The 115,283-nt window shown below is 36.7% G+C and overlaps 3 protein-coding genes and 2 pseudogenes across 7 annotated transcripts in view; 1 reads left to right on the plus strand and 4 right to left on the minus strand.

Moving 5' to 3' along the window:
• Positions 1 to 9,687: 9,687 nt before the first annotated feature.
• Positions 9,688 to 28,689, minus strand: ZNF570 (zinc finger protein 570). Its single transcript, XM_010963645.3, has 5 exons — positions 28,163 to 28,689; positions 27,342 to 27,416; positions 23,476 to 23,602; positions 23,046 to 23,141; positions 9,688 to 13,460 (listed from the first exon to the last, which is right to left on the minus strand). Exons 2-5 carry the CDS (start codon positions 27,372 to 27,374, stop codon positions 12,106 to 12,108), a joined length of 1,611 nt encoding a protein of 536 aa, XP_010961947.1. The 5' UTR covers positions 27,375 to 27,416; positions 28,163 to 28,689; the 3' UTR covers positions 9,688 to 12,105.
• A 1,365-nt stretch (positions 28,690 to 30,054) lies between these two features.
• On the minus strand, positions 30,055 to 34,336 carry LOC123619555 (small ubiquitin-related modifier 2 pseudogene; annotated as a pseudogene).
• A 2,397-nt stretch (positions 34,337 to 36,733) lies between these two features.
• On the plus strand, positions 36,734 to 71,452 carry ZNF569 (zinc finger protein 569). Its single transcript, XM_074371115.1, has 5 exons — positions 36,734 to 38,081; positions 40,195 to 40,341; positions 60,112 to 60,284; positions 60,600 to 60,695; positions 68,162 to 71,452. The coding sequence occupies exons 2-5, from the start codon at positions 40,337 to 40,339 to the stop codon at positions 69,970 to 69,972; spliced, it is 2,085 nt and encodes a 694-aa protein (XP_074227216.1). The 5' UTR covers positions 36,734 to 38,081; positions 40,195 to 40,336; the 3' UTR covers positions 69,973 to 71,452.
• LOC123619570 (U6 spliceosomal RNA) lies at positions 46,639 to 46,751 on the minus strand (annotated as a pseudogene).
• A 27,106-nt stretch (positions 71,453 to 98,558) lies between the features above and the next one.
• ZNF527 (zinc finger protein 527) overlaps positions 98,559 to 115,283 on the minus strand; it is a 22,571-nt gene continuing 5,846 nt past the window's right edge. The window contains exons 2-6 of one of the 5 annotated variants that reach the window (XM_074371126.1): positions 114,335 to 114,409; positions 112,240 to 112,366; positions 111,506 to 111,601; positions 102,297 to 102,389; positions 98,559 to 100,762 (exon numbers count right to left, since the gene is read on the minus strand). In XM_074371126.1, the coding sequence (XP_074227227.1) occupies positions 99,183 to 100,762; positions 102,297 to 102,389; positions 111,506 to 111,601; positions 112,240 to 112,366; positions 114,335 to 114,367 (1,929 nt within the window). In that variant the 5' untranslated portion in view covers positions 114,368 to 114,409 and the 3' untranslated portion in view covers positions 98,559 to 99,182. Of the gene's footprint in view, positions 100,763 to 102,296; positions 102,390 to 111,505; positions 111,602 to 112,239; positions 112,367 to 114,334 lie in introns of all 5 variants that reach the window. The other 4 variants (XM_074371125.1, XM_074371127.1, XM_010963672.3 and 1 more) reach the window with 4 other exon arrangements.

Here is a 115,283-nt window from a genome sequence, read left to right on the forward strand (position 1 = left end):
GATAAGATTAGTAGTGGATGGAGGGATTAGTTTTTTAGGTGATACCATGGAAAGTTTATTCCTGAGAATAGAATGGCAGAATATGGGGTGCAAATGCTGGGAAGTGGGTAAATGAGTTTGAAGAAGTCTTGGAAAGTGTTCTGATCCTTCAGAGCTTTCATGAAGCAATAAACAAGGTTAACTGAAAGTATGGAAGATGAGAATGGGGCTTAAAAAAGATGAAACAGTCACTAAAGAGAGATTATTTAATGTACAGTATAATTACCTAAGAATGTTAAAAGGCTAGAAAAGTGAAAGAACAAAGGGGCCAGTAAGCAAAAGGAATCATCAGGCTTAAAATTACCTTTACACAAGATTTTGGCTTTGTAATTAAACAGCAAGTAGTTTGAAAGCCTACTGATTTTTTTAGGGAAATGTTTTGCTAATAAAACCCAAACAGCCTACGACTTAAATACCCAAACAATCCCCAGGCTATGATACAAATCCATCAGGAAATGACCCATTAGTGTAAATTTTCCAAGGTTATATATGAAACTATGTATGTTACAAAAATATATAAAATACATACCTAGAATGTAATCTTTTTCCATTTGCTTTTTAAAAATGTACAAATTATATATTCTGTGTTTTAAATGTGCTTTGCTTTTTTGCTTACATGTTTTGACAATCATTCCAGTTTCTGTTGCTGTGTAACAACTTCCCCAAACTTGGCTTAAAATACAATAATCATTTATTTAGCTCACAAATCTATAAAATTTGGACAGGACTTGGCACTAGCAGCTCATCTCTGATCCACAGAGCCTCAGATGGGGTGTCTTGAAAGCTAGGGGTCAGTTGATGGCTGAAGACTAGAATCATCAAAAGACTCACTTGCTCACCTGCCTGGCAGTTGATTCTGGCTGTCAACCTGACCGCAGGATGGTCACCCACAATACCTACAGGTGATATCTCTGTGTGGCTGCTTAGTATGGTGACTTGGGTTTCAAGAGTGTGTCCCAAAGAAGAAGGTGGAAATGCATGTAATTTTTATGGTCTTGCTGCAGTTACAACTCAATGAGAGAAGTGTCACATTGTTAAGAGCTTGAAGTATGAGATATATTGTGGCCATATTTGGAAAAAAGAATATGCCAAAAAGATGCTTCTATACCCAGCCTTGGAAGTAACATAATCCCACTTCTGCCATTCTCTATTGCTTTAATCAGTTACCTTTCTTTTTTAAATTTCTGGAGTACTTAATTTATGTTTTTTCTTACTGAAATATAGTTGACATACAATATTATGTTAATTTTGGGTGTAATAACATATTTGGTATTTGCATACATTATGAAATGATAGCCTTGATTAGTCTAGTAGCCATTTGTCCCCATACAAAGTTATTATAATATTACTGACCATATTCTTTATGCTGTATATTATATTCCCATGCTTATTTATTTTATAACTAGAGATTTGTACCTGGTAGTCCCAACCACCTATTCCCCCCCCCAACACACACACACCCATCCTCCCCTCTGGTAACCACCCACCTGTTCTCTGTATCTGTGAGTCTATTTTCATTTTGTTTGTTTTTAGATTCTACATATAATTGAGATCATATGGTATTTGTCTTTCTCTGACTTAATTCATGTAGCATAATACCCTAGATCCATACATGTTATCAAAAATGGCAAGATTTCATTTTTATGGCTGAATAATATTCCATTGAATATATATACCACATCTTGTTTATCCATTCATCTATCTATGGACACTTAGGTTGCTTCTGTATCTTGGCTTGTAAATAATGCTGTAGTGAACACTGGGAAGCGTGTATCTTTTTGAATTAGTGTTTTTGTTTTCTTTGGGTAAATACCTGGACGTGAAATTGCTAGATCCTATGGAAGTTCTATTTTTAATTTTCAGAGGCTCTTCCATACTGTTTTACATATTGGCTGCATCAATTTACAATCCCATCAACAATGCAAAAGGGGTCCCTTTTCACCACATACTTGCCAACACTTGCTATTTGTTGTCATTTTGATAATGACCATTCTGACAGGTGTGAGGTGGTATCTCATTGTGGTTTTGATTTGCATTTCCCTGATGATTAGTGATCCTGTGCATCTTTTCATGTGTCTGTTGGCCATCTGTAGGTCTTCTTTGGAAAAATGTCTATTCAGGTCCTCTACCCATTTTTAAACTAGGGTGTTGGATTTTGATGTTGAGTTGTATGAGGTCTTTGTATATTTTGTATATTAACCCCTATATCATTTGCACATATTTTCTCCCATTTTCTCCCAGTAAGCTGCCTTTTTGTTTTGTTGATAGCTTCCTTCACCAGGAAAAGCTTTTTAGTTTGATGTAGTCCCATTTATTTATTTTGGCTCTTGTTTCCCTTGCATGAGGAGACAGATCCAAAAAGATACTGCTAAGACCAATGTCAAGATCATACTAGGCAGGTACATCTTGATGGGAGAGTGTCAAGTAAAGTATATAAGATGGGATATATTTTGGTGGACATTCTTGCAAAATATATATTGTCCCTGAGTCCTCTCAGATATGGTTTATTTTTATGGTAGTATATTATTCTTATAGCTATATATTATTCTTTTACTGATGTACCATAATTCTGCCAGAATTCTAAAATTCTCATTTACCACATGAGCTCCTGGCTACCTGGCCAGATAGCAGATTTCCCATTCTCCCCTATCAGTTATGGTCCTGTGACTAAGTGAAATATTATCAGAAGTGATATGCAAATCCCCTCTCAGTTGCCCAAAATGTAATTTCCATAAGACTACAGAACTAAATCCTAATGTGTTATTAATTCCAGTTAATGTAAATACTTAATGTGGCTATTAAGGGATATATTTTACTTCCAGTTCTGGACCAAGATGGAATATAAATAAATATTAAACTATAGCAAAAGTAATTATATGATGTAAAAGAACTCTGAAGTTACCCAAAGGCTGAAGAACCTCAAAGAAAGGATAAATTTTGAAGGTGGGACCCATCTCTAAGTCTGGGGTTCAAGCTTCATAGAAGGTGTGGTTTCAGCCTCACTGGATAGTAGAGAAATTAGGTGGGTTTCCCGGGCCAGAGCAGATCTATAGTCATTATGCAACCAGAAAACAAACCTGTCAGACATAACTGAGATGCAACTGGTAGAGCTGAGGTGCAGGTATAAGGCTTGGAGAACACAGCGTCTACATTGAAAGGGCCCTGGGAAACCACAAAGGGTATACATGACCCACAACTGGTATGTGGACACCTAGAGAGAGTCAGAAGCTGCTGCAAGGGCTACAGTTCACATTATCTGCACCGGGAAAGTGGTCAGTTGGCCTTGACTGGGCTGCGGAGCTACCAAGGGACTATATGCTCTCTAGGTACAGGGCTGGGGCAGAACATCACCGAATGTTCTCATAGACCCACACTACTAACGACTGTACAGGAGAAGCAAGAAAAAGCAAAGCACTGCACACCAGGCCCAATAAGAGAAGCCTATTGAAAATGTTAACATCGTGCTCACTGTAAAGGAGAAAATGCTGAGAAGCCAGTCCATTATAGCACAGCAGGTACTGAAAAGTGAATTTGGAGCTATGTGGTGGTAAATTGATCACTGGCATAAGGATGGATGAATATCCAGAAAATACAAACTCCTTTCAGTCAGAAATACTCAAATAATTGACAAGTGTAGAAATTCATACGCATTTTACAGAAAAGAAATCATAAATTACCAATAAACATAAGAAAAATTTTTCATTCTCATTACTAATCAAGGATTTGAACCAGAACTACAGATACCTTCTCACAAATGTCTATTGGCAAAAATAAAGTTGTCAAGTATCAAGAGTTGATGAGGATTTTGAGAAATAGGAATTTTATCTGCTGGTGAGAGTGAATATTGTAACTACCTTGGAGACATAGGCAGTACCTATTAGTTTGAATAATAACACATGTCCAATGACTTACTATATAGATATATTCAGCATATAGATATAGAATAAATATATACCCTATAGAAAACTTACATACATATATCAGGACATAAATACAAATATGATCTCAGTGACATTGCTCATTTTTCCTTTATTTTAGCCTTAGAACTGTGACTAAATATTTATAGGACATTCCACCCACTAACAGCAGAATATACATTCCCTTTTTATTGGAGAATTCTTTTTATTGAAGTGTCAGTGATTTACAGTGTATTAGTTTCTCATATACACTATACTGATTCAGTTATATATACACATATATATTGTTTTTCATATTCATTTTCATTATAGGTTATTACAAGATATTGAATATAGTTCCTTGTGCTATATGGTAGGACCTCATTGTTAATCTATTTTAAACACAGTACTTTGTATCTGCTAATACCAAACTCCTAATTTATCCTTTCCCTTTGGTAACCATAAGATTCTTTTCTATGTCTGTGAGTCTCTTTCTGATTTATAAATATGTTCATTTGTATCATTTTTTTGTTCCACATATAAGTGATATATATTTGTCTTTGTCTGACTTACTTCACTTGTATGATGATCTCTAGGTTCATTCATTCACTGCAAATGACATTTTCATTCTTTTTTATGCCTGAGTAGTATTCCTGTGTGTGTGTGTGTGTGTGTGTGTGTGTGTGTGTGTGTATACACACATTTTCTTTACCCATTCATCTGTTGATGGACACTTAGATTGATTGCTTCAATGTCTTGGCTATTGTAAATAATGCTGCTGTGAACACTGGGGTACATGTCTCTTTTCTAATTAGTTTCTCTGGATATATGCCCAAGAGTGGAATTGCTGGATCATACGGTATCTCTATTTTTAGTTTTCTAAGGAATCTTCATACTGTTCTCCATAGCAGCTGCACCAAATTACATTCCCACTAACAGTGTAGGAGGGTTGCCTTTTCTCCACACCCTCTCCAGCATTTATCATTTGTGGACTTTTAATGATGGCCATTCTGACCAGTGTAAGGTGATACCTTATTGTGGTTTTGATTTGAATTTATCTAATAATTAGTGATATTGAACATCTTTTTATGTGCCTAATGGCCATCTGTATGTCTTCTTTGGAGAAATGTCTATTTCAGTCTTCTTCCCATTTTTTGATGGAGTTGTTTGCTTTTTTTGTTGTTGAGTATGCCCCCACAGGAGATGTCCACTGGGAAGTGCTCTCTTGGTGCTGCCTGTCACCCACATGTGGGCTCACAAAGTATATATACTGTTGTTAGTGCAGCCTCGGCCCTGCTTCAGCTGTGGAAATGCAGGCAGCCTGGATGTCCCTCAGGTGCTGTGCTCAGAAAGCCGCCAGTGCAGGCTGAAGTCAGGCACCAAGACCTGCCAGGATCATGCATAGTCATACACTTGGATCTGCCTTGGGAGCTAGGGAGTCAACCCTAACCCCAGCCCCACCTCCAAGTGCATGCGTCCACTGCTAATGCCCCAGACGTTTATTACCAGATTATTACCAATAATCTGCTCTGATTTCCCACAGGTGTTGAATTTACAAAGGCATTGGCAGCATAAATCCACCAAAGCTGCCTGGGACATGGCTCAGATTTCAGCCCCAATGCTGCAGTCCTATTGCCCATGGGAATGGGCTCAGATTTCAGCCTTGCCTCCCCTTAGGGCGAGCTGTCAGTGCTCCCAGAGCTCTTACAGGTGGAGCTGCCCTGGCTGTGAGCAAGCTGAGAAGGAGGCTTCTATGATGGGGCCCTGCCCCTCCATTCGGGCACACCAACAATGGGGCTTCTTATGGTAGACCTGGGCTCTGCTGCACACTCTCCCAACCCCAGCCCACACCACACTCCAGCCTCTTCAGGCTGTCCTCACGCAGCCAACCCCAGTTCTCTCCCTGGGTCTGTTCTCCAAAGCTCAGGTTTCAGTACCAGCCGCTGCCTGCACCAGCAGGCTCCTGGCTCGGGCTGGGGATTCTCTGTGTCAGTCTCTCTCTGTTCTGCCTGCTGCAGACCAGCTGCTGTGCTCTCCTCCAAGCCTCCCTTTCTGTCCAGGCTGATCTCCCCACTGGTGAAGGGGCTTCCCAGGGTGAGGGAAACTTTCCTCTTCCACAGCTTCCTCCCAGTGGTGCAGGTCCTGCTCTGATTCTTTTTTTTTTTTTTTTTTTTTGTCTCATCCTACCTGGTTATGTGATGATCTTTTCCACAGACTTGATTGTATAAGATCTTCTGCCAGATTTCATGTGAGATTTCAGAAAGAGAACTGTTCCACATGTAGATGTATTTTTGATGTATTTATGGGAAGAGGTGAGCTCCGCATCCTTCTATTCTGCCATCTTGATCCAGCTCTGAGAAGGATTAGTTTGGAGAGCACAGCCCGGCCTGCTAACCCCAGTGCACATGTCTGTGCACAAACACCTATACAAAGATGGCAGTCCATTCAGAACTGACAAAGCCTTCTATTCCTAAAGGGCTTCAGAAAACTCAAAGAAAGGAAATGAAAATAAGTGTAGAAATTAATGAACTAGAAAGCATAGAAACAAAAATGGACAAAATACAGACAGTTCATTAAAAGACTAATAAAATATAAGATCTGTGGACAAGACTGATTTTAAAAAGGAGTTGAAGGTACAAATATTATTAGAAATAAAAGTAGAAACACAATAAGAGGTATAGTAGAGATATACAAAATGAGAGAATATTATTAAAAAAAACCCATGCTAATAAGTTTGAAAACATAGTAGTTATGAAAAGTTTTTTAGACAAATAAGTTACCAAAGTGACCAAAAAAAAAAAAAAAAGAAAATGTAAATAGACAGTGAAGAATCAGAATAATTAAACTTACCCTCCCCAAAGAAACATCAGGGCAGACAATTTTACTGGACAGTTTCCCCAAATTTTGAAGAAACAATTCCATTTGCATACCAATTCTTCCAGAGAATAGGAGAAAATGTCCATCGACTCATTATATAAAGCCAATAATACCACAGAGGCAATAACAGACATGAATTTTAAAAGGAAATGAAAATTAGATGTCAATCTTATATATGATTATAAATTCAAAACAACTGAAAATTAGAAAATAAATACAGCTTTTATATATCCATACACAGACACATCATGATGCAGTTGGTTTATCCCTATAATTTAAGGTTAGCTTAACATTAGAAAATCTACTAGCACAATCTACCACATTAATTGCTTAAATAGAAATCATATTATAATCTTAAGAGGTTCAAAAACACTTGTAAAATTCAAAACTTTTTTTTTAACTAAGAGAAAATTCTTTAACCTGATAAAGGGTATCTACCTCAAAAACCTACAGTAAACATCATACTTAAAAGTAACACATTAGAATTACTTTTCCTTATAAATTAGAAACAAGACAAGTATATTTATTTCTATTCAGCATTATACTGTGGTTCTAGCAAGATGAATAAAACATGTGTTACAGAAAGAAGGGAAGGAAGAAATGGAGGGAGGGATGGAGTTGGGGAGGGAGGAGAGAAGGCAAGGGGAGGGAAGAAACCAGAAGACACAATAAAAAGATTACTGTGAAAGAACTTTTCTTTATTGAGAGAGGATACAGAAAACCCCAAAGAATTTAAATCTATAAATTATTAGAAGTAATAGTAATAAGAGAGGTGTGGAATATAATTCTAAACAAAAACCCATCATGCTTTCATGTATCAGCAAGAAAGAATAAGATAATGTACTTTAAAAAAACACGATTTATAATAGTAACAATAAAATAAGAAATAAAATGCCTAGGAATAAAATCAGCCAAAATGTGCTTGGCCTTTATGGAGAACATTAAATCTGATCCAAAACTTTAGTGTCTAAAGTAATGAGAACAATAATATGCCCACATAAGTATTCACATAAAGTTCCACAATAACTTTTCAAATGGATACTATAGATGGTTGTTTAGACAACATTTGAAATTTTACTTTTAAGCTTGACTGAATTGGAGGGTAACAGTGGCATTAACATATAAAGAGAAATCAGAAGACCTGGTTTGGTTTAAATATATAAATATATATATAATATATATTTTTTTATATGATGCAATTGCCTTGGGACATTTAAGGTTTGAGATTTAGGTGAAAAATCCAAGTGAATAAATGACACTGAATATCAGAAGATCCTCAGGACTACACACAGACGTATTTCAGTAGTTACAAGAACAGAAATAGGAGTGTAAGCAGTAATAATTGGAGGTTTCCTCTTTGAGAAGTCAAGAATTATGGGAAAACTTAATTTTTTGTTGAAATAGTTGACATACAATAAATACTATGTTATTTTCAAATGTACTACATAATAATTTGACATTTGCATACATTGTGAAATGATCCTTACAAGTCTAGTAGCCATTTGTCCTCATACAAAGTTATTCAGTATTATTGACCGTCTTCTTTATGCTGTGTATGACATCTCCATGACTTATTTATTATGTAACTGCAGGTTTGAACCTCTTAATCCCCTTCATCTAGTTCCCCTACCCTCATACCCCCACCTCCTCCCTTCTGGCAACCACCCATTTGTTCTCTGTATCTGTAAGTCTGTTTTCATTTTGTTTTGTTTGGGTTTTTCTCTTTGTTTAGATTCCACAACCATCACTAATCATTAGACAAATGCAAATCAAAACCACAATCAGATACCACCTCTCATCTGTCAGAATGGCTATCATCAAAAAGACAACAAAATAACAAGTGTTGGCAGGGTGTGGAGAAAAGGGAACCCTTGTGCATTTTTGGTGGGATTGTAAATTGGTACATCCATTATTGAAAACAGTATGGAGGTTCCTCAAAAAATTAAAATTAGAACTGCCATATGACCCAGCAATCCCACTTCTGAGTATATAGTCAAAAGGAAATGAAATCAGGATCTCAAAGTGATATCTGCAGCTCCATGTTCGTTACAGCATTATTAACAGTAACCTAGATATGGAAACTACCTTAGTGTCTGTAGACAGATGGATAAAGAAAATGTGATGTATATATACAATGTGATATTATTCAGCCTTAAAAAGGGAGATCCTGCCACTTACGAGAACATGGATAAACCTGGAGGGCATTATGCTAAAGGAAATAAGCCAGACACAAAAAGACAAATATCATATTATCTCAGTTACATGTGAACTCTAAAAAAACAGTTGAACTCATAATAAGAGAGCAGAATGGTGGTTACCAGAGGCTAGGGATGGGGGGCAGCAGGGAGGGAGATATTGATCAAAGGGTACAAACTTTCAGTTACAAGATGAGTAAGGTCTAATGTATACCATGGTAACTATAGTTAATAATAGTGTATTGTATACTTGGTATTTGCAAAGGCAGTAGATCTCAGATGTTCTTACCACACACACAAATGGTAAGTATGCGAGGTGATGGATATGTTAATTAGCTTGATTGTGGTAATCACTTCACAATGTATAAATATATCAAAACATTTCATTGTACACTTTAAATATATACAATTTTGTCAATCATACCTCAAAGCCAGTGGGGATGGGGGAGACTAACAGGGATAATAACATGTCATTAATAGGCTATAAAACTGTCAGTGTGAAAACAGTATTCCTCAAAACACTGATTCCTGAAAGGATAATCACCTAATTGTTAACAGTGTTTACATCTGGAAGTCGACTGTATATGAGTTTCTTTCTGAAGAAAATGGTGAATATAGTCTGGATGAATGGTGAATATGGCATACGTGAGGTATAGTAAAGAAATAACTGACAAAAGGAAGACATTACTTAAATGTTGTTTTAATTATGAAATAGTTTAAATATACAGAAAGATACAAAGAATAAAAACCCACAACCAGCTTTATCAATTTAGAAGAATTACCCATATTAATTTTTTAGGCATATAAGTGATGAAAAGATATCTCCCTTTGCATCCTTACCTCAGTCTCATTTTTCTCCCTCTCCAGAGGTCATCACAATTTGATGATCATTTCCATGAATGTTATTACACTATTTCCATATGGCATTTAGCCATGGAAAATACAGCGTTGATTTGCATGTTTTCAAACTTTATATAAGTAAGTGGAACCATATCATACAAATTACCCTCTAGTTCAGTTTCTATAGTTTCTGAGATGTATCCATATCTCTAGTTTGCTCATTTTGAGTTCTAACATTTTTAAATCCTAATGGTAATTCTGATTGCTTTCACTCTCACAAACAACACTGAAGTGGGTCTTCATGTACATCTCCCTGAACAGGAGAGACTCTGTAGAGGTTCAAGTGCAAAATTGCTGAGTCAGAGTATCCACATCTTCAACTTTACTAGACATTGACAAATTATCCTTTTTAAAAAACTATTTCCAAATGCACTGTATGCTATTCCCATTGCTTCACATCTTTCTGGTAATTGGTACTGTGAGGCTTTTGTCAATGTGATGATTTTGAAATAGTTACTGTGGTTTTACTTGTGTTTCCCTTATTACTGTGATGTATATTGTCAATTATACTGTACTTTCTCTACTGGTATAAACCATTTTTATCATATGCGGAATTTCTATAAATAGATCAGATTCAATAATTTCTTGCTGTTCTTGAGAATTCATACTTCATAGATGAATTTGAAAACAAAATTGTGAAATTAAGGGGCAAAAATGCCCATTGGGGAATTCTGGTTGGAACTGCAAAGAATCTGTGAATTAGGAGTTAACTGAAAACGTTATTGAGTCTCTTCAGCCTAGGCTGTTTAATATGCTTCAGTTTATTTTGTTATTCTTTAGTTTTCTGGGTCTACAAAATCAATTGTTTTATATTTAAGCATTAACTTTCTCAGCCTCCGGAATTTAACTCCATGAGGACACGGTCTTTGTATTGATCATGTTGTCTCCTCACACCTAAAACAGTATCTGGCAAATTGGAGCTACTCAATATATCTACACATTCAGTGAATATTGAGTAGTTTGTAGTTTTCTTCCCTCAATCTCCTTTTAGTTTCATTTTACAGCCACTTGATAAAAATTTTTACAAACTTTGTTCTTTTTCTATGGTATGTAACAGTTTAAATGCTTTTGAAATTACCTAGATTCACCCACATAATTACCTGGGGCTGATGCTTTCTTATGGTACAGTACAAATTTCTATGTTTATTGGCTTTTGGGAGTAAATAGCAGTCCTCTCTGTTCTTGTCTTGATCTAAATGTAAGTTCTGTATTCGTCTCAGTGAATCTTAATTTTCTTTAATTGGTTTATCCAACTCATTCTCTTTAGAAACATCCTAAAACTGGTTGTAAGTGTTAGAGTTCTACTATTTGTGTCTGTATCAACACTCACTTAGAGTCCAAACACTCCCACTTATAGTCCAAAATTTTTAGGTTTCCCCAATTCTGACCTGCTGCTTTGCATGGATGTTCTGCTTTGTCCACTAAGGAATCATATTTTAGCTGTAAGGAGTAAATGAGTTAATATATGTTGAGTATGGAGAACAGTGCCTAGTGCCTAGTAAGCACTCAATACATGTTAGCTATTATTATTTAATTGAATATTTGCAATATTTGATGCACTACGTTAAGTACTTTACATGCAAATTTCTTACTTAATATGCACCAATCTACAATAGAGACTACTTCATTTAATACTCACATTTCTACAATATCCTTTATTATCCCTATTTTAAGAATTAAAGAAAACCCTGAGGTTTAGATAAGTCAAGCAAATTACTCAGTCACACAAAGCCACAGTAGTAGTAGAGCTATGATTTCCCAGAATCTAAGCTCTTAGTCTTGGGAAGTGCCTAGTGCCCAGAGAGGGAGACTGGAATAAAATAAGGCGGAAAGGTATATAAGAATCAGACATTGCCAATTATGGTGTTCACCTGTGCTCAAAAAAGAAACAAACAAAACAAGAATCAAAGAAGTTCCTCATAGACAGTTTAAAAGACTGAACGTTAGCTTAAGAACAACAGCAAGCCAAAAAAAACTTCTAACTGGAGGCAGTGATATGTGTATTCTTACACTTCAAAAAGATCAGTTTGGATGCATGGTGGGAAATGAATTTAACGGGACCAGAGGTTGGATCAGAAAGCTGTTAGAAACCTGTTAGAAAGCTATAGCAGTGATCCGGTAAGACAAAACTTAAGACTAGGAAGGCAACATTAGAGATGGAGAAAATGAGTATAAATTCCAGAAGTACTAATGAGAGTCTATAGGACTTGGTGACTGACTGGATTGGGTGGTGAGAGTGACTCCCCAAGATGGATTCTCTGATGATGAGCAAGGTGTGCATGTTGCCTGAAGGTTTTCTTGCATTCCTTACATTCATAGGGTCTCTCTCCAGTATGAATTCTCTGGTGTTGGGCAAGGGACCCACAGTAACTAAAAGCCTTTCCACAAACATTACATTCATAAGGCTTTTCTCCAGTATGAACTCTCTGATGCTGAGTAAGGGATGAATCATTGCTAAAAGCCTTCCCACATTTAATACATTCATAGGGTTTCTCTCCAGTATGAACTCTCTGATGTTGAGCAAGGTAGGCAATCTGGCTGAATGCTTTCCTACATTCCTGGCATTTATAAGGTTTTTCTCCAGTATGAATTCTCTGATGTTGAGCAAGGTGTGAATTCTGGCTGAAAGCTTTCCCACATTCCTTGCATTCATAGGGTCTCTCTCCAGTATGTATTCTCTGATGTACAGTAAGGTATGCACGAAGGCTAAATGCTTTCCCACAGACATTACATTCATAAGGTTTCTCACCAGTATGAACTCTCTGGTGTTGAGCAATAGATGATCTATTGCTAAAAGCCTTCCCACATTCAATACATTCATAGGGTTTCTCTCCAGTATGAACTCTCTGATGTTGAGCAAGGTAAGCAAACTGGCTGAAGGCTTTCCTACACACCTTGCATTCGTAAGGTTTTTCTCCAGTATGAACTCTTAGATGTTGAACTAGGTGTGCATTCTGACTGAAGGCCTTCCTACATTCCTTACATTCATAGGGCTTCTCTCCAGTATGAATCCTCTGATGTTGAACAAGATTTGATCTCTGGCTGAAGGCTTTCCCACATTCTACACATTTATAGGGTTTCTCTCCAGTATGTATTCTTTGATGAAGAGTAAGGGATGAGCTCTGGCTGAAAACTTTTTCACAGTCATTACATTTCAAAAGTTTCTTCTCTGTATAGATAGTCTTGGGCTTAATGCCCATTAACTTTTTTTTAAAGCTTTTATGTGTATTATGTGTAACTACTTTCTCCTCTTTGGGGATTATATGTGGTGTATGAAGTAGTGTGCTTGGATGGAAACTTCCCCAAGTTTTGCTATATTCTTGTCCCCTTTCATCAGCAGAGGCTTCTTCATGAGTGATTGTCTCTTCCTTGAAGCATGCCTTCTGATTCACTGTTTGCCTCTCAAAATGGCCTTCACATTTCCATTCTTCTCTCAAACTGGAGTACTCAAGGCCATTGCTTGTAAGTTTTTTTATTACCTTCTGAGATGACTGTGCTTCATAAATGTCCCGCTTTGGGTTTAATTGTTTAGTTTCACACATAGAGTCCCAGTCTGAAAAATAATAATAATAAAAAAAATGTCTCCTCTACTATGTACCAGAAGGTACATTTATGAAGGTACATTCATAAAGTGAGGTTTGTGAATTTAATAGCAAATAATGCCCACAAGAACACGAGCTTTTCTAGTTCTGATGTGTATAAGAACATAAACTGAAAATAGGTCATACAGAAACTTGAGAAGGAATGATGAGAATTATTAAGAACATCAACAAGGTAACTATCAGGTCAAGAAGGAATTACATAGGTGGTTGGACCTGGTTCTAATTTTATGCATGTATGGATAATACAGGAATTCAAATAATCTCCATTCGTCTAGTTGCTTCTTTCAAGAACATTCATTGAAACTTGTGCCAGGTACTGTTCTAGATGCTTTTGATATCAGAGTAAACAAAACAAAGATCCTTAACTACATGGACCTTATGTTCTTGGAGGAGATAGGAAATAAATGTTAAATAAGTAAATTTTATTGTATGTTAGAAGGCACTTAAGTCTATGCCAAAAGAAAAGTAGGATAAGAGAGATCAGGAGTTTGGCGAAGTCAAAGGTAGGAATCATTAAAAAGTTAACATTAAAGCAAAGATGTGAAGGAAGTAAAAAAAAGTTAGTCACTTAGACATCTGGAGAAAGAACATTCTGGGAAGAAGAAATAGCCTAAAAGTAGAAGCATGTTTGGTTTCTTTGAGGAATAGTAAGAAAGCCAGTGTGCCTGGAGAGGACTACGTAGTAGAAGATGAAGTCAGGAGGTAAAGGATAATCAGATTATTTAAGTTTTATAGGTCTCCTAAGGGATATAGCTTTTACTCTGAGTGAGATGGAGAACCACTGAAGTGTTAAGTGTATAGAAGTGATGTCTAGTTACGGTTTAATGAAAATACTGGAAGGTGGAAAGCAAGGGGAGAAGCAAGGGGACCTATTATTGTAGCAATCAACATGAGAGATGGTAATGATTCAGACCAGAGAGATATCAGTGGAGGTACAGAGAGGTGGTCAGAGTCTAGGTGTATTTTGTAGGAAAAGCCAAGAGGATATCCTTACAGACTGGATATAGACTGTGACAAGAAAGAGACAGACAAGCATGCTTTCAAAGTTTATGTTCTAAACAACAAAAGGATGGAATAGCCATCAACATTGATGAGAAAGGCTATGGATATAGCAGATGTAGGCAGTGAGGTATGGAAGATCCAGAGCTCAGTTTGAAATACTATAAATTTAATATGTCTTTTAGACTTTGAAATGGAAATGTGGAGAAGGCAGATGGACACATGAGACTAAGTTTAAGATAGCAGTCTATGATAAGGCATTAATATCCATAATATATATAAACAGGACACACAACTCAGTATTAAAAAAAAACAAACAACTTGATTAAAAGAATGGGTAAAAGACCTGAATAGACATTTCTCTGAAGAAGATATACCAAAGAAGATGGCCAACAGGGACATAAAAAGATGCTCAACATCACTAATCATCAGAGAAATGCAAATCAAAACCACAACAGATATCATTTCATACATGTCAGAATGGCTATCATCAGAAAGGCCACAAATAACAAATGTTGGTGAGGGTGTGGTGAAAAGGGAACCCTAGAATACTGTTGGTGGGAATGTAAACTAGGACAGCCACTAGGGAAAACAGTACACAGGTAACTCAAAATACTAAAAATAGAACTGTCATATGATTCAGCAATTCCACTCCTAGATATATATCTGAAGAAAATGAAAACACTAATTCAAAAAGATACATGCAACCCAATGTTCAGAGGAGTATTATTTACAGTAGCAAAGATATGGAAGCAAGCTAAATTTCTATTAACAGATGAATGGATAAAGAGCATGTGGTACACACACACACACACACACACACAGTGGACTACTACTCAGTCATAAAAAAGAATAAAATTTTGCCATTTGCAACAACATGGATGGACCTAGAGGATATTATGCTTAGTAAAGTGTCAGAGAATATGTTATCACTTATATATGGAATTTAAAAACTAAAACAAACAAATATAAGAAAAAATAAATAGACTCACAGATACAGAGAACAAACTGATAGTTACCAGTGATGAAAGGGAAGCAGGGAGGGGCAACATAGGGGTAGAGGATTAAGAGGTACAAACTACTATGTACAAAATAAATAACCTACAAGGATACAGTATATAGCACAAGGAATATAGCTAATATTTTGTAGTAACTATAAATGGAGTATAATCTATAAAAATTCTGAATCACTATGATTGATGTACACCTGAAGCTAATTTAATACTATAAGTCAATTATACCACACACACACACACACAAAAGATAGAGATTTTTAAATTGGGAGCTGCCAGCATATACTTGGTATTTAAAGAGACTATATTACCAAGAGAATGTGTGTAGGTTAAGAGAAGAGAAGGGAGCAAGGAACGAACCCTGGAGCACTCCAACATTAAGATATTTAGGAAAAGAGAAGAAACCAAAGAAGATTAAGAAGAAGCAAAAGTAAACAAGAAAAAGTCAGGGCTGAGAACATTAATACCACATGATATTACAGGTTATAATAAAAATCAACTTGTTCAGTATGAATACACTGAAAAATAATAAAATACACTTTCATAATAACACATGTAGTTTGGAATATATTAGTTAAGAAATGTCACAAAAATAATAAAACAACAGCTAATAATAGTAATCATTAAAAGAAATATCTTTTAATTTGCTTTTATATATGAGGAATCCACAATGTAAAGCCACTAAGTCTCACTAAACTTACATATTATGTCCATTCAATCACAGTCAGAGCCTATTGTGATTTTTTTAAAAGAACTGCATAATGAAGAATCTGGCAGGCCTTTGTTCCTTTTTCCCAGGAGGTAACCTCTAAACCCTCTGAACTCCTGGAAGTAATGTCTTTGTTACTCATCGTGAGCCCCTTGGACCACACCTGATACTTAATACTAGTAAGGTGACTTATGATGAGCCCCTAGATAGTTTGGCTAACAAGATGACTCAGGCTGAAGGCTAGCCATGCTGGAAAGACCAACCACATGACTAGAGAGTTGGAGCTTTAAGCCACCATGATATCAGTCTGACTTTTGGGAAAGGAAGGAAGGCTGGAGACTGAGTCAAATTGGTTTATGATCCACTCAGTCATACCTACATAACGAAACAAAACAAAACAAAACCAAAAGCAAATGAAAAAACCCCACCCCTACCCCACTGTCCCAAAAAGCAAACTCTAGATATTGAAGCCAAGAGAGCTCCCCTAGTTGGCAATATTCTTTTGAGTATCAAGATGCCTGGGGGCCCTGAGGACAACAGAAGCTTCATATTTGCCACCCTCCCAGACTTTGCCCTTGGTGTCTCTTCTTTTGTCTAGTTCTGATTTGTATTGTTTTGTTACAATAAAGCTGTAATCATAATATAGAGCTTGCCTGAGTTCTGTAATTCTTAGTGAATTATCAAACCTGAGGGAGATTGTAGGCACTCCCAAATTTGTGGCCAGGTGGTCAGAAATGAGGGTGGCCCTGAGGATCACCAACTTTCAGCAGGTGTCTAAAATAACTGCAATCTTGTGGAGCACTGTCCTCTCAGATTTTGCAGTTTGACAAACTCACTGCAAGATTTTTTTTTTTAATTCTATGAAACTAGAAATCAACCACAGAAAAACAAATGACAAAAAAAAAAAAAAAAAAGACAGCATGGAGACTAAACAACATGCTACTAAAAAACCAATGGGTCAATGATGAAATCAAAGAAGAAATGTAAAAATACCTTGAGACAAATGACAATGAAAACACAACTGCACAAAATCTATGGGATGCAGCAAAAGCAGTCCTAAGAGGGAAGTTCATAGCGATATAGGCCTTCCTCAGAAAAGAAGGACAATCTCAAATGAACAATCTAACCTAGCACCTAAAAGAATTAGAAAAAGAAGAACAAACAAAACCTAAAGTCAGCAAAAGGAAAGTAAAGATCAGGGAGGAAATAAATAAAATAGAGATTAAAAAACAATAGAACAAAAAATCAATCAAAGCAAGAGCTAGTTTTTTGAAAGAGTAAACAAAATCAACAAATCTCTGGCCAGGCTCACCAAGAAGAAAAGAGAGAGGACACAAATAAACAAAATAAGAAATGAAATTGGAGACAACCAACAACACAGAAATACAAAAAACCGTAAGAGAATACTATGAACAACTATATGGCAATAAATTGGACAACTTATAAGAAATGGCCAAGTTTCTAGAAACATACAGCCCACCAAAACTGAATCAACAAAAAACAGATCATTTGAACAGACCAATCACTAGAAGTGAAATAGAATCAGCAATAAAAAACCTCCCTGCAAATAGAAGTCCAAGACCAGATGGCTTCACTGGGAAATTCTATCAAACATACAAAGAGCTCATACCAATCCTTCTCAAACTCTTCCAAAAGATTAAAAAGGAGGGAATACTCCCAAACTCATTCTATGAAGCTATCATCACCCTGATACCAAAGCCAAAGACACTACCAAAAAAGAAAGCTATATGCCAATATTGTTAATGAACACAGATGCAAAAATCCTCAACAAAATATTAGCAAAGAGAATCCAACAACACATAAAAAAGATCATACACCATGATCAAGTTGGGTTCATCCCAGGGACACAAGGATGGTTCAACATATGCAAATCAATCAACATGATACACCACATCAACAAGAGAAAGGACAAAAATCATATGGTCATCTCAATAGATGCAGAAAAAGCATCTGATAAAATTCAACACTCATTTATGTAAAAACTCTTACCAAAATGGGTATAGAGGGAACAAATCTCAACATAATAAAACCTATTTATAACAAACCTACAGCCAGCATAATACTCAACACTGAGAAGCTGAAAGCCTTTCCACTAAAATCTGGAATAAGACAAGGATGCCCACTCTCACCACTTCTATTCAATATATTATTGGAAGTCCTAGCCATAGCAATTAGGCAAGAAAATAAATAAAAGGGATCTAAATTGGAAAAGAAGAGGTAAAACTGTCATAATATGTAGATGACATGATACTAAATATAGAAAACCCTAAAGTCTCCAAACAAAAACTACTAGAGCTAATAAAAGAATTCAGCAAGGTAGCAGGATACAGGATTAACATACAGAAATCAGTGGCATTTCTTTACACTAACAATGAATCAACAGGAAAAGGAAGTAAAGAAACAATCCCTTTTAAAATAGCATCCAAAAAAATAAAATACTTAGGACTAAATCTGACCGAGGAAGTGAAAGGCTTATATGTGGAGAACTAAAAAACACTGAGTAAGGAAATTAAAGATGATTTGAAGAAATGGAAAGATATCTCATGTTCTTGGGTTGGAATAATAAATATTGTTAAAATGGCTCCACTACCCAAAGCAATCTACAGATTTAATGCCATCCCTATCAAATTACCCAAGACATTTTTCACAGAACTAGAACAAATAATCCTTAAATTTATATGGAATCAAAAAAGACCCAGAATTGCCAAAGCATTACTTAAGAAAAAGAATGAAGCTGGAGGAATAACCCTCCCAGACTTCAGACAATACTACAGAGCTACAGTAATTAAAACAGCATGATACTGGTACAAAAACAGACATATGGATCAATGGAACAGAATAGAGAGCCCAGAAATAAACTCACAAACTTTTGGTCAATTAATCTTTGACAAAGGAGGCAAGAACATACAATGGAGTGAAGACAGCAAATGGTGTTGGGAAAACTGGACAACTACATGTAAATCAATGTAGTTAGAACACTCCCTCACACCATACAAAAAAATAAACTCAAAATGGCTAAAAGACTTAAACAGAAGACAAGACACTATAAACCTCTTAGAAGAAAACTTAGGCAAAACATTATCCAACATAAATCTCAGCAATGTTCTCCTAGGGCAAGCTACCCAAGCAATAGAAATAAAAGAAAAATAAACAAATGGGACCTAATTAAACTTACAAGCTTTTTCAAAGCAAAAGAAACCATAAGCAAAACAAAAAGACAACCTACAGAATGGGAGAAAATATTTGCAAAAGATGAGACTGACAAGGACTTAATTTCCAGAAGATATAAACAGCTCATACAACTTAGTAAGAAAAAAACAAACAACCCAATCCAAAAATGGGCAGAAGACTTAAACAAGCAATTCTCCAATGAAGACATACAAATGGCCAACAGGTACATGAAAAAATGCTCAATAATGCTAATTATCAGAGAAATGCAAATCAAAACTACAATGAGGTATCACCTCACACCAGTCAGAATGGCCAAAATTCTAAAGTCTACAAATGATAAATGCTGGAAAGGGTGTGGAGAAAAGGGAACCCTCCTACACTGTTGGTGGGAATGTAGTTTAGTGCAGCCACTATGGAAAACAGTATGGAGGTTTCTTAGAAAACTAAAAATGGACTTACTATATGATCCAGCAATCCCACTCCTGGGTATATATCCAGAAAAAACTCTAATTTGAAAAGATACATGCATCCCAATGTTAATAGCAGCACTATTTACAACAGCCAAGACATGGAAGCAACCTAAGTGTCCGTCAACAGATAAATGGGAAAAGATGTGGTGTGTGTGTGTATATATATATATATATATATATATATATATATATATATATACACATATACATACAAAGATGTGGTGTGTGTATACATACATACAATGGAATATTACTCAGCCATAAGAAAGAATAAAATATTGCCATTTGCAGCAACATGGATGGACCCAGAGAATATTATACTAAATGAAGCAAGTCAGACAGAGAAACACAAATATTATATGATATTGCTTACATGAGAAAACTAAACAATAATACAAAGGAACTTATTTGAAACAGAAACAAGACTCATAGACATAGGAAAAAAACTATGGTTACCAAAGGAGAAAAGGGGAAAGGCATAAATTGGGAATATGGGATTAAAAAATACACACCACTATATATAAAATAGGTAACAAGGATTTACTGTATAGCACAGGGAACTATATTCAAAATCTTATAAAAACCTATAATGGAAAGAATCTGAAAAAGAATGTATGTATCTGTCTGCATCACTTTGCTATATACCTGAAACTAACATATTATAAATCAACTATAGTTCAATTAAATATATATATTCATTATATATATATATAATATGACACAAAACCACAATGAGGTATTACTTCACACCTGTCAGAATGGCTAGCATCAAAAGGACCATAAATAACAAATGCTGGCGAGGATGTGGAGAAGAGGGAACCCTAGTATACTTGGAGTGTATTATACTTAAGAGAAATAGGTCAGAGAAAGACAAATACTATATATTATCACTTATATGTGGAATCCAAAAAATAAAACAAGCAAATGAATATAAGAAAACAAAAACAGATATAGAAAACAAACTAGTGGTTAACAGTGGGGAGAGAGTATCAGGGAGGGGCAGGACAGGGGTAGGAGATTAAGAGATACAAAACTACTATGTATAAAATAAATAAACAGCAAGGATATATTGAGCACAGGGAATATAGCCAATACTTTATAATAACTTTAAATAGAGTATAATCTATAAAAATACTGAATCACTATGTTGTACATCTGAAACTATTATAATATTGTATATCAACTCTACTTCTCTCTCTCTATATATATATTTATTTATATATTTATGTATTCCCAAAATTGAACAAAGGACTTGAGCAGACACTTCAGAGAAAAGGAAATCCAAATAGCAATTTATAAACATAAAAAGAAGCCAAATTTTTATATTCATCAAGGACAGTCAGGTGACAAGTATAAGGAGATAATATTTCACACCCACCAAGTTTGCAAAAATTTTAGTATTTGTCAATTCTGAGTGTGGAGCAATGAACACTCTCACATACAACTGTTAGAAATGCAAATTAGTACCAGGACTCTGGAAGGTAAAATAGCATTATCCAGTAAATTCCTGGCTATAGTCTCTGTAAAAGCTCTAGCATACGTGTACCAGCTGTCACATGTAGTAAGGTTCACAGCAGTAACATTTATAACATAAAGCTGAAATAACTCAAATAACCAATAACAAATGCTGGAGAATAACAAATAACAAATCCATTGGAGAATGGATACATTTACACAGTGGAATACATTATATTTCAACAGAAAAAAAATTCAATAAAAAATAGCTACTAAAATCAACATGGATGAATCTCAGGAATATAATTTTGAGTTGGAAAAAAGTCAGAATTATATGCATGGTATATTTCTACACATAAAAAATTGAAAATATATAAATATAAATGTTTTGTTTAGGGATATATGGCACAACTATAAAGAAAAGTCAAGAAATGATAAGCAAATTGTAGGATAGTGGTTACCCTAGTAGTTCCCTAGGATAGGGATGGGCCAAGGGTAGGGGGTGGCACATCACTAGGCAGGGGCCCTCAAGGGCCTAAAATAGCATTGACAATGTTCTATTTCCCAAGTTAAGAAGTAGGTGCATGTGTTTTTGTTATATTACTTAAGCTATATATATAGGCTAATATGTATTTATATGTGTGTGTGGTTTATTTAATAACAATAATAAATAAATAAAATCTAGCCATATATTCTCTGATACTACAGTTCCACATCAAAAGTTTTTCTTAGGAAACTGAATAAAAACATAAAACGCTGGGGGGAGGTAGTGGTTGGGGGTGGGAGTGTGGGTGAGTTGGGGAGTGGTGTTGACAGAGATATTTACAATGACCCCAATCTTCTTCTGAACTTTAGTCCTCCATTTTACCTTAATGCTTCCTATGTCTATCTGAAAATCCTTCCTACACCACAAAGCTAAACTCTTAATCTCTTCTCCCTCAAATGTTTTCTAGCTTCTAACCTGTTTTTGTTAAAGACAATCATGTTCCCAGTTAACCAGAGTCCCCTCTCACCTCTCTGAACTTCCTTTATGTCAACTTTCTTTTCACGTATGCCATTTATAGCTATATTACACCTCTGCCACAAGTCTATCAATTATTTGATTATTTTTATAAATGTATAGCATCACAGCATCTTCCAAGTACCCTGTTTAAAGTACAAATTCAATAAATGTTGGTTAAAGGAATGAATGAACTGACCATTAAGAGAAAAATGAGGCATTTAGAGGTACACTACTTCTACTATAAAGTAGTAGCTAACAGCTTTTGAGCTTAGAGTATGAGATAGGTACTGTTGAAAGCACTTTAAAAATATTATCCCATTTTACAGATGACAAAACAAAGGCACAGACAAGTTAAGTAACTTGCCCAAACTTTCACTGCAAGTAAGTGTCAGGATTTGAACTTGTTACTTCAGTTATAGATGTCTGTAGAGCTCAAAAGTTTAAGCTGGAAGAGACTTATGGAACTGGGAAGGTATAAGACTCAGAGAACAGATAAGAGAGGGCAAAGTGTGAAAGGAGAGAAAGTTTAGAATAATAACTTTGGGAGAACACCCTAAAAGGACTCAAGTTTCTACTGATACCTAGAATATTTGAGAATATGTCAACAACAAGGAAGAGTGAAGAGGTGATACCTTTGAGTTAAGCTGGGCTGTCACCTCCAAAGGTTTCTGCCTGCCTATTTTCTCCTCACTCACCTGAGCACAAGCCTTTTGTCAGCTCTCTCTTCACCATCCAGGGCTCCTTCCCTTGTTCCAACAATAATATCACACTTGGTTTAGAAAAGCAAAGTCCTGTATATATGAAAAGAAAAAGAATTTGCTCATGCTGTAGATATCCCGCAATTCACACCCAGTTCTTTGATCATCAGGGAAGAGGGAGCTTATAGTAAGCCAGAGAAGAATGTGATAAGGACACATATTCAAAGGACAGCGAGGCTGCAGCTTCTGACATAGATTAATAATAGACCTGTTTACTGCCAACTCCACAAATATTAATCTGTTACTTTAGCACAGGCAGCAGACCTTGTGCTTGACTGCACACCAGATGCTATCCAAAAATTCACAATGGTGGGAGCAAAGTGCCCATTATGAGTAGAGGCTCATTTATGCAAGAAGATATTCTTACCCAGTGATACCAAGATCCTGTAGTTCTCCAACATCACATTACTGTACAGATGCCTTTGAGAAGAATTTAGGCAATCCCACTCCTCTCGGGAGAAGTCTACAGCCACATCCCTGAAGGTCACCAACTCCTTAAAGGAAATAAATAAATAAATAAAGTGAAATAACCTCATCTCTTTCCATACTCACCTCCTTCGCTGTGCCCCAGGCACTGGGACTCTCAGATGTTACATCCTCAAATATGTCAAGCATGTTCCCCTTCAAGGCCTTTGTACTTCTCAGATCATTCTGTACAAAAGTAGCAACACTCTTACCCCAGTTCCCTATTCCCCTATTTTTCTCCATTATCATTAATTATTTTGTTATTTATTGTCTGCCCCCCACCTCCACTAAAGTGTAAAGTTCATGAGAGCAGAGTATGTTTTTGTTTTGGTCACTGCTATATCCTCAGTTACAGAACAGTATCTGGCACACATGAGGCATTCAAATATCTGCTGAATAAGCTGGATTAATCAATGAATGGTTTGGAAAGTTCAAGAAGGCGTAAGAGGGTCAAAAATGAGACCAGAAAGTGCTTGCTGTATCTCCAGAAATGGTGCTAGACCAAGCAAAACAAATCATCAACTCCACTAAAATTCAAATACTTCAATCCAGACTACCTAAATTTTGTGTAAAGAAATGACTATACCACTCATAATACTGCTTCTGCCTATAGGAACTGAGCAAAGTTCTTAGAAACTTGGAGCTATGCTATGATTCAGCTGTGTGCCAGGTTTCTATAATGTGACCACTTGATAAACTAACATACATTATGTGTGTGGATATATATACACACATATAAATATACATATACATACACACACATACACACATATATATATATACACACACACATAAATTTTTTTTACAGAATTAGAAGAGGTGAATCTGTCAAGGCAGAAGAACTTTTTTATTGTGCATTTGACACAATTTTGTCATAGTTTAAAAAATTTCTCTACAAAGTAAAAATTCTTAAAGTGTTTTTCAACACTCAGTTACTTTTTTTCTTATTTAATTATATGCAGTAGTTTGTGAATTACTCCCTCTCCACTCTAGCAATACCATCCCTCATATATTGCAGAAATGCTCCTGTTAAGGTTTGGTTCATATGTATACATGCTTCCAAAAATGTTTTCCTTAGCTTATGTAAATATGTATAACAAATGTATAATTTTTTTTATATGACACACATTTTTTCACTGATTCCTTGAGTTAATTTATACAATCAATGAAAATAATTACAATGCTTAAATTTTAACCTTAAAATATTTGACCTCTAACAAAGAACCTCTTAAAATATTTGACTTCTAACCCAATACTTGGTTTCAAGATCCATTCATAATTATAATCAAACCAGTCTATAGAAAGTCAACAGTTTCCTTCACTTTTTTGCCCTTTCATAGAAACATGGCTCCCAGCGGAGAAGACTAGTTCCCCTGAAGCCCTGTCATGAGGTGACAGTCTTATTTCTCACATCCCTTGTACCACAGCACGCGGAGGTGAGGTAGGTAACCTCTTTGCTCCTTATACTTGTTTCCATACCATTACTCAACCCTCTTCCCTAAAAGACACTTAGTTTTCAGTCTCATGAAATCAGGCCACTATCCCTCCTTATTTTAGTTATCTGCCGAATCCTCATAGATACCAATTCTGTCATTCCTTGAACCCTTCAGCATCTGGCTCACCGTCACGCTCTTCAATGCTACTCCCATTATACATAATCTTTGGTCATTTCAATATCCATATAAATAAACCTCCCAACAACCTGGCCTCTCAGTTCTCTGACCCCCTCTCTCCTCCAGTAATCTCATCCTCCACATTTCTACAGTCACTCACTTCCACAATCATGCCCTGGACCTTGTTGTAAGTACCAAACCCTCCATAATCTCAACTTTCCCACTCTCACTTCCACTTCCTATATTCCAATTTTTGCCCTCTTGGTACCCTAATTAGGATAATCCTTTGCCCCCACTAGAACTTACAAATCGTTGATCTTACCGTGTTTTCACTGTTCCTCATCCCCATGTACCTTCAATTCCTAGAACAACCATTTGTTATAACCATCCCCAAGCATACACCCTCAACTTCCCTGCCCCCTCTGACTTCACTGTACTCACCTGGTTAAACCACACGCATCACTCAGCATACTCTTTTTCTGTACCCTGCACAGTTGAACTTTGCTGGAGAACTCAAACCAACCATGCTAAATGGTCTCACATTATGTTCATGATCACTAACTTCCAGTGGGCCAAAATGATACATTTCTATCTACTTACATGATACATTTCTTTAGTCCATTCATTTCCCCACTCTCCTAAACCATCATTTGATACTTCTCTCTCCTCAAATAGTCAATACCTCCTTCCTCATCGTTATACTCAGCTAAAGATCTTGTTTTGTTTCACTGAAAAAATAAAAGCCATTCTAAGAGAACTTCCATGAACTCCCACATCTACACATCAACTTGCATCTGTGCCCATATACTCTGAGTTGATCCTATTATTGTAAATGAACAGCCCACCTTCCTAGCAAAGGCCAACCCCTCCACTTATACAGCAGACCTCAGCTCGTCTCAGCTACTTAAGCAGTGTCCAAACAATTCCCTCCTCTCCTTTTCATCTTCAATTTCCCTTTCTAGCGAATCTTTCACATCAGCCCACAGACATACACCCATCTTAAAAAAAAACCTTGACCACAGTTTCTCCTTCAGTTACCACCCATATTTCTTCTTCCCCTACTACTAAACTATTTGAAAGAGTTGTCTATACTTTCTATTAATTCCCTCCCTGCAATGAAGAGGAATGACATAATATGATGTAATATTAACAGGATCACTTTGGCTGCTCTGTTGAGAATAGACTAAAGGCAGTAAGGGTGTAAATTAAGAGACAAGTTAGGAGAGCACAGCAATAATCCAGGTGAGATGATGGTTTAGGCCAGAATGGAAACTGGTGGTAGTAAAAAGTGCTCAGATTCTGGGTATGTTTTGCAAGTAGGACAAACAGAACTTCCTGATAGAAGACTTTTAGCTTGAACATCTGAGATGGGGAAGTATGTAAGAGTTTTCTAACTGATTTTCCTGTTTTTGTCCTTTCAACTTATTCTCAATAGCAACCAGAGTGATCCTTAATGGGAATCAGATCATACCACTCCTATGCCCCAAAACTTCCAATGGCTCATTTCACTCAGTTTGAGACATTTGAATTTGAGGTGTCCATTCCACAACCAAATGAAGATACTGAGAAGGTAGGTGGATATATAAGTCTGGATTTCTGGACAAGAGTTCTGGGCTGTATACAATTTGGTAGTCGTTGGCATATAGATGGTATTTAAAGCCATGAGACTAGATGTGATCAACAAATGACTGAGTGTAGCTACAGCAGAGAGGAAGACAAGGACTAAGCACTCTTAGTTAATTAGGTGCTTAATAAAAATTTGCTTAATGAATGAACATTTGGACAGAGACTGAAGTTGGTCTGTATCTGGGGGAACAGCATTCTAAGCAGACAGAACAGTAAGTGCAAGGCTATGAGTTGAGAATATAATCAACTCGGTAGAAGGAAGTTAGTGTAACTGGAACTGAGTGAGTGAGTCAGACAGAGTGAGAAAAATTAGATGAGGTCAGAGGCACAGCCAGGGACCAGATTATGTAGGGCCTTGTAGGCCAAGGCAAGGACTTCGGCATTTATCCTGAATGAGGTGGGAATCTATTGGAGGGTTTAAGAAGTGACATGATTGGTTATCCAGAAAAGTTTCCACAGAAGGACAATTAATGTCTGCTTGTCTTGAAAAGCAAGAAAATATTTCAGAAAAGGGAAAACACCAACTCACCTGGTACATAGCTTTAAGAAGTCCAACAGCCATTCTTTCCTCCCCTTGGCCCTTTTATAGGGAAATGGCAGTGTCCTTAGATGAGTGAGATGGGGAAGAGAAGGTGAGAAACTAGGCTTTCCTTGCAGCATTCAGAATCACCAGCCTAGAATTTTTTGGCTTCTCTTTCCTTCTGTTGCACCCTTCCCTCCAATGGAGAGAAAGCATAATGGAGACGGGTCCCTACATCACTTGTAGATTTATTATTTTAACAACAGATTTTCTAGATTTTACAAACAAAAGACTCCGATTAATGCAATCGTTTGCATAAAGAAACACAGCTAATAAATAACAGCACCAAAATCAGGTAAAGGTCTTTCTGACTCTACTTTCATCTCTCCAGTAGATCAATGGTTCTGAAACTTGGTGGCACACTGGCATCACTTGGCTAGCTTAGATACTGGTGGCAGTCTCAGTTCTCCGACCCCCTCCCCCGCCACACACACACTCACACTCACACACACACTCACTCACAGATTCTTAAAAACTACAGCGCCAACCACCATCTTACACAAATCAGTCAGCGGCCATGGATACGGGCAGTCTCACACTGTCACCCTCTCCCAAAGCCCCAAGCCTCAAATACTAGAGTATCAAAACCGATGGTCTCACTCACACACTCCAGTCACAGAGGCCGAGGATACAGGAACAGTGGGGGACAGAGAGTCCCTCCCACCCCGACTCACAGTCTCACACTCTGTGGCACCAACCATCGGCTCACTCGCACCCACAGTCACACAGATACCATGTGAAAAGGCACATCGGGTGACAGGCTCACGGACCGAAGGTATCAACCACCGTCTCACGCAGAGTCACAGAGAAGGCCCGGGGAACGACGTCCGGGTGACCCACGGTCCACTCCTCAACCCACTTCCTACCTGCTCAACTGAACTGCCGGAAGACCGGGTCCCTGCCCGGAAGGCTCGGGTGACCTCCTCTCGGGCCCACCTCCTGCCCCGAATCTGGTGGAACCCAGCCTCTGCGGGCCCGGAAAGAAGCGCCTCGGCCTCCGGAGGACACAAAGGGGCCGCGGGCCCAGTGCTCGCGAGGGCCACTGGGAAATGTAGTCCTGACCAGAAAAGGCCCCGGCGCAGCAGAGTTAACTGCCACAGCTCCGCTCCGCTGGGAGCGCGTAACACCGCCCCATCTGCCCCGGCTCCGGCCACGCCGACCTCTCCCTGGCCCTGCAGCGGAGGCTGGACGTCCCAATCGATTCCTCCCAGCTCCGAACCAGGGTCCGCCGAGCGTCACACCAGTCGGCCTGGGACTGAAGTGCGCAGGCACAAGCGCTCTGTTCACCTCCCTTAGCAACCCCGCGGAGAATTAAAAGCCGCAGGGGGCGGGGTTGGTGTGTGGGCGCGGCTAGTGCGCACGCGTCTACGTAAAGAGGGTGAGGAGCGAGTTTCTATATTGGAGCTGAGGGACCCGAAAAAAGTGTGGTGGGGCAGCAGAGAGTTGAGTGCGCAGGTGCATTATGCTTCGGCCCAGTACCACCTCCTCTAGGGCGTTCTTGCCCAGAGAAAGGTTTACTTTGAAGACAGGAGGGGAGGGGTCAGGGCAGAGAGTGTTGTACTTTGCATACGGTTCCTGTATTTGTGATTTGGTGACAGTGGGTGTCAATGTGTCCCCGTTTTCCTAAAATGGGTCTTCTACCAGGTATCTTCAAAATTCCCTTACTCCCTACATTCTGACAAATGTCACATATCCAAGAGGCTTTCCCTAATTACACTTCTTCCAGACACCCCTTCAGCTCTTTAACCTGACTCTATACCCTCTAAGAACAAGGATGTTTATATTTTAGGTATTTATTTAAGTTTCTGTCACCTGACTGTGAGTTGGTGCGCGATCCTTTGATTCTGTCGCATTGTGTGTGTATGTATGTGTTTCTGTAAGAGTAACTATGCAAAACTCTGTGTATTGGGGTGAGTCTGGTGCATTACCGTGACCATGTGTGTGATTGTGTTATTGTATGTGTGACATTTGCATATGAGAATGTGCAATGAGAGAAAGGGACTGACTGGTGGATAGTGGAGTAGGATCGTGGTGTGATAGCGTGTGTGGCAGGCTGTGAGGATTAGACTAATGGATGTGTATTTGTGTGAGGAATTCTGCCCTGTGGTATCCGATTAGAAAGCACCTACTGTGTGCCAGATGCTGTTTGAGGTGCTAGGATAGACACAAAGAAAACAAGCTTTAAAAAAAGATGAACAGAATATTAGTCAGTGAAAGGGAAAATTCAAGAGGCCTAGTTTATGTGTGTTTGGGTAACAAAAAGAAATCTTGATCTACCCAAAGAATGAAGAGCACCAGAGATGATAACTACAGGGTTAACATGTAAGACTATTTTCTTATTATTTAATTCTCACCAAAATACAAATTACTGTTTGAGCAAAACTAAAAACAATGAAGTTAAGGTTGTATATATTAAGGTATATTATACTTATAAACAGTTATAGAAGCACCTTGTATGACAACAGTAGCACAAAGGCTAGGAGAAGAGAAGTAAATGGAAAATAACTATTGTAAAGTTTCCAAAATTCTATGGAAAGTAATATAATATCACTTTAATGGATAATGTGGTAAGTGGAAGATGTGCACTCTCAGGCCTAAAGCAACCACTAAACCAACAAAACAAAGAGTTATTGCTAATTATCTACAAGGGAGATAAAGTGGAATCATAAAAAATATTCAATCCAAAAGAAGTCAGAAAGGAGACGGGAACAAATAACAGGTGGGAAATAAGTGGAAAGAGGGGAGGTTTTTATCAATTATCAGATTAAATATAAATGATCTGGAAGCTGGAGGAGCCGATGGTTCCTTGGTGCCCAGGACTGGCTGGGTGGAGAACATCAATCCAGGAGAGCTGAGGGTGGAATGAATCACGCCAGTAGTCCCAGGAGGTAGAAACACTGTGATCCACACCTCACAAATGAGGAAGCATGGCCCAAAGAGGAAAAATTGGGTTTGATGGGTGTCAAATCAAAAGACACAGCCAAGCCATAGAGCAGGATAAGGAAGGATTCATTACTTGCAGCAATCTGGCTTCATAGAAGATAGTTGGAGTCTCACATCTGCTTCTGCATTGAATCTGCTGCAATATATTGCTTAGGTTGAAGTATATGAGGAAAATCCAACCTTATATGCACCTAGGGTGGACCACACCCACCTCATCAGTAATGTGATACACCACTGGCTACAGGCAAAGGGGCTCTGAAAGAATCATGGTGGGGTAACAGTGAGGGACATGAAGGAGAGTGGGCTCATCTGCAGGGGTTGGAAAAAGGAAAAGCTGGAAAAGAAAGATGTGAGTAAGGTGTCAGCAGAGGAATACAGTATATGAATTGTTTTTCATGCCCTAGATCCACACCCTCTTCTTTTTATAACACAAACCCAGTTTTCCTTAGGGGACGTAACTTTTCCTTTATTCAGCCCATATGGTCTGACTTAACCTGATTCTTAGACTCAAGACCGGGTTTGTGACCTCAACCTGGGCAAGCAAGAATTACATTCTCAGTGGTTGGTTCAAGAGGTGCAGGAAAGCAATCAGGTTTACCAATGAATTTCACTCCTTTGGGTTGCATTGAAATGATTGTGGGGAGAATCGACAGCTGGGTGAGTGAGAAGCTGAGAGGTCAGCACATGCTTCCAGCAGTAATCCTGGCACCACAGGTGGCAGTAACAGAGGGGGAATGCTGGGAAGTGGCAAGGAAGGGACACAGAGTGAGCAGAGGATTGAGTCCAATTCAGTTGATTTTAATTTTCTAAGCCAGTGACTTCCACCTTTTGCATAAACAATTTGAGTTAGGTTCCTTTTACTCACATCCTAAAGAGTCCAAACTAATAATAGAATACCCTGGGATGGTCCAGTCACCTCTTCAGGTAAAACTGGAAGTGAAGCAAAGACCAAAAGGCCATTATTAGTGGGGATTCCTGCACGAGGACATTTTGCCTAGATTCTTTATGCTGCTCCATCTAGGTCCCAGCTAGATTCCCACCATAGCTAATCAGTGTCGTCTTTTTGTTTGAAAAAGAAGAAATGAGAGAAGAGGGAGGAAGGAAAGAGGAGAAGGGAAAAGGAAGAAAGATGAGATGGAAAACTCATCTTCCAACCACGATGAAAAGCCATCCAGAAACAGAGGAAAAACACTGATAACTGGGAGCCCAGTGATGAGTATTTACTCTATTCTTGCTATTTTTGTGTATGTATGGAATTTTCCTTACTAAACAGTTTTTATTTTTGAAGTAAGTGTGTGAAATCATGGATCACCTGGTATGACATGACATGATGAGAAAGGCACTTCACCTCTGTGGTGTTCCCCTGCACCCCATAATCCCTGTCTAATCATTAGAAAAAACATCAGACAAACCCAGCTTGAGGGAAGTTTTACAGAATAATTGACCAGAACTTTTTTTACAAGTGCCAGGTTATAGGAGACATGGGCAGACCAGAGAAGCCTAAGGAGGTGAGACACCTAAATGCAACGTAGGGTGCTGGAATGGAAAAGGATATTGGTGAGAAAACTGGTAACATCAAATAAAATCTGGAATTTAGTTAATTTAAATATATATATGATCTGAATATCCCAGTTAAGAGGGTATCAGATTAAACATTTTTATTTAATTTTAATTTCTGTTAAATACTTAAAATTCTCTTAAGCATTTAAGGAATAAATGATAACAGTTCCATGCAAACTTTTCCAGAATATTGAAGAGAGGGAAATTCATTCTGTGAGTTATCTAGACAAAAACAATACCCATCTCTCCCTCCCTCGCAAAAAAAGGTACAGACCAGTATCCCTCATGAACCTATTTTCCAAAAACTCTTAATAAAATTTTAGCAAATTAAATCCAACAAGATAAAACATTGATAAAGCAACAATGGTCAAGTGGTATTTAACCAAAGAATGTAAGATTTGTTTAAGGTTTGAAGACCAGTGTAATTCACCTTATCAACAAACTAAAAGAGAAAGACAATACATATTACCATTTCAATAGATGCAGAAAGAGCATTTGACAAAATTCAACATCCATTCTTTATAAATACATATCAGAAAAAGAAAAAATATCTTCCTGACTCAATAAAGGCCATCTACCAAAAACCATTTCACTTAATAGTACAAAATTGAATACTTTCCTTCTAAGATCAGGTACATGGCAAAGATAGCCACTGTCTCCACTTCTGTTCAATCTTGTATGGAAGGTTTCGGTCAGAGAAACAAGGAAAGAAGAAATAAATAGCATATAAATTTGACAGTGTGATGAAGAGCCTAATATCATTTTTTTTCTTCTGCAATGTGTTTATTATGTGCCAAAAAACTACACCACAGCTTACTCCACACATCTGTAAGAGAGTGCAGTCTTGCCTGCATATACTAATTAGGTAGAGACTTCACACACAGATTCACAAAACCCTTATATCATTTTTTCATGTTTGCCTGTTTATAGCTTTAAAAGAAAAACCAAGAGGTTTATTTAAACAACAAGGTGCTTTACTTGAGGGGAAAACTATCTAGGATTCACTTCTTTTAGAGTAATTTACCCCTACTTTAAAAAGACTGCCTTACTTGTAACATTTACATACGAAAGAGTCGTTAAAATTGTTCTTGGTTTAACAATGATAAATGAAGAACATTAGAATTCTCCAGTTGAAAAAAGTATGCAAGGATTTTTATATTCCTTTTTTTGTTGTTAGTGAGAGCAAAATAACTTATTGGAATATAAAGATAAGAGCTGACCAAGTATGCCACTAATGGAAAAGGGGTATTTTCACAGAACCAGTGTCTTCCCTCATCCATTTCCATTTAATGTTAATCAAAATGTCGCCAATAGATGCAACCGGTGTTCCAGGTTCTTGTCCCGTCCCAGAAAGAATTCAGAGACAAGACTTAGAGGTTAAAAAGGTAAAGTGAGGCTTTATTAAAGGATGGCTAGTACACTCTCAGGGGAGAGCGGGCAGGCTCAGGTGAGCAGCTGCCCTGAGTTTCTTTGGCAAGTTAGTTACACAGGGTGTAAAAATGAATGGGCGGAATATTCATTGGGGAGGGAAGGGTTTGGGGTCGTATTCCCTGATTATCATCCCAACTCCACCTTCCCAAAGGGAGGAGGGATTTTTGTCCTTATTTAGTCTGGATCGGAAGTGTCATGGCGTCAGTGCATGATGGGTACTTCTGATCTGCAAGGCTAATTTTATTGAAATGAGGGCATAATGAGTAAAAGGTTACATTTGGACACTGGAAATTCCTGCCTTTTCTGACCTTTCTTTGTTGGTCTCCAGGCCAAAAGGTGTGGTCCCTTATCAGCCCAAAGATTCCAGCTTTTTTCCAGCTTTTCTTTCTCTGCCCAAGGATCCCTGCTGCTCACATGATGTGTGGTTTCCTGCATTTGGCCTGTGCCCCTCCTTTCTGCCTAATTCCTGCCATTTGGTCTGTGTCCCCCTTTCTCTGCTCATATCTAGCTATCTGCCTGCTCTAACAAAAACATACCATAATTTTTAAAAAAGCAATATGCTTGTGCATACACCAGTTACTTTATGTATAATAAAGGAATGGGGAAGAGGAAAGATAACTGTATTGTAGCAGTCAGGATGCGGTAGAACCAAATTGCATTCTTCTAATTGAGAATATCCTCTCTGTAGGATCAGAGTTTGGGAGTAAAATGGCAGGTTTCTTTTTTGGTAGACACCTCTTTTCTGCTACTGGAACACATCAGTTCTATCTTCATCCTCCATTTCTAACTGTGTAGGTGAGTCTGTTTTGTTGATTGGCTGCTCATCATATTGGATTTTGATCTGCCTACTTGACAAACCCTATTGTTCCCAGTAGGCTTTCATTTGTACTAAGTGGTGTATGCCTCTTACTCTTAATCTACACCACAGAACCACCCTGTCCTGCCACCTTCAAATTAATATGACCATGGTTCTCTGTCTTGACTACTTCCTTGGTCTATTTGTCAGCCATGGCAATCTCTGGGGTCTTCCCAGTGGCTGAACCACCAGATCCTCACCAGACATGCACACAAGCAGCCTCAGAAGCTGCAGAGGAAGCTGCTCATAGCTTTGACCTTCATGCCTTCTTTCTATTGTGCCCACGATCTGGGCAAGCTCAGGCGCTCTCTTTTGACATAAGCAAAAGATTTAAACTAGTCTACAGGAGGTTTAAACCACAAAGAATCTGCCATAAAAACTGCACACCAATTTCCTTTCCTTGCTCTTGCAAACCATTTGCGGACTTTCTTGGGAAGACTGCCTTGCATTTCCTAGAAAGCTTCACTGTATGAGCAGTGAAACTTTTCATACCCTCTTGGTGTGTGTGTGTGTGTGTGTGTGTGTGTGTCCTCATCAGTCTCCACTCCCCAACCAAATTTTGGGTGAAGGTCCATCCTGTACCTGCAGGTCGTAATAGGAATAGATACCACTGTCTTTTTTCACAGATGACATGATCATCTATATAGACCATCCAATGGAACCTCCACAACTGTCGCAGAAATACTAGGTGAGTTTAGCAAGGCAACAGACTACAAGGTACAAAAATCTACTGTATTTCTTATATACTGGCAATGAACAATTAGAAATTGAAATTTTAAAAAGTACCATTTACAATGCATCAAAAACTCTGAAATACTTAGGGGTAAATCTGACAAAAGATTTCATTACTTGTACATTAAAAACTATAAAATATTGCTGAGAGGAATTAAAGAAGATCTAAATAAATGAAGATATATATTGTGCCTCACAATTATGAGATTCACTATTTTAAAGATGTCACTTCGCCTCAATTGATCTATATAGTCAGTACAATCTCAGTGAAAATTCCAGATAGGTTTTTTAAAAAAAATAAATGGACAAATTCCTTCTAAAACTCTTTGAAATGAAATTTTATTTTCACACACACACAAATGTCTATGAATGTACATAGTAGCTTTAGTTGCAACAGCCAAAAGTTGGAAACAACCCATATGTCCTTCAGTTAGTGAATGGCTAAACAAACAGTGTTATATCCTCATGGAATTCTACTCAGCAACAAAAAGGAATGAATTACTTACACGTGTAACAACATGTATGAATCTCCAGGGGATTATGCTGAGTCAAAAAGTTAATACCCCAGTTACATACTTTATAATTCCATTTACATAACATTCTTGAAAGGTAAAATTATGGAAATGGAGAACAGATTAGGGCTGCCAGGTCTTAAGGAGGGGGTTGAAGGAAGAAGGGACGTAGATGTGGCTGTAAAAGGACAACATGAAGGAGTCTTGTGATGATGGAAATATCCTGAAAGTATCATTGACAAAGTTGTGATGCTGTATAGAGTATTGCAAGATAATACCATTGGAGGAAATTGGATAAAAGGCACATGGGATCTCTTTGAATTATTTCTTATAACTGCGTGAGAATCCAGAATTACTTCCAAATAAGAAGTTAAAAATTTGAAAAAGGTAGGCCAAAAAGAAAATGAATTCTAAGGTGGTAGACCGAAACCCAACTACATTAAATGTAAATTCACTAAATATGTCAAATTAATGAGTAAGATTGTCATTATTTATTTTAAAAATAATACTGTTTAATAAGAGACTTTAAAAATAAAACAGATTAAAAGCAAAAAGATAGAAAAAAATAGTATGCACTAGCCAAAAGAAGGATGGTGAAGCTATAGTAATATCAAAACAGATTAAGACATGTAAGCTGACTATACTTGAATAAAAAATATATACATATGAAAAAACTTAATCCAGAAAAAAACCAGATTGAGACAAAAAGCAGTATTATAAATAAAAAGTAAATTCCATAATTTCATATTGGATCAATCCAACAGGAAACTATTACAACTCTAAATATGTATCATCCAACAAGAGCGCTTTAAAATATATAAAGCAAAGCTTAACAGAAATAAAAGCAGAAATAGACAAATCTACAAGTATCAAAAAGGAAATCAGGAAGCTGGATGGACATAGAACAACCAACTCTGTTCTCTTCTCACCTCTTAACAAAATAATTAGCAAAAAAGTAATTCTTATAGTAGACAAAAAAAAGACTGTTGGTAAAGACATGTAAGACTAAGCAAAATTTATTTAGAGGATATGTTCTCTCTATGCAGTGTTTGGGAGCCCCTTTTCCCTTCCCAGAAACAGATTCTACTCTGAAACAGTGCCCATTATCATCTAGTGAGAAAGGAAGACTGTCTTCTACTGCTTCCTAGAGATAACAGTCCTATGGGCTTTGTATACCTTCCGGTAAGTTTATGAGCCAGAAGCCTCTCTGATACCTTCAACGACTGTAAGTTCCTGCTGTTTAGCATGCTGTAGTCTGCAGTATTTTGTTCTGTTAACATACCATAGCACAAAAGCACAGATTAGTGTTTTCATAGATATTTTCTCCATGTTGGTCTCTATTGCAAAATTACTGCAGTGAGTCTTCGACATTCATTGTGAATTGTTTTTTGATTCTTCTTAAGTCAGAGCAGAACTCACATGAAATGCTCAAAATAATTATCAGGTCTTTGGGGCAGGTGTGACATATAGTCTGGTTTGCTGGATTCTTAGGTTTTTGTTCCTGGTTCCTTCTCTACTTTTCCCCTTCCACTTTTCCCTCTTGATGTCGGGGCTATTTGAATTATTGACATAAACTTTCATTTCATGGCTCAATGTCTTTGCCTTCTTCAACATCTTTCTAAAGTACCTGTATCACCTTTGTCCGTGTAACACACACCGAATGTGGAGTAACAGTGTTAAAAAAAAAAAAAGGCATGGGTGTTTCCAGTAATACACACTCACAAATCTCTAATTTTTTTCCATTTCATATTTTGGTGAGTCTGGTTTATTGATTTAACCTGTTAAGTTTCAATATTGCAACAGGTGTCCGTCAGAAAAGCAGAAACATCGACAAAGAATGGACACAAGCACACTGGGAAAACTGCAGGGTCAGAAACAAGAGGTCACTAGAACAGAGGACGCGACGATGCTAACACAAACGGTCGCAAATTCGCACGACCCCAAAGTCAATGGACTTCAGCGTCTCACTACGCCGCAGGCTCCCCAGATTCCACGGCTGAACTCTCCCCCACGCGCTCACGCAACGGCACCCCTCCCTTTAACGACCTGAGGCTCGGGCTGGCCCATCTCGTCTCGCCCCGGGGCGTGATGTTTCTCCATCTTCACCCCACTGAAGTCCAGTCCCGGGTGGAACCGGGACCAGACCGAACTAAACCGATTCAGCGGCACTTCCTTCCCTAACCAGGCACCTTAACGCTGAGAACCCGAAAATCCTGCCAACTGTAAGGAGGAAGCGACTTTTTGCTGAAAATAAATTTGGGCCGAGAAGGCCTCTGGGAAATGTAGTCCGGAACAGGAAAGCGGCGGACCTTTTCAGAGCCTTCTCAGCACCATGTAGCACTCGTAGGGTCCGAGTGCAGCACTTATGAGAGGCAGCTGCGGGAAAACGCTCAGCTGAGCCCCCTCAGCGGACCCGAGCGCCCGGACGCCGCGGCTGGCGGTTCCTACTCCCCGCCCACAGGAAGGCCAGCCCCGCCCCGGCGCGCCGCGGGGGCCTCTGGGAAGTGTTATCCTGCGCCTAACGGACCAGGGCTCGTGCTGCCCTCGCCACGGCGGGCGCTGACTTCAGTGGCCCCCTTACCTCGGGCCGCACTGCCGGTGCCACCTGGGCGGCGTTGAGGTGTGGGACTGGGGCCTGTGTCCGCGGGCTCGGTGGTGAGTCCTCGGGAAGCGGCTAGCTCGGAGTCCGGAGCTCTTTGTGCTGGGTGGAGTAGGGGCCTGCGGACTCCGTGCCTGTGTGGCTGGGGGAGGACGCCGGGCACGGCTTTGCCGGTGCGGGTGGTTCCCTGAGGCCGCGGGAGCAGCGTATGAAGGACTGTGAGCGTGTGGCTAGATAGGACCTTATTTGCCAGACACTTGCCTGTGACCGAGTGTGGCCGTGGAATTCTGTATGTAAGCGAATTTTGTGGCTTTGCTTTTTCCTTCTCTGTCGCAGTATGAACGTGGTTGCGAACGTGTGTGACTGTAGTGAATGAGAAACTCCGAGGACGAAAGGTTGAGTTCGGTGGTGTGTGTAGCTTTGCGATACCAGTTTGTACCAGTGCTTCATTTCTGCAGTTACGGTAATCGGAAATATGTTTTTATATGAGACAATAGCTCCAACACTTTGTTTTAGCACTTATTTATTTCAAGTTTTATTTTCGTGTATCGGCCACTTTGTGTGCTTACTAATTTCATGCTCCCTGCCTCCCCCCACTCCCCGCCCCAAATCACAGAAATGCCCCTAGAAAACAAAAATCATTCATACTTCTACCAGCCACTGTCAAAATTCATTTACCATCTTTTCCCCCTCCTTCTGTGAATACATACATATGCATTCATTTATTATATATGCATAATAGCTTAAAAATTGCAATCACACCATACATACAGAACTGTAACCTACCTATGTCATTTAACAGTGCACAATTAATATCTTTACATTTAAACAATTATAAATCTACGCCATCATTTTAAAGTTTTTTATGGCATACATTTAGTGCATTTACCCCTATTGATCGGTAATTTGGTTCTTTTCAGTTTTGCAATGCTGTTATGAAGAATGTGTTTATTAGCAGCTATTTGGCACATGTTGTAAGGCACTTTCTTAATTTGAGGAGGGGAGGGGTAGGCTCTTAAAACTGGAATTGATAGGTCAAAATGTATATGCTTATTTCTTGTTCTGTTTTTGTTTTTAAAGCAGTCGTTTTCTTGATTGGATCAGGAAACAGCTCACCAGGCTGGAGGATTTGGCCCATACTGAGAAGCAAAGGAGTTTTCTAAACTCAAATTTATTTCTTCTTTTTAAGTCCCCCTCCCGCCTCCGAGAGACTATAGAAATAATTGATCCATCATCCAGTAACAGGCCCAGGAGATTTACATGCAATTCCCCCTTTTCTCCCCCAAACCCCCTCTCAAACTTAAAATCCTAGAAGGGGGAAAAAAGGAGAAAACCTTTCTAAACTAGCTGGAACCCTGCTAGCCATCACCACCCACCCCCAATCAGGTGAGGGAAGTGTGGTTGTGTTGAGGGTAGGATGGTGGTTATTCCACCACAACCCCCCCACCCAGCCTCCTCTCTTACCACACACACCACCCCTTTCCTTTCAGGTATAGAATCACTTAAGATTTGGGTAAAACTCCCCTCTCTTCCAGGAGATGCTATCTGGAAGCTTTTAGAGGGTGGGGGCAGAGGTGGGGATAGAGGAGGAAAATTCCCCCCAAAAGGCCTAAAGGAGTCATCTCTTCACTCAAAACTGCTCGACACCCCCCCCCCCCATTAACCTTTGGTTAAGACCTCCTGCTTATGGCAGCTAAACTTTACTTTGCATAACTAAGATTTGTCTCAGAAGAAAGGGGAAGGAGAAGCCGCAGCTCTGGCCCATTCTCCTTCACCTCACCTGCTCCCACCCCCACCCCCAACCCTCCAGCTCACGGCCTCTGAGTTCCTGAGTTTTCTCACTTTGAGGAGCCACCGAACACAAAGACCCAAATCTGTATATACTTATTAAAAGTTTCCCTACGTCTATCCAATTATTCTCCTATAAGTTTCCAATGACCTATAGTATTATTGATGTAGTATAAGATTGCCTATATTCAGACACCTTTGATAACAATGGTTATCATTAATATTAGTAATCTTTGTTAACCTCACGGATGTAAAATAATTTCCTTAATTTGTGTTTGATTACTACTGAAGTCAAGCATTTAAAAAATCTTTTTTTAAGAATTATATGTTTTCTAAAGTATTTTTCTAAAGCAGTGTTCTGTTTTCAGATTTCTTTTCCAGGTTCTCCGGGTATTAAGGATTTATTCATTTATCCATCACCAGCGTGACAGGAATAATTATAGATGCTTGGGATATAACATTGGACAAGAAAGACAAACTCTCTGCTGTCATGGTACTTACATTGTTGTGGGCCAGATAATAAATGAGGTAAGTAAATTAAATATACATTAAATAGTGAAAAATTTTAAGAGAAGAAGTAAAGCAGGATGACATACAAAATCAGGGACGAGAGCTGGAGTTTTAGATGGAGTTGCTAGGGAAGGCAACCTGAAAACATAACATATGAAGGAAGTGAAGGAGATAGTAACACATAATTGAGGGAAGAGTGAACAACTGTTATAAAGGCCCTGAGGTGAGAATGTGCCTATTATGAAGAGGCTGGTGTCACTGAAATAGAGCAAATGAGAGGGGGAGTGGTGAGAGATGGAAGAAGAAAGATAAGTGGACGGAAGAGCAGATCACATTGGGCCTTAGGGGTCATATTAATGATCTTGGCTTTTACCTTGAATGAGAAGGGAAGCTGTTGTAGAGTTTCAAACATGTGAACGATACTATCCGCTTACAATTTAAGAGGCTTTCTTTGCTCTGATTAGAGGATTACGGGAAGAATAGTGGAAGAGGGCAGGGACAAGGGCAGAGGCAGAGAGACCAATTAGGAAACTATTGCGATAATTTGAGGAAAAGGTGTTGGTGACCTGGACCAGAGTAGTAAAAGTGGTGAGAAGTATTCATGTACTGGATATAATTTAAAGTTGGAGCTGATATAATTTGCTGATAGCTGATGTGGAGTGTAAGTAAGTGTGACAAGGTGGCACATTATTTTTTAATCTGAGCAACTTGAAGAATGGAGTTATTAACTGAGAAGGGAAAGTGGGGAAAACTGACTTGGGGCATAGGGAGATAGTGAGATTGCAGTTTGAAATATCGTATGTGAAATATGAGATGCCCATTAGACATTCAGGTGGAAAAACGAAGTTGGCAGTGGGATATACAAGTCTGAAATTCAAAAGAAAGATCTGAGACCTAGGTTGGAGACATACATTTGGGAATTAGCAGTATATAGATGATATTTAAAGCCAGTAGACCAAATGAGATCACTTAGAGGGTAGGGAAGATGGCAAATGGTAGAGGTAAAGGACTTATCTCTGGGTCACTTCAACATGAAGTCTGGGAAGTGAGGAGGAACCAGCAAAAGAGACTGAAAGGGACTAGCTAGAGTGGTTGGAAGGAAACTAGGTGAGTATGATATCCTGGAAACCAAGGGAAGAATGTGTTTTAACAAGAACTGTGTCAGGTGCTGCTGATCAGCCAAGTAAAAGAAGACTGAGAAAGGAACATTGAATTTAGCAACCTGAAAATTGGTTGGCGACCCTGAAGAGCAGTTTCAGTGGGGTATGGGTCTAAAGAGAGAACTGGGGAAGAATTTGTGATAAGTATAGACAACTCTAAGTTTTTCCCTAAATGGAAGGAGTGAAATAGAGTAGTAGATGAAGTTAAGAGGTATATCATAACTCTGTTGATATACTGATTGAAATGGTTCAACAGAGAGAGAAACTTGATGAAGCAGAAGAGAAAGGGGAGAAATGCTATAGATTTGTAGCCAGAGCAAATGTTAAGAGAGCAAAAGAATAAAATAATCACTTAGGAGAATGGGACAGAGAACAGGGTAGAGAAATATAATATGATTTCCAGGCAGCATTGAAGACCTACTTGATGTTAGTTTTTGTGAATTTAAAGTGAGCCTGTTCTACGTGGTTTAAAAATTTTCTCCTGCAGTGTTCATCTGTATGGTTGTAGCCACAGAAAGGGTAGGGGAGAGTTAGGTTTAACCAGAGTATTTGTCTCAACTCGGAACAATGTGAGAGAGAGGCAAGGGAGTCTAAGTTAGCAAGAATTAATTGTACTGATTGACCATGAATTCCAGGCCAAGTAAGTAGAAAAGTGAGGATAGGAAAGGGGTGAGGGGCAATGAATAATTGGTAGAACGAAGGAGTGGAAGTTCCTGATGGTGTTGAATGATTGTTGGATTGAACTACTAGAGGAAGTAAAGCAGAGAGATAGAAGGATATTTTTCCCTTCAGTTGCCAAATGTTCAAAATAGAACAGTTTCTCTTTTTACCACCATACTTGTTTTAGAAAACATGGAAGATTGTCATCTTGTATTTCAGTAGGGGTTACAAAATGGTGATATTCGAATTCTATCATTCCTTCTTCATTTACTAGCTGGCATATTTTCCTAAAGAAAAAATTTCCTTCATCCACTCTGGTTACCCTGAGGTACAGTTTGTACAGGAAAGGCAGAATAAATTGATTCTTTCCCTTTATAGGTTTTCAGGCTATTGAATTGGTTCCCTAGGATCTCCCAGTGAGTTAATCATTTTACTATTAAACATACTCATTGCTTTTAGCATATCTGATATGTTTCAAACCATTGTGGTTATTTTCTTTTTGAAGCTCAAATTTTCCCATCTTTGGCTGTCTTTTCAAGGCGGCTTCTAAGTCCTTTTAATACATCTCCAGAAGTCTTTGATAATGTCTTACACTTCTGCTGTGACAGTTTTGTTCGAAGATCATTTTGAATGTTTCCTTCCCTAGGCATGGAATCAGGCATTTCTGTGTGGTGCTCTGGTTCCCTTTATTGGGTAATGGTATTGTGAGACCATAGTTACGGTGTTTCTTGCTACTGACATGATCATTGTTTCTAGGCTTTTTTTTTTTTTTTTTTTTTTTTTTTTGGGTGGACAGAGCTAGGAAATACATTTTTTAAATTGTTTTAACAGCTTAATTCACATACCATCCATTTTACCCTTTAAAATGTACAATTTAATGTCTTCTTAAAAAATATATTCACAAGGTTGTACACCCATCACCATAGTGTAATTTTGGATCATTTTTGTCCTCCCTGAAATAATTATCATTCCCTTTAGCAGTCAATATATTCTCCTGCCTCCTCCCAGTCTAATCAACCACTAATCTGCTTTCTGTCTCTATAAACTTGTCTCTTCAGATATTTCATAGTAATGAAATTGGACAATATGTAGTCTTTTGTGACTGACTTCTTTCACTTGGCATGTTTTCAGTGTTTATTAATGTTGTAGCAGGAAATATATTCTTAACAAAGTAGGCCTCATGAGTTCGTATTGCTATTTCTAATTTAAAATTTTATAAGGAGTTTTTACTTTGGTTTTATTTTTGTATCTTTTATTTCTTCACCTATCCATCTATCTATAGATCTATATATGTGTACATAAATAAGATAATTCAGAGGAATATTATCAGTACTTACAATATTCCAACTGCAAATAATTTAATACTTCTTTATGGATTCATTTGTCCTTGGGATATATCTCTCTAGGGAAGTATAGCCCAATTATTGTGCCTAAAAGTAGCTAGAACTAATTTCTCTCTGTACGGTTAAGCCACAAATATGATATATTATTAGATTCATTTGTTTTACTTTTGCTTTTGATTTTTATGTATGACTTTTAACATTGGTTTTAATTTTGTTTTATAATTATATAAAACATTTACATCGTTGGAAAGTCAAATACACAAAACAAAGCATTTTAAAGTATATACAAAACAAATACACAAAACAAAGAGAAGTCTTGTATAGTTTGAAATCAGGGAGTGTGATGCCTCCTGCTTTGTTATTTCTCAAGATTGCTTTGGCTATTTGGGGTCTTCAGTGGTTCCATATAAAATTTAAGATTGTTCTACTTCCCTGAAAAATGCCATTGGACTTTTGATAGAAATTGCATTGATGGTAGATTGCTTTGGGTAGCAAGAACATTTTAACAATATTAATTCCTCCAATCCATGAGCCACAGAATAACTTTCTTTTTGTGTCTTCTTCAGTTTCTTTCATGAGTGTCTTGCAGTTTTTATTGTATAGCCTTTCACCTCCTTGGTATTTTATTCTTTTTGATGCAGTTGTAAATAGAATTGTTTTCTTAATTTCTCTTTCTTATAGTTAATTATTAGTGTATAGAAATGCAGCAGTTTCTATATACTGATTTTGTATACTGCAACATTAATGTATTCATTTATTAGTTCTAACAGGTTTTGTTTTTTTTTTCTTTTTTGGCAGTCTGTAGGGTTTTCTGTGTATCATGTTATCTGCAATTAGTGAAAGTTTTACTTCTTCCTTTTCATTTGGATGTGTTTCATTTCTTTTTCTTGCCTAATTGCTCTAGCTAGGACTTCCAGTACTATGTTGAATAAAACTAGCAAGAATGAGCTAGTTTTCTGTCTTGTCCCTAATCTTAGCAGGAAAGGTTTTAGCTTTACATCGTTAACTATGGTATTAGCCCTGGGCTATGTCATATATATATGTAACTATATATGTAACATTGAGGTATGTTCCCTCTATACTCACTTTGTTGAGAGTCTTTATCAAAAATGGATGTTGAATTTTGTCAAATGCTTTTCTTGTATCTGTTGGGATAATCATATGATTTTTATCATTCATTTTGGTAATATGGTGTATGACATTGATTTATGGACATTGAACCATCCTCACATCCCTGGAATAAATCCCACTTGATCATGGTGTATGATCCTTCTTTATGTTGAGTTCATGTTTGCTAATATATTGTTGAGGAATATGGCATCATGTTCATCAGGAATATTGACCTGTAATTTTCTTTTCTTGTGGTATCCTTATCTGGTTTTGGTATCAGGGTAATGCTAGTCTTGTGAAATAAGTTTGGAAGTGTTCTCTCCTCTTCTATTTTTTGGAAGATTTTTTAGAAGGTTTGGTAGTGATTTTTCTTTGAATGTTTGGTAGAATTTGGTGCAGCCAATTTTTGTTTGGACCTGGATTTTTGTTTGTTTGAAGGTTTTTTATTACTGATTCAACCTCCTTACCTCTAATTTGTCTATTTAGATTTTCTATTCATAATTCAGCCTTGGATTGTTGTATTTTTCTAGGAATTTATCCATTTCTTCTAGGTTGTCTAATTTTTTGGTTTATAATTCTTTGTAGTAGTCCCTTATCCTTTGTATTTTGTGGTATCAGTTGTAACATCTCCTCTTTCTGGTTTTGTTTGAGTCCTCCTTTTTTGTTGGTGAATTTGGCTAAAGATTTGTCAACTTTGTTTGCCTTTTCAAAGAATCAGTTCTTGGTTTCATTGATCTTTTTCTATTGTCTTCTTAGCCTCTTTCATTTTTTTCTGCTCTGACCCTGTTATTTCCTTTCTTCTGCTAAGTCTGGGCTTTTCTAGTTCCTTGAGATGTAAAGTTAGGTTGTTTATCTGACATTTTTCTTGATTTTTGAGGTAGGCATTTATTGCTATGAACTTCCATCTTAGAACTGCTTTTGCTGCATCCCATAAGTTCTGCTGTGTTATATTTCCATTTGTCTCAAGGCATTTTTAATTTTGCTTTTGATTTCTTTGGTTGTTCAGTAGCATGTTGTTTAATCTCTACATATTTGTGAATTTTCTAGTTTTCTTCTGGTAATTTATTTCCAGTTTCATACCAGGGAGTTGGAAAAGATGCTGGATATCATTTCAGTCTTCTTAAATTTGTTAAGACTTGTTTTGTGGTCTAACATATCGTCTATCCTACAGACTGTTCCATGTGCACTTGAGAAAAATGTGTATTCAGGTGCTTTTGGATGGAATGCCTGTATATATCTGTTAAGTCTATCTGGTATAATGTGTTGTTTAAGGCCAATGTTTTTTTTATTGATTTTCTCTCTGACAATCTATCCATTGATGTGAATGGGGTATGAAAGTCACCTACTCTTACTATATTGCTACCTATTTCTCCCATTAGACCTGTTAATATTTGTCTTATATATTTAGGTTCTCCTATGTTGGGTGTACGTATATTTACAAATGTTTATTGTCTTGGTGGATTGACCCCTTTATCATTATGTAATGCTCTTTTTTTGTCTTTTATTGCAATCTTTATTTTAAAGTCTGTTTTGTCTGATATAAGTCTAGCTACCCCAACTTTCTTTTTGGTTTCCATTTGCATGGAATATCTTTATGGGAAAAGACAGACTCTTCACTTGCAGTCTGTGTGTGCCTTTAGGACTAAAGTGAATCTCTCATAGGCAGCATATAGATGGGTCTTGTTTTTTTATCCACTCATCTATTCTGTCTTTTGAGCATAGAATTTAATCCATTTACATTTAATTACTGATTAATTACTGATAGATTTGTACTTATTGCCATTTTGTTAATAGGTTTTTGGCTGTTTTTAATTCCTCTGTTACTTTCTTTTTCTTTTGCTCTCTTTATGGTTTGATGGCTTGCTTTATTGGTATTCTTAGTTTAATTTCTTATGTTTTGTGTATGTACTCTAGGTTTTTGCTTAATGGTTACAATGAAACTTACATAAAATCACCTACATTTATAAAAGTCTAAGTTGATAGTAACTTAATTTTGAATATATTCTTAAACTATATTTATACTCCCCCCACCACTCATTTAAAAAAAAATCAGATGCTTCGCAAACTTGCATGTCATTATCCTTTTGCAGGGGCTATGCTAATAATCATCTCTGTGTTATTCTAATTTTAGAATATGTACTGCTGAATTGAGCACTGAGAAGTTTCTCTTGATCTGTCTTCAAGTTCACTGTTTCCTCAGTCATTTTGTGTCTACTGATGAGTCCACTGAAGGCATTCTTTTTTCTTTTTTTGGAGTTCGATCAGCACTTAGCAATTTTAATTAAAAAAAATCTCAGAATAATTTCAAACTCACAGAAAAGCTGCAAATATAGTACAAAAAATCTCCCATGTTGCCTTAGATTCACCAACTTTTTTTGAATATGAATGTGATTTCTTTAATCAAATGATAAAATATTAAATAAATCTTTAGCACAGAAATACTAAAAATCTTTGTAATCCTGCAAACACAGTGAATCAGTAAGTTGTTTTTCAAGCCTTCAAGTTTAGTGGAATTGACCTGTCATTCAAGCTAAAGCACATCTTTGGCTTCCTAACATTGCCAAAGCTTTAGAAAGATTCACCAACTTTTAATATCTGTCTCTGTCTCTCTCTTACAGACACACACACAATTAATTAGTCTTTTCCGAATGATTTGACTTCAAGCTTCAGGCCTAATCTTACATCACCCTAAATACTCCATTGTGTATTTCCCTAAACAAGGACCTCCCAAGAAGTCAGGGAGTCAACATTGATAAAACACTAGCATTCAAAGAACCTATTCAAATTTCAGTTTTGCCAAATGTCCCCAAAATATCGTTTTTAGTTTTCAGGCCCAGGATTCCTTCATACATTACATTTAGTTGTCATGTCTCTTTGGCATCCTCCAGTCTGGAACAGTTCCTCAGTCATTCTGCCTATCATGTCCTTGAGAGCTGAAAAGAATACAGGCCTTATATTCTGTAGGCTGGTTCTCACCTTCATTCCATTGGATGTTTGCTCGTGCCCAGACTCAGGCACGCATTCCTGACAAACTTTGATTTTCTCATTATGTCAGTTTGTCCCATCTCTAGTGATATTAATCTTGATTATCTAGTCATGTTGATGTCCTCACTGTAAAATTATTTTTCTTTTTAACTGTTGGGAAATGTTCCAATATTGTTTTGAAATCCTGTTCCTTACTGAAACTTCACCCATTCTTAGCCTCCATTGACAACTTTAGTCTGAACGACTATCAGGTTGGTAATTGATTTTCTATTTATATTATTCCTTTTACATTTATTGGTCGGCATTAAACTGCAAAGGATGAACTTTTCTTTCTCCCTACTGATTTATATATCATGATGAGGTCATGGATTCCTATTTTATTCAATAGGTAATAATCTGTTACTGTAAATACTTTCATACTCAGTTTGTCCCCAGTTTGGCCAGTGGGAGCCTCTTTGAGCCAGTTTCTTTATCCTTTTAACACGGCCCTATCAGTTCTTGAGCACTTCCTTAATTTCCAGCATGAGATGTTCTAAGCTCATTTTTGTAGTTTTCTTGCTCCAACTGTAAAATCTTTCATTTCTTCAGAGAGTCTTGGTTCCTCTTTTTTCCCATATATTTTTTGAAAAATTTGAACTTTATTTATTTTTATTGAAGTATAGTTGATTTACAGTATTGCTGGCTTTTTCAGGTGTACAGCAAAGTGATTTAGTTATACATATATATGTATATATCTGTATTCTTTTTTTAATCCTTTTCCATTACAGTTTATTACAGGATATTGAATATAGTTCCCTGTGCTATACAGTAAATTCTTGTTGTTTATTTTATTTTATTTTATTTTAGGGGGAGTGGGTAATTAGGCTTTTATTTATTTATTTCTTAATGGAGGTACTGGGGACTGAACCCAGGACCTCATGCATGCTTAGCACTCACTCTGCCACTGAGCTATACCATCCCCTCATTGTTTATTTTATATATGGTAGTGTGCATCTGTTAATCCCATACTCCCAATTAATCCCTCCCCCCATTCCTCTTTGGTAACCATAAGTTTGTTTTATATGTCTGTAAGTCTGTTTCTGTTTTGTAAATAAGTTCTTTTGTATTATTTTTTAGATTCCACATATGAATGATATAATATTTGTCTTTCTCTGTCTGACTTAACCTCACCTAGTATGGTAACCTCTAGGTCCATTCATGTTGCTGCAAATGGCATTCTTTTATTCTTTTCTATGGCTGAATAATATTCTAGTGTGTGTGTGTGTATACACACCACATCTTTATCCATTCATCTGTTGATGGACACTTAGGTTGCTTCCATGTCTTGGACTATTGTAAACACTGAGGTCCATGTATTTTTTTGAATTAGAGTTTTCATTTTTTCCAGATATGTACTCATGAGTGGGACTGATGGATCATATGGTAGCTCTATTTTTAGTTTTTTAAGGAACCTCCATACTGTTTCCCATAGTGGCTGCACCAATTTATACTCCCACCAATAGTGTAGGAGGGTTCCCATTTCTCCACACCCTCTCCATCATCTGTTATTAGACTTTTTGATGAATGGACCTTCTGTCCAGTGTAAGATGATACCTCGTTGTAGTTTTGATTTGCATTTCTTTGATAATTAGCAATATTGAGCATCTTTTCTTGTGCTTGTTGGCCATCTGTATGTCTTCTTTGGAGAAATGTCTATTTAGGTTTGTCGTAGTTATTTTAAACTCATTGCACAAACTTTTATGTACCCTTTCAAATGTAAGTTACTGTGTTAGGCTATGAAGAAGCCATGTAAGTGGTCCCTGCCATAAGTGATTCACAGTCCTAGGGGGAAAGAAATTTAAAAATGCTATTGCAAAATAATAAATGCCACGTGTTGGGTGAGCTCATGAGATATAGGAGTAAGACAGATACAAATAGAGGGATATCCCAATCAAGGGATAAAGTAGTGCTTAATTTGACTTCTTTAAAGACAAGAAAAGCCTTGGTCAAGTGAAAGATGGAGCTTATCACTAATCAGGAATTGATTTCCTTGTAGAGGGAAATGATAATGCAGTAGCTTGAAAGAGAGTGAATGCACTATGGTTTTAAAGAAGGGCAGGTAGCTATAAATGGTCATCCCCAATCATGTGATTTAAACGTATTGTCAAATGGGATGTTAGGATCTGGAATCCAGGGACATGTGGGAATAGTGGAGAGAAGATTAGGGAAAAGTTGGGGTGGTAGTGGAGAGAAAATACTCATTTATCCACCATGGAGCCATTTCGCCAGTGTGTAAGCTAGCTCAAGCTATGTGGGGGATTGCTTTTGGGAAATGCAGCCAGCGGTAGGGCTCTCAGTGATTTTGAGGTTTTTAGCAAAATTTGGAATCAAGCAAACAGGGATGGTGGTGGTGGTGATGATGATGATAATGATAATGATAATGATACAGATGCCAAAGTTGTTACATGTATTTTAAGGGTATCAGAGCTCATTTCAGGAAGTATGCATAATAGTTCAGAAACTGAACAAATGGATATCCGTCAGTAACTTCAAAGCAAAGAAGGGGAGAGGTGGAGAGGGAAGGGGGCGGTGAAAAGAGTGAAGGGGCTCAAAAAGTACAAACTTCTAGTTATAAAATTAAAAGTCATGGGGATGCAACGTATAGCATGGTGACTATAGTTAATGATAGACTATTGACTATTTGAAAGTTGCTGAGAGAGTAGATTTTTTTTTTCTTACCACTGTCAATAATATCTCATACACATCACTCACACACATTTCTCCTTATGTCTTCCTCAGAATATAATTATGTCACCATTTGAGTTAAATTCCCATTTAGTTTGTACTTAAATATTCCTTTTTAAATGTCTCAATACATTAAAATACCCTAGGTGTGTTGTCAGTTCCATAATCTTCTTTGTGATTGGCTTTCATGAAGCTGCTTCATGGGAACTGCTTCTTCTCTGATACAGAGCTATTAATAAATTCATGGGACATCCCCTTCATATGTACTCCCCTTCCTATCCACCGTATGCCTGAGCTCCACATAATGATAGTAGTCATCTCTATACCTGTCAGCACCTCACCACCCACCCCCCACACACGCAAAGCAGATTGCTGCTGCTTAAACAGCATAGTTAAATTCACAAACGTGAAGTGAGAGAAACCAGAAACAAGAGTACATTCTGTGTAGTTCCATTTATATAAAATTGAAAACTGGAAAAACTGATCTCTGTGAGAGAGAATAGTGGTTACCCCTGAGGAGGTATTTACTGGGAAGGGACATGATGGAGTCTCCTAGTGTGCTGAAAATCTTCTGTATTTTGACTTAAGTGGTGGGTAAACAAATACATAAATGTATAAAAATGTCTCATTTGTACACTCAAAATGAGTGCATTTTACTACATTCTATGCATGTCATACCTCCTTTTTAAAAAAGCCCTAGGATATCTGAAGAAATAGGTGGAATATGTCTTTCAGGTGACCCTATATAATTATTTTCTTCCATGTGCATTTGCTATAGATTTGGCCACAATCTAATCATTTCTGGTAAATTCTTATAATTTTAGCCCACTAGAATGTGAACAGAGTGTATCTTTTATTTGGTTTACTGCTGTATCTCCAACCCCTAGAGCATTGGCTTGGTATATGTGGTTTTTGTGAATATTTGTGGTTTTAATGAATTGAATCCATTGTTCCTTACTTCTTTATTTTACTCTCAGAATAAGTAAAATCTGCCTTATCTTCAAGGATATTTCCTTTTCCTCAGAACCTCATCCTTTTTCTTCAAACTTCCTTTGGAATCTTTCTCTTTCAGTTTTGTCCGGCTCTCTTAGCTGCTAAACAGATCTCACTTTACTGCCTTTTCACTCTTAGCTCAAAGCTTTGCTATACTGAGATAGATAATGTATTTCTTTGACCAAGTGCCCCTATCTAGTATCTCTGTATCTCTAGTATTTTCCTCAAACTGAGTTAGTTTTCAAAGTGAACACACCTGTGTAACTAGCAGAAGCACTGAATCAAGAAATAGAGCTTTACCCTAACACCCATTAAACTCCTCCTACACCTTTCCAAGTCATTATCCCCATGCCAGGGGTAACCACTGTTCAGTTTATATTACCATAGGTCATTTCTGTCTGTGTTTTAACTTTATGTGATCTATGTACTTTGTGTCTGGCTTCTTTTGCTTAATATTTTGTCAGATTCATGTCGAATTGTTGTATGTAGCTACAGTTTAGTTAATCTCATTACTTTATATCATTCAATTATGTGAATAAACCATAATTTTAGGTATCCATTCTATTACTGATTAGCATTTGGGTAGTTTTTATTTGAAGATAATTAAAACATTGTTCCTATGAACTTTCTTACAGATTTTTGTTGCACATATATGCACATTTCTTTCTACCAAAGTAGAATTGCTGAATCATAAGTTATGCTTTTATGGGTAAATCAGAAGTTACCTTTTATGATACTGCCAAATAGTTTTCCAAAGTGGTTGTCCAAAATTATACTTTTAACAATATATTAGCATTCTGAGTTACTCCAGGACAGCCATCTTGAATGTATTTTCTACAGTTACTAAAGCTTGGGTTTTTTTGGCATAATATCAAACTCATAGGCAATAAAAGGGAAGCTCAACTAAATATGAGTACATAACAATTACATTCTCCTTTTTTGATACAATCATCATATAAATTGGCAAAACTTGACAACAGTTTCAGTAACAGTTATGGCGGACCTAATCTGGTATTTAAATACATATTTATAAACCAAATTATAATCCAGTGGAAAACTGCATATAGGACATGAAAAAGAAATCCACAGTTGGAAAAATTAAAAAGAAGAAATACTCAATAAAAATTGCAAATAATAGTAAAACTAATTTCTATTGTTTGATACAAGTTTTACATGGATTATCCTATGTAGTTTCCATAAGGAGTATATTTTCTTTTTTTTCCCACGAGTTAGGAAATTAGCACAGAAAAATTAAGGTTATAGGTAAAGGTGTAGTAGAATCAGGATTTAGTCCCAGGTGGTGTAACTGTGAAGCCTGTAACCTTAACCACCATCCTGTGTGGTCTTAGCCTCCCTCATTATTAATGAAATGCAAATAAAATGATTTTTAAAACATAATCATCAGATTAGTCCCATTTTTAAAAAGTTCATTATATCTCAGAACCGATCACTTGTCAACATTTCCAAGGATCTTGTTGTAACCCAGGCCATATCATCTTTTACCTGGAAGAACTTCAGTAACTGTTTGTTAATCTCTCTGAATACATTCTTGACCATCTATACTATAGTCCATTCTCCAGAGAACAACCAAAGTGAAGATTTTAAAATGTGAGGCATTAACTTCTCCACTTAAAATCGCCTAATGGCTTCCCATTACACTTGGAATAAAATTCAGATTTCTTACTGTCCTTTACAGAACCCTTCATGGTATGCCTTCTGCCTGTGTCTTTATCATTATCTTGTGCTACACCCTCCCTCATTCACTGTCTTTCAGCTTTTTCCACACTTGCAATGGAGTTTATCCCTTCCTTGGAGGCTTTTGAACATGCTATTAAAGCTAGCAGAAAAGACTAAAGTTCCGACTCAGTTCCCTCTCACTCAGCCCTTTTGCTCTATTCAAATTTTAGGGAGGACAGTTTGCATTACTCAGCTTACTGATTCAGATATCAATGTCATGTAGAAGTACCCTCACATAGTGTTCAGCCAAATGTCTGGGCAACTTGTGAGCCAGTCAAGTTGACACATAAGAGTAACCATTGCACTATCTTATTTTATCTTACATATTCACTTGTTTATGTTTTCATTTATTTCCCCCAACTAGTATATACATCCCAAGAGGACCAGAACTTATATCGTTCTTACTGCTATATCCTTAGGCTCTAAACCAGTGCTGTGCACATTTCAGTAACTTATTGGCTAAAAAACCCATAACTCCAGGGCTCAATTAAGAATTATTTTCTCATTCTCTTCAGTGGCAGTTAATATTCATAATGAAAACTTCAACTACTATTAGACCCTCAAATTAGTCTTTGAGCTATCAAAAAAAGTTTCAATTAATTAATTCTCTTGTCCTATTGCTTTAACAAGTAGTGGAAATAGAAGAGTTGGGATTTAGGAGGTATTGCTAAGACTGAATGAAATGAACTTATTGACACATTGTACCTAGGTGTTGGAGTAGAAGTAGGAATGAAAACTTATTATTACAGTTCTGTTTTTGGAAAAAAGTGGTTAGTGTTGCCATTAACCAGGATAGAAAAAGTTAATAGCAAAAATTCCTGAATATTATGTTATTACACATAAATCTAATATGGAATAGGTAATGTTACCTGAAATAGTTAACTACCAGTGGCAAACTACTAATTGGATTCTAGGTAGTATATGATAATTAGAAAAGCAAAATTTTCTGTTAGAGAAGAGTATAGTTTTTCAGTCTATCAAAACATCCAAGATTCATTAAAGTTTAAATTTGTTAAAAGTTTTTTAAAAAGGAAAAGGCTATTCATTAATATCAGGTAAGATAAGATTCAAGACAGTAAGCTTTAAACAAAGAACAGTGCTTTAAAATGAAGAGTGCAGTAGATAATAGAGATAAATGGTTAAGACTACTTCTATACCAAATAAACTGCAGAAAATTTACTGTAATACTGTGAAAAATAAGAAGAAACATATCAGTAGGAAACTTTAATTGATCTGTGTTAGCTCATGATAGACACATAAGGTAGACAACAAAATAAACATAACTACCAATAACAATTTGACAGAGCTAATTGATTGTCGTGTTATAGCCTGGAAACAACATCCCTTTTTTAGATATGGAAAAACTAAAAGACTGACCATATATTAGGACTGAATGAAAGTAAATTTCAAAAGTACAAACTGTGCATGTTCCACAGTGCAATTAAATAGGAAGTTAATAATAAAAATTCAAAAAGAAGACACTCCCACATGGAAATTTTAAAACTAGCATAAGCAATTCAGATCAAGAGAGATTAAAAATTTATGTTACAGAACATCTAAGAAAGTAATGCACAGAAGAAAACCTACAGGCTGAATAATAATGTTAATAAATATAAATAAAATGAACAAAATATAGAGCTCTAGAAATTAGAAACAACATGAGAAAATAGAAGAAGGAATTGGTAAGAATAAAATTGAAGTCAGTGGGTTCACAAATTGAACCAATAAAGAGCTGCTTTTTCTTCCATCTCTCTGTCTTCTCTCATCCTTTTATTATTTTAAAATCTAAGAACAGAGAGGGAATAGAATAAACAACCACATACCGAATACCTGGAATTAGCATATTTTAATATTTTGTCATTTTTGCTTTGAGATTGTTTTTCAATAAATAATTAATTACAGATACTCTGTCCCCAGAGGCAATCACTCCCATGAATGTTATGTATATCAATAGAGTCCATGGTTTTACATTTTTACCACAGCAATTTGTGTATATACATATTATATAATGTTGCTCTGTGTTTTAGATTTCTAAGTAACTGGAAACATAATGGACTGACAGTTCTGCAACTCACTTTTCTTTACTCCATATTGTTTTCAAGACATATTCATGTTAATATGTGTTCCTGACTTTGTCTTTTTCCTTTGTTTTGTTTTTCCTTGTCAGTAGCACTCTATCTTAATCACCCTGTCTTTATTATAATAAATCTTGGTATTTGATAATGAAAACAAATCCTCCACCTTTGTTCTTTTTCAGCATTGCTGTAGCTCTTTATGGTGAATTGTATTTCCTTATAAATTTTAGAATTAGTCAATTTCCACAATTAAAACTACTGAGATTTTTGTTTTGAATTGAATTGCATTATGTTTACAAATATATCAACTGCAAATACGATTTTCATCATTTTGAATTCCCATGGCTGCTTTTATTCTTGCATTATTTCAAGTTCTGAATGTTCAGTGTAATGCTGAGTAAATATAGTGGCAGTCATCTCTGTTTCGTTCTTAGTCTTAGGAGTAATACCTTGAATGATTCACCACTAAGTATGATTATTTTGTGAGTTTTTTCTTAATATGCTTTCAAATAAAGGAGATTTCCTTTTATTCCTAGCCTGCTAAGAGGGTCTGTTATGAATTGGTATTAGTTGTGTCAAATAATTTTCTTATGTATATGATCTTGATCAAATAATTTTTCTTCTTTTTGAATTAATTTGGTTAATGAAAGTGATACATTTTTTATTGAAGTATAGTTGATTTACAATATTGTGTTGGTTTCAGGTGTACAGCAAAGTGATTCAGTTACATATATATTTTTTTCAGATTATTGTTCACTATAGGTTATTACAAGATATTGAATATAATTCCCTGTGCTTTACTAGAAACCCTTGTTGCTTATCTATTTTATGCATAGTAGTTTGTATGAGTTAATCCCATACTCCTAATTTGTCCCTCCCCTTCTCCATCCCCTCTTTGGTAACTGTAAGTTTGTTTTCTATGTCCATAAGTCTGGTTCTGTTTTGTGTATAGATTCATTTGTATTATTTTTTAGATTCCACATATAAGTGATACCATATAATATTTGTCTTTCTCTGTCTGACTTACTTCACTTAGTATTCTCTAGGTCTGTCCTTGTTGCTGCAAATGGCAATATTTCATTCTTTTTAGGGTTGAGTAATATTCCATTGTATATATATACACACATCTTCTTTATCCAGTCATCTGTCAGTGGGCATTTAGGTTGCTTTCATGTCATGGTTATTGTAAACAGTGCTGCTATGAACATTGGGGTGCATTTATCTTTTCAAATTAGAGTGTTCTCCACTTTAGTAAGAGTTTCTATGATAAATGGATGTTGAATGTTATCAAGTGCTTTTTCTGCATCTATTGAGATGATCGTGTGTTTTTGTCTTTTCTTTTATTGCTGTGGTGTATCACATTGATTGATTTGCATATGTTGTACCATCTTTGTGACCCTGGGATGAATCCAACTTAATCATGATGTATGATTTTTTTTAATGTTTCGTTGGATTTGGTTTGCTAGTATTTTGTTGAAAAATTTTGCATCTGTATTCATTAGCGATAACTGGTTTTTTTAGATTTCTTTTTTGTAGTGTCCTTATCTGGCTTTGGTAGCAGGGTAATGTTGGCCTGGTAAAAATGAGCTTGGGAGTGTTCCCTCCACTTCAGTGTTTTTTTTTTTTTTTTAATTTGAGAAAGATTGGCATCAATTCATTTTTAAATATTTGGCAGAATTCACCAGGGAAGCCATCTAGTCTTGGGCTTTTCTCTTTTTTTGGAAGGAGAGGAGGATTTTCTTTATTGGAAAATTTTGATTACTAATTCAGTCTCCTTACTCATACTGGTCTGGTCTGCTTTTCTGTTTCTTCATAATTCAGTCTTGGTAGGATTTATCCATTTCTTCTAGGTTATCCACTTTGTTAGCATAGTTCATAGTAGTCTCTCCTTTGTATCTGTGATATCAGTTGTAGTATCTCTTTCATTTCTGATTCTATTTGACTCTTCTCACTTTTTTTTATTTGTAGAGCTAAAGGTTTGTCAATTTTGTTTCTGGGTTTGTTTTGCTTTTTGGTTTGTGTGTGGGTTTTTTTTTTTTTCCCTTCCCCAAATCAGGTTGTATTTCATTGGTCTTTTCTGTTGTTTTTCTGGTCTATATCACTTATTTCTGCTCTGATCTTTATTATTTCCTTCCTTCTGTTAACTTTGGGCTCAGTTTTATTCTTGTTTTTCTAGTTTCTTAAGTGTAAAATTAGATGGTTTATTTGAGAGCTTTCTTTTTTCTTAATACAGGCATTCATCACTCTTGTAACTACTTTTGCTACATCTGTGTGTTTTGATTTGTTGTGTTTCTATTTTCATTTGTTTCAAGATATATTTTGATTTCCCTTGTGATTTCTTCTTTGACTCAGTGGTTGTTCAGGAGTTTGTTGTTTAATTTCCTTATATTTGAGAATTTTCCAGCTTTGCTCCTTTTATTGATTTCTAGTTTTATTCCATTGTGGTCAGAAATTACACTTGGTATGAACTGACTTTTCTTGTGTCCTATCATATGATCTATCCTAAGGAATGTTCTTTGTACACTTGAGAAGAGTATACTGCTGCTTTTGGGTGCTTTATTCTGTAGATGTCTGTTAGGGCCATACGGTCTAAAATGTAGTTCAAATCTAACATTTCCCTGTTTGACTTTCTGTTTGGATGATCTATCCATGGTTAAAAGTGGAGTATTGAAATCCCCTACTATTATTGTATTCCTGTCTATTTCTCCCTTTAGATCATTAGTATTTACTTATTTAATATATTTAAGCACTCTCATGTTGAGTACATATATGATTGTTATATCTTCTTGATAAATTGTCCCCTTTATTATTATGTAACACCTTTCTTTGTCTCTTGTTATAGTTTTTGATTTAAAGTATTTCATCTGATATGAATATAGCTAATCCTGGTGTCTCTTGGTTTCCACTTGCATGAATATCTTTTGCTATTCCTTCCCTTTGAGACTATGTATGTTCTTAAAGTGGAATTGAGTCCCTTTTAGGCAGCATATGGTTATTTTTTTTTTCAAATCCATCCAGCCACTCTGTGCCTTTTGATTGGAGGATTTAAATATTGATAGGTAAGGCCTTATTAATGATATCTTATTAACTTTTTTCTGGCTTATTGGAGTTCCCTTGTGCTTTTCTTTCTCTTGCTGCCTTCCTTTGTGAATTGATGATTTTCCATAGTGGTATGCTTCCATTCCCTTCTTTTTTTTGTTTGTGAATCTGTTATAGGTTCCGTTTTGTGGTTACCATGAATCTTACGTAAAACATCTTGTAGATAAGCCTGTGTTATGCTGATAATCACTTAACTTTGACTGCATGGAAATACTCAACCCTTTTACTCCTCCTCCCCTATTTTTACATTTTAGTTGTCTTAATTTACCTCTTTTTAATTGTGTTTTCATTAACAAATTACTGTAGTTGTAGTTTTTTAATACTCTCGTCATTTAACCTTTATACTAGAGTTAAGTGGTTAATACACCTCCATATTACAGTATTAGAGATTTTGGAATTTGACTCTATATGTACCTTTATCAGTGTGTTATATATTTTTATATGTTCTCATGCTATTAATTAGCACCCTTTCATTTTAGCTTGAAGAACTCTGTTTAGCATTTCTTGTAAGGTAGGTCTAGTGATGAACATCCTCAGTGTGTGTTTAAAAAGTCTTTATCTCTCCAGACATCTTTGGTGGATAGGGTGTTCATGTTTTGTGGAGTTTTTTTCTTTCAATACTTTGAATATATCATCCCATTCTCCCCTGGCTTAGAAAGTTTCTGCTAAAAAATCCATACTGAGTCTAATGGGGATTTTCTGCTTTTTTCTTGCTAATTTTAAGATTCTTTCTTTGCTTTGATTTTTGACATTATAAAGTGTCTTGCAGAGGATCTCTTTATATTTAGTTTGGTGACCTGTGAGCTTCATGAACTTGGATATCCAAATCTCTCTCCAGATTTGGGAAGTCCTCAGCTTTTACTTTATTGAATACAGTTTGTGCCTCTGTTCTCTCTCTATTCACATTTTGAGACTCCCAGAATGTGAATATTCTTTAAAGTCATGGAACCCCATAATTCATGTATGGTTTCTTCACTCTTTCATTCTTTCTTCTCCTTTGACTGGATAATTCAAAATTCTGATCTTTTAAGTCAGAGGTTCTTTCTTCTGCTTGATCTATTCTGATATTGATGTTCTCTTTTGCATTTTTTATTTCATTCACTGTGTTCTTCAGCTCCAGAATTTCTTTTTTTAAAAAAATTTAACAGTAATTCTTTATTTTCATCAAAGTTAGAGTTAACATTTACCACGTTGTTTCTTTTATTTTCCCAGAATTTTTCTTTGATTCTTTTTTATAATTTCTATCTCTTTGTTAAACTTTTCATTTTGTTTGTGTATTACTTTTCTTGGTTTGATTGAATTATATTTCTGTTTTCTTGTAGTTCATTGATTATCCTTAAAACAACTATTTTGAATTCTTTATTGAATGTCTTGAAAATCTCCATGTCTTTTGGATCAGCTATGGAAGATTATTGTGATCCTCTTGTGCTATTGTGTTTCCTTGATTATTCATGTTTCTTGAAGTTTTGCATTGCTGTCTTCACCTGCAGTCACCTCCTCCAGTCCTTGCTTACTGCCTCAGGAGAAAAGTATCTTCCATCAGCCCTATGGATTCTGAGACCTTCTCAGAACTTCTATGGATAAACCTGCTCTACTCTACTCTCTCCCTCTTATGGCAGGATTCTTAAGATTGTATGACTTCTCCCAATCCTGCAACACACGAGGCAGGTTGCTGAGAGCCTTCCTTTTGTTTCCCCCATTTTTTATATTCAGTATAAATTGGTACCCAAGATCCCTTTAACTCACAGTATTAAAGATATGTGCTTACTAGATGAATGAACATAAACTGACAGGCTGCTATTATGTTTTTTCGTTTAGACAATAACAAAACCAGGTAAAATTTATTTTATAGCCTCTTATCTTTGTGTACTCTCAGAACAAGTTTCAATATTTTTTGTCCAGAACATCTAAGATGGATGACTTCAGATTGAGTGGGAGTATGTTACAGGAAACAGTGACATTCAAAGATGTGGCTATTGACTTCACTCAGGAAGAGTGGCAGCAATTGGATCCTGCTCAGAGGAACCTGTACCGGAATGTGATGCTAGAAAACTATAACAACTTAATCACAGTGGGTAAGGGTAGTTTCCTGTACAACTCAAATTCTGGGAGTAAAGTACCCTTTTTTCTTCAGGTGTTTCTGAAATGTGTGGAACCAGAAACATTACACTTAAGTGTGGCCTTTAGATGCCTTTGTTCACATGATTGTGCATGCTGCAGCTTTCAGAGCAAAATGTCATCCTTGGTTATGTTTCAGAAGGCAGCATCCCCAGAAATCATACTTATCTTGTCCTTTAGGAAGCCAAATTTCCCTGGGCTAGCCTCAATTTTTGAATGATTCTTTGTTCCTAGTATTTATGCCCAGATCTTATGTCACTTCCCTTTGACAGGATGTCCATTCACCAAACCTGATGTGATTTTCAAGTTGGAGCAAGAAGAAGAACCATGGGTGGTGGAGGAAGAAGTGTTAAAGAGACATTGTCCAGGTTAGTGGGAGGGAACCATACAGATGAGTAGGGGCCAGAACCCTTTAATGGTTAATCTGTAAGTTGTTGATCTCCCTGAAATGTTCTTCAGTGGTATTTTTTTTAAGGCTGTACAATTTTATAATGACAATTGATGTGAATTCTTTATATACCTACAATGTCATTTCTAGATAACTTTCTTAAATTCTTTCCTCAAAGCTTCTTTTCTCAGAACCTGAAAGATCAGTCAGCTTTCTTACCTGTGTGCTAGATATCAGCATTTCCTAATTCATTCCAGTTTTACTTTGATAATCATTCTAGTATTAGCATCTTCAGTCTTCTGCCCACTGTTTTACATTGGATCCTTTCCTTTTGTGTTCAGATATTCATAGAACTGTAATTGAAAGTCAGTGCTGATTTTCTGCTACCTCTAATTTTCTGCTACCTCTCATTTTCTGCTACATTTGTCAGGTATATATACATGTGCTTGTTTGTGTGTGACATAGGTGTATACATATGTAAATATATATGCATACATACATATAGATGCACCCACATATATACATATACATGCATACACATACATACGTATATTTCTAACTTGATAGATATTGCAGTGTCTTTTTTCCCCTTCAAAGAGATTATAACAATTTATATTTCTACTAACAATTTCTGCAACATGGTTTATTTGCACTTCTTAAATCTTTGCCAATTTGATAAGTGAAAAATAACTTACTATGGTGTGAATTTGCATTTCCTTTATTATAAGTGAAGACAAGCATCTTTTCATATGTTTAAAATCTATCTATATTTCTTTCTTATGAGCAGTTTGGGTTTCATGCTCTTTTTTCTGTTGAATTCTTAATTTGTATGAACCCTTAACATGTTAAAGTGATCAGCCCTTTCTCTCTCATCTTTTTCTAGTTTTTTTCCTCCCGTTGTCATTGCTTTTTGAAGTACTTTTTGCAACTTGAGTTTAGAGTTCATAGAATCAAAATAACAATCTTTTCTTATAGGAGATTATCATATGGATTTTTTCCTTTTATGTATATGGTTGAATATTATTTACATATTTATTAATGCCTCATCCTCATTTTTGCTCTGAATTTAAATAATTATTCTAACTCAGCCTTTCAAGTCAGTGTTACACTAGTTTCATAAATAATATTTGGAAGGTTTCCTTCCTGTTCTAGAACATTTATATAACATTGGCATAAAACTCCCTTAAGATTTTTGTTTAAGGGGGCCAGCGTATAGGTTGGTGATAAGAGTGTGTGCTTAGCATGCATGAGGTCCTGGATTCAGTCCCTGGTACCTCCATTAAAAATAAATAAATAAACCTAATTACCCACCCCCCAAATAAAGTAATATTAGTAATAAAACAAACAAACATACAAAAAAGTCAAAAAATTTTGGTTTATCTTACCTGTTGAAGTTATGGATTTTGTGGATTATTTGGACCCTGTGGATTTTTGAGGGAAGTTTCTTTGACAGCTTTTTCCCATTTTTACTTTTATAACTTTTCTGTATAGGTGGTTATGTCTCTCTTGGCAATAGTTTTTGATAATAGGTTGTAATTTTCCAGAAAGCTATGCATTTAATCCTGATTTTCACAGAGTTGAAAAAGGTGATCGCCATGTATATTTAAATTTCCTCTGTATTCTGAAAAGTTTACTATTTATTGATGTTCCTGGACCATCTGTTATTTCTTTTGTTTTTATTTTTTGTTTTTGTAGGGGGTAGGTAATTAGGTGTTTGTTTTTATTTTATTTTATTTTGTTAATGGAGGTACTAGAGATTGAACCCAGGACCATGTGCATGCTAAGCATGCACTCTGTCACTAAGCTCTGCCCTCTCCACAGGGTCATCTGTTATATTTAACAGTTTGTTTCATCTGTATTTTCAAATCTGTTTATATAAAATTACTCATAGTATTGTCTTCTTCCTTATGTCTTCCATTAATTCTGAAACATTCCCAGCATCATCAGATATTGGCTCTCCTTCACTGGCTTAACACTCTACTTCTGAGACTCCTATTAGATAGATGCTTTTTATTTTTTCCTCAATATTTTTTAATTTCCTTTACTATTTTCTACCTCTGTACTCTGTGTTGCTTTCAGAGTGATTGCTTTAGATATATCTTCCAGTACTAATTCTCTTTTCAGTTGTGTTTATTCCTCTTTTACACTCATCCATGTTTTTTAGAAAATTTTAGGAGCATTTTTTATTTTTAGAAATTTTTGTTTTTCATTTTTGATGTTTTCTTTTTATGTGTTTCTGGCCTTTGTTAATAATTTCTGTGACTTCTTCAGCTTTGTGTTTTTATCCTTTACTTCTTTAAAAATACTGCTCTTTTATATCCTGTATCTGACAGTTACAGTGTCTTAAGTCCTCAGGTTTAAATATCTTGTTTTTGATGACTCACTTAATGTACTTGCTTCTTCACATGCTTGATGATTGCTGATTCTGAGTTTGAATTTTTTAAATCTTAATTTGCGATAATCTTATTGTCCTAAATTGGGTGTTGCTTTCTTCTGAAGATGATTTGCATGTGTTCCTGGTGGGTTCCAAGAGGCATTGCAAAGAGTATAAGCTGAACGTTCTTTGAAGGTCCTAGCTTTTTGTAGGAACGTCAGTTGAGCTTTATTGATGGCTCAAGGGTCTTACACTTTAGTTAACAGGGCTATTGTTTCCCTAGGTACTCAAGTCAGATCTATTGTCCAGGTTGCTTTCTTTTTTTTTTTTCAATTGAAGTATCATCAGTTACAATGTGTTCATTTCTGGTATACAGTATGATGTTTCAGTCATACATATATATTCTTTTTCATAGTCTTTTTTGTTGTACGTTACTACAAGATCTTGAATATAGTTCCTTGTGCTATACAGAAAAAATTTGGTTTTTTATCTATTTTATGTATAGTAGCCAGTATTTGCAAATTTCAAACTCCCAATTTATCCCTTCCCACCCACTTTTCCCCCAGTAACCTTAAATTTGTTTACTATGTCTGTGAGTCTGTTTCTGTTTTGTAGCCATGTTGCTTTCTAATTCTTTCTCTCAGACCTGGTTTTGGCTAATACTTGTTTTGTTTTTGTTTTGGTCATTTTTTTTGTGTATGCTGCTGGGGTGTGATTGGTGGAGAGTATTGTGGTGTTCTTGGAGATTTATGCTACTTCCGATAAGCCCAGTGATTCATTAGAATTTCTGCTTTATCCATTATCTTGTTTTGCAATATGAGGTTACCCTACTATAATTTTAATACTCAAAGTCCTTATGTAATTAATACCTCTCTCTCTCTCTCTCTGTCTTTCTTTCTCTCTCTCTCTTTTTCCCCCATTTGCATGGTGTTCCTTGTTTTGGGTTGTTTTATTTTTCTCTTTCATCTCTTTTCTTGATTCTGCTAGTTAATTTTTTAGCTTTTTTGTTTTCTCATTGTTTCTTCTTCATGGATTTATATTTCTGTTTTGAGCTCTTGATTCACAGCTAGTATTTTCATTAAGTTTATTCATTCATGGCAATACCTTTAGTCAGGGTATTCATTTACTATGTCTCATAATTGCTTTAGCTTGTATTTTTGGTTTGCTTTCTTTGTATCATGTTTCTTTTCTTTTTTCTCTTGTAACTTTTTGAGAGATCTGATTCCAGCACCTTCTCAGTTTTGAGTGAGGATAGTTCTTCCTTGACCTGATTTTTTTAAGAAAGATAATATTGGGGAAGGAGAAGGAGTGCTCTGATCTAAAGCAGGGATCCATAAACTATGACCTGTGGGTCAGCCACTTGTTTTTGTAAATAAAGTTTTGCAACACAGCCACACTCAGTTATTTACATCTTTTTTTTTAACTGTCAGTTTACTTTTTTTTTTTTTTTTAACTTTTTTTGTTTTGTTTTAATGGCGGTGCAGGGGATTGAACCCAGGACCTTGTACATGCTAAGCATGCACTCTACCAATGAGCTATACCCAACATTTACATCTTGACTTCTAATACTTTCAGATTACAGAGGCAAAGTTGAATAGTTGTGTCAAAGACTATATAGGACCCACAAAGCCTAAAATATTTACTATCTGATTTTAAAAAAAAGTTTGCCAACTCTTGACGGGTAGCAATGCATCTGTGCTTCATACTGAAGCTTTCTATTCTATGTGGTTGTGTGAACGTATGTTTAGGCTTTATTTCTTCTCATCCAAAAAGGAACTGCAGCTGCAAGTCTTCTCATACTCTGAATCTTACACTCTCACCCCAACAGACTTCTTCCTAAAAAAGATAGTATTTCAGAGTGTTTCCTTGTTTGGTTCTGGCTTCCTTAAGATACCTTGAGATAACAAGTCTCCTGTTATCAGCCTACACGCCCAAATTTCCATGTTGTAATCACGGGTTACTTAATTCTGCACTTCAAGGTGTAATATCCATTTTGACATTGTCAGCTGCTGGCTCTGCCCAGGATCAGCAAGAGCAGCTGTCTTCTCTTAGAATATTTCTTCCCCTGTTCCACCCTTCACTATATGTGTCAACAGTAACTCATTTATTCTACTTGGGGTTACAGCTGCCTCCTAGGATCACTGAAGAATCAATGACTGTTCATTCTTGTTTGTAAAGTAGAAAAGAGATCAGATACTTTTTCATTCCACCATCTTAAAACATGGAGTGTTTTTGCCACATTTGATATTTTGATCTTGTCCTTGCCTCACGTCTGCTTGGATAGTACCTTAAAGACCTGATCGTACCCTCTCCCTCCACATCTTTTACTTTATTGAATTTCCTTTTCCTTGAACTGAGATAATTCAAAAGCTTAAGCTTCGTATTCTGCCTCCTTTTCTACATTTATAATCTGCGACCAAGTCTCTTAACTTTACCTGCATTACAGCTTCACAAGACTTTTTCCTTTACTTTATTCTCAGTCTGGCAGAGAGGGAGAAGAATCTCCGTTTTCGTATCTTGGAGCTAAGCAGCAATTGGGGACTGGATGTCTCCCCTTATGGTACGGTGACTTTCACTTACTCTGTGTTGGAGCCAGTTCATTATCTCTGCATCCCTCTCCCTGGTGTCCGCGATGCTAGAGCCTTTCTGCTCATATTTCTCAAAAGAATGATCTCCTATCTTCTCTAGGGTGGAAGAGTGGTCTTTGTTAGTTTATACCTTTTTCTTTCTTTATTTTGTATTAGTGTGGTTTTGAGTAGTATCAGAGATAGATTCATGTTTTTATTAGACCATATTTAAGCTTAATTTCTCATTCTTTGTTTTATCCTCTGCTCAATACTTACTCCCTAGTCAGTCATGCTAGGGGGCTCTTCCAGTTTTATATTCTAACTCTTTTATCCAGTTTTTACCTTGCTATTGTTTATTCTCATTTTAGTTACTGTTCAGAACAATTTTATTTTTTCACTTTTTAAAATACATAACACATGCTAATAGTTCAAATTTTTTTAAGTACAAAAGGATATATATTGAAAAGTAATTTTTCTTCTCTTACCCATTTCTTCCTCTATGTTGGAAGCCCATAGTATCATTTTCCTTTGAGCTATTACTTACTTGTTTTTTCAAACATTTTTATTGAAACCACTTTAAGTTAATTAATTTGTGGATCACTATCATCTTTGCTGTCAGATGTTCTTTTCCAAGAATGTGGTATGCCTTTTGTCTTAGTTTCCTAGGGCTGCTGTAACAAAATAGAGGCTAGAAATACAAAATCAAGGTGTAAGCTGGCTGTGTTCCCTCTGAAACCTATAGGAGAAGGCTCTTTGCCTCTTTCAGCTTCTGGTATCCCTAGACATTCATTGGCTTGTGGCAGCATAACTGCACTCTGTGTCTGTATCTGTAGTGTTCTCCCTGTGTTTTTGTCTCTCCATGTGGCATTCTTTTTATAAGAACACCAGTCATATTAGATTAGGGGCTACTCCATGTGACCTCATCTTAATGTACTATGTCTGCAACGACCTTATTTTCAAATAACTTCATGGTCTGAGGTACTGGGGATTAAGACTTCAACATATATTTGATGGGGGCAAAAAATTCAACCCATAAAATTTCCATTTTTTTAAATCTTTGTGTGCATTTTAAAGTTTTGAAATAATTTTTGGACAGTTCTTATTAAATTTATTCCTAGATTTTTCATATATTTGTTATTGTAAGTGTAATCTTTTCTTATATTTTCTAAATAGTTGTTTGCATATATGAAGGTTATTGAAACTGAATATTAATTTTCTATACACAGTGAATTTAATTTCTTTTTATAATTTTTCAAGTGACTTTTGATTTTGCAAGTAAGCAGTTTCAGTGTTGACAAATAATGTTAATTTTACCTTTCCTTTCCAAATTATTATACCTCTGATTTCTCTTATTTAACACAGTACCCTGTACTATAATAATAGTGGTGACAGCACTCCTCTTTTTCTTATTCCTGACTTTAACTTAATGAATGCTTTGGGATTTTTCCCATTAAGTATGCTGTCAGTGGTTAAGTTGTACTGTGCTTTTTCTAATATGTGTCTGTCTAGTTCCATTTTATAAAGGTTTTTTTATGGAAAATAGATGTTGAGTTTTATTATCTTTTTAATATCTTTGGAAATATTTACTTTTTCACCTTTGACTTATTAATGTATTTACTTACAGTAATAGATTTTCCTAATATTGAAGCATACTTATATTCCTGGAAAAAAATCAATATATGTATGATATGCTTATATTTAATGTGCTTCTGGGTCACTTTTTTCTTCTGGGTCATTTTGATATATAGAATTTTTGCATTGATACTCATAAATGAAACTGGTGTATAGTTTGCATTTTTGGTTGTCATTTTTATCATTTATAATTATAAATATTAATTATTATTAATAATATCATTATTAATATTGTTTGTTTCACATAGCAAAAAATGGTAATTCTTTTTTCCTTTTGTAACATTTCACACCGCATTAATGGATGTCTCTTAGATGTTTCTTTAAATCCCAAAGTCAATATCTCTGGGCCTTTCTTATTTGTTTTGTTTTTAGGGGATTTCTTTTCATATTTTTCTTTTTATTTTGTTGACATTGGTCTATAGTTGTTTTCTACATCTTACAGTCAGTTTTGGTAATTTGCATTTTCCAGAAAATTATTTATGTCAGCCATTTTATAAAAGTGTATTTAAATAGAGTCCTGTAAAATACTTTTATGATTTTTTAGCTTCCCGTTTTTGTTTTTCTATCACTATTTCTTCTTACTTTATTTGTACATTCTGCATTCTCTGTTTTATTTTCCAACAGTTTGTTTTTTTCTTTCAGATCCCATTTAGAAGCAATCAAAGCTATTTGTATTCTTAAGTATCTGACTCTACTCATATTTCTTTTCCTAGAATTTCGTAAAGCTTAAGAAATAGATATAGGTACCTCAAATTTGATTAATAGGAAACTAGGCCATAAGCCAAAAATCAATCCCAAACATAATTTTTTTGAAATTTTTTGATATAATATTGGAAAAACTTACAAGTGATATTTATTTGCAATCTGTTTTAGGAGAAATATGGGGAATTGATGAGCATCAGAAAATCCAGGACAGACTTTTGACACAACTTGAAGGTAAATTCACAAAAACACTGACTGAAGAAAAAGTCAATGCATGTCATAAGAAATTTGCAAATGCATTTCCTCCAGACTCAGACTTTTTCCCTTCCAGTCACAATCTCTATGAATATGACTTATTTGGAAAGTATTTCGACTATCATAATAATGAGAGAATCCTTATAAGAAAAGAAAATTGTGAATATAATGAGCCTATGAAATCATTTGGCAGTACATTATCCCATTTTGTAGTAACCCCTTTTAAGTGTAATCATTGTGGAAAAGGTTTCGATCAAACCTTGGACCTCATCAGACACCTGAGAATTCATACTGGAGAGAAACCCTATGAATGTAAAAAATGTAGAAAAGCCTTCAGCCACAAGGAAAAACTCATTAAACATCATAAAATTCACAGTAGAGAGCAGTCTTATGAATGTAATGAATGTGGGAAAGCTTTCATTAAAATGTCAAATCTCATTAGACATCAAAGAATCCATACTGGAGAGAAACCTTATGCATGTAAGGAATGTGGGAAATCCTTCAGCCAGAAATCAAATCTCATTGATCACGAAAAAATTCATACTGGAGAGAAACCTTATGAATGTAATGAGTGTGGAAAAGCATTCAGCCAGAAGCAAAGCCTCATTGCACATCAGAAAGTTCATACTGGTGAGAAACCTTATGCATGTAATGAATGTGGTAAAGCCTTCCCTCGAATAGCATCTCTTGCTCTTCATATGAGAAGTCATACAGGAGAGAAACCTTATAAATGTGATAAATGTGGAAAAGCCTTCTCTCAGTTTTCCATGCTTATTATACATGTAAGAATTCATACAGGTGAGAAACCCTATGAATGCAATGAATGTGGAAAATCCTTCTCTCAAAGCTCAGCCCTTACTGTACATATGAGAAGTCATACTGGTGAGAAACCTTATGAATGCAAGGAATGTAGAAAAGCCTTCAGCCACAAGAAGAACTTCATTACACATCAGAAGATTCATACTAGAGAGAAACCTTATGAATGTAATGAATGTGGGAAAGCTTTCATTCAGATGTCAAATCTCGTTAGACACCAGAGAATTCACACTGGAGAAAAACCTTATGTATGTAAGGAATGTGGCAAAGCCTTTAGCCAGAAATCAAATCTCATTGCTCATGAAAAAATTCATTCTGGAGAGAAACCCTATGAATGTAATGAATGTGGTAAAGCCTTCAGCCAAAAGCAAAACTTTATTACGCATCAGAAAGTTCACACTGGAGAGAAACCTTATGATTGTAATGAATGTGGTAAAGCCTTCTCTCAAATTGCTTCCCTTACTCTTCATCTGAGAAGTCACACAGGGGAAAAGCCTTATGAATGTGATAAATGTGGGAAAGCCTTCTCTCAGTGCTCATTGCTTAACTTACATATGAGAAGTCATACAGGTGAGAAGCCCTATGTATGTAATGAATGTGGGAAAGCTTTCTCTCAAAGAACTTCGCTTATTGTGCACATGAGAGGTCATACAGGTGAGAAACCTTATGAATGTAATAAGTGTGGAAAAGCCTTCTCCCAAAGCTCCTCCCTTACTATACATATACGAGGTCATACAGGTGAGAAACCCTTTGACTGTAGTAAATGTGGAAAAGCCTTTTCTCAAATCTCATCTCTTACACTTCATATGAGAAAACATACAGGTGAGAAGCCTTATCATTGTAATGAGTGTGGTAAGGCTTTCAGCCAGAAGTCACACCTTGTTAGACACCAGAGAATTCATACTCATTAGAAATAGAAACCCTGTGAATCTCATGAATATGGAAAAGCCTTCAGAAGGAATTAGCACCTCCTTGTGCATTATGTAATTGGATCTAGAGCAGAAAACTGTGAATGTGGGAAAGCCTTTTGAAGAAGTCACACATTTGTGAAACATGAGAATCTTACCAAGGTGACAAATTGTATTGTGAAAAGATGATCATCAAAAATCTTCAGCAGACATCTTACCTAATGATAACATTTACCCAGCATTCTCATTAATATCTGAAACAGGATATTTGCTATTAGTATGTCTACATGCTACTTGAGCTTCTAGCCAATATCTTAAGCAAGAAAAAGAAGATTGGAGAAAAAAAGAAACTATAAAAATAACCTTTTATATGAGAATAGTTAATTAGAAAATGTTGATATAAAATATCTAAGAATAAATAATGAATTATAAGACATATAAAGTTACACAACATTTTGAAGGGCACAAAAGAACACCTGAAAATTTGAGAAAAATAGCATTGTCTGAAAAGACTTGAGATTGTAAAAATATATATATATATATATAAAATTTCTCACAAATCTCTATGTTTAAAGTACATCCACTCAAAATTTTTACCAGTTATATTTTAAAAATTTCACAAACTGAATCAAAATTTTACATAGGGAGTTAAAGGACCACTAATGGCTTAAAAAAATGTGAAAGCAAAAGAAAAGACAGACTACTAGATATCATCATATATTTATTTAAAGCTGCTGCCACTTGAACAGTGTGTTCTTGATGAGTAAATAAATCAGTGGAAACAAACTGGGGACTGGAGGAAGGAGATACAGGAATTATGTGTACTATAGTGTTATTGAAACCACTGGGAAAAGGATGGCCTATTCAATAAATGGAAGATTCAACAAAAAATGTTAGCTCTCTACTTTATACCATATACAAAAATAAAACCCAAACAGATTGAAGACAATATAAAATACAAAATTTTATAACTATGATAAAATAGAATAGACTATATTTCTTACTTTAGAGTGACAGGACTTCTTTAAAAACACATAAATACGGAACATTCAATTCTATTTTGGTGTATTGGCTTTAGAAGCACCACATTTGTGCACAGAGATACATGTATCTCGCTGTGTTCGCTGCATCATGGTTTGTATTTACTTTAAATTGGACAGAACAAACATTTCCATTAGTAGAGAGATAGGTCAATACAAGATGATTATTTCTATGAAAACACCACAAAGATACAAATTTGATATATCACTACATTGATACATAATATTGAGAGAAAAAAGCAAATGTACAATGAAGCATGGTGTAACAGTTCTATAAATTTAATATAACAGTGCAAAGTACAGTACTGTGTATTGATCTTGAATACATATGTGACATTGGTTGACTTTTAGGCATTGGAAGGAGTTTTATTTATCTGTAATATTTCTTTAATAAAGAATGAAAGTGGATATGGCAGCAGTAACAAGTCTGGTTGTCAAAATTATGTTGTGGTTTTTTGAAAAAATTCTTTATTGTTTCTCTAAAATAAGAAATAGGTAGAAAAAACCTGTACCTATAGAAACAATTTTTAAATAGATTGTTACTTTGATCAGATACTAACATTTACAGAAAATTATCTTTAATAATACATAAACCAAACCTGAATTAAATAATACTCTCGCTTCATAATGTTAATTAGGATAATACAATTAGGATAATACAAATCAGAAGCGTATAACATTTGTTTGAGGTCAATTTTTAGATTTCTCACTTTTATCTCGAACACAAGTTCCTCCCTATTTGAAAGCAGTGAAGAAACAAAAGAAATACTCAATTGTTGAGATAACTGACTCTCCATTTGGGAAAAAAAAAAATCACCTGCATTTGGGTTGGTTTTAAATTGAGGGAAAGCGACCATTCATACTGTAAAATGTTATTAATGTTCTAACATATCAAGCCAATGGACAGTTTCCTGTATTAGAGCAGAAGCAATTCCAGTGTATTTCAACAAATATTTCTTTGGTTTCTGGATCCTTAAATGGAGATACAGATGCTGGTAATTTTATGTGTGTCAGGTAAGAGACCAGCATATGTGAAAGTTCATATCTTCCTGTACCACAGCTGTTTTGTATTCAGGCCTTTCAAATATTCATAGTACTCAAAGTTCTTTTTCTGTGAAAAGCCCACTCATGTATTTTGTCTATTTTTTTCTCTACTAGGACTTTAAGAAAATATTTTTATTTAGAAATAATTACAGATTTATAGAAAGTTGAAGAAATAGTACTATAGTACTATTCAGTTTGTGTACCCATATCCAGTTTCCCCTAATGGTAACATTTTACATAACTACAGTAAACATCAAATTTGACACTGGCGATCAACAGACTTTACCAGAGTTCACTGATTTTATATGCACTTGTGTATGTGTGTCTGTGTAGTTCTATTCAGTTTTATCTAGTGTAACTTTGTATAACTACCACCACAATCAAAATACAGAACTTGCAACACTATGGTACCTTGTTCTATCCCTTTATGATCACACCCATCCTTGTTTCATCCCCTTGCTCCCCACTCCTAGTCCCTGCCAACTACTACTCTTCTCCATAATTTTGTCATTATCAGGAGTGTTCTTTAAATGGAATCACTATATAACCTTTTAAGACTGGCTTTTTTTCCCCCACTAAACATGATTCCCTTGAGATCAAACCCAGTTGTTGTAGGTACAGTTTGTTCTTTTTTGAGTAATTTCTGAATAATTTTTTGTGGTATGGATATACCATGATTCTTTAAATATTCAGCCATTGAAAGACATTTGGATTCTTTTCAGTTTTTGGCTATTACAAATCTGCTATGAACATTCTCTGCCATTTTATTGGTTGTTTTGTTTGTTCCATTTTTTGTTCCTCTGTTTCACTTGCTGTGGGTTACAATGAGCATTTTTTAGAATTCTACTTTATCTAGAGTTAGTAAGTACATCTCTTTGTATAATTTTTAGAAATTGCTCCAGGTATTAAATTATGCTTATATAACTCATCAAAGTCTATTTCTTCAAGTTCACTGATACGTTCCTCTGTCCCCTCTATTATGCTCTTGAGTACATCCATTGAGTCTTTTGGTTACTGTTTTTTTAGTTTAAAATATTCCTATTTGTTCTTTATATTCTCCCTTTCTTTGCTAAAATTTTCTGTTTTTTAAATTTAAGTATGTACATGATTTGTTCACTGAAGCATTTATGTGACTGCTGTTTTAAATTTCTATGACTGATATGATGACTGATTTTCAATTCTTTTCTGGATATTTTGGGTGTTGTGTTGTGAGACTCTAGATCTTATTTAACCTTCCTTTTTGCAGGCAATCACTCTGTTTAGGTGTAGCCTGAAGGTCCAGGTTGGGATGGATGTTCAGCTCCCTGCTGGGCCCCAGACTCCACCCAAGCAAAAGAGGAGCACTAACACCCACCTCATTTTCAGTGGGTCAGGGTGGAAGTTAAGCTCTCCATCAAACCCAGCTAAAACAGCTGGGAAGGATGAAGGAGGGGAAAGAGTGTTGGCTAGCGCCACCTTGTGGCTAGAATTCGTTCTGTGGGGATGGAAGTCCAGCTCTCCATTGTGCCCTGATAACATGGAAGAGAGTGAGAAGCTGGTTGTTGAACAGCACTACCTGGAACTACCTGGCTCTACCTCATTGCTTTTGGGCCAGCATGGAAATTCATCCCGCCTGACACTACCCGGTTGGTGAGGCAGAAGGCAAACTTACCTCACTGCCACTGGGTGTGACCCTAATGGGTCATTAATTTTTTAATTTTTAGTGCTATAATACATTCTGGATACAAAACCTTTGTCAAATACTTAACATTATAAAAATACCAGGGTTTTGGATGCATAAATATTTTGAAGTTTAATGTGGATATTACCTACTCTGTGATACATTTTGAGTTAATTTTTTTTTGTAAAGTGTAAGATTTAGGTCAAGGTTCATTTTTTTTTTGCCTATGATGTCTAATTGTTTCAACACTTTGTTGAAAAAAAATCCTATTCAGTTGTTTTTGCACTTCTGTGAAAGATCAGGTGGCCTACTCATGTGAGTCTATTTCTGAACTCTTCTGTTCCATTGATTTATGTCTCTCTCCTTCTACAAATACCGCATTCTTGATTACTGTTGTTAAATAGTGATTCTTCTCTTATCCTTTTTCAAAATTGCTTTATCCTAATTTCTTGGCTTTTCTGTATACTTTGGATTTGTCTGGGTTTTTTTCCCCCCCAGAAATTGTGCTTAGATTTTTATAGGAATTGCATTATACCTTTATATCATGGGAGAAAACTGAAATTTTTACTGATTGAGACTTCTAATTCATAAGCACAATATGTCTCTGCACTTATTTAGATCTTTGATTTCTTTCGTCACTGTTTTCTGGCTTTCAGCTTCTTTACACATATTGTTAGACATAAACCTAAGTTTTTCAGTGGTGGGAGAGGGCTATTTTTATTTGTAGATTCCTTTTCATTCTTTATGTAGAAAAGTCCTCAAATAAGGACAGGCTTTTTTGGTTGCTATTGTTCTTTCCATTCGGTATACCTTCTGTATACTTTTCTGGTCTTATTTCACTGGCTGCACCTTCCGGTATGAAAGGCTCAAGAGAGAGGGGACCATTGCCTTCTTCCTAATCTTAGGATGTTTTCCTTTTTCCTCTGGGATAAATGGGCAGTTGACTTCTGGAATGGGATTTTAAAGCTGAATACTTGAAAAAAGTTAAGTGTTCATCAAAGGCCAAAATAAAAGAGAGGAGACAACAAAAACAGATGGAGACCTAATATTAAATAGACAAACGAGATTGGCCTATTACTGGAGTTGTCACCTGTACAGAGAAAACTCCACTGTCTTCCTTGAAGTGATCTAAATTTCAAATAACCTAACTTAGGAGGTAATTTAGATGGAGCTTTGCTTCCATTAGCAAGAAGAAGCATTGATAAATACTGTGGGATCTAACTAGAGATTCCTTCCTAGAACCACAGTTGAAAAACTATTGAGCAGGATGAGACCAAGTGATGAAGATCTCTTATTACTTCTATTTCCTCATGAACCATGTACACCATTGACAATCGCTTTCTTGTGTAAGTTCCACAACACCATTATTAAGGATACTAAGGCACATAACCAAACTGAAGTCAGCCCTGTCCTTTTTGCTGGTCTAGCCCATTGACTATGCAGAGAAACACAGACTGAAACAGAGATAAGATATGAATCAGTTTTAGGTCTAATCTATAATATGAAAAGAACATGGGAAATTCCAAGAAAAATCTGACAGTGTAATAGAATGGTACTGTGTGTGTGTGTGTGTGTGTGTGTGTGTGTGTGTGTGTATATAATATATATAGTACATATATATTATTTTTAATTGAAATAGCCAGACCACAAGCAAGCTGAGTTGCACTAGGATTTCTCTCTTCAACAGAAGATACAAATGGCCAACAGGTATATGCAAAGTTGCTCAACAGCACTAATCACTAGGGAAATGCAAATCAAAACCACAATGAGGTATCACCTCACACCTGATCGAATGACTGTCATCGAAAAGACAAGATGACAAACGCTAGCCGAGATGTGGAGAAAAGGGAACCTTGTGCACTGCTGGTGAGATTGTAAATTGGTACAGCAACTATGGAAAACAGGATGGAGGTTCCTGAAAAAATAAAAAATAGAACTACCATATATGATCCAGCAATTTCACCTCTGGGAATATAGCCAAAGGAAATGAAAACACTTATGTTGCAATATCTGCACTCCCACGTTCCTAGCAACATTACTTACAATAGCCAAGATATGGAGACAACCGAAGTGTCTATCAATGGATGAATGGATAAAGATGTGATGTAGATACACAATGGAAAATTATTCAGTCTTAAAAAAAGAAGGAAATCCTGCAACAATATGGACAGACCTTGAGGGCATTATGCTAGGTCAAATAAGTCAGAAAAACAAATACTGTATGGTATCACTTATATGTGGAATCTATAACAATCTCATAGAAAAAGAGACCAGATTTGTGTTTACTAGAGATGGGATGGAGGGAAGGGGAATTGGATAAAGGTGGTCAAAAGGTATAAACTTCCAGTTGTAAGATAAATAAATAGGGATGTAATGTACCTAATGATAAATATAGTTAACACTGCTATATGGTATATTTTAAAGGTAAGAGAATAGAGCTTAAGCATTCTTACTACAAGGAAAACAATTTTTTCCTTTTCGTACTTATATGAGATGATAAATGTTACCAAGACTTATTGTCATGATCATTTCACAATATAGTCAAGTCAAATCATTATGCTGTAGACCTTAAACTTATGCAGTGTAGTATGCTAATCATAACTCAAAACTCGGGGGAAAAAGAATTCCAATTTTCCAGTTAATAATCGCAGTAGCACTAGACCTTTTCAGTAGACACTTTTAATTAAGCATGATTTTCCTGTTTTCTTTACCAAAGTCAAATAAAACCAGAAGACTATATATATATGTATATACATATACATACACACACACATACACACACACACACACATATATATATATATGATTTGCAAATATTTAATCTTGTATTTTCACTTTCTTGATAAGGTCTTTTCATAGAAAAACTTTATACTTTTTATGAATTCCAATTTTTCTTTTGCTTCTTTTGTTTTTTATGTCAAATCTAAAAATCCGTTGAGAAATTCAAGGTAAGGAAGATATACCCCTATGTTTTCGTATAAGAGTTTTATAATTTAAGCCTTAAATTTAGGTCATTTTTAAATTTCAAGTTAATGTTTGTAAATGGAGTTAGGCAGGAGTTCACCTTCATTCTTGTACATGCAGTTAACCAGTGGTCCCAGCTTCATTTCTGGAAGACACTATTTGTTCCCCATTGAATTTGTTGGCATCCTTGCCAAAAAATCAATTGGCTATAGATGATTGGGTTTATTTCTGGACTCTCAACTCTATCCCATTGATCCGTATGTTTACTCTTATGTTAGTACCACACTTTTTTGATTGCTAGCTTTAAAGTAAATTTTGAAATTGGGAAGTGTGTCTTCCAACTTTGTTTTTCAATGGTGTTTTGACTGTTTGGGGCCCCTTGTAATTTCATATGAATTTGAGGATCGGCTTTCCCAATCTGGGGGAAAAAAAAGGCTATTAGAATTTTGATAGGATTGCATTGAATCTGTAGATTGCTTTGGGGAGTGCTGCCATCTTACCAGGTGTTATGGACTGAACTGTGTCCCCAAAACTTGTATGTTGAACCCTAACCCACAATGTGATTGTATTTGGAGACAGCACCTTTGAGGAGTCAATTAAAATTAAATGATGCAACAAGGGTGGGACCCTAATCCAACAGGAATTGTTTTTAAGAGGAAGAAACAACAGGAGTGTGCACGTCCAGAGAAAAGACCGTGTCAGGACACAGCAACAAAATGGCCACCTACAGGTCAAGGAGAGAGGCCTCCGGAGAAATCAAATCTGCCAACACCTTGATTTTGAATATCCAGGCTCCAGAACCGTGAGAAATAAATTTCTGTAGTTTAAGCCATCCAGTTACAGTAATTTGTTATGGCAGCCCAATAGACTAATGTAACACTATTACATTTTCAAATCAATGAAAATTGGATGTCTGTCCATTTAATTATGTCTTTAATTTTGTTCAGCAATGTTTTATAGTTTTCAGTGTATACGTCTTTCGTTCCCTTGGTTAAATTTATTCTTAGGTATTTTATTCTTTTGGATGCTATTATAAATAGAATGTTCTTAGTTCCTTTTTGGATTGTTAATTGCTGGTGTATAGAAACACAACTAATTTTTGTGCGCTGATCCTGTACCCTTTAATTTTACTAAATTTGTTTATTAACTCAAGGGTCCCCCCCGCCGCCATGGGTATTTTAGGATTTTCTATCTATATGAAATCATGTTATTGCAAATAGAGATAGCTTTAATTCTTCCTTAACAATTTGGATGCCTTTTATTAAATTAATTCCTCTGGCCAGGACTTCCAGTACAATGTTGAGTACCAGTGGTGAAATCATATATTCTTGTTTTGTTCTTAATATTAAGGAAAAAGGTTTCAAACTTTCACCATTGGGGATGATGCTAGTTGTGGGTTTTCCATAAATCTACTTTATCATGTTACGGAAATTTGCTTCAATTCCTAGTTCACTGACCACTTTTATCCAGAAAGGGTGTTTAATTTTTTCAAGTGCCTTTTCAGTTGAAATGATCATGTTGGGCTTTTCTGCCTTTGTTTTATTAACATAGTGTATTAACTTGATTTATTTTCTTATCTTGAACCACCCTTATATTCCTGGGATAAATCCACCGTGGTCATGCTGTATAATCCTTTTAGTGTACTGTTGGATTTGGCTTGCTAATATTTTGTTGAGGATTTTTGTATCTATATTCATGAGAGATATTTGTAGTTTTCATTTCTAGTGGCATTTTTGTCTGGCTTTGGTATCAGGATAATGCTGGCCTCATGGAATGTGTTAAAAAGTATTCTCTCTCCTGTTTTTTGAAAGCGTTTGAATAAGATCGGTGTTAATCCTTCTTTAAAAATTTGAATTCATTAGTGAAGCCATCTAGTCCTCGACTCTTCTTTTTTGGAGGTATTGAACTACTGATTCACTCTTCAGTTACAGGTCTGTTGTGATTTCTTACTGAGTCAGTTTTAGTAATTTGTATGTTTCTAGAGATTTGTACATTTAACCTGGATCATTTAATTTGTAGGTGTACAATTATTTGTAGTATTCTCTTATAATCCTTTTAATTTCTGTAAGGTTTGTAATGTCCTCACTTTTATGTCTGACTTTGCATTTTCTCTTTTTTTCTTAAACACTTTATCAAAACATTTGTCAGTTATGTTGATCTTGTCAAAGAGCTAACTTGGTTTCATTTTTTTAGGTTTCATTCTTTCTTTTTTTAAAAAATTTCATTTATAGTTTATTTCTGCTTTGTCTATTTTCTTCCATCTGCTGCCTTTGGATTTAATTTGGTCCACTTTTTCTAGTTCCTTAAGATGTAAAGTTAGAGATTTTACATATTTGAGATTTTCTTCTTTTTCAATGTAGGCATTTACAGCTATAAATTTCCCTCTGAGAACTGCTTTAATGGCCTCTCATAAGCTTTGGTATGTTATGTTTTTATTTTTCTTCATCTCAAAATATTTTCTAATTTACCCAGTGATTTCTCCTTTGACCAACTGGTTGTTTAATATATTGTGTAACTCCCACATATTTTAAAAATTTTCCATTTTCCTTCTAATATTGACTTCTAACCTTATTCCACTTTAGTAACAGAAGCTACTTTGTATGCTTTCAGTTGTTTGAGAATTGTTTTATGGTCTGTCCTTGAGTATGTACCACGTGCACTTGAGATGAATGTGTGTATGCTGTTGTTGGGTGGAATGTTCCAGATATGTCTGTTAGGGCTAGTTGGTTTTTAGTATTGTTCAAGTCCTCCAGTTTAATTACTGGTCTTATGTCTGTGGATATTCTATCCACTATTGAAAATGAGGTGTTTAAGTCACCAACTATTGTACAACTGGTTTTCCCAACAGTTCTGCCACTGTTTACTTCCTGTATTTTGAGTCTCTGCTGTTTGGTGCAAATACGTTTATCTTCTTGATGAACTGACACTTTTATCAATATTTAATTTCCTCTTTGTCTCGTAACAATTTAAACCTAAAACCCATTTGTGTATTAAGATATCTACTCCAGATGTCTTTTTTTTTTTTTAGTTCCATAGGGATATTTTGATATCATTGAAGATTACGACTAACTCTTTATAACTTTTTTATTGAAGTATGGCAATTTACAATTTGTGCTACTTTCAGGTGCATAGCAAAGTGGTTCAGTTACACATTTTTCAGATTATTTTCCATTATACTTTATTATAAAATATTGAATTAATTTCCTCTGCTATACAGTAAATCCTTGTTGCTTATCTATTTTATGTATAGTAGTTTGTATATGTTAATCCCATACTCCTAATATATCCCTCCTTCCCCTTCCCTTTTTCCAATGGTAATCATAAATTTGTTTTCTGTATCTGTTTTCTCTTTTGTATGTAGATCCATTTGCATTATTTTTTAGATTCCACATACAACTGATATCATATACTATTTGTCTTTCTCTGTCTGACTTAAAGTATAATATTAAAGTTTAATATTCTTTATGTTATCCATGTTGTTGCAAATAGCAACATTTCATTCTTTCTTATGACTAATATTCCATTGTATATATATACATATATATATACCACATTTTCTTAAGCCAACTGTTGGTTGATGGGCATTTGGATTGTCTCCCTGTCTTTGCTGTTGTAAATAGTGCTGCTGTGAACATTGGGGCCCATGTATCTTTTGGAATTAGGGTTTTCATCTTTTCCAGATATGTACCCAGGAGTGGGATGGCCTGCTTATATGGTAGCTCTGTTTTTAGTTTTAATAGGAACTTCCATCCTGTTCCATAGTGATTGCACCAATTTTCATCCTACCACCAGTGTAGGAGGGTTCCCTTTTCTCCAAGCCCTCTCCAGTATTTATTATTTGTAGACTTTCTGAAGATAGCCATTTCTGAATGGTGTGAAGTAATACTTCATTGTGGTTTTGATTTGCGTTTTTCTAATAATTAATGATGTTGAGCATCTTTTCATGTGCCTGTTGGCCATCTGTATGTCTACTTTGGGACAATGTCTATTTAGGTATCCTGCCCATTTTTTGGTTGTTTATTTTTGTTGTTATTGAGTTGCATGAGCTGTTTGTATATTTTGGATATTAACCCCTTGTCAGCTGCATCATTTAAAAATCTATTCTACCACTCCATATGTTTTTTATTTTGTTGCTTTCCTTTGCTGTGCAAAAGCTTTTAAATTTGACTAGGTCCCATTTGTTTATTTTTGCTTTATTTCTTTTGCCTTTGGAGACTGATCTAAGAAAATATTGCTACAATTTATGTCCAAGAATGCTTTGCCTATGTTTTCTTCTAGGAGTTTTATTACATCATGTGTTAAATGTAGGTCTTTAACCGTGGAAGCAGGGGGAGGTCCACATGCATGCACATGCGGCACTCTCTGCCAGAGGTCTGGGGACTTTCCCCAAATGTAGGTCTTTATAAACAATTTTGAGTATATGATTTGAGAGACTTGTAATTTTATTGATTTACCTGTAGCTGTCCAACATTCCCAGCACCATTTGTTGAAAACACTGTCTTTTCTCCATTGTATATTCTCGCTGTAGACTAACTGCTTGTGTGTGTGTGTGTTTATTTCTGGGCTCTCCATTATGTTCCATTGGTCTATATGTCTGTTTTACTTGGGCCAGTTCCATGCTGTTTTGATTACTGTAGCTTCCTAGTGTTGTCTGTTGTCTAAAGTGTTATGCTTCCAGCTTTGTTCTTTTACTTCAGGATTGCTTTGACAGTTCTGGGTCTTTTGCAGTTCCATATAAATGTTAGAATTATTTGTTGTATGTCTGTGAAAAATGTCATGGGTATTTTGATAGGTATTGCATTAAATCTGTAGATTGCTTTGGGTAGGATGGCCATTTTAACAATATGCTTTCAATCCAAGAGCATTGTATATCTTTCCATTTCATTAAATCATGTTTAATTTTGTTTATTAATGCTTTGTAGTTTTTCCGTGTATAGGCCTTTCACCTTGGTTAAGTTTATTCCTAATTTTTTTTAATTCCTAATTTTTTTATGTGATTAAAAATTTTTTTTTTTACATTCTCTTTCTGGTATTTCATTGTTAGGATAAATAAATGCAACAGATTTCTATGTATTAATCTTGAGTCCTAGTAACTTGCTAAATTCATTTATTAGTCCTAATAGTTTTTGTATGGAGTCCTTAGGATTCTCTAGAGTATCATGTCATCTGCAAATAATGACAGTTTTACCTCTTCCCTTCTAATTTGGATGTCTTTTATTTGTTCCTTTTTCTTGTCTGACTGCTGTGGCTAGGACTTCCAATACTATGTTGAATAGAAGTGGTGAGAGTGGGCATCCTTGTCTTGTTCCTGAAATTAGAAGGAAGGCTTTCAGGTTTTCACTCTTGAATATTATGTTGGCTGTGGGTTTGTCATAAGTGGTTTTTATTATGTTAAGGTATGTTACCTCTAACCCACTTTAGTGAGAGTTTTTCTTTAAATCATGAATTGATGTTGAATTTTGTCTGATGCTTTTTCTGCATCTATTAAGATGATCATGTGGTTTTTGTCTTTCTTTTTGTTAAGGTGTATCATATTGATTGCAGATGTTGAACTATCCTTGCAACTGTGGAATGAATCCAACTTATTCATGTATGATCCTTCTTATGTGTTGTTGGATTTAGTTTGCTAATATTTTGTTGAGGATTTTTGCCTCTGTATTGCTCAAAGATATTAGCCTGTAATTTACCTTTGTTTTTTTTTTTGTTTTTTTTTTGGCTTTGTCCAGTTTGGGTATCAGGGTGATGGTACCAGGGCTTCACAGAATGAACTTGGGAGTGTTCCCTCCTCTCCAATGTTTTGGGATAGTTTTATCAGGATAGGTATAAGTTCTCTGTATGTTTGGTAGAATTCTCCAGTAAAGCCATCTGGTGTGGGTCTGTCTGGGCTCACCTTGTTTGGGACCCTCTTTGCTTACTGTAGGTGTATATCTTTTTCCTTATTTAGGCTTAGGAAGTTATCAGCAATAATTTCTTCAGATACATTTCCAATCCCCTTTCCTCTCATCTCCTTCTGAACCCTTATTATATGTAGGTGGCCCTGTTTTATATGATCCCATAGATCTTGTATGTTACTTTTTTTTTTCATTTGTCTTCTTGTCTGCTGTACTGATTGAGTGATTTCCATTATTCTATCTTCCAAATCACATAATCATTCTCCTGTGTCATTTAGTCTGCTATTCATTCCTTCTAGGCTGGTTTTTATCTTGGCAATTGAATTGTCTATTTTTGATCCATTCATCTTTATAATTTTAGTTCCTTGTTAGTGACCTGCATTTTTATTGATAGTCTCTTAATTCCTTTAGCATTTCTATTACCTCCTTTTTTAATTTGGGGTCTGTTATACTGATGAAGTCTTTCACTATTTGTTCTTTCAGGGGATTTTCTCTTGTTCTTTTAATTAGGAGTAATTCCTCTGTATTTTCATTTAACTTTACCCTGTCTCTATCAATTTAGGAGAAACAGTTATCTACTATGGTCTTGAAAGTGTGTTTTTACATGGGAGCATGCCTGTGTAGACTGTGTCTGTCCAATATTTTGGGGGCAAGGGCTGTTTTTGCTGTGGATACCAGCCATGTCTTTCCCTAGAGTTTGCTAGCTGTTATCCCCTTGATTGGGGGCATGATTGGTGTTGTGTCTGGGGCCTGTGCTGGATGGGAGCCTCTTTGTTCTGTGGCTGTCATCACCCCCTCGGGCATGGGGTCTGCTCCCTAGTTGGAAGTAGAAGCCCTGAGGTCAAGGTCTGTCAGGCTCCATTGCCCTTGAATGCATGCCCTGCCCCAGAGGAGGTGATTATCAAACCACATGTGGAGTAGACTGGGGCTGGAAGTTGGGATGAGGTGGTTTCAGGAATTGAAGTGGCTGTGCTGCTGCCTGGGATCGGGTCTCCCTCTGCGGCAGACTTCCTCATGACCTGTGCGCCCCAGATCTGGCACTAAGCTCTGGTGTGGAGTGGGTGGAGCCAGGGTGCCGTCACTGTGAAACAAACCCCCGAGTACTCCTACCCAGGGCCTGTGCCCACATTTCAGCTTTTAGCTGCTGTGCATTGTTGTGGCACTGCTTAGTGAGCATGCTGTTGCCTGCCATGGCTGGACCTGCTGCCCCCACGTGCTCACTGACAATGGGCTCTGCAGCTGGAGGTGCCACTGCCAAGCACACAGTGACAGTAGGCTCTGTGGCTCCCCTTGGATCACACACCACAGGCCCTCTGGGCTGTCTGTACCTGTGTAGCTAGAGTGAGTCCTCACCTAGGACCTTTTCTGCCGAGGAGTCAGCACTTAGTCACTGTGCATTCTTGTTGTTCCACCCAGCGTGTGCACTGACAATGTCTGCCCAGCTAGCCATGTAGCTCCCCAACACGTGCACTGACATTTGTCTCCATGGTTCTACCTAGAAAGTACCCTAGGCACCCGGGTGTGTCTCTGCACAGTTACATCAAATCTTAACTTAAAATTTAAACAGGATACCAGTTTATACATATCTGATTGTGGAAAGTTAGAAAGCTGGATAATGCCAAGTGTTTGGTAGTGTGGAGAGAAAGGAACTCCTAAACACTACTGGCAGGAATATACAGCTATTGTGGAGAGTGGCTTGGCAGTTCTTGGTCAAATTAAATATAAGTGGACCCTATGATACAGCAATCCCATTTCTGGGTATATACCTCAGAAAAATTCACATTTCCATAAGAGATACGTGTAAGAATTTTAATCACAGCCCTGTTTGTTATGTTGTTGGAGGGATGGAGTTTGTTGGTGGGATTGGAGGCAATCTAGTATTCATCATTCAAGTTACAGCCAAATAAAATCAGGTGGAATATTATGGAGCAGTACAAATAAAAGAACTAGACATAGTTTTTGCTGAGTGAAAAAAGTTTTTAAAAGCCTACTGTTCCATGTTGCTTATGGAAATTTAAAGTAAAAGCAACAATAAATAACATTTCTGTTTCATTTTTTAGAAGAAGACACTTGAGGACACAGGTTGAAGGGATGAGACAGAGAATTGAGGGAATTGAGTAAAAGTTGCATAAAAATAATTGTAATAAAATTACATCTGTGTATGTTTTAGGATGTTACAAACAGTGTGTATAATTTTAAAGAAATTATTTTAAATGGGAAAGGTCACTCTGATAAGTGTTTTTTAAACAACAGAAGTCTTTGGGAGAGCAGAACAAAATATTTGACCTAGTTCTGGGGAGGGCATGAAGCCTTCCCTGAATGGATATAGCAGATTTAAATAAATCCCATTTAAAACTGGAAACACAGTAGCAGATATTTGAATTTTAGGTAAAGGGAACCTCATGTGCAATGTCATAGAGGTGGCAGAATGAATGGGGATTATGCAGACTGCAACAAAATCAGAGTCCAGAAAGACAAGTTTAGGTAACCAGAGGCCAGATGAAGCATTTGGTATCATGTAGACAAGTGCAGGCATTATCCAGTGGATAATGGGAAACAATAATAGATTTAAGCTGGAAAGTGACTGTTGTAGACATTATGACACCACAAAGTGGGAATGTTGCTGTAACAATTACCGCCCAAAAATGTGAAAATGGCTTGGAACTGGGCGATGGGTAGAGGCTGAAGAGTTTTGAGGTGCATATATGAAAAAGCCTAGATTGCACTGTTGATAGAAATGTGGACATTAAAGGTGGTTCTAGTGAGCTCTCAGATGGAAGTTATGAACATACTCTTGGAAACTGCAAGAAAGATGATTCTCATTAGAAAGTGACAGAGAACTTGGCAGAACTGTGTTCTAGTGTTTTGTAGAACATAGGTAATGGGCCTATAATCTCAGAAGAATGGAAAATACTCCCATGAAGCCAGAAAGATCATCGAGGTTAAGGGGAATGTAGCAACACCCTGTGAAGTGCCCTAATTGTTATCACCTTTTCTGTTCCATCCAGTTTTTTTCTATAAAACTTCAAGACCCCAACTCCAAGATGGATTCACAGTCTCTAAGGCATGAGCCTGCTATGACTCCCCTTTGCCTGGCAAAGCAATAAAGCTATTCTTTTCTACTCTTCCCAAAACTCTGCCTCCAAGTCTCAATCCATTTTCGGGGTACAGAGGCTGGTTCTGAGGCAAAAACATGTAAGAAATTAATAAACAGAAACTTCAATTAAATAAAGTCAGGAGACCAGAACGGGGAGTGCTCACACCCTGAAACAACAGAGCCCAACAGGAAGAAAGACTTCCTGTCAAGGGCCCAGCCGGTGAAAAGACCTGGACTCTTCATTTACTACAGCCCTCCCGACTTCCTTTTCTCCTCTGTGAAAGTGTTCTCCTTCCCTCTCCATTGGGGGGACTTGCACACGGCTCACCATGGCTGCACACCCAAACTGCAATTCTCTGCTGATCCTGAATAAACCCATCTTTGGTGGAGAAATATCGGGCAGTCTATTTGTTTTAGGTCAACATTTTGGTGACCCGTCTGGGGATCAGAGAAGGCCCCCAACGGCTCCAGAGCTGGTGCCTTATCTTGTCTTTTGTCCTGAAGTCTTTCCAGGGTGTACTGTCAGTCAGCAACTGCAGTAGCTAATCACAGAATCCTGGTAGAACTGGATGATGGGCGACGTTATCTTACAGTACATATACTTATTTTATAAGATCTTTTAAAATATTTGTATTTTTCCCCATAACTACTAACTAGTAATTTCTGGAGTATTCTGGTTCATCACTATTTTATCTAATATTTTCCCTAATGATACTATTTATTTATTTATTCATTTTCAATAAGTGATTTCAAAAAATGGGGAAAAACTTATGTCAAGAGAATGAGAAGACAAGCTGCAAGCTAGGAGAAAATATTTGCAAAAGGCATATCTGATAAAGGAGTTATCCAAAATACACAAAGACTCTTAATTAAAACTCAACCATAAGAAGACAAGCAATCTGATTAAAAAATGGGCAAAAGACCTGAACAGGCACCTCACCAAAAAAGGTAACACAGACAGTAAATAAGCGTATGAAGAGATGCTCAACATCACATGTCATCAGGGAAGTGCAAATTAAGGCAACAATGGGATACCACTACACACCCCTTTTAGAATAGCTAAAAATCTGTAACACTGACAACACCAAATGCTGACAAGGATGTGGAACAACAGGAACTCTTTCATTGTTGGTGGGAATGCAAAATGGAACAGCCAGTTTGGAAGACAGTTTGCCACTTTCTTACAAAACTAAGCATGCTCTTACCATTTGATCCAACAATCACTCCTTGGTATTTACCCAAATGAGTTGAAAACTTATGTCCACACACAAAAAAATGTGCACATGGATGTTTATAGCAGCTTTATTCACAACTGCCAAAACTTGGAAGCAACCAAGATGTCCTTCAGTAGGTGACTAGATAAACTGGTACATTCAGACAATGCAATACTATTAAGTGCTAAAAAGAAATGAGCTACTATGCCATGAAAAGACATGGAGGAAGGTTTAACTGCATAGCAGTAAGTGAAGGAAGCCAATCTGAAAAAAGCCACACACTGTATGATTCCAACCATGTGACATTCTGGAAAAGGCAAAACTAAAGAGACAGTAAAAAGATCAGTGATTTCCTGAGATGAGGGTAGGCGAAGAGATGAATAGGAGGATCACAGAGGATTTTTATGGCAGCAAAAATACTCTGTATGATAGATACTATAATGATGGATACATATCATCATACATTTGTTCAAACCCATACACTGTACAACACAAAGAGTGAGCCCTAATGTAAACTATAGACTTTGGGTAATTATGATGTGTCAGTGTAGGTTTATCAACTGGAACAAATGTACCACTCTGGTGGGTGATGCTGATAATGGGAGAAGCTATGCATGTGTAGGGGTAGGAGGTATAAAAGGAAAAATCTGTATCTTCCTCTTAATTTTCTTGTAAACCTAAAACTACTCCAAAATACAAAGTCTTTTTTTAAAAAACTATGCTTTTTAAAAATGTTATTATGTAACTTTTCAAATATACAAAGGAGAACAATAAACAAGCACACACTCAACACCTGTGTTTAATGATTGTTTACAGAGTGCCTTGATTAACGTATACTTTGCTAACTGCTTTAAATTAGATATGACATTTCAGCTCTAAATAATTCACTTAACAAAATGGCACCACACCTAATGAAACTAACAGTAAGTCCTTAGCATCGTCTAATACCCACTGTATATTTCACTGTAACTAATTTTTGAATAATCAAATACAATTCATGGTTGTACAAAGTTCTATGATACACAAAAACCATAAATTACTCAGCTATCCATTCACTGTAGGGCATGATTTAGGACAAGATTATTGCACACACCCTGGCCAGTTCTTACAATCTTGAGATTCTAGTCCATGGGTTCTTGACACTTCAGTTGTTGTTACAGACTGAATGTTTGTGCCTTCCAAAATTCCTATGTTGAAATCTCATCCCCAAAATGATGGTATTTGGAGGTGGCGCCTTTGGGAGAAAATTACGTCATAAGGATAAAGATCTCGTAAATGGGATGACAGCAACAAAGGGACCACGGCGGTCTCTCTGGGCCAGGTGAGGATACAAGAAGTTGCCAGTCTGTAACTCAGTAGAGATTCTCACCAGAACTCAACCATGCTACCTAGCACCCTGATCTGACGTCCAACCTTCAGAACTGTGAAAAATGTTTGTTGTCTAAGCCACCCAGTTTGTGGTATTTTATTATACCTGCCTGAGCTAAGATGGGTTATTTCTTTGGGAATCTAAGTCAAATTTTTTCTCTGACCCCTAGAAAACTACACCTAGGCCCCAATATGCAACTGCATAACCACAACTTCTGAGAGTTAAAGGACCTCTGGGATCCTGTCCAGGGAGTCTCCAAACTTCAGGTCAAGGATATCAGCTCCTTGTGACTTTTAACTGTCCATTGGCCCACACTACACGTTGATAACAGCTGGTCAGGCTGACCCAGCGTCACACAGGCCCCAACAACCTCGCCTTAATCACAGACACATGGCAACACACTACACCAGGTCATGCGTAGGCCCCCACAAACAAGCAATTATGGCTCATACACGCAACCCTCGTAGTAAACAAGACACACACACACACACACGGCCCAGAAGACACACCGACGAACGCACGCACAGAGCCGACAAACCGAACATATAGGGCATGTTTGCGCCGAACACAGGTCGACAGACAGCCCCTCGACGGCCCCCACAGGCTGGCCCCTCTGGGTCGTCGTGCCGCACCATCTAGGGTCCCGGAATGGGATGGAAACAAACTTACCCGCCGCACGGTCCCAAGGTTGCGCACCGACGCTGCTACGTCACAAGACTGAATCGGGCCGCAATGGCCCCTGGGAAATGTAGCTCGGGAGGAGGGGCAACGGCTGGAAATGCTCAGCCGCAAAGGGCTCTGGGGCTTGTGATTCAGGAGGAAGACGCCGGCTCTCCCGGTGCTGTACCAGCGGTAGGAGGGCGCGGATTCGCCCCAGAGCCAAAGCCCCGCCCAGTCTCCCCGGCCTCAGGACGAACTGGAGCTGGGGTGCCACTGGGTGTTCCTGCACAGAGAAGGGTCGTTGTAGGGAGAGGTGGGACGGAAGGCGCCGAAGTTAAAGGTGGGAAAAAATACCCTTGGAATTGGGGAGTAGGAGGCTAGGGGCGGGGAGGAAGTGTTCGAGCCCCAGAGGTGGGAGGATCTCACTAGGAGAGGAGCGCTTCGGTGATGCTCGACCAAGGAGAACAACAGGCCGAGGAACTAGCAGTTTACGTTAATTTTGGTAGCTCTTTGCATTGTAACCGGGTTCAGAGACTGGAAGGTAAACTCTGGAGGCTCGATTTTCCAGGTATCACTGTTTCAGGCCAAGCAGAGCAGGAGAAAAAGGCTTGTGAGGACTTCGGAAACAATGAAAATGTCTGTCATCTTGGATGAGGCGACTCTTTTCGTCCAAATAGGAAGGAAACCCTTGCGGAAACACTATGCCAGGGCAACCTGTAATGCAACCTAAGATGCAGGTACAGCCTTTCATGGATGCTGGATTTCTGGGATCTTCCAGCACAAGGGCCCACCAACCTTTACCCCAGGAGCCGCCAAGTCAAGGCAGTGGCTTCCTATGGCCAACACCCATTATATGCTCAACGTTTCTGCAAGAATTAGGTGTATGCACTCCATATCTTGGAATAAACTAAATACCTGGATGGATAGGATGGAAAAAATTATCCCCTTGATCACACTGAGGATAAAGGGGCCAGAAAAAGGAAACAAGAAGAACTGATGCAGATCATCCATCCTGCTTCCCAACCTTTATCATGGCATGAACAGAAAATGGTAATATTTGTATGGCTCACTGCAGTGAGTTGTATAAGTGAGGATGTAGAGTAAGCTGATGTAATGAAGACCCCAAAATACTGTGACCTAAATTTCACATTTATTTCTCCCTTATGTAAGAGTCTGGGGTGAGCTCTCCAGTCCAGGGCTGGCGGGATACCTCTGCCTTCCTGAACAGGTAGTTTCCATCTTTGAGGCAAAGGTGGACATTAAAATTCTCAGTATCTCCCTGGGTAGAAGAAGGGCAGAGAAAGCAGAAATGATAATCATCCCTTTTTCTCACCTCTCATTGGTTAGGTATATTGGACTTTTTATTTAAAAAAAATTTTTAAACCTTTTGTGTCTCAAAGGACATTTTCAAGAAAGTGGAAAGATAACTTACAAAATAAAATATTTGCAAGTTATGTATATGATAAGGGTCTAGAATCCAATATATAAAGAACTTTTTATGACTCAATAACAAAAAGATATACAACCCAATTAAAATGTGGGCAAAGGACTTGAATAGACATTTTGCCAAAGAAGACACAGAAATGCCCAAAAAGCATGTGGAAAGATGCTTAACATCATTAGTCATTAGGTATATGCAAATCAAAATCACATGAGGTACCACTTCACATCCACTAGGATGGTTATAATTTTTAAAAAGAAAACTGTTAGTGAGGATGTGGAGAAACTGGAAAACTTGTACACTGCTGGTGGGAATGTGAGATGCTTCCTATACTGTAGACAATAGTTTGTGGTAGGTCCTCAAACATTTAAGCATAGAATTACCATATGACTCAACAATTCCACTCCTAGGTATATACCCAAAGAACTGAAAACAAGTACAAGCACACGTGTTCACAGCAACACTATTCACAATAGCCAAAAGGTGTAAACATCCCAAAAGTCCATCAGCAGATGAACAGATAAACAAATTTGGTACATACATACAGTGGAATATTATTCAACCATAGAAAGAACTGAAGTACAAATAAGGCTTACATGGATGAACCTGTTAAACATTATGCTAAAGAAGCTGAATAGAAAAGATCACACACTGTATGATTCCGTGTATATGACATGTCCCAAACAGATAAATCCATAGAGATAGAACGCAGATTTGTGTCTGCTAGACAGATGTGGTGGTTGCACAACACTGTGAATGTACTAAATACTACTAAATTGTTCACTTAAAAATGGCCAATTTCATATTGTGTGAATTTCACTTCAATAAATTATTTTAAAAATGTGAATGGTCTAATCACCTCAATTAAAAGCAGATATTTTTTCAGACTGAATTTTAAAAACAATATCCAGTTGTATGATCTTTATGAGAAATACATTTAAATAGAAAGACATAAATAAGTTAAAAGTAAAAGGTTGAGAAAAGATACGCTGTGCTAAGACTAATTAAAGGAGCACTGGATTGGGGGTATTAATATCAGACAAAGTAGGTTTGGGAGCAATGAATATTACAAGGGACTAAGAAGGTCATTTTGTAATGATACAGAGATAAATTAGCTAAGAGTACATAACAATTCCAAATGTTTATGCATTTAATCCAAGAGCTTCAAAACACATAAAACAAAAACTGATAGAACCAAAAAAGAGAAATAGACAAATTCACAATTTTAGCCAGAGATGTCAAAATCCCTCTCTGAAAACAGTTAGAGATAATAAATTAAGTTAATGCAACAGAATAGGAAATATATAAATGTACCCCACTACATCTGGTAATTTAGTATACGCCTAAGGTAGCAATTAAAATAAGTGGAAAAAGATGTGCTATCTGTAAATGGTGCTGAGAAATAGGATAGCCATATGGGGGTAAAATTAGATTCTTACACACAAAAAATTTAAATATGGAAAAATGAAAGCACAAAAGTAAAGGAGAAATCTTGGGAAACGTTTAAAATTGTCTAAAGATGCAGAAGGCCTTTCAAATATGAACCAAAACTCAGAAGTCTTAAAGGAAAATAGTGGTAAATTGGATAACATAAAAATAAAACTTTCATGGCAAAAGAGGACTGTAAGCAAATTAAAAAAAAAATAGTACACTGAAAAAAATTTTTGCAAATCACATCATAAAGTGCTAATTTCCCTACTATGTAAGTAAAAGGTCACTTTCCAATTGAATATTGAGCAGGAGATATAGACAGTTCACAGAAAAGTAGCTCAAACTCATTCATAATAAGAAAAAGGCAAATAAAAACTACACTGGAATATAATTTCCCACCTACCAGATTGATAAAGATCCAATAGTTTGATGCCTTGAACTAATAGTTGAGAAATTTACACTCAAAAGCTCAGAATACATGTACAGAATATACATGTAACAGTTAAGAAAACTGATTACGTATAAGGCCAAAAGAAGATTCATTCAATTCCGAAGAATTAATACAAACCTCTGACCACAATGTAATAGCATTAGGAAGAAATAACAAAAAGATAAGCCAAAGCTTCTGAGTTAAAGGGGACCACCTAAAATGAGTTACAAAACACGTGGAAATGAATACTGCAACAGAATAGGACAGAATAGAACAATGAAAATAGTAAATGCCAAAACTGTAGGACACAACTTATGTACTAGAAGGAAATGTACAGCTTAAGTGCATTTATTAGGAAAACAAAAAACTAAATTCTCAATTCAAAAATGTAGCTTAAGGCCACCTCTCTGGCATTTGGAGACAGCCCCCACTCTGTCTATGGAGTGTGTATCTTCCTGAAGAAATCTCCACTGTCACTTTCCTAGATGACCCCATGCTCTGGGACCACTGTCCCTTCTGAGATGGACTGCATTCTGTCTATGGAATGTGTATCTCTAAATAAACTTGCTTTCACTTAAAAAAAAAAAAAGAATGTAGATTAAGAGAGACAGGGCACACTCAAGCAAAAAAAAAAAAAAATGATAAACATAAAGGGCAGAAGAAATCAATAGAGAATTAGGAAAAATAAGAGAAAACAACAAAATCAAGAGATGGGTTTTTTTAAAGATCAATGATCAATACATTATGTAAACCTCTGTCAAACCTGGTAAAAATAAAAGAACAAAGATGCAAATAAGAAAATGAATAAGAAACCAAATGAAGTTAGAATAATAGTAAAATAATCTTATGAATGACTATTTGCAAATAAATTTGACAACCTAAAATAAATGAATGCATTTTTTTTTTGGTGGGGGGAGGTATTTAGGTTTATTCATTGATTTATTCTTAGAAGAGATACTAGGGATTGAACCCAGGACCTCATGCATGCTAAGCATGCACCCCACCACTTGAGCTATACCCTCCCCTCTACGTTTCTAAAAATATAAAATACCAAAGCTGGCACAAGAAACAAAATTTGAATAAACCTGATGCAGTGAAATAGTATAGAAACATCCCCTCAAAAGAAGAAAAAGCCAAAAGCCCAGATGGATTTACAAATACATTTTAACTAAATTTTTGTGAATGGATTTGATGACCTATTTGATGAGATAAATAGAATTTTTTTTTTAAAAAAGCACTTGATATAAGGTCCAAATGACAAAGAAGCATAGGGAAATATGCTCCAACTCACCAGTAGTCGTTAATAATAATGCAAACTAAAACATCCAGGGAAGGTAATACGAAGTGTTTACAAGGACTCAGGGTGCTGCTGGGGAGAATGTAGACAGCTGCAGCCACTCTAGAAAGTAATCTGCTTGTACCTCACAAAGTTGTGCAAACAAACCCCCACTGCACAATATTCCAGGGTAAATAGTCTAATCTAGTTCAGGTCCATAAGGGGGCACATAGTAGGGTGTTCTTTGTGGCATCCAGGGGTTGTATCCAGCACTACAGGAATGAATAAATTAAAAGTAGTAAATGTATACTACGAATTACTCTGCAAACGTCAGGAGCATTGAATAGCACTGCAGCATTGGACACGGAACATGATGGATCTAGACAACGGCGCTGAGTGGGAAACAATGACACCTTTATAGCATAATACCATTAATACAGGAAACAGGAGTGAGAGGATGGTCACGTCCCAGGTCTCAGGCAAGTCCCTGGGATAGGCAAAGTGAAGGTCCTTGGATTCTCGCAGGAAAGAATTCAAGAGCGAACAGCAGTTGAGTAAAAGCAGATTCATTCACAGAGATGCGCATTCCATAGATAGAGTGTAGGCCGGCTCAGAAGGCCAGGGAGGCCGCGAGGCATGGGGTTGTTAGTTTTTGTGGGCTCGGTAATATCATATGCTAACAAGTGGGAGGATTATTCCAACTACTCTGCGGAAGGGGTGGGATTCCCAGGAACTGGGCCGTCACCCTGAGCCACCACCCATTTTCTGACCTTTTATGGTCAGCCTCGGAACTGCCATGGTGACTGGGGGAGTCATTACCGTGCTCATATACTACAATGAGTGTATAATGAAGCTCAAGGGCTACTGGGAATCAAATCTTCAACTGCTGTGTCATTGAACGGTTATGCCCTGCCCCTTTTCCTCCTGTCTCACCATTAATATAAATTTTGAACACACAACATGACATATTTGATAAAGGATATGTACACATTTAAGCATGCATACCAAACAAGGTGGTGTGCATGCCTCTGGGGGAGGTTTGGAATTGGGAATGATGGGGGAAGAACCAAGAAATGAATGTTGGACTAAACAATTTTGGTAACATTGTTTAGTCCAACACTATGCTATGAATTGAGGTCCAAAATATAAGTGCAAAATTTAAAAACTAGAGCCATACCCTTCCTGGCCTCTATCTTAATAGAAGGCAAGAGTCCTAACAGCCTCAAATATCCAAACAAGGAACCCTGAAACACTCTGGAGCTGCAGCTCCCACTCTCCAGCATCAAAGAGAAGGGCTGGGAGCACCGCTGTTCCGGACTCCATATGGGAAGCAGGACACAGGGGGGGGATTTACGATTCTGTCTCACATGAGCAGCTGGCTCTCAGGCATGCAATTCAACTTTCTGCTCGATTACATCATTAATAATTGTTTACATATATTACATTCTTTTGAGTAACCCTCACAAAAACATGAAAGGCTGGAATTATTGTAATTTTACAGATAACCAATCTAAAAGACGTATAATCACTTTCTCAGGGTCTCCCAACTAAAAGAGCTGATGTCTATGTGAAGGTCTAACTCCAACACCTTATACATGTGCCAAGAATCTAAAGAGAAGTACTTCCACTACTCTTTCTGGAAGAATTTGTGAGGAATTACCATGCAAAAGCCTTAAGAAAGCTGACCAGGAGAGTGACTTGTTCTCCTGTCGATAAAGTACCCTTACCTCATGGCTTCAAATTATCTGCTTTTCTCTACCATATAATCTGTTGTCTCCCTGTCTTACACTCTGTGAATAAAGTAGAAAATCTTAGCAGGGTACAGCAAACATGCTAAGCAGGAACTAGAAATCAATGTGAAATCATGTTTCAAAAAGGAAACATTTTTTCCCAGCTGTCTCTAAAAGAGACCCAATCATAATATAGCAGCAATTTTGCCCAAAATTCATGTGTAGTCGTAGAATCCAAATACAGTAACTGCTAAAAGGGTGCAGGACTCTGTGGAAAGTTTACTTATACCTCACAGAAACACCTGCATTGCATTTGCTCAGGAAGAGATGTCTGAAATACTTTAAAAAGAAAACCCTCTATTAGGAGGGAGGGAACAAGTGGAATTTTCGCTCACCTGAAGCAGTTTAGCCACATTTCCTTTTGACTCATTTATGTCAACTGAGGCAGTATTAAATTATCATTAATTTTCAAATGGCCTTTAAGTTATTGAAACAGTGTTTCACAAATCCTAAAACAAGTTCAAGTTTTATAAAGAGTAATTAATATGTATCTCTTATTAAAATGAACTCTACTGTGGGCCATCTTTTTCTCCTTGGGCAACAAGAACGATAGAAAATAGAAAATATATAAGGAAAATGCAATCTTCCGTTAGACTCTTTCTTAGGCCCCCAAATACATCTAGCAAGACCTTTTACTGAGAAAAAATTATTTGGAAACTTCTATGTCTGATTTCATAACCTCTTTTGAAAGTATATGCTTGTTTTCTCCCTCCTTAAATTCCTTAGAAGGTAGTTAGCTTCATGACTTTGGGCAGGTCACTGATGGGTCTGGAATATCCTATTATTGCCAGGAAGTAAGGATGCTTGCAGAGATGTCAGGGCAGTGCTGAAGGGAGCAAGGAGTCAGCCTAAAGTGGCCACAGTGGCTAAATTCTGACAATTTGAGCATCAAAAATATGTACATTATAATTAAAATGTAGACAGTAAAAGGCCATGAACTCGAGACTAAAAATGTGAAATGCAATCCACAAATACATAGGCATAACAAAATATGAGAATGCATTTAGTAAGTACAAAGTATAAATAAAAATGCATATATGTACACACACACACATATGCATATACATTTCCTTTCCATTAGGTATATAAGGCATATAAATGTGTGTACGTGCAAGTGTGTATATGTAGTGTGAATAGACAGACCACTTATCTTTCCCAGGTCGTTAAACAAAAGTCAGCTTCAAAGAGGCCTTCCCAGGCCACACAATCTAAAATATCAATCTGGTCCCCAGCAATTTCTTCATCTTTTTCTCCTTACAATTTACTGTCTCACATAGTATATATTTACTTATATATCTTTTTACTGTCTGCCTCCTTGATTAGAAATTAGCTCTATGAACACAGGGATTTTTGTTTGTTTAATTCACTACTGTTATCTTCAAAGCCTGGATTAGAACAAAGCTTGGCACACAGTAGGCACTCAATACAAAATTTTAAAACACAAAAACACAAACCTTCTGCTTAATCAAGAATGTATAAAGAAAACTCTTACATATGACAAGCAAAAATTGCATAAACTGTAGCAAGGCAGAAAGATATGTTCAGCATAACCAGATTAAAAAAGGAATCCAAAAGTTCATCACCATTGATCACACTCAAACAGGTGCAAAGGGTTTAACCAGTGTGTTCTAAATGAATTAGTCTATGTCCTAAAAAGAATTAACTGAACAAACTCAAATCCTCATCTTTTATGACAGGAAATCTCTGGACAGTCCTATTGTATCTATAAGATACTAATAAAGCATGAGTTTTAAATAAGGCTGAAAGATCGAGCCAATGTACCACAGTAAGACAATAGGTTGCATAGTTGCAGATTCAGCAAAATTTAGCACCTCATTGTGAACAGAAGCATCAGATTGTAAAGTACATCTGTGCTAAAGGCATGGCTGTTAAAGATTCTGTCAACATTACAAGTGAAGATTAACTGTAAAAACAGAATCAGTGGCTTGGGTTTACATCACCTTGGAGGAAGAAATCAGGTGCCACACTTAGATCAGGAATAAGTTAATGAGTAACTCAGACTTATCATGGGTCTGAGTCATTCTTTTTTTTCTTTAGGCCTAGTAAGTTTAGAGCAACCTTAGGGAACTTTCTGAAATAAATTATTATTCAACCCTTAGAAAATATTAAAATAAGTATTCCTATACCTCCAGGAAACATGAGAGAGAATAAACTAATGATGACATAAACTCAGCTTATGATATCAAGATATTTTAGATTAGATGTAATACAAGCTTGGCAGTGTTTTTAAAAGCATTATATTTGTTTCTGTTCAAGGTTTGACATTTTCAATTATACTAAATCTGTAATTTAAGTTGTTTAAAGGGAATTTGTCTTAGTATGTAAGAAAAATAATATTCAGGTTTTTATAAGTATAAATTGACTATTAAAGTAATTATATTAGTAATCATTGTTTCACACCATGCATATTTATGTGTGTGTATATATATATATATAAATCCTTCACTTTTTCATAATTCATTTGTTCTAATCTGTTTTTATAGATGCTTTCCAGACAATGCCCAAGATTCTAACTGGTTCTTAACTGCTCAAAGCAACATTTCCATATCAAAGTTCACCTCCATATATCCACTCAGATAAAACAGGAACACACTGCCCCACCCCATCATGTTCCTCATTACTCTGAAGGATGGTAATGATTTACTCTAAAAATTTTAGGCTCTAACTGCTATACTTTAACCATTAGTTGAAAATAGCTCATTCTGTCTGCCAGCAATGTCTTGTCTAGTATCTCCAGTTTCAAAGAAATTATCCATAAACTTCTTAAACCAAGTTTACAACCCACTTACAAAAGACCTCATTTACAATTCTATCTAATTATAGTCTATCACACAGTATGTTCAAACCCACGCTGCAAGCAAGAGATCAAATAATTCCCTTATGATGAAGAGCCATTCATTAAACTGATGGATCCATTATTCTCTGAGCTGGGCAATCTTTCTTCAAGCATCTATAGTGAGTCACTGCCACAAATTATTTTAATTCCCTATGAGAAAGCCTGTTAAGAAGTTTTACTAAATAAATTGTAAAAATTCATTCTTATTGTTAAACAGACTAATGAATACTTAGTTTTAATCAACAAACAAAATGTAAAAATTCTCTCAGCTTTATGAAGGCTGTGTGTGTAATTTCATAACTTTTTATAAGGTTTCTCCTTTGGATAAATAATTACACCATATAAAAGATTAAGGTTTTCTCACATGTATAGCAAACATGGGGTGTAGAAATGAGGACTCTGATTCCAAGAGGCAAAGACCCAAATTAAATTAACAAGCAAAAAAAGGAAATTTATTGGATCACAAAAATGAAAAATTAAAAGATGGTGTAGACTTCAGGCATGACTGGATCCAGAAGATCACATAATATCCTCAGATTTCTGTCTCTTACCTCCATTTTCCCTTTATGTTGTTGGATTTATCTCGGGAAGGCTTCCTTCATGTGGTGGCAAAAAGGTTACTGGTGAGATTTTAGCCTTACTAAATCCTTGAAACTTCCAATTCCAGGAGTGGGGAAATGATCTTCTCTTACAACCCATAACAATACCCGCCTACGGCTCTTCAGTCTAGACAGGGCCATTTCTAAATCCCTATCCATCATTAGGTTGAGGAAAATAATTGGCCAGCCTCTGACCAATCCACAGCTCTCCCTGATTAAACAGCTTCACCGGAATGATGTGCATTGAGGGTGAGGTAAGTCTCAAATGGTGCGTAGAACAGATCCCAAAGTAACGGACGTCTACTACTCAGGCTGTTTCAAGTGAGGGATGCTCATGAACTGAAGGCTTTTCCACATGTACTACATTCATAGAATTACTATCTGAAGAATTCGCTGATATTGATTTAATAAGGACTGAGTAGTGACTAAGTGTTTTCTTTCTTATACTTGTTACACACAGTCAGTTTCTCTACTATGAATTTTCTGATGTCGTCTAAGGGCTGAAGCACAGCTAAAGTTGTTCCCACATGCATTGCAGTTATAGGGCTTTTCTCCAGCATGAATTCTCTGGTGCAGCCGAAGGGACAAGACCTGATGGAAAGCCTTCCCACATTCATTACATTCGTAGGGTTTCTCTCCAGTATGAATTCTCTGATGTTGACTAAGGTATGAGCCACAACTGAAGGCCTTCCCACATTTGTTACATTCATATGGTTTCTCTCCTGCATGACTTCTCTTATGATGAATTAGAACTAAAGCATCACTGAAGGCTTTCCCACATTTACTGCATTCAAAGGGTCTCTCTCCAGTATGAATTCTGTGATGTCGATTAAGTTGTGAGTCAGTCCTAAAAAACTTCCCACACTTGATGCACTCATAGGGCTTTTCACCGGTGTGAATCCTCTGATGTTGATTAAGGTGGGAGCGATATCCAAAGGTCTTCCCACATTCAGTACATTTAAAGGGTTTCTCTCCTGTATGAATTCTTTGATGCAGAGTAAGGGCTATGCGTCTGCTGAAGGCTTTCCCACACTGATTACATTCATAGGGTTTCTCTCCAGTGTGGATTCTCTGATGTTGGTTAAGGTGTGCACTCTGTCTGAAGGCTTTGTTACATTCTTTACATTCGTATGGTTTCTCTCCTGTGTGAATTCTCTGATGTTCAACAAGGAAGGCGTAACGGCTGAATGCCTTCCCACACTCATTGCATGCAAAGGGTTTCTCTCCAGTGTGGATTCTCTGATGTTGAGCAAGGTGTGCACTCTGTCTGAAAGCTTTGTTACATTCCTTACACTCATATGGTTTCTCCCCGATATGAGTTCTCTGATGTTCACTGAGAAAGAAGTCATGGCTAAAGGCTTTTCCACAGTCATTGCATGCGTATGGTTTCTCTCTGCTGTGAATTCTCTGAGGTTGAGTAAAGAATGAGTAACAGCTAAAGGCATCACCACATCCATCATATCCATGGGGTAATTTCCCAAAATGAGTTGTCTGATGCTGAGTAAGTAATGAGTGGAAACTTAAGAGATTTGAAAAATCATTACTTTCATAAGGTTTCTCCCCAGGAGGAATTTCTGCCTCTTTACTGAGGTTTGTACTCTGGTTGAGTTCTTTACATCCATCAGCTATCAAAGATTCCTCCTCAGCATGCAGTCTTTTATGCTCAATTAGGACTGAATTTTGGGGGAACATTTTGTCATAAATATCAAATTTATGTACTTGCTCTACTGTGGGAACTCTCCGTTGTGTTAAAAGCACTGACTTCAAGAGAACGTTTCTCTCAGAATTATTATACTCATTGTCTCTTTTCCCAGCAGAGATTTCCTTAAGAGTTGTCGCTTGCCTGAAATGCCTCTCCTGATTTCCTTGATGCAGCTCAAATTCACCCTCACATTTCCAGGCTCCTCTGAAACACGAGCGTCCAAGGCCGTAACTTGTCAGTCTTTCCATTATCATCCCCTGGGATATTTCCTCTTCATCAATGTACCACTTTGGAGATAATGCCTTGATTTCATACCAAGACTCCCAGTCTGAAAAATATCAAGAAAGCAAATGTCTCCTCTTTCCCTTTGCAAGGAGAAAGAAAACTCTTATTGATGAAACTGGAGAACTTACTTGGGGGAAAGAGAGAAGAAAGTGTTGGTTTTGACACCTCTCAAATACGGCCATGCAATATGAACAAAATACAAAGAAAGCACAAAGGATGAAGACAGCTGACAGAGGAAGGTATATGTGGTGGTGACGGTGAGACGGTGAGAAGGGAAATGCAGGGCGTCAAGATGCAGACAAGGCTAAATACCAAGAAGATAAGGAACTGAGAACAACAGATTAGATCGTAGTTACTATTTCCCTGCCTCTAGTCTTTAGTCTCCAGTCCGTCCTGCACTAGCTAAACTAAAAGCTCAATAAGGGCAGAGATTAATGTTTACCTCTCTTTCTTCTTACTGTTATATTTAGTACATAGGAAAATGGCAGCATTTTGCTGAATGAATGAGTGCTGACAGAATGCTCAACAACTTTCCAGATTTTATCAAGGACCAGAGAAAAATGGTTTTTTTCCCCCTTAGGTTTTAGAAGAAATCTGAAGGTCACCTTTTCTTATCATAGAAAAATGCTGCCTTACAGAACAGACACTTGATCTTTCAGGAGAGAATACTGGTAGAGGTGAGGTGGAAAGAAAACTATTTTTCAAAAGACGATCTCCAAAACAGGAAAATAACAAACCCACACCATGTTACACCACAACATGTTACACCATGTTAATCAGCTGATACACTCAGCTATACAGAGTGCCCAACTTCTAATAGAGAGAAAAAAGTCTGAGACACAGGTCCTTCCCTTTTTTAAAAAACTGAGAGAGAAAATTTGTGCATACAAAAATTCAATATAATACATAATGCAGAACTAGTTAACATGACACAGATTATTAGCAGTACAAGTGTCAGAAAATCAGAGATCAAAGCTCGCTAGCTTAGTTAAGAAATAATTCCTGGAGAATATGAGATTGATTTACAAGGCTATGATCAAGCTGCCAAAATACAGTGATTATTTCAGTAACAGTATTTGCATACTTTGTATTCATATTCAGTATTTTCATGTTTTGGTAAGCTTAGGGTTACTTTAGAACTGGACATGTTAGCATTCTTCAGATAATTAGATACAGTCTTTTTTCATAACAGCTTCCCACCTGTTGAAAGAAAAGCTGCCTCCAGGCTACATCTGCACAAACTGAAAAGCAAAGAACATACACTCCATCTGTACCTTTCATCCCAACACACCTTCCACTCAAGGAAAGCTCCCATCTCTACCAGGCCCTCCTATGCACAGCCATGGATTTTCTCGTACTTGGGCCCCCATCTCAACCTAGGCCTGAGAGTCTTTTGTTGACTTACCCTCTGTTAGGTCTACACTGTTGTTCATTCTTCTGGCAGAAGTACAACCACCGCTATTGCCTCACTTACTCTCCTAGAACCTCTTTTCCTGTATCCATCACCCAGGGCCACCACATTCCCTCTTACCAAGAATAAATCTTTACTCCAGGCAAATGATAGCTTTATACAATACCTAAGGTAATGCTGAGTAAAAGAAGACTGAGGAGAAGATGCCGACATTCTCTAACATGGAGGATTCTCAGGTGCCTGGAGCTCCAACCACTCTCTTAAAAAACAAAAAAAGATGTTCTGGACTTAGACAAATGAATACTATAAGGGAAGGAATTTCATGTGGGGTACTCCAGGGGAAAGTACACAGTAGAGCCTGGGGGATGTATGGAGCACGAAATAAGTATTAAATATGCAGAAGACATGTTCACTATGACTGGAATAGAGGAACACTTAGAAGTCAATGGCATTATGATGGCATTCAGCAAAAGGTAATTTACTCATATCAGTAACTGATTGAGGGGCAAAGGAAAATTATGGATTCAGGCAAAGCAGAAGACAGACAAACCGGCATCCATGTGGCACAGCAGAAACACAAAAGGGCTTGAGGGTCAAAGGTGAGTTTGAATCCTACCCCTGCACCCAGCTAGAGCCAGTTATTCTACTGTTAGTAAACTGATTAACCGACCTCTTGAGCCTCAGTTTCTAAGTAGGCAAAATAAGGTGATCTTGCAAGTGTGGTATAAAAATAAGGGATAACGTATTTATACAATACCTAGCAGTGTCTGGCTCACTATACATGTTCACTGATACTTATCATAAAATGAGACAAATTAATACATGCTCATTAAGTTATCCCTACGCCTGCACCACTAGTAGGCGCAGGTATTATTACATCTCTGTCCAAAAGAATTATGAAATAGGCTGATGACCACATGGCAAGACAGAATGGGAAAGGTAACCTCTTTGGGATTAAAACGTATCCAGATAGATACCAGAGACACATATTTCCAACTGATCATAATCTATAAATGATGGAAGTTAGAAGTCAAATCATGAGCAACTTTGGAATCCAATCAGAACTGTATAGTAAGTAGGCTGGTGTATAAGGTTGGAAGAAGAAAAGATCTCACTAGGCTGCAGACCTGTGCTGAACTGGTGAGCAGTAGGTAGATATACTGATTCAGTAGACCGTCTTCTGATTCAGTAAACCCTCCTTTGATTCAGTAAACACTCCCCAGGCATGAAACCCAGGAGATTCTGGTGCAAGTGTGTGGAAAAAAGGGAAATCTTAAAAACAAAGAGGGAGTTTACTGGTAAAGTCCAGAATCCATGCTCCAATGAACAGCTTAACCAATGACCCACAGATTTATAGATTGGATCTCCTTGTTTAAGAGAATGTATAGCTACGCTGTCCAACATAGCAGCTACTAACCACATATGGCAATTTAATCAAAATTCAAAATTTAAGAATTCAGTTTCTCAATCACACCTAGCATTATTTCAAGTGCTTAAAAGTAAATGTGGCTCGTGGCTACTGTTTTGGAAAGCACAGATCACTTCTATTATCACAGAATATTCTATTAGACAGCAATGCATAGAGATCCAATTAATGACAAAGATCTTATGGCTGAATGAGGAAAAGAAAGAAAAACAGGCACAGGAGCCACTTAGAGGGAGAGAGAAACAGAACAGAGCTTTGGACAGAGAAAAAGTACCTTATGCATCTCAGTAAGCTGAGGAGTGTGAAAATGAAGAAAAGCACCTGGATTTATTCACACTAGAGGGGCAGAAGTCAGATTGTAAGTGGTAAATAAGACAGTGGAAGAGAATCAGAACTAAAGGCAACAAGTGAAGATTACAACTAGTATTTAAGGAACTGGAAGACAGAAGGGAGTATGGCATACAGGAACACCAAAAAGGTCCTATAAAATGTCACAAAATTATTTTAAAAACTTAAGTAAACAAAAACGTTAGATATAACAGTACTAAGTGAAAAAAATAAATATTCATACTCATTTGCCCCAAGTTATTTTATATCAGGTCACTTGCTATCATAATTCCATAATGATTTTATTTCTGAATTTATGAAATTATTTTAAAGGATGCTTAGGAAAAAAATAATCAATACTTACGAAAGAAAATTCTGATGAAATTCTCGGACCAATAATACTACCTAAGCCTTGCATTTTACACCTTCTTCTCACTAAAGTCTCTTCCATAAAAGGGCTGAATCAGGGTGATTTGTAAAATTATCTATCATTGTGGGGAAGTGTCAAGAAAAATACACCTAATGCCAAAAAAAAAAAAAAACCCACAAAAACTTATAGGATGCAGAGGAGAACAGAGTGAAGGGGTACATCACTGTGCACGCCCATCCTGATTACACTTGGTTGAAAGGAATCTCATGAGAAAAACACATGGAAGGATTTCCCTACCCAACTGTATGTGTAAGGGAGCATCAGCTGAGGACAAGCACATTAGGGCTGCTCTACAATATTTTTCATATTTTCTTTTAAACAGAAATAATATGTATTAGAAAATATTTAAGCAATGCAAAAATGTATGAAGTATACTCTCTCAAAACATCATCCCAAAGACCAGTACTATTCATGGTTGGGTCTGTTATCCTCCTAGAATTTTTCCTGTACAGATAACAACTTTTTTCTAACTTAAAAGAATTAACTTACAACATTGTAGACATTTTTCCATGTCAGCACAAACAAAGCTACCTCATTCGCAGAATGAATGAACCATAATTTAGGTAACCAGCATCTTAACAGATTTTTACACCTGTATCCCTAAAGCTAAGTTATCTGCTTGCCAAAATTCAGTTGTGCTCTCAACCTATTTAGTTCACATGTACTGGATATTTATAATTACATACTTTAATTAAACAATTTATTAGATGAGTGCTGAAAGAGAGTCCTTTTAATGAAAACTAAGTTGAAAGTTGTAGAAAAACAGGCTAAAAGTGAGTTACTCAAAAACTCGGTTTTGATTTAAGTATGGAAGAGAACTGTAGAAGCCTGTTAAAAACATAAAACTCTGTAAGGATTCTATATTCATTGGTTTGGAAGCATTTTTGCTTCACTTTATAAGAAATCAACAATGAAAGTTTTTATTTATGTCAGAAAGACAAAGTTGAATTTTAATCAACAGAGCATATTCAAGTAAAAGGCTTTAGCACTATATCAAAAAAATAATGAACGTTCACTTATATGCCATAAAGTTAAAATAAAATGCCTCACATTTGTGTATACATTTTTTTGATTCCTCATAACCAACTTACAAATCAAATAAGCAGCTTCTACAATGTTTTTGCATAATTTAATATTTTATAGGTTCTAGAGTGAAATAAAACTATACACATATTTTAAATAGTAATATCCACTGTCAAACTGCCTTCCAAAATAATTTTTATAAATTTACATTCCTATCAGCAATATAAAGTACATGTCTTCAAACTTAATCATACTGGCTAATATCATTCTAAAAATCTTTGCCCCTACAAGTAAGAGTACCTCATTATTGTTTTAACTTGTAATTCTCTTATTATAATATTGAACATTTTTATATACATTCTGTACCTTTTATATACTTTGTGTCTTCTTTGGTGAATTTCTTACTCATATACTTTGCACGTATTTTAATTACACTGATATCTTCTTTTAAATGGTTTATAGAAGACATTAAAATTTAAGGCATTAAAGCTTTATAAGTATTTTTCTCCCTCAAATCATCACTTTTTATTGTCACATGTTTTTACATCAGACCAATCTCCCTCATGGATAACAGGCAAAATTTTTAAATATAAAAACTGAATCAAGCAGTATACTAAACGAATAATACACATGACCAAGTATGCAATTCAGAAACACAAAAACAGTTTATCAGTAGGAAATCTTTTACTATGTTATTATATTATACTCTACACTGCCCTGTATTTTTAACTTCATCAATAACAAAGAAAAGAAATATTTCCTGAAATAAAAACTTGACTCTCCATCCTGAGAGAGAACACATGTACTAGGAAAAAGTGACTCAAAACGGTCAAGACTGAAACGTGCCCTAATAAAATGACTTTAAAGCGAAAACAAGAACCATCTAGGAGTTCCGAAAAAAATATGAAGGTACTTACACATAAAGGGAAAATATCAAGCTGGCATCAGACATCTTTGTAACAATATTCATCACCAATCCTATTCTATATGAAACTGAAGGAAAGAATGGCCAATTATGAACAAAGGCAGAACTTGAGGGGGACACTGGTTCCATGAACTCTCTTTGAGGAAACTGCCAGAGGACAGACTTCAGCCAATCAAGAGATGTCTAGAGAAATTTCAGCAAAAGGACGTAGTGGAAAACACTAAATATATTTAACTACAAAATTAAGACAAAATGAAAGACTGGGATAAATGTGACAGAACAGCATGTAAATATAATATGCTTGGACAAAGTACAAAGCATACAACTAACAAAATTTGCTAAGGGAAGGTGGGCAGCAAAATTAAGCTACTTACTGACTCATCTGTTACAGGTTAAAAAACAAAGGCTAGTTTTTAAAGCTGACCAGTCAAGTAATAGAAAGAATAAATATTGTCTGAAGAACGAGAACACTATAACCATGAAGGTAAACACTAGAACAAAAGAAAATTTTTTCTGATTATTATAAAAACTACAGTATTACATGACCAAAAAAAGGCTAGAAAAACAGATAAACCACGGGGGTAGGGTACAGCTCAGTGGTACAATGTGTGCTTAGCATGCACGAGGTCCTGGGTTCAATCCCCAGAAATGCCATTTAAAAAAAAAGTAAATAAAATTTAAAAAATAATAACCCCGCCAAAAATTTTTAATTAATTTTTTTTAAAAAACAGATAAATGAAAGTCTTTTTAAAAAAATGATAAAAACCAGAAAATATAACATAAAACAAAATGCAGAATTAAGCCCAAACATATCAAAAATATGACTGGACTTTCACCTATTAAACTGAAATGATGTCCAGACTGGTTGACAAACCAGAACTCAACTCTATACTACATATAAAGCCCATATTTAAAACAAAGTGCTTTTACAAAGTTGGAAATAAAAAGATGGATAAAGGCACTAAAGAAAGCATAAAAAGGCAAGAAACAGATTCTCTCCTAGGGCCTTCAGAAAGCAGGCAGGCTGCTGACATCTTGATTTTAGCTCTGTAAGACCCACTTTCAGCTTCTGACCTCCAGAGGTAGAAGGTAATAAATTTGTGCTGTTTTAAGCCACTAAATTTGTGGTAATGTGTTAACAGTAGCCATAAGAAGCTAACACAGAAAGCAGACTAGTACAACCTTTGGAGGGGAACTTGGCAATTCCCAACAAAACTTCATAAGCAATCTCACATCTTGGAAACTACCCTGAAGATAAAGCCTCAACAGAACGAAAATACATATGTACAAGGTTATTTATTGTAACACTGTAATTGTAAACTACTGCAAACATCCTAAATGTCCACACCTTAGTGAGTAGTTGCGTAAGTTACTATAACATCCACATGATGGAGCATTGTGCAGCCGTTAGAAAAATGAGGCAGCTCTCCATGAACTAATATGGAGTGAATTCCTGTGCAGCTGATCCTTGAACAACACAGGGGTCAGGGGTCTAACTTTATAATCAGCCCTCTGTATCTGGGGTTCAGCATCCACAGGTCCACAAACTTTGGCTCGTGTAGTATTTATTTTTAAAAATCTGCATATAAGTGAAACCTTAAGTTCAAACTGTGTTGCTCAAGGGACAATTGTACACATACGTGTGTGTGTGTGTGTGCGCGCACATGTGTGTATGAAAAGAGTAAAATACAAAGAGTATCCATGGCATGCTAATCTTCATGTAGCATACAGAGAAATACAAGAACCTACATATGTATTCCCTCACTTGTGCAAAACAAACATAAAAAGGACAAACCTGAAAATAAAGAGACTGGTAATCTACAAGGGGTAGGTAAAGAAGGGGCAGGAAGGAGTAGGGAACAGAGACAGGACAGGAGGGATGAGGAGGGAGCAACACTTTTCTGAGGATATATTCTTGTAAAGACCTGATTCTTAGGAACATAGTTAATAAGACTGAGCAGGCCCCTCCAAGGACAAAGGCCTCTCCATGTCCCCTGCCTCTTGTTAATAGAAAAGCTGAAGTCTCCCAAGCCTCCCTGAGTCACTAAAGAGCAAGATCAAGTCTTGCTTGATGACAGTAGAGTCACAGAATCTTTCAGTGTCTAATGTACATTCCTGAGTTGTTGTACAGATTTTATAACTGTCACCAGAGGGAAAAAGCTAACTGCATGATGACCAGGCTGCAGCCATGACATCAGGTGCTCCATCTTGAGCAGTGCTGAATCTACTGCCAGCACAATTCCAGAACTGGCCTCAAGAGAATGGGATTAATGCTATTTCTCATAATGAAATGTATTTTTGTGGGCATCAAAGTAATTGTAGCTTGCTTTGCCCATATATATAAGTAGACAACTAAAGTTGCCAGTAATGAGATGTTACAGACCCATGTCAACATCTTCCACTCTGAGAATATGGCGCCCTATGTCAGCATGAAGAAGTTACAGAAGATAGACCTCCTGCCCTAATCCCACAGAAATGGAATGATGTCTGACAAGTGGGGGTTTATAAGCAGTTCTTTTTGCCCTTTCCTGTTTGCCTACTTCAATTCCCCTGAAACCTTAATTATAAAAATGAGATCACTAGGTAATATTTAACCTAACTCCTGACATTGCTCTACTGAATGCAAACAATGCCTTGCCTAACCTGTTGATTCTATTCCTAGATTAAAGAAATAGGAACAAAGAATTAAGCTGTTAAAGAATTAAGAATTAAGTAGTTAAAGCTCTCTATCCCCAGCAGCCTCCTTAGCAATCCTGTAGGCAGACCATGTGGACGAGATATCAGAAAAAAAGATCATGTGAAGTCAACCAGTCTACACACAATGGAAAATGATGCAGAACCTAACCTCCTGCCCCAATGATTAACTGAGATTACTTCCCCTTTTTTCCCTTTAAAAACTGTCATGGCTGAGCAGAATCTTGAAAGTTGGTTTTGGGGACATGAGTCCACCTTCTCCCCAGGTTGCCAGCCTTCTGATTAAAGCAACCTTTCCTTTCCACCAACACTTGTCTCACGAGTACTGGCTTTTGAGTGGTGAGCAGCCAAAGCTGAGTTTGGTAATAGCAATGTTTCAGATACTAAAAAAAATAAACGCAAAACAATTAAAACCAACCAGGATGAGGCAGGAATCAATAGTAACGAATGAACCTAGAAGAACTAACTTAAATCACTTTGGAAAATAGTTTTTAACTGAATCCTTAAGACTAAAAAAACACATATCCACATACAAATAATGTAATATAGATAGTAAATTTGTTTCTCACAGAGGAATAGGTTAGAAATTCTGAAACTACTTTATATGTATATTTAAATTGAGCAAAAAATTAAATACATCACTTCGCATTGTCAGACAAAGAAATAACAGATAAGTAAAGGAGGAAGGCTACGATAAACCTTGTGGAGCAGGACTAGAATCAAGGTATCAATATACACTGAAAATTTTAATATATAAAAAAAAGAAGCAGAAGTAAATATAGAAGTGTGTGTCTGTTCTTGTGTGTTGGTATATATACATATATTTCCCACCTCCATCTGCCAGGAGTGCCTAGAAGAAATGACATCCAAGTAGCAATGAGCACACCGATCACCCAGACCTTGGCTTCTAAATAGCATTTCCCAATAAAAAGGGCTCCTTGGAGAAGTGGTTGATTCAAGGATGGAACAAGAAAAACAAGATGAACTTGGAACACCTGGAACCATAGAGGAAGGCAGTACTCAAAAAAATGGATAGGGGCATGTTAAAAGATCACAGGAATGAACTTGAAGGAGATCCCAATGGTCAAAGCTGGAACAACTTGAGCAACAAAATAATGATTCAGTAGTTCTGCTTCATAGAAGAAAAATCCATCATTCCATATATATGAAGAAATGATTCAAAATATAAACAAAGGGGAGAGATGGAACAGCTCTTCCCAACCAAATAATCCTAGTTAATATGTGTAAAGAAAAGAAGGAAACAGAAGTATCAATGTCAGGCCAATATCACAGCATTAATTGTTGCAGACAAGATCCAATGGCCCAATAGATGCTAAATTCAGTGGGCAAAAGTACCAGAAGAAATTGAGTAATCTCAAAGTGTTTCCTCCAAATATTTATTACTAATAAATAGAAAAACTGTAAGTTTACAATGGAGAAACCAAGCAGACACCACTTTCATCAAGTGATGAAAATTAACATCTTTGATAACAAGACACATCAATATTATGACTCCTTTAGTATGATGCACTCACCGAGAGGGACACATTATTCCTGCGGCACTCTTCACAAATGCATTACCTCCATCTAATCATGAGAAAACATCAGATAAACCCAAATAGAATGCAAGAAAATGTAATGAGCCATCTGTTAGAGTGAAGCATATCTGAAGACTCTGGGAGAGATTTCTCTAAGAAGATAAAAATCAATAGATAACCTAATGTGTCTGAGTGTCTTAAGAGATTAAGACAATTTAGATGGGGAGTTGAGAACTGAGTTAGGAACATGTATATAAAAAACTAAGGGGGAAAAACAAACAGGAAAAAAAATCCAGAAAATTATTAATGCCAGGAAAAATATAAAGTTGACAGAAAAAGTAATCCTGGTACATGCACAGCATGGCTATGACTAGCACTTAATAGCCATAATAATGTAAACACTGATTCAATCAAAATTACGATACTGGTGAGACAGGGAGATGGCAAAGTGTGTGTGTGTGTGTGTGTGTGTGTGTGTGTGTGTGTGTGTGTGTGTGTGTGTGTGTGTTACAAGCATGTGTTGGATTCAGGATAAGAAAGTACTAAATTCTGGATGAGGACCAAACCCGAAAAAAACAGTCAAGAAATAGCAACATCACATATTTGTTAGAGACATGAAGAAAACACCAAAAAAAGCTACAAAAGTGAAGAAAGTGGATCCCTCTAGGGAGAGGGAAACTGGGAAGCAGGGCGAGAGACTGCGTTTTTTAAGGGAGTAACCCTTGTAAGACTACTTGTCTCTTCAACCAATGTGCCTACATAACTTCAATAATAACTTTGATAAAAATAAAAACTCTGAAAAGAACTCTAGAAATGTATACAATTCTGCTCATAAACGGGAAAGAAGAACTGAGAAGGAATGAGATTCAGGGTATAGGCAGAAGTATTCTTGAGAGTATAGCTTGATAGAAATAGAGAGGAAAAGACCCCCTGACGCCCAGGGCAGCCTTTTCATGACCACCTGGGCTGGCACCTTACAGCAGCCCTTCCCGCCCGGTTCCCCGTCACTCACCTGCATACTGATCATCTGACATCTCTCGGTCCACCAACCAAGGCTCCTTCCCTTGCTCCAATAAGGAGATCATGTTGGGCTTAGAAATGGAGAGCCCTGTTTACAGGAAAAGAAAAATGAGAGCAAACGAGAGACTGACACATAGACACATCAACTTGCTACTGCTGTTCCAAGACTCAAGACTCAGTCTCTTGGTCATTAGGCAAGAAAGGACATTAGAGGAAGGGCCTGAGAATGGAATGATGCTTGAATGGAGGATGAGAAAGATGAAGCTTCTTTCACAGCAGAAGTTCTTAAAGTACTAGAGCAGGAGAACCATCACCTAGGAATTTATTAGAAATGTAAATTTTCAGGCTGCCCCAACCTAGACCTACTGAATCAGAAACCACAGTGGCTCTCAAAGTTTAACGGGCATCAGAACCATCTGAAGGGCTCATTAAAACCTAGCCTACTGAGCCTATTCCCAGAATTTCTGATTCTGTAGGTCTAGTGCGGGATCTCATAATTTGCCATTTAAAAAATTCTGAAGCCATACTGATGCTGCTCTCTCAAATCATCATTCTACAGCAAAGGGAACTACTCAATTATAACTCTGTGAAACTGCTTCACATAACTTCCTGGGAACATAAAGCAGAAATCTAGCTAAGCATTTAAGATACCCTCGATATTCCCAATGGAGGAAGTAAAAACACCCCATAGGGGAGATGTGAATTATGGGGGAGACACATCCTTACCAAGCCATACCAAGTTCCTGTAGTTCTCCAACATGACATCTCTGTATAAATCCTTCTGAGAAGAGTCCAGCCATTCCCATTCCTCTTGGGAAAAATCTAGAGCCACATCCTTGAAGGTCACCAAACCCTGAAATAAAAAAAAAAAATTCTTGTTTGCCAAGTACTCCCATAAGGTCCTAGCAGAAAAGATGAATTCTGCTTCCAAAATTCTGCTTCCAGCCAGAGTTCAAAACTCTAAGGGGTCCGAGGGAAATAATTATTGGGAAACAAGTCTGTGCCTAGGTTTGTCAAATATTTTGAGAGAATAAGAAATATTAGAAACAGACTCTCCCCTTGAAATGATCACATTTTTGTAAAAGAGAAAAGATAGATATGCAGGAAAAAAAATAGCTTCTAGCACGAAACATGAGTTTATAACATGAAAGTATATGAGCAAATGCTAGGCTTCATGTTACATATCCGAAGTATCAAGACATTCTTATATGGAGAATTTCTTTATATTCCATAGACTGGGGTATCAGATGGGTCAGAGTAGCGAAGGAAGGCCTTGAACTGGGCTTTAACAAAAGGGTATGGTGAGAAAGTTAGACTTTATATGTAAGGAGAAACTTCCAGGGATGTATCTTGAAGAAATAATGAAGGATATGTGAAGAGATTTAGATGAATTTTCATTGAAAGGGTATATAAAAACTCTGGAAAAAACTCACATGTTCTAACATTGTATTTAGAGCTCAATTCTTATTTTTTAATTGAAGTATAGTTGATTTACAATGTTGTGTTAGTGTCTGGTATACAGCAAAGTGATTCAGTTATACATACATTTGTATATTCTTTTTCATTATAGGTTATTACAGGCTATTGAATATTGTTCCCTGTGCTATAAAGTAAGTCCTTGATGTTTATCTATTTTTCACATAGTAGTTTGTATCTGCTAACCCCAAAGTCCTAATTTATTCCTTCCCCCACCTTTCCCCTTTGGTAACCATAAGTTTGTCTTCTATGTCTGTGAGTCTGTTTCTGTTTTGTATGTAAGTTCATTTCTATCACATTTTAGCTTCCACATATAAGTGATATCATATATTTGTCTTTCTCTGTCTGACTTACTTCACTTAGTATAATGATCTCTAGGTCTATTCATGTTGCTGCAAATAGAACTCAATTCTTGATTCTTATTTCACCCCACCCTGTCTTCCCGTCTCAGTAAATGGCATGACCATTTACACAGTTGCCCAGGTCAAAAATCTTTGCAGTCATCCATGATTTCTTTCTTCCTCTCACACTCCACAAACAATCCCTGATCAAATCCCATATTTTTTATCTCCAATATACACCCTGAATCTCACCAGCTCCAATGTCACCACCACAGGCCAGGCAGCTATCACCTCCTACCTGGATTACTGCAGTAGCCTCCTGATTGGCCCCCTTGCTCCCACCCTTACTCCCCTGCTATCTATTTTCCCATTAAAACATAAAGCAAATCACATCACAAACAGTCCAGTGGCTCTCTTTCACCCTTAGAACAAAATCCAGCATTATGGTTATGACTTTCAAGGGCTTGTATAATTTAGTCCCTAGCTTCTGCTCTGACCGACCTCACAGTGCTCACTAACCTCTGAGGATACTGGCTCACTTCTATTCCTGGAACACATCAAACATGCTCCTACTATAGTAACTTTATACTTGCTAGTCCTTCTACTTTGAAAGTTCTTCCCCAGATCTCCACAAGCGTACTCCCTACTCTCACTGAGGTTTTCCTTTGCTTCAATGTCACTTCCTCAGAAAAGCCATCCTTGACCTCTCTATTTAATAGGACACTTGATAGTCACACTCTATCCTTTATTTCTCTTGCATACATCTACAACACAACAAATCCTGATCCATCTAAAGAGGAAAGTTCAGTTCCATCACACATTTAAGCAAAACACTGAGTAAAAAAGATACTAAATACTTTATAGAAGGATTATATGAACAAATAGTGGAAAGAGAGAAGTGAAGAGAGTGCTCACTGGGTTATCTGTGACTCTCTGAGGTCCCAAAGTTAAAAAAAAAAAAATGAGGTGTAACTTCTGGAAACAAAGGGAAAACATCAACTTACCTGGGACATGACTTTACATAGTCCAACAGCCATTCTTCCTTCCTTCTTCAATTTTCTCTTTTGGAGAACAGAGTCCTGAGAAGGGAGAGTTAAAGAAGAGGAAAAAGGCAGGCCAGCCCTATGGTGCTGATCTGAGAATGACAGAGTTTTTTGCCCCTTTATGGTCCCAAGTCTTCTTATGCTGACCAACCATATCCACTTTCAGATCTGAGGAAAAAAGGCCAAAGCTGAACTTAACCCCTGAAGTCCTGACTGATCTTAAGCACACACAGCCTGACTCAACAAAATCTAAAGTCCACCCTATGCCCAACAAGACAATGTATGATCTAGCCCCAGCTGCCCCTTAGACCTCATTTCCCACTCCTCTCCCGCTCACTCACCCTACTCCAGGCACACAGATCTCCCTACAGTTCCTCAAACACTGTGCATACTCCTTTTTGAAGACCATTGCCTTGACTTTGCCTTCTGCCTGCACACAGCACACTCCTGCTCTTCATTCCTATCTGTGCTCAACTGCTGGAGCGACCTCTCTATTCTGTCTAAAGAGAACCTCCCTTCCAGTTACTATTTTTCCTTATCTTGATTTACTTCTCTTCTTAGCATTTAATACCACTGGAGATGTAACTTCTCTTTTCTGTTTACTGTTGTCTTCTCAAAGAATAGTATAAGATTTAAGAGAGCTAGGACTTGTTGGGTTCACTGGTATATCTCTAGTACTAGAATAATGCCAGAACCATTGTAGATGCTCAAAACATATTTGATAAACAAATAAATAAATCTCACTGTGGCTCCTGTCATATAAACGGCAATGCTACACATGTTGTATATGTCATTGTCTTACTTAATCTTCACAAAACTGCCAAGGTGGATATTATTATCTACATTTAACAACAAGTGAAACTGAGGTTCAAAAAGCTTAATCAGCTAACTCAAAGCCATAAGAGTCAAA

The sequence above is a fragment of the Camelus bactrianus genome, chromosome 9 (assembly GCF_048773025.1).
Source record: "Camelus bactrianus isolate YW-2024 breed Bactrian camel chromosome 9, ASM4877302v1, whole genome shotgun sequence".
Classification (NCBI taxonomy): Eukaryota; Metazoa; Chordata; class Mammalia; order Artiodactyla; family Camelidae; genus Camelus; species Camelus bactrianus.

What these genes read in the sequence shown, in the direction of transcription:
- ZNF570 (XM_010963645.3), bottom strand. Translation starts at nt 27,374, where the DNA reads ATGGCTGTTGGACTTCTTAAAGCTATGTACCAG. An exon ending in TTCTTAAAGCTATGTACCAG is followed by an intron (nt 23,603 to 27,341) that starts GTGAGTTGGTGT and finishes ATTTCCTTTAAG; the next exon opens with GAGTTGGTGACCTTCAGGGA. An exon ending in GACAAAAGGCTTGTGCTCAG is followed by an intron (nt 13,461 to 23,045) that starts GTGAGTGAGGAG and finishes ATTATTTTTCAG; the next exon opens with ACTGGGACTCTATGTGTGAA.
- ZNF569 (XM_074371115.1), top strand. An exon ending in TAACAACTTAATCACAGTGG is followed by an intron (nt 60,285 to 60,599) that starts GTAAGGGTAGTT and finishes TCCCTTTGACAG; the next exon opens with GATGTCCATTCACCAAACCT. An exon ending in GTTAAAGAGACATTGTCCAG is followed by an intron (nt 60,696 to 68,161) that starts GTTAGTGGGAGG and finishes AATCTGTTTTAG; the next exon opens with GAGAAATATGGGGAATTGAT.